Source organism: Leptosomus discolor, chromosome 22, assembly GCF_034619465.1.
Source record: "Leptosomus discolor isolate bLepDis1 chromosome 22, bLepDis1.hap2, whole genome shotgun sequence".
In the NCBI taxonomy this organism is placed as follows: domain Eukaryota; kingdom Metazoa; phylum Chordata; class Aves; order Leptosomiformes; family Leptosomidae; genus Leptosomus; species Leptosomus discolor.
The window spans coordinates 3,632,806-3,774,531 of NC_141412.1; the positions used below are offsets into that span (position 1 = coordinate 3,632,806).

General features: G+C 53.7%; 2 protein-coding genes across 2 annotated transcripts; both read left to right on the top strand.

Annotated features, from left to right (window-relative positions):
• The first annotated feature begins 10,681 nt into the window (after positions 1-10,681).
• Positions 10,682-12,970, top strand: SC5D (sterol-C5-desaturase). The gene is made up of 4 exons (XM_086476951.1): positions 10,682-10,891; positions 11,792-11,924; positions 12,310-12,410; positions 12,545-12,970. Exons 1-4 carry the CDS (start codon positions 10,682-10,684, stop codon positions 12,968-12,970), a joined length of 870 nt encoding a protein of 289 aa, XP_086333077.1.
• Positions 12,971-23,727: 10,757 nt separating this feature from the next.
• SORL1 (sortilin related receptor 1) lies at positions 23,728-72,469 on the top strand. The gene is made up of 48 exons (XM_086476798.1): positions 23,728-23,811; positions 34,043-34,159; positions 34,474-34,599; positions 35,414-35,575; positions 36,987-37,054; positions 37,366-37,546; positions 39,589-39,690; positions 40,505-40,674; positions 40,829-41,021; positions 41,193-41,310; positions 41,837-41,910; positions 43,663-43,751; positions 43,866-44,044; positions 45,404-45,590; positions 46,670-46,798; positions 47,028-47,113; positions 48,849-49,021; positions 49,243-49,374; positions 49,895-49,986; positions 50,723-50,969; positions 51,460-51,598; positions 52,287-52,460; positions 52,639-52,752; positions 53,905-54,027; positions 54,703-54,822; positions 57,253-57,378; positions 57,573-57,680; positions 58,150-58,281; positions 58,540-58,671; positions 59,389-59,523; positions 59,905-60,060; positions 60,639-60,788; positions 61,210-61,338; positions 62,832-62,958; positions 63,463-63,632; positions 64,217-64,329; positions 64,689-64,793; positions 65,765-65,837; positions 67,042-67,124; positions 67,384-67,480; positions 68,071-68,255; positions 68,736-68,855; positions 68,956-69,120; positions 70,000-70,174; positions 70,720-70,826; positions 71,517-71,709; positions 71,826-72,038; positions 72,402-72,469. Exons 2-48 carry the CDS (start codon positions 34,070-34,072, stop codon positions 72,467-72,469), a joined length of 6,330 nt encoding a protein of 2,109 aa, XP_086332924.1. The 5' UTR covers positions 23,728-23,811; positions 34,043-34,069.
• Positions 72,470-141,726: the final 69,257 nt, after the last annotated feature.

Sequence of the window (141,726 nt, forward strand, 5' to 3'; positions counted from 1 at the left end):
GTATGTGTGTTGCTGGATCTGGAAGAAGGTAGGTATGCAGTGGCCAGTGGGTGAAGAGGAGTGTATGTGTGTCTGTCTTCCTGCAGGAGGGAGGGATGGCTGTGGGCGTCTGTGGTGGGCATATAGATGTGGGAAGTGTTGGCACTGGGCCAGGTGTGGTGTGGAGGAGGAAGGAATGTCGATGGTGGTGGAAGTGGGCATGGTGCAGAGGAGGTGATGTAGGTGGTGAAGTCCATCTGTGACTCAGACCCTCCCTTGCCCCAGGAAATATGTGCGGAGTAACTGAAGGTCTTGCACAGTGCCCTGTGCAGTAGCTAACAGCCTAACAACAGTCAAAGTGAGGCTCTAAGGGCCTAAGGGCAAGTAAGTCAGTAAGTAAGTAAGTGTGGAGGTCTGGGGGAGGTTAGGGGTCTGTTAGTCTCCTGCTCTGTTGGTCTGTCTTTATTGGAGGGGGGTAGCCTGAGGGCGTGGTGGAGATCTGGAGGGTCTGGTGGGTGCTGGTGAATTAGTTTGTTTGTTTGTTGGCTTGGCTCTGTGTCTGTCCTTTGTACTAGATGAGTTTGTTTTGTAGGTGGTGGCGGCCTGAATGGGCAGCTGTGTTGGTGACAGTGATGGAGCATCTATCAAGGGAAGTGCTGTGGAGGTGAGGAGTGTCCTGTGCAGTGGAAGAGAGGAGGATGTGGATCCTGGTGATGGAGAAAGGCTCATGATGGAAGTGCCAGACTGTCAATCAATCAATCAATCAATCACTCACAGTGGCAGATGATAAGCAACCTTGTGGTGTGATGGTGGGTCTTTCTGGTGGGGAGTGAGCTATCTATCTATCTATCTATCGATTGAGGAGGGAAGTAAGTAAGTAAGTAAGTAAGTGAGAAAGTGTGGTGCAGGTGTGAAGGTCTGGCAGTCTGCCTGCTTGTCTCTCTTTATTGGGGGGGAGGGAGAAATGAAGCCTGTGTGTGGGGCTTAGTGGCAAGGGTGTGAAGTGAGTGAGTGCCTCCTTTCCCTGTGGTGTCCAAGACCAAGGAAGCAAATGGGGAGGTGGTGGTGCTTGTGAGGACTTGGGGTCAGGTCATCAGAGGTGACTGATTGAAAGGGTGTGGTGGTAGCTCGCTCTTTTTGGAAGGAGGGGGTGAGGGCGGGAGGGCCGCCGTGGGCGCCGCCGGAGCTGTCCAGGTGCTGGAGGCGCGCCCGGAGCCGCCGCTGTCTGGGCAGCGCCTCGTGGCTCCGTCCGTCGGGCGCTTGGGGGTGGCCCGGGGGGGAGCCGGGGCCTCCCCCCGGCCTCGCCCGGGGAGCCGGCCCGGGCCGGGTGCCTCTGGTTCTCCGGAGCCTCGGGCCCTGGAGGCGGCTGGCCTGCCCGGCCCTCTGCCTGCCTGGCCCGGGGAGCTGGGCTGCCTTGCTCCCTGGGCCTCGGTGGTGGTGGTGGAGGGCCAGGGGGCCGGGCCCCCGCTTGCCGCCCCGCTTGTTGCCCCGCGAAGTGCCCTGCAAAGTGCCGTCGCAAATAAAGCCGTCGCTCGGCCGTCGCTCTTTGCTCCGTCCCTCTTCGCTACGCTCCCGAGGTCGCTCGAGCCCTCGGGGGTTAGGGCGCCGGGGCCCGCCCCACCACTTCCCCCCCGGCCCATTGGCCCGCAGCGCCCACTCAGAGGCCTCGCTGCCCCCGACTCACCCCCACCCCAGGAGCCAATGGCGAGGCTCCCTGGGCAGCCCCCAGGTGGGAATCGCCCCACCACTTGAGCCCGGGCCAACACTGTCAGCCCTGCAGAAACCAAGCCCCCCAGGGGTGGAGCCTCGCCCCGGCTCCACCCCCAACCCATGACCAAAAAAAAGTCCAGCCCCAGCCCAACAACCCACCAAACAAACAGCACCCCAGTGGAAGCAAAGGCCTCCCCTTTCGGGCCCCCTCATCGGAACACAACCAACGTGCCGCACGCTTCCTCGCCGTCCCGACGTACATTTCGAGTCCCATTCTTCTTCCAAGGGCTGCCCTCGGCCAACAGGATCACCACATCATCGTCCCCCCTACGATCCCTCTGCTTGCTTCACCTCCAGTATTGCTCTTTCTTTCTTTCTTTTCCCGCTGCGGCTCACCTACCTTTCAGATGACTACTACGTCCAGGACACCCCGTTGTTGTTATACATCCCTCTGCTGGACCGCTGCTCAACCCTCACCCCACCCCACCCCCTTACTTCCTAACCAATAAACAAACAAACAAACATAGCTACTGACCATTCCTTTCTGGTCCACAGCCAGCCCTCGGCCACCCTACCATTCTGCATCATACGTACATACATACCCCATGACCGGCACTCAGCCTAATCTGCCCACCTACACGTCCCATCGTCACCGCTCAGGCCCGCCCCCAGACTCCACATCACCTCACCGGGACCGAAGCCAGCGCCGAGACGCGCGTCCCCCGACCCGCCACCTTTCTGCCAGGCCGCACTACGCGTACAAGCTGCTACATTTAGTCACCTCGCACCACTCCAGCCACATTGAAAGACTACATCCGTCTCATCCCTCAATCTACCCCTGGAGCCCACGCTCCACGACACTACCCCTCCCGGCCGGGTGCACGGCTCCCAGCGGCTACTGGCATAGCCCTCCCGCACGCACGACGCTACCAACAAACCAACAGCCCAGCCTCACCGTGGGCTCCCAAGCTCCCTCCTCGGAGGCGCCGACACACCCCAGGGCCGCCTCTAAGCGGGACGGGTCGCTGCCCCGCCCGATACACAGAGCGCCCCCTTCCGACCGCCACCTCCCTAGAAAGAGCCCTTCCGCCCCGGTAAGCGAGCGACAAACCTCGGCCCTGCAAACCCCTATTGGCCAGCCAACGGGAGCACGCTGGCCCGCAGACAGCCCCGATCCGCACACACCTCGACACGGACACGCTCCTTCCCGAGGCCCGGGGCTCTCGGACGGCACCTCTCTCCTACACCGTCCAACCGCCTTCTACTGCCGACTGGGCCTATATGCCGGCAGCAACACCCACGTGTTCACTGCAACAGACCATCTCTCTAAACATCAACCCACCCCTCTGCCCTCCACGTACATCTATCATCCATCGTCCGGCCCCACGGCAGCAGTCCTCCCGCAAGTAGCGGCGCCTCGCTGCATCGCCACCGCTCGAGGCCGAGCTCTCCCTCGCCCGGGAAAGATGCGATGCGTCCACGGGCCCTTTTGGACACGCTTCCCGTGCTTAAATTTCCGTCCTTCCATCCCGTCTTACAGACCTCTCCTCAGCAATGCCCGCTCTGCACCCCATCCTACACGGCAGTACGTGCAGCACCATCGTTATATCCATCAACTGACTCCACTGGACCCCTATAGACTACATTTCCAACAACTACCTCACTCACTCACCCACCAAACCCAAATGTATTTCCCATACTTCCTTACTTACCTACCTACCTACCGGTCCCACTCACAACCCCCTACACTACGCCATCTGTCATTCCTAGCCACTCCATCGACCACCACGCGACACCACCCCTCTCGGGACGTCGCAGCGCCCAACGTTCCCCTGCTCGCATTGCCCGCCCAAAGGCGGCCCTCGCAGTACTGCTCATACATCACATACATACATACATACATACCTACCTATATACACCCGCACCCAGTCCCCGCAACGACACTCGCAGCAAAACCTTCCCGGTCGCACGACCCAGACCGCCGCTCCACCGACACCTTCCCGCTCCCCAGCCGGGGCCCTTGCCCGCCCAGGGCAAGTCGCTCCCCGACTCGTCACCCTCGTCCTCGCCGGCTTCGAGCCGACAGCCTCGCCACAGACGCCCGCTCCCAGAACACAGAGAGCGGGGACGGAGGACCCCCGCTCACGCGATAAACCGGCCCGACCCCGCGAGCGCACGTTCACCGCCCGCCCTTCTGTTCCTTCCGTCGCATTCCATCGACCCCCAAAGCCCCCAAAGACACACAGACACATGCTCTCCTCCAAGCGCCCTCTCCTCTCCCACCAAGAGCGACCCTGCCCGCAACGTCTCCCGCCCCACTCGGCCTCTGCCCGAACCCCTCCCGGTACCAATTTTGGACAACGCCTCCTCAGTCCACACTCTGTTCCCTCCTTTGCCACGCATGAATAACAGTCACCGGGCGCGACCATGCACGGCTCTTGCCTCCCACTGTCCTCTACCGTGCCACCCAACCACGAGTTCCCGAGAGGACGCTGCAGCCACCCTGCCGCTACACAGCTCCCTTCTCCCGCGTCCTCGGACCGCCCTCCCACGACCCGCCGCCTCCAAACCTCCCCCGCGCCACCCGCCCCGTGCGCCGCCCACCTCCTCGGAAAGCGGCCCGGAACAACGATGCCGTCCTCCCGACTCCCCATCCCCGTCCCACACTCCTCCAGGCACGCTCACCAAACGCTGCCAGCCGCTTTCACGTCGCCGAGCCAAACCCCCACAAAGCACGCTACACTCCGGCCCGGCTCTCACCTGCCACTCTCCCCCCGCCTAGCGCTTCACCGAGACCCTCCTCAGACCGACCGCACGCAGCGCTTCATCCCCGCCCACACATGTCGCCACCACACCGGCGTCCAGCCTCACCCTCTACCACGAGGGTCCGACGGGATCGCTTCCGCCTCCCTCGCGCGCCACGCCTCCTGGCCCCCCGCGCTCCAATCTGCCGATCGCCGTGCCTCTCCCGAGCCCCGGCCGCCTCCGCGCGCTCCGCGACCGACCCCCCGCGAACGTTCCTCGGCCACCCGTGCTGGCTGGACGACGGCCTCCTTCCGACCCCACAGACTCTTCGAGCCCTACACGCAGCCCTCCCTGACAGATTCCACCGACCGCACACCACCCGTGCTTCAGAGGCACCTCTGCAAATCCCCTCACCCTACCACCCTGCTGTAGGGCCTTGACCTCGAGTCCGCCAAACAAACACACAGGACCACGTCCCGGCAGGGCCGCAACATCTCCACAGAGGCGGGCTGCGCCGCCTCTCCAGGCGGACGGACGGCGGGCTCTGACGCGCACTACGTATCGTCCACCCTTTCCCTCGACTTGTTCGCACAGCTGCCCGACACCTCTCCTCCTGACGCTACACGCCTCTGCAAACAACCCCCGCCCTTCCGCTCCGCTCCCACCCTTTGGAGACTAACAAACATCACTTCCATCTCCCGCCGGCCTTCCTTCCCTCAGCTACAATCACCAAGCTCTCGGCTCTGCCTCGCTTCGGAGCGTCTCCGTCCCCCCAGTCACCTGACACGCCACCGAGCGTCACATTAAACTCCAAGGCACGAGCCCTGCACCCTGCAGGCCGCCCACCGGCCGCCGTCTCGTTCCATCCCACCGCTCCCCCCTCCGTCCCACCGTCACGGACCTCTCCGAGGACCACGCCACAAGCCAGAATCCCGAGCCCGTACCGTCACGCCCTCTGCCCGCCACACCGCCTCCCGGCTCCCCTTCGCCCGCTTTCCGGGCACCCTTCTCACCAACGGCCACGACCTTCCCCGGACCGGACTCCCCCCCGTCGAGCGCAGCGGCACTGCCGCGTCCTTTCTCCACATACCAGACACCCCGCCCTCCTCGCTTCCTGCCTCCCACCCCCATCCATCGCCAAACGGACCGACGCCACCTAGCCTCGCGCCTTCCAAACTCCCACCTTTGGGGCCCGCGACATTCACGGGCGTCTCGGAGGGCACCGTTCCACGGCCCCTTTCAGAACCCCGCCATCCCCATCGGCCCAAACGACCCGGCCCCCAACTTCGCCCGGGACGGCGCGCCCGCGACCGCTCCGGGCCTCCCGTTCCGGCCCCTCGCCACGCTCGTCATCGCCGCCTTCCTCACAACAGTACCATACAACATTAAACAGATCTCAGCGTCCCTCTCCTCCGACCACACGCCTCCACGCTACCGACAACGCCTCCCGACGCACCGCCTCTCTTGCCAACGTTGCCGTCTCGAGGACATCGGGATCCTGCTTGGAAAGGCCCTTTCTTTTCCCCTCCAGGTTTGACTATCAGCAACTCCACTCGCTGCCCACCGGTAGGAGACGGTACCGATCACCTTGCCAACGTAGTTCTCCAACGGAATAAATGCTCCACGGCGCAATACCACCTGCGTGACCCCTGCTGCTGGCACGCCCCTGAGAGGTCCCCTACCTAGGAGATTTCCCAACCGACAATCTATTCCCGGTTAGTAACTACAACACTGCGCGGTCATCCACCACGGCTCCACGACGCTATTTACGACGGCACTCATCCCACACCGTCTCCGAACGGTGATCTCAGTCGGTACGGGCCGAGAGCCCGCAAGCCACGGACGTCTTGCTCGACGCCACGCGGTCCGTTCGAGGACCGGTCGAGACCTCCGACGCACACGCCGCCTACCCCCGTTCCGCCGCCGACCCGGTACGGAACAATAGACACCTACACCGTAGGCCGCACGCTACTTTGCTTCCAAAGCACAGAAACGAGAATCCACTGTCAACAGACCGCGAACGTTGATGCAGAGTCTACACCACCTACGTACCAGTTCCATACGCGACCATTCGTCGACGGCAAAGTGCAGACGGGCCTCTTTGGGAGGGCTCCCATGTCCCCGGTACGCTAGGGGCGCATCAAACCTACTGGACATCTGCACTACTCTAACCCTCTGCGGAGCGCTTTTCCTTTCCACTGCCGCTTTCCTACACGTCGACACGTTTCCAGACCGCCTCCGGCACCGGCCTAGGGCACCCGTTCCGAGCTCGGCCCGCTCCATTGCTCCTGCGCTCCTCCCCGCCGTCCGCCCTAGACCTCCCCTGGCCCGACTCCGGGCCGCTTCCTCTCAGCCTCCTCCTCGCTCCTCAGGAGACAAAACCGAGCCCCACCTCTCTAAGACCCCCCTTCGGACGCTGGCCGTGACCGATACGGGCTCCCCCCGGCCTCCTCTGCTCCAGGCCGAACAAGCCCCGTTCCTGAGGCGGCTCCACCCAAACCCTGCGCTCCGAGCCCTTCGCGGCCTCCGACGCGCTGCTCCAAACACGCTTCGACGCCCCCGTGTCCGGCTGGCCGAGGCGGTGCCTAACCCAAACGGCACTTTCGCCCTTCCATCGCCCCGCTACCCTGTTCTGCAGCCCCGTCGCTCCCCTGCCGCTGCTGCCCATAAACCTTCCGACACGCCCTTCTCGACCTCTCAGGCAATCGGCGGTGTCGCGTGCCGCGGGCCCTCGCCCGGCACCCTCCGGTCCTTTTCCACCAGACGTCTCGACGGCCGCCCGTCCCCCCGCGTGGCACGGGCTGGCGGCGACCTAAGCATCCGACCCGACCCGTGGCCTTACCGCACCTCCTCTCGATGCCCACACATTCACCCCTCTTTCCCTTCAAAACCACGACCCGTGCCGTGACTACCATACCCTAAACCTCCACCCAATTCTTTTCGCACCCTATACACTCCACCATGCCCTACATTTCCCGGCCGGAGGCCCCTGCCACGCTCTCGCAGTCCCCGATGGCAACCCTCGGCCCATTTCTCCCATAAACGCCCTTTACCGAGACAACGAGGTCACGCCGCGCCATCCGGGGTTTGCGCTCTCCTCCGAGCCAAAGGCGCCCCAAGCCATCGTCCTCTCTACAGGGCAGAGCAGGTCCAGCCCCACGGGCGTCCCCGCCGCCAGCCTCCCGCCCCCTCGGCCCGCCGGCGCTTTCCCCGGAACGGCGCGCGAGACGCCGGATCGGTCGCGGCCCGAGCGATAGGACCCTCTCCCTGGATCCGGCGGCCACGCTTCCCAGACCGCGCAGCAAGAAACCTTCCGGCAGGCAGAGGAACGGGCCTCCTCCCGAACGCCGTTTCTCTGCACCCTCGACCCCCTCTGCTCCTTTCCAAAACCACTCCGGGTCACGACAAACCTTCCCGCTCCTCTCGTCCTCGGCCGCACAGCGGGACCCCTTCTGCGACACGGCGTCCCTCCGAGCCCCGTCCGACACGGCCTCGACCGCTTCCACGGAGAGAGCGTCGGCGCCTACGCCGCGCACCCTCTTCTGCCATCTCGCCGCCCTCGCAGACAGGAGTTGCTTCCTACTCTTCCGTCACCCTACACCCCGATTCGCTCCGAAACCATCGACCCCCACGGGATTCCTACGCTTCCCGGTGAGGACCCCACCCCTTCTCTCCTGAGGGACCCCAGTACGCGCCGCGAGACCGCCGTACCGTCGCCCCGGACACACAGTCGCTTCGCTACCGAGGCCTTTCGCCATCTCTCCGACTGCAGGGACCTCTGTTCGCAAAGCCATCGCTCGCCCTTCCTAGATTTCAACGCAATACTTCACGCCGCATCGACAACCGTTCACCGTTCCCGACGCTTACCCCGAGCAAAGGTGACTCCCGTATCGCTTCCTCCCTATTTCCGGACCCGAGCCCATCGCTCGCGCCTTCCTCTCTCCCCACATCATCGCCCATTCCGTTCCACCTCCTTTCCCTGCTCTAGCGCCGTGCTAGGCGCCACCTCGTGACATCCCGCCACGTCCCAGACTTCTGCAAATCCCCAAGGGAGCACGGCTCGAAGGGGAAGGGACCTCAGAGGTCCTCCGCTCCGAGCCCCCCCTGCCGCGGGCCTGGCCGCTTTCCGCTACGCCGGGTCGCTCCGAGTCCGGCGCCGTTGCGAACGTCACCGGATCTCCGCTTTTAGCACGCTGCTCGGAAATCCCCCTACTTATCCCCTGGTGATTTCCATATCCTGCATTCCATGGAGCACCTCTTCGTCGGTGTGACTACTGATTCTTTTGGGAACCGCAGTCTCAAAGGAAATAAAGGATCCACAGCAAAACGTCTTCTGCGTTCCGCATGCTCCTACCAGACCCCTGTAAACTCCCACGCCTACGTTATCGCCCACCCGCTCCTCCGTATGCGGGTAGAATCCAGAATAACGTCTTCCGATCCAAGGTGTCCGCGAGACCCGATTTCTTACGGTCCCCGTCGCGTCGAATCTTTTCTCCGTCGCCGCGACGGGGACGCGCTCCCATCGAGGAGCGCACGAGATTTCCGACTCGCGGCCCGCTGACCCACGTTACACCGCCTACTCCGAAAGGAACTATACACCACCTACGACAGGGGCGCCACGCTACTTTGCATCGCGGGCGAGCGAGAAACAACCCATCCCCGAGAGGATGACGACAAGTATGCGTCGCGCTCGCCGACTACCTATGATTTCCCTCTATAAGTATCGGCAGATAGCAACGGGCCGGCAAACGCGTCGGCAAAGCATCACGGCCCCCCGGCGGACACGGCGCGCGGCATTAAGAGAGGACATCTCTACTTGTCTGCCTTTCCGCTGAGAGGTTTCCCATCCCGCTGCCTACGGGCCACGTTCCGAGCCGGCCTCCATCGCCAGCGCGTACGGCAAGAGCCCCGGCCGCTGCGCGCGACCTGTCCCTGTGTCCCGCCGGGCTCGCCTTCTACGTTTGCTACCTACCGTCTGCTCCACCTCTGACCCGTTCCCTTTGCAAACGGTGACCCCGCGTCCCGTCACGACTCTCCGCGACACGGGTCCCCGCCCGTGCCTCCCCCGCGCTCCCTTTCGGCAGAACGTCTCCCCGCAGCCTGCCCTTCTCCAGCCGCAAAGTCCCCACCCGTCTCGGCCGGAGCTCACACGGCAGGGCCTCCGGCGCCCCGAGCGCCTCCCGCGGCCGCACGCCACCGCGCGTCCCGCCCTGGGAGCCGCGCCGCCGGGCCCGGAGCGGCGGATGGCGCCGGCCGCGGCCGGGGCGCCCGGCCCCCGCGCGCGCCGCCGCCTCCCGCGCCCGCGGGGCCGCCCCCGCCGGGGCCGTCCCCGCGCGACGTCACCGCCCGCGGTGGCGCGAGTCGCTACGGCGATGACGTCGCGTGGCGCTACCGGGCGGCGGCGCCGCCCCTCCCCGCCCACCGCCGCGCCGGGACCCGCAGGCAGGTACGGGGGAACGGGGTGCGGGAACGGGGGGGCGGCGCGGCGGCGCGGGGACCCATCGCAGCCTCTCCGGCGGCGGCACGGCGGCGCGGCCGTCGCCCGCGGCTCGGACCCGCGGGAAGCCCCGTCTCCGCCACCGCGGCGGCGACGGGGACCTCGGCGCCTCGCCCGCGGCTCCGAACCGCTCCGACCCCCCCCCCCCCCCCCGCACGCTGGCCCTACGACACGGACGCGGCCGTCGCCTCGCTCGCCGCTGCCCTCCCTCTGCCGGCCCGCCCGCGGCCCCGTCCCCGCCGGCGCCCGCCCGCGCCGGCTCCGCGAACCCCCGGGAGCGCGGCTCCCTTCGGCCCGCGGGACCGCGACCCGGGCCGGGGGCCCCGAGGCGCCGGGCCGGTCCCTGGCACGTACCCTCCTAACCGCTACGGAGGCCGCGCTCCCCCAATCCTTGCCCGCGCCCTTTGGCCCACGAGCGACCCTGCCGAACGGACCCCGTCCCGCAGGGAGGAGAGGCGGATCCCGGCGAGACGCACGCCTCCCGCGGGTTCGCCGACCCGTCCTCCGCGTCCCGCCGCCCGCGTCGCTCAGAGACGGCTCGCGGACCCCGCTGAGGTGACCGGGACCGACGGCGAGAGTCCCCGCCGCCGCGAGCCGCCGGCGCCCCGGCGGCCTCCCGGATCTCCACGCCTCTCGCGCCACGCCCCTGCGGCCTCGCAGACGCGCGAGGGCCGTCGAGACGAGGGCCTCCTTCTGCGGCCCTTCCGTGACCGCGCCACCCTAACCTCTCTCCCTCCCGCAGGAGCCGCCATGGATCTGGTCCTGGACGCCGCCGACCGGCACCTCCTCACGCCCTACGTCTACCCGGCCGGCTGGCCCGAAGGCGAGCCCTGCCGCCAGCTCCTCAGCCTCTTCGTCATCACCAACCTCGGGGCGCTCGCCCTCTACCTCGTCTTCGGGACCCTCAGCTACTACTTCATCTTCGACCACGAACTCAAAAAACACCCCCAGTTCCTCGAGGTGAGCGCGTCCCTCGGGCCTTCCGCCGGTCGGCCTCCGTCACCAAGGACACCCGCCGACGCCGCGTCGCGACCCGTCCCCGCGCCCTCTACGCTACCGGCACTCGCTTGCGCCTCGCGGGCCGTCCTTCTCCCACGTTCGGACCCCCTTCCGGCCCCCGCCCGCGAGATGCCGCCACGACCCCAGACCGAGCCCCTAGAAACCCGCCGGGGACGCCGGGACGCCGAGACCGAGCCAACGGCCTCCGTTACCGACCGGCTCGCCGGACCCCCCCGACCTCACGAGGCCCGCCCTTCTCCGTCCGCACGTGCCCCGTCGCCCCGCCCGCAAAACCTCGGCCTTACGAACGCGCCGGCCGCGCGCGCCTCTCGGCCCTCGGCCTCCCCGAATCGCCTCCCTCCGGCCACGGCGGCGCGCCGGAAGTCCCCGCGCGCCCCAAAAGTCCGCCGTCCCTGCACGCGCGGCTCCCCGGGCGGCGGCGCTACCGCCTCTCTGACCGCGGCGCCTGTCGCTCCCGCCTGCGACGCCTGAAAGCGCGCGGCCGACGCGCTCGGCACCTCCGAGCCCGTCTCGGCGCGCCGCTTTTGCTACTCTACGCCCATCCCGACGGCGGCTGCGACCGCCCCTCTCGGCCCTCCGGGACCCACCCGCGCGGGGCCCTCTGGCTCGGCCGAGCGACGAGGACGTCGACGGCCCGCCCTTGACCCGAGCGTGGCTCCGCCCAAACGGGGGGCGGACCGCGCCCCGTGCCGCAGAGACGCCCCGGCCAAAGGCCGGCCGGCCGGCGGCCGAGAGGCCGGCCCTCCCCGCCCCGCGAGGGGCCGGGCCGCTCGGGTCCCCGCGCGCCTCCCGCGACGCGCTCTCCCCCTGATCTCTCTCTTCCGTCGCCGCCCCCCACAGAACCAGGTGCGCCGGGAGATCGCCTACGCGCTGCGCTCCCTCCCCTGGATCAGCGTGCCCACCGTCGGCCTGTTCTTCGCCGAGGTGCGAGGCTACAGCCGGCTCTACGACGACATCGCGGACTCCCCGTACGGTGAGCTCCCTCCCCTCCCCTCGTCCCGCCCCGCCCGGCCGCCGATCCTCTCCCTCGGGCCCTCCAGGGCGGGCGCCGCCTCCCCGTTTCCCCGAACGGCGGCGCGCCTCGCGCGCGCCCCGCGAACTCTGTCCGGGTACGTCCCGCCTCGAGCCGGTCGCGGGTTCCCTGGACTCCCGCGCGAGGAGGCGCCCGCGCTCGCCGACCCGGGGGCGGGCGCGACCGTCCGCTCGACGCGCGCGCCTCCCTCCGCGACGCCGAGCCTTCCCTCTCCCGGACGCGGCCGCCGACACGGCGGCCCCCGAGTCGCTTTCCCCGAGCGCCGGCGGCCCTCGGCGCTCGCCGGCGCCCGCGGGCCCCGCCCCCGACTTCCCTGTTCCCCCAGGCTGGTCGGGCGTCTTCCTCAGCATGCTGTCCTTCCTCTTCTTCACCGACATGGGCATCTACTGGATACACCGCGCTCTCCACCACAAACTGCTCTATAAGGTACGACGCGGGCCGGGGGGCTCCGGCCGAGCCGCTCCTCGCGGGGTGCGCGCGCCCGGGGGGGGCGGCGGGCTCGGCCCGGCCGGACGAGGCGTCCCCGCCTCGGGGACCGACGGCGCTCCCTCTCCCCGCAGCGCTTCCACAAGCCCCATCACCTCTGGAAGATCGCGACGCCCTTCGCCAGCCACGCCTTCCACCCCGTCGACGGCTTCCTGCAGAGCCTGCCCTACCACGTCTACCCCTTCCTCTTCCCCCTGCACAAAGTCACCTACTTGGGCCTCTACATCTTTGTCAACGTCTGGACCATCTCCATCCACGACGGCGACTACCGCGTCCCCCGCCTCCTGCGGCACGTCGTCAACGGCTCCGCCCACCACACCGACCACCACTTGTACTTCGACTACAACTACGGGCAGTACTTCACCCTCTGGGACAAGATCGGCGGCTCCTACAAGAGCCCCACGGCCTTCGAGGGCAAAGGCCCCCACGACTACCTGCGCCGGCTCCGAGAGAAAGGCCCGGAGACGCCCGACGGCCCCCCGTCCGCCAAGAGCGAGTAGGGTTTCCCCCCGGCCCCTCTCCGGACGAGATCCCGCCTCCGGAGCTCGTCCCCTTCTGCCCCGGCCTCTCGAGACCGCTTTCCCAGGGACCGAGAGCCCCCGTTCCCCGAGGGCGCGCCCCGCACGGGGCGTTTCTCGCCGGTCGCTCCGTTCCGCCCCCCGTCCCCGACGGGCGGAGTCCGGCCTCGCTCTGCGCCCTGCTCTCCCCGTCGCTCCCCCTCCCGTCCGCCTTTGGATCTCCGCTACTGTCCCTGCGCTGCTTCAGTACCGTGCTGCTACTTTACACCAGCAAAAAAAAAAAAATTACACGGCACAACTACAACAATGACAGGGCACAGCAACAACGATAACGCGGCGCGGTAACGCCGATAACGCGGCGCGGTAACGCCGATAACGCGGCTCGCCGCGGAGTCTCCGTCGGTCCACGCCTCACGTCTCCGTCGTCGCTTCCCCGGCGCGGCGTCCGTCGCGACGGGTCGAGTCGGATCGAGTCGAGAGCCCGACGACGCTACGCGTTCCGCTGCGCTGTATTTCGCGTTAAAAAAAAAAAACGCGGGCGCCTACCTGTCGGCGACGGCACCGGTCCTCCCGACGCGGCGGTACTCCTCGACGCGCTCCCCTCCTTCCTCTTGCGCGGCAACGTCCCCCGAGCTCCTCTCGGCAGGTATCCCGGCTACGGCGTGCCTGTAGGACAAGGATGCGCTTTGAGTCCCACGAGTCCCTCGAGCTCCCCGAGAACGGGAAGAGGAGGAAGGGGCGCGCGAAGGGTCGGGGCTTCTCCTCGCGCGAGGGTTCGCGGCCGGCTTTCCCCGTTAGCGCGTAACGTCTTTCCCGCCGATACCCGGCCGCCCTGCCTTCGGGTCGGACGCGCATTCAATAAATGTCACTCTCCTACATTGCTGCCGCTCCCTCCCTTTGCCGTCGCTCCCCCTCGCGGCCTTCGCCGCCTCTCCGGGCGCCCTCTTTCTCCCCTACGACGCCCACGCCGGCCCGAGACGCGAGACACCTCGGGGACCTCGGGCCCCGGCGGGCTCTCGCCGACGTCCCTCTCGTGACCGACCCGGGCGCACCCGGGCCCTCGAAAAAATGCCCACGAGAACGCCCCGGGGATCGGCCGCGGGCCCCGACGGCTCCGTCGGGCCCCGAGAAAGCCCCTCCTCGTTACCGCCGGCCACTCCTCAGCCTGCCCACGCAGACGCTCCCGCCGCCGCCACCGAGCACGCGAGCGGAGGTTTTCGGCTCGCCGCGGCGCCCTTACGCCGCCGCGGCGGGACGTGCCTCGGGCCCCCGGCTTCCCGAGGCCCCCTCCTTCTTACGCCACCCCCCTAGAACTTCCCTCGCCTCGCCTCCGGTCTCCGGCCCGGCGCGCACGCCGACCCCGACCGTTGGCCGGCGAGGCGGCGCCTCGGAACCGAAGGCGGCGCTTTGCCCGGCACCTTTACCGTTCGGCGCGCTCTCCGTTACGTGTACGTTGGCCGCCGCTTCCCCGCGACCGCCTACGGAGAAGCTCGGCCGCACCGCTCCTCAGAGGAAGGACGCGGACAGGAGCGCGCGCACGTTCCCCCCTTACGAGCTGCCGCGCCCTAGGCAACGGAGGCCCGCGACCTACGGATCGATTCCCACAGGCCGTGACTACGGGTGAGGTTGAACCCTCGGGAGAGCGGCCGGCCGACACCCGGCGGTACGGGCACGACACCAAGCTACGCTTCCACGCCCGTTCCAGGGCGGAGCCCGGCGCTTTGCGCCGGGAGACCCCGAAGTAAGCGGCAAAGGGACCGCGCGGCGAGCCCGAACCCCGCCTCTTAGAGTCCTACGGCCCTCGCTTCGCTGATCGCTTCGAGTCTCGACGGATCTTCAACAGTCACCTAGCCCGACCGCTCGGCGGCGACCGGAGACATCCGCGGGCGGATAGGGTCGCTCGCGGCCCGCCGCGGCCTCGCCTCCGGCGTCGGCGACGACCGGGGCGTCCGCCGCCTCTCCCGGCGCCCCGTTCTAGCATTTCACCACGCTCCTCGTACAACTCGTCTTCCTTACGTCTAGCCTTGCTCTACCCTTTCCGTTGGAAAGGGCAACCGCCTGTCTTCTCGTGACAAGCCCCCGACCTAGAATGGCCCTACCTCTCCTATAGCCCCCTTTAGGTATCGGAGGGCCGCGAGAAGGTCGCGCCGGAGCCCGCTCCCCTCCGGGCCGCCCTTCGCGAACCCGTGCCGGCCGGGCCCGAGCCCGCGGTCGCCCCGCGCCTGCCGCGCGAGCGCCCTCGAGAAGAACCGCGCCGTCCTCTTCCCCGGCGCCGAGGTCGGGCCGACGGGCCCCTCGATCCCCGGATCCTCCGTCCGGCCCTTCTTCTACGTGGGCGTCACGCTGGCAAATCTCCGGTCGTCCGGGACCTCCCCTGTTGGCCCGGATTTCCGATACCTGAAGGACGGCGGCTCGCCCGCCTCCTCCCCGGGCTCCCTCGATACTCTCGGGCGGTTCCCGTCCGGCCCCGTAGACTTCTGCGTGTCCAGGTAGCTCCAGCGGGTCTCTGACCGATTCCTACCGATTTCCAGGAGATTTATTCTACTCTCCCTCCCCGTCTTCCGGCTCGGAGGGCCGATTCCCTTGCGGAAGGCTCGTCTCTCCTTGACAGACTGAGGGGACAAAGGCACGGAGTGCCACGCCCTTTTCCTCCTCCTCGGTCCCGGGACTCCCCTCCTCATCCGATAAGAGGTTTGCGATTCTCCTCGGCTCCCTTTCTGTCGTTACTGCATTTGTTGAAAGGCGTTCCGTTGTATATCGCCACCGCGGGCGGCCTGAGTTCCAGTTGGCCTTCTGCCACGCTCCTTTTCCCTCTGCGTGACCTTACGAGATCCCCGTGCTCTTCTTCCCTCGCCTGCCCCTTCTTCTGGGAGCGCTCGACCCTCCTTCTTTTCCCGCCAGTTCCGGACTAAACTCCCCATTCCGCCCGGCCGATCGTCTTCCCCGCCGGCCGGTCCTCCGGCGCGTGGACGCGGCCCGCTCCGGCGCCCTTACCGCTTCCTCCTAGAGGCCCGCCTGGCCTTCCCGGACGCTCTTGCCCTTCGGGACCGCCTCCGGAAACGCTCTCTCGACCGGTGTCCCGAGGGGCCCGAGGTCGGCCCTCCGGAATGCCGGGCCCGTGCACTGGCGGACTCTCCTTCCGACTTCGTTGCGGGAATCGCCGGACTTCGACTTTTAGGATACTGCCTGAACAGCCCCCTCCTTTCCCCTTCTTCCTTTCCCTATCGGGATTTCTGCTCAGCGGCTTTCGGTAGGAGAGACGACTGCTTCCTTTGGGAAACTACGTCCCCATAGGCATACAGGTTCCAGCGTACTACACGTTCTGTATCGCCCGTGCTGCTAGCGGCGCCGTGTCCGATCGCGGACCTACAGAATCGCTTTCTCCGCGTTCCGTTAGCTCTTACGTTCGAGGTTACTACGTTCCGGATGTCTGCCGCACGGGATTTCCTACCCTACGCGTCGCGTCTCCTCTTGGAACCGTGACCGCGGTACGGACGAGACCGGACCCTACGGGTCGAGGACGTGCTCCGCGACCGTACGCGGACCTTTCCAGCGGCGGTCGAGACTTCCGACTCGCGGACCGCTTTCCCAGACTCTCCCGCGTCTTTCCAAAGACGCCTACCAGAGTGGCTGCGCCCTACTTTGCATCAGAGGCGAGAGAAGAAGAACCAATCCTCCAGAGGATGGTAACGACTCTGCGTTGCGCAGATCGACTGCGTACGACGTTTATATACATTTCTTGGCGGACCGCGGCGTACACGTGGACGTCTTTGGGGAGGATCCCGCGTGCCCGGCGCGCACAGAGAACCTCGTGACCACACAACGTCTCTACCGATCTAGCTTTGCGTGCAGAGGCTTTCCTTCCTGCTGCGCTTTTGCGACAACTCGACCGCGACAAAAACCTCGATCGTTTCCCGGTCACGAAGCCCCAGGCGGCCTCTGCCCATCCCCTTCCCCACCGCTGCCATAGTCCTCCTCTGTTCGCTCACAGCTGCCGCCGTTACCACCAGATGGAGGTGTTGCTCGCGGCACGCCGGCGCCTCGGAGCGCACCCGCGTGGACGGCCTGCCTCCTCGTCGCCCCAGAAGCGCTGCGCTCGGAGTCGGCGACGGCCTCGCCGCGCCGGCCGTGACGGAGGATACCCGGGGGGTGGCCCCTAGACTTCGAGGATGATCTCCGTGACGCGGGGGAGGCGCCGAGACCCGGCGCCACGCGTGCCCGGCGACTCGGAAGCCTCCGGCCCTCCGAGGAGCTTCCTGTCCTACGTTGCGCATTGGACGGACTCTCTGTCCCTGTGCGGGTACTGCTCGCCTAGCCCGACAAATGCGCTATGCACCCTCCAGAGGTACCTTCCGGTCCTTCGGCCGGGCCCGATACTCGTCCCCATCGGATCGGCCTCGGGCCCGTCCTTCCCGCGCAGGCCTGCCTTCCTCGGGAACTGTCGGCCACGACGGACTTTTCGGCAGACCGCTTTAGGAACCACGAACGGGCCGCTCCACGCGGATAACGCTTCCTTCATCAAGGACGACGCATTTCCGTGCCTCCCTCTCAAGCCTACCGCTTTTCCCTCGGGAGGGGAAAGACGCTCATTATTTCAAACCCCGGCTCTCCTGCCGAGCGTCGCCGAAACTTTTCGCCCCAGATGTCCGCTCGAGCCCCTTCGCAGGCTATTCGAGCGGATAACTTGGGACGCCCTCGCGCGGGAAGCCCGGCCACCGCCCGCGCCGTCGCGGAGCCGAGGAGCGCGAGCTGCGCTTCAGCGCCGAGAGCTCCCCCTCCCGCTTTCGGGGCGATGCCGCTCGGAAATCCCCCCGTCCCGATTCTCGCCCGCTCCGCTTGCCGCACGGGTGGCCGACGCGGAACGGGAGGGCCGCGTCGCGACGTCTCCGGCGCGATCCGCGGGGCGACGTGACCGCGTGGGGCTCCTCCTGCCGGCCGTGCCCTATTTTGCGCTACTTTACGTGGGCTTTCCCGCGTCCCGACTCGTCCGTCGCTCCCTGGGCTGCGAGCGCCTATACAAGCGACCGAGACACGGAAGACGGGGGCCGACGCCATGGCCCTCGTCACCGATACCGTACGGCGGGACAGACAGGTGCGGCCGCCCGCTCGTGGACCCGGGGACGCCCTCTCCTGGCCGCACTATAACCCCGCTTCTGCTTTTCCCCTGTTCCGATCGTTCCGCTCGAGACAGCCCTTCCCGCTCGCTCCTTGCCGAGCCCGGCCGACGAGCCCTTTCCCGGAGGCGAGGGCGCTCGCCGAATCCCCTTGATGGCCACGGCACGGGGCGCGGCTTCCCTTGCCCACCTCCGTCCGCTGACAAACTTCGATCCTTCTTAAACACCCACGGAGGAGAGCGCCAGCGAGTCCGGCTCGACCCGAAGCATCGTCACGCCACGGGCCGCTGCCGCCCGGCGGCCCCGAATACTGACAGGGGCGGGGTCCTTCCCTTGCCGTCCGTCACCCCCGTCCTGTCCCATCCCGCCCTTGCCCGCTTTCGCCGCCCGTTCGGCCCCGCTGCTCTCCCTCCTCGGCCGTCTCGGCGGAACCGCTCCGAGAGCGGTAGGAAACGAGCCCCGCCTGGAAATTAGAGCCAGAAATTCCCGGCTGAAAAGCACGCAGAGAGGCGAGGAAAGGATGAGTGACCTGCCGGGCCCGCTGCGCTATTTGCCTCCTCTAGGAAAACAGCGGTCCGCTGCTCACGTCACAGCTAGAGGACCCGCAGAACCGTATCCAAGCGATCGCTCGGAGCGGCGCCTTACGGAACTTCCCAAAGGACGGGCCCTGCCGCGCGCCGTCCGTGCCACGCGGGACCGCTCCTCCGGCTTCCGCTCGCCCGGCGGACGCCGGATCCCGAAAACGTGCCACGTGGCGGCCCCGAGGGGGCCGGCAGGGCTCAAAGTCCCATCCCCCGAGACCTTCGCTTCGCATACAGGTCCTGCGCAGAGCGTACGCTTTCCTCTTTCAAAGCTCCCCGTGCCCTACGACCCCTCAACGAGGGCCCGCTGTCCCTGCGGAGACACGCTCTCTCGCTTCCCAGATGAGCCAAACCACCGGCCCATAGCCGACCCCGCTCAGAGTCCTGCCCGCCGGGCACGCGCCTCGATTCCCTCTCCTCGGGGGCCAGCCCTGCGCGCCGCCCTGCTTCTCGCGGCGGCGCGCTCCCGCGCCCGGCGTCCCCGTGCGCAGAGCTCTCTGCGGCTGAGAGGGGACCGCTGCGGCAGGGCAGGTCGTCCGACTCCCTGGCCGCAGTCCGGCAACGTGCGGCACGCCCTTGAAACGCGTCTACCTGCTCTCTTGCTACTTCTCTGCAGGGCACGGCCATTCTGGCCCCTGAGGTCCCCTAACCCCTCGGTCACCTCGAGAGCCGCGCCACGGAAGGGCGAGAGGGAGAAGGGAAGGAAAACCAGGGGGCCGCCGGCTCTACGCCTCGCTCTCATAGCTCACGGCGTTCGCTGCTGATGAAATCCAGATGGACCTTCGCGTCCTCTCTGCCTTTCTCCCCTGTCCCCTGCACGGCGGGAGACGAGTCCTTCTTTCAGGCCTCCAAACGCACCTTGACAAAGGAAACGTCCGTTTCCCTCCGCAAAGACAGACCTTTTCGTCCGTTTGCCGTTCCCGGCGCTAGCTTCGCCCTCAAGGCGAGCCGGCGGGAGGGAGTCCCGCGGAACGGACGGGGAGCCTTCTCGGCTCCTTGCGTGAGCGGATGGACGCGGCGCGCGGCGCACGAAACGGAGGCCGGGCGGAGGACGACGCGCCTCCCCCCCCCCGCATCAAACGCCTCCGTTGAGAAACTGCTACGGAGCCGCTTCCTCGTTGCTTAGTATTGCTTGTTCTACTCTCCCTCTGCATCCCATTTTTGGGGGGTCTTTTGGCGGAACCGAGCGGGTCGTTTCGCGAGCGACGGGACGGACGCTCGGACGCGACGGCGCTTTCAAAACCGCGGAGATTCCGGGTCCCTCTCGCCTGCCTGCTGCGGCCGCTCCGAGGCGCTGCGCGGTTTACGAATCGCCACGCCACACCGCTGCCTTATTGACTCTGCCCTTGCCCACGGTGACCTACGGTCCTCCAGAGGGACTTCACGCTGAGTCGAGACTGCTCAAAGCATTCTGAGCAGGGCTTATCATTCAATTGCCCCGATCCTTAAAATTGACCACCTAGCTTTCTAGGTGAAAGCTCCTCAGGGAAAGCTCCGGAAAACGTTTCTGCCGTTACGGCAAACAGAACCCGTACGAGCGAGACTACCTCGGGGCCGTCCACGGGAGTTCCGAGCTCCCGTTCCTTCGCTACAAAGTCCCATCCCTTTCCTTTCAGGGTTTCCCGGCAGCGTTAGCGACGCCGGACCGGCGCGCCTGGCGGGGGAGACGCGACCCCTCGGTCCGCTCCTGGCGCCTCTGACACAAGCGGCCAGAAAGCGGGTAAGGCCTTCTCTGAGCAACAACACTATACCCTGAAAACCACCGCTGGCTTACGGAGACGAGCCAGGGCCAAGAAACAGCCACCGCTCGACTCTCCCGTCATCTCCCGCGATCATCCCCCGCTTCCGGTTCCCCTCGGCGGGGGCGACCCGCGGACGAGCGGAGGGCGGCGCCTCGGCCCGTCTCGGCGGCACGCTCGAACTGGCTCCCGCGGGTCAGCGTGTCGGCGAAAGGAGACCGCGCCGACGGCGGGGAGACGCGAGAGGCGACCGAGAGAGGAAGGGTCGCCTGGCGTTCCTAGGGGAGACTCCCGTTTTCCTCCTGCCTTCCTCGACTCCCGAGGCGCGACCTCGGTCGCGCGAGTCGCGCAACACGCGTCCGCCCGAGCGGGGCCGTGACTTCCCCGGTGCTCGGCGTGAGCGGCGCTCGGTGCGGGCAGACCGCCCCGTCCACAGACCTTACATTCGAGCTACGCGCTGCACCGAGGTGAGCCCGCCTGTCCCGATGACTGCGGAGCCTGAGGTGGAGCCGCCCATCCCTCCACCCGGAGCCCGGGCAAAGCGGGTCCCGGTCCTTCCCTGCCACCCGGCCGTGAATTTGCCGCTCTCCCTCTGCCTCAAATCCCCGTTCTCCCTTCCCGCCCCTGCTCCGTCACGCCTGCGACGCGGCGCTGCCCGACACCCAAAAAAACCACGCGTTGCAAGGATTTCTTTCGGTACGGCCACAAAAACCCCAGGCAACGTCGAGCCGCGTCGCTCACCTGAAGGGATGCGCGAGAAGCGCCTCTCGCCGCCCGCGGCGGCGCCGCAACCGTCCCTGCGTCCGGGAGTCTGGCGCTTCGGCCTGCGCCGATACGTCGGGGGACGGCCGCCGGACGCGCTCCCGCGCCGTCCCTGCGTGACCGCGCATCGTCTCTGCTGCGTCGACGAGTAACGAGGGCCGCACGGGCACGTTCCCGACGCTGACTCTTTCCTTGGGCAAGCGTGCCGCTACCTACCTCGACCCCGGGCAGAAAGAGGCGCTCTGTTGGCGGACCTCCGACCCACCTACCGGGCACCACGGGTGGGAGAGGCGACAGGAGGGCCCGGAGGGACCCCTGGGACCTACGGCCGCCCGTTCCCTTCCCGTCAACGCCCAGGCCGCGCGACGGCGGCAACGGGCGGGGAGAGCTCTAACGGCGACCGGGACCGCGCCGAGGACAAGCCTGCCCTCGTACCGTTCCCTAACCTTGCTGCCTTTTCCTTCCTCCTCTCGACATCCATCCGTACCTTCCTCTTCCCTTCCAGAGACGGACGTGGCCCCTCCTCGGACCCGACCCGCCTTCTCGGCGACGGGGACCCGAGCCTACGTTAGCGCCCCCAGAGCCGCCCCGCCGGCGGACCCTTCGCCGGCCTCTTCTCCTGACGCCCCGGCGAGGAGCCCGACCTCGCGGCGGGCCCGACCGAACGCCGAAAACCCTGCTTACCCCGGCTGGCCCCTCGGCACCGTAACGGTGCTAGACAAAAACGCGTTGTGAGCCAAACGAGACGCGAGCCGTCGATGTTGACCCTCAGATTCATCTCCCCGAGGCATAAAGACTACACGGACCTCTAAAATCGTTGCTTACAGGAAACGGGGCTCTACCGGCTGCTCTTCTTTCCCGCGCAACGTGCGACACGGCGAGGAGTCTCCCGCCGACGCGCAGAAATCCGTCGCCGACCTCTTCGCGCGTCTGTGCGAGGCCTGCGGACGTCGGAAACCGCCGGAGGCTTCCCGGGAACGGCTCCTCCTCCTAACTGCCCCGACGACGGCAGACACCGATTATAAACTGCCTCGGAAAAAGACAAGGGCCCGGGCGTACGTGCCGCGAGCGGGACCTCGGGGAACGGACGCGAGCGGCCGAGAGCTTCCGCGAAGTCGCGACAGCTTCGAAACCGCGAGCCAGGCGGATGCCACGCTGCGGGCCAACCTCCGCGTGAGCCTCGCTGCCGTTACAGAGTCCTGCGCGGCTACGGTACCGAGACAACGACGTCCCCTATCTGTCCCTGCTCTCTTAGCACGAGACGCTCGATCTCCACGTTCAGTACGGCACGGAAGGGGAACGCTCGTAGAAAGCACGTGGCCCCTTTTTGAGCCGGCAGGGCCCGACGCGGAAAGGCGCGTTGCTCCCGGCCCTGGGGGCTGCGCGGAGCGGGTGGCGCACGATGGTGCCGAGGCGGATCCGGGACGTCCTTGCCACAACAGGGACCCGCAGGCAAGGAATACGGTTCACGCCATGCGTGCACAATAACCGCTGCGCGGGGATGCGTGGGCATCCACGCTCACGGCTACCGGTTTGGCATCTCCTTTCAACCCTCCGACAACTCCTAGAGAAACGGTACGAGCAGAAGAGCGGGACATCACCGAGCCAAGCGGCAGATCACTAGCTGCAGCGACAAAGGGGAGTCGGGCTTTCTTTGACGAGCGGCGATTTTGAGCGCCTTCCTTCCCGGCGCACGGCGCCCGGACCGCGATCGCCCGGCGTGACCCTCCCTCGGCCCTTCCCCCCCGCCACGCTCCCGTGCTCCCCCCGAGGCCTCTCGCGTTCCTCGCCCCCTACGCAGCCACAGGCGACGACATTCGTGGCCCCCGGGCCCGGAACGCCGTTAACCTTCCCCCCGGACTCTCGCACGGGCCGTCCCGCCGCTGCCCGCCGATGGCGAGGTGCTTTAGGCCCACGTCCCGGGCAGAGGGGCGCGCGCTGCCGGCGGTGCATGTGGGGGCAAAAGCGCCGACAGACTGTTTTGGGGGGGGGGGGGGGAACCTCGTGCATCCCCCCGACAGAAGCAGCTGCAACGCTTTCCTTGCCTTCCGTTGGACTTTCTCTCCTTTCCTTTCCTCCTATTTGACGTTATTACTCGTGATTTCATTTTGCTTCGATTCATTTACCTAAACTTTCTCCGAAATCAGCTCGTGAGGATCCCAAGCGCCCTCCCGAGAGACGAGAAGCCGCTCGCTCGCGGCCGCCGCGCCCCGTTTCGGGGTGGTGGCTCCGCGCACCCCCGGAGGGGAGCGGGCGGCGGGGGCGGGATGCGGGCGCGGAGCGGCGCGCGCGGCGGGGGGGGGGGGCGGGGGGGGCGCGGAGCGCCGCCGCTGCCCGTTGCACATTCTCTCCGGGCGGCGGCGCGGCTCTCCGCTCCGCTCGCCTCCGCTCCGCTCCGCTCGGCTCGGCCGGGCCCCGGCGGCACGAACATGGCGACGCCGAGCAGCGGCGGGGCACGCCGGGCCGCCCCGCTCCCCCGCCGCCTCCTGCCGCTCCTGCTGCTGCTGGCGGCGGCGGCCGGCCATTCCGCCCTGCTGCTGCTGCGCGCCCCGCCGCCCGCCGCCGAGACCCCGCGGAGCCGCCGCGCCGCGCCGCGCCCGCCGGAGCCCATCCAGGTGTACGGACAGGTGAGCGGGGCCGGGGAGGGGGGCACTCTTTGGGGGGGGGCGAGCCGGCCCCGCATCCCCCCCCTCCGCCCCCCAAAATGCCGCGGGGCGGCGCGTTACATCACCCCGCGGGGCGCTGCCCACCCCCCCCACCCCGGGCAGTTGCGGTGAGCGCTCGCTGTGGGAGGACGGGGAAAGGCGGCAGCGCTGCCGCCGGCCCCCGCGCACGGCCGCTCGTCCCCGGTGTCCCCCGGTGCCGGTGCGGCAAGAGGGCTGGCGGGGAAGGCGGCCGCGCCGCTCGGCCGCGGCGGCAGCGCGGCGACGCTCTGCATCCCCCCCCCCCCCCCCCCCCCCGGGGTTCTGCTGCGGGGCCGGGCGCGTCGCACGCTTGCCGCTCGGAAATTAACTTCCTCGCCTTGCGGGGGGCGAGCGGATCCCCCGCGGGGCCGGCCGACGCCTCCCGGGCGCCCGCAGCCGCGGCGGGGAGCCGGGTCGCCGGCGAGGCGGCCCCGGCCCCATCGAATAGCTCGCTCGGTGCCCGCCACTTGCCCCGTTCGAGGCGCCTCAGATTTAGGGGTGCGCTACTCCTCATCTCCGCCTACGCTTCTCCTCCCGCTTCTCCCTGAGCCGTCTCAAAACTAGTCGCACTGTCAGATGCGCGTTTTCGGCTGCCGGCTGCACGGCCGGCACCGTGAGCAGCCGTAGCTGCCGGGCGGCCGAGGGCGAGCGCTAGCGAGAGGGGCCGGGTCGCCCCCTCCGCTCGTCCGCCGGGTGGCAAAGCGAGACCCTGCGGCTGGCAGCGGGCAGGCTGCAGGCAGCGGCTCCTCACCTAGACGTGCTTGGACGTTTCTACGCTCTTAAGCGAGGCAGAGGGAGGTGACGTCTCGTACGAGGCACTGCTATTTGGGAGGCACCGTGCCCTTCTCTCTAAGAAGGGCTACTCTGCATTTCTGATCCATCCTCCACCGCTCCTTGAAAAAGAGGGCCGGAGGAGTTGCTCGTCGCAGAACATTGCAGAAAGGGCTATTTCTGACAGTACCCCTGCTCGGACTCCCTTTACTGGCAAGTTGGGCTGCCAGGACCGTCAAGGCTCCCCGCCCCCCCGGCTTCTCCTGACAACGCTGCCTTTAGGGGTGACGAGGAACTCCCCTCGGGCCGCCCGCGGCAGACGGCTTCGGCCTCCGAGAGGCCACCTTAACCACCTACGCGGTACACCACGCTACGTTGCCCCCCTTGACTCTCCTTGCTTACGCCGCCCGTGCGCCATCACGCGCCCAAAAGGCTGCGGTCGGGGCGGGGGAAACCGGCCCGCGGAGGGACGAGGCGCCTTCGAGGCGAAGCTTCGAGCCTTCGGCGCCGTCTGCGTTCATCTCCTCGGCTAGCCCTTTCCCTTCCGGCCGCCTTCTGCTTTCCCTTCATTGCTACTTAGAGGATAAGAAAGAGCCGGCCACGAGTCAGGCCCGGCTCTAGAGCTGCCGGAGGGGCGCCCGTGGGGCCGATGCCGCTCCTAAAGCCCTACGCCCGTTCCCCCGTTCCGAGGATGGGAAAAGCTGTTCCCGCTCCCCTCCAAAAATCGTCCTCGCCTCCTCTACCTCCTCACCATTTGGCTTTTTTTAGCATCACACAGCTACCCCGTTTTAGAAAACCCATGACACCTGTCTCTCTTCTACAGAAAACCGTCTGTAGCATTTTCCCTTCCATCTCCCCGTGGCTTTCCTCCGCCCCACCGGCCCGGGTCGCACAGAGCCGCTTTGGCAGGCCGCTACCGATCTCAGAGGGTGCGGTCACCCCGCTGCTCTCCGGAATGGGACTAGTGCGTTTGCCACCGTTTGCTCTTTTCTCGCTGCCCGGAAAACCGGGTCGCTCTCGGCGGCGGCGCGGCTCCCCGTTTCGGGCTACCGCAGCAAACCCGGCCCGTCCGCCTCTTCGGGCCGACACGCGCAAATCTTACAGCCCGGGTACCGTGCGTCACCGACACCAGTTTATTGACAGTAAACGCCAGTTCCAAGTTCTCCCGAGCGCTACGGTGCTTTACGTTACGGTCAGCTTTACAAACGGTGACGAAAAGGAGCCCCCGCGTCCTAGCCTCCTACACCGATCCGACCGCGCAGATTTCGTAACGCCTAAAAAACCCGTAAGCTGCACGACACTGCGCTCGGGGTCTCGCGCCTCATGACCGGAGCCTCGTGACCCCCGTGTCCCCTCTCCCCCAGATCTCTGCCGCTCTAATACCCGCAGAAAATCATGCGGTCCCAAAAGCAGCCCTCTCTCTGGGACCGCATCCCGAGGGGCAGTACTTGGACCGAGCATCCTGGTGCCGTGCCACTGCGGTCCTGAATCTGGGACGCCTCCTGCTCCCGTGCGCTCGGCAGCTCGCTCGACCATATGCTACGCGGTGGCTCGCGCTCCAAACCTTCCTGCCCTTCCCCGGCTCTCGACCGCCGTCCCCACGCGGCCTCGTGGGACGGCTTAGAGCCCTGGCTCGACTCGGCGGCGAAGGAAAGCACGGCGCGGGAGGTCGGCGCTGCCCGTCGCCGCCGCGGGCGACGTCGCCGGGGGACCGGAGCGAGGGGGAGGGAAGCGTCGCTCTGGCCGAAAGCGAGGACGAGAAGACACTCCAAACCCTTTGCGGCTCCTCGGGAGCCCAACGCCGCTTACTCGGCACCATCAGCAACAGGCCCGGAGCCCTCTTGCCCTAGACACCAAAAACACAAGCACAAACCATTACTTGGCTTCCTCATCGGGATCCTCACCGCCCGTCCCATCCTTGCCAGGCCGACTCGCCCGCGTGGCCTCGGCCAAACTTTTCAGGTACCTCTGTGAACAACGAAACCGGCGCCCTCGACCCCTGTGCCTTTGTGGCTTTACCCGGCCTCGTCTCGCTCCAAATCGCCGTCGACCAAGACACCGGATGCGCAACTCCCGAGACCGTCAGCTTCGTCACGGCGGCTTCCGTTCCTGCGTGCGGCCCTCGCCTCTACGGGACTCTCGACAACCTTTACAACACTCAGCCCGTTACGAGGCAGGCGCCGACACGTGACGGGTCTTTTCTAGGACTCCACCGATCGCGGACGAGCGTCCCCGCGGCACGACAACGGCTGCCTATGCCCCTCACCCTGGGGCCGGCAAAGCTCCCCGAACCCCTTCGGGCAACTGCGGCGTCGCACCCTGCCTTCTTCTTCCTGGCGCCAGCCTCTGCCTACCGAGGCGACGGGTCGCCTGCAGCCCACCCGCCTGACTCGTAATGGCCTTCCCGCTCATGCCTGCACAACCCTGCTCAGGCCTGGATGCAGGCACTCCGCTCCGGGATTTCACGTGTCCCACCGTCTCACGTACATCTCGTCCCCTCCTGGGGGAAAACCGGCCGCGAACCACGTCGCCTAACAGGACTGCGCTTCGCGTGACGAACGAGCAAAATAAAATTCGCCGCTTCGGCCGCCTACCCGTGTGCCGGGTCTAAGAGTCTTCCGTCACCTCGAGGGCGGCCGTCTCGCAAGCGTCGCGGCCGCGGTGGACGGCGAGGAGAAGTGCCCGGGCGGGAGGCCGGCCTCCGTCTGCCCATCCTGAGGGGCGAGAGAGAGGATCGCCGTTGCCAGAGACCATTTACGCAGCTAGGCTGCTCGTACAGACATCCCTGTCTGCCCGCTATCTGCCTACGTCCCTTTCCCTTCTTTGGAAAGGGCTTATCTGATACCTCCCCCAAAAGCGGGCCGCTCCCGAGAAACCTTGGCCTTAAACCGCGCGGGGAAAAAATAAAAAACCAAACCACATCTTCTCTGACCGCCGGCAGCTCCCGCGGTGGCCATCTCGCCCTCCGCGCTGCCGCCCCGACGCCTCGAGCCTCTCCGCGGGCCCCTACCCTGCGGCCGTCACCGCTGCGCCTCCCCGTTCCCCAGAAACCGGCTTTCCTGCCCGCCCTGGCGTCACCTCATCTCTTTCCCTTCCGGGGGGACCTAGTTCATTGCTCTCAGGCTTCCCGTTTCCTAGCGATAACCGCTCCCGCCTCAGAGAAAAAGCACCGGCTTTTCATCATTTCCAGCCCGTTGACTTCAAAGCGACCTCTTTTCGGCACGCCTGCTCGACCGCGACGCTCCCGGCCCCTCCGTGCCGACCTAGACCTAAGATGACCTCCTCGGCTGCCGGCGCTTGGGGTACCGCGCGCTACCGCGGCCTGCTTTACGTTAAGACCGACCCCTCGCCACGATGCCGCGCAACATCCTTTGTCTTTCCGACAGAAGCTTTGCGAGACAGCCGAGAAGAATGTCTCCTGTTAACCTAACGCCACGGCGATGGCTTTGCGCCCGAGATGTTACCGTCTCTGTGTCTGTGGCCCGGGGCGCTTGCGGAGTACCGAGACGGCAAAGCGCTCCCCGGGCGATGAACCCCCTCCCCTCGCTAGAGCGGCGGGCCTGCCGCGGCTCGCGGGCAGAGCGGCGCTTCGGGAGTCCCTCGGCCCTCGCCCCGCGCGGACCCGGGTCCTGCTGGCGAGCTGCTCCACGATAGCGTTAGCACGCGGTGTAGCGCCTGCGCAGCGAGGGTCCAAGCCTCTCTTTTTGGAGGCCGTTAGCATATCCCAGATAGAGCGCCCACCTTTGCTCCCTTCCCTCGTGACCCACAAACCGGCAAAGACGGAAAGCGCCTCGCGCGGTCAGTGCCATCCAGCTACGTGCGCTGAAACGTCCCTCGCACCGCGTCGGAATTGAACCGTACTTAACTTTGACCTACTTTGCCAGCCTGGCAGAGAGCGTCCCAGATTATACTTTAACCTTCTGAAGGCACCCCGGGCGGTAACGGCTCGTCTGGGCAGAGGCCTGCCCGCGGGCTCCCGGACCGGTCGTCCTTTCCTTCCTTCCTCGTGCCGGCGAATACCCCTCCCGATCACCGCGGGCGCCCCTGCCCCTTTCCCGTCCGACAACTCGTGCTCCCGGCACCACGGCGTTCGGGCCAGATATTTGCGGGTTTTTTTCCCCTCGTTGCCCCGTCGGCGGGTTCCTCGCGGATCCTGCCGTCGGACTACGCGAGCGTTGCGGCACCACGGGGACATCGCTTACGCCGTCCGTAAGCGTAAACGCCTGCCTCGTGGCGCCCTTTGCTGCCAGCGCTTCACACCTTTCCTGCAGCCTTCCTCCGGGCCTCGGTGGTTACGGGGGAGCGACTTTCGTCGCCCCTTAGTCACCTTTGCCGGCCCGGCCTCGATTCTGCCGCGCGCGCCCCCTCCCTTTAGACGGAGAGCCCGCCTCCCCGACCTTCTCGCCGAGGGGGACACGGGGCTCCCGCCTCGACCCCGATCTTCCTCCTTCCTTTGCCTTTTCCTTTCTCCTACAAACGAGACCTAACGGAGAGCTCTGTTGGCGGTAGCAGAGAGAAAACAGCCCTGCAAGCAGATGATTTCAGTATTAACTACATTATCGTGGGCCTGGCACTCTCTGAAATGAGTCACCCGTGTTTCGTATCGGTGATTTCAGACCCTGGCATTTTCGGTCGGAGCCACAAGCAGCGCTACGGCAGGCACAGACTGCGTTTTAAAATATCACGGCAGGGCTACGAACAGATGCTCGGGAGCACAGCAGACGGCACAGTAACGAAGCCTTAGCGGGAGCGCACGGGGAACGCGCCGTGCCGGGAACGCGGTAGCCGCCCGCGACGCTCGACTCCTCCGTGGCGCCGGGCTACTGCGTAAGCCTTGCCGAGGGAGGCAGAGAAAATGGGGACGCGAAGGCCCGGCACTCGTCCTCTGCGGCTTCCGGCGCACCCGATCCACGACGAGCCCGGCGAGAGCACCTTTCCTATACAGCTCTGCGCTGACCGAGCCGCGGCTTGGCTTCCGACCCCTTTCGGGCATCGCTCGCTTGAGCCCCGTCCCCGTTCCCCAGCTACCGGCTACAAACCCTTTAGCCAAATCCTCTTCTGGGAGCGTCTTCCCACAGTCTACGAGCCGAGCCACCCGCATCGCTTCGACGGTTTCGGCAGCCGCTCGCTGCACGGAGGCCCGTTGCCCTCCGATACCCTCGCTCGTCGAACCGTCGCAATTACCTATTACCCATTCGGTGATTTCCCGTGAACCGTTTCGGTTTGTACTCGTCCCGTGTTCAGTTACATAACCTAGACGGGAATACGCGCACGTGGTCCCTAGGAGTCTCTTTTCCTGCACGCCCCCAATTTTACATCTTTGAGCCTCGGCCCCCGAGAACTCACACCTCCGACTCCTCCCAGTTCATAGCGAGCGCCCGGGTCGAGCTGTGGCCCACGTCCCACGACTCCAGCGTTGCTTCTCCGCGGAGCAAGTCCCTCGACGCACACGGTTAGCTCGCGAGCCCGCTCGGCACCGAAAATAGCCCCTAACTCTGTCCCGCTGCTCGTCGCTAGGCGCTACGACGAGTCGGCGAGCACGCAGTATTTCTGCTCGAGCTTCGTCACACCTACCGGTGCCATTTCTGCACAGGAAGGTTACGCTTCCTACGCAGAGCGCCTCAGCCTCGCCCGTGCGTGCCTCGAAGGCTGGGATTTAGAGAGTCCTCCGGCGACGGAAAGGCCAGAGATACCGCCGTCTAGCCTGCCCGCTGCCACACGCGTATCTAGGGCGAGATGGCCGCGCAGGAGTCGCTCCTCTCCTGGCCAGCCTGCGTCCTCTTAGAACCCGGGGCCTTCGCTAACGCTACAGTTTGCCACGTGCGAGGGGCGAGCCGCCTCCGTCGACCTTGGCGACCGCCACGCTGCCCCGACCTCTCCGTTCCGGCCGTAAGAAACTCAGAGGGATGCGACGGGAAGGGGAGCCTGCGCTTAGGCGTCACGGGTGCCGAGGAACGCGGGATCGAGGCGCTTCCCCCGGCCCCGGGCGCTCGAGGAGCTCGGCGCCGTGCCCCGCGCTCCTGGGACCGCTCAGCTACTGACGGTCGTCGCCTCGCTACGCTCAACTAGGCAACGCTACTGTCTCGTCGCGGCACCACGCGTCCAAACGTTCCCCCTCCCAGCCCAGAGCGCTCGGGCTGCACCCCGTGAGCCACGCGGAAGCTCGTACCTGCTGCGTGGGGTGCTCCAGCTGGACGGTCACTCTGGGGGCTGTTTCCTCACCCCTACTCTGCGAGGGATTCATTTATTCGAAGACGCTGTTAACAAAAAATAAACACGTACCGTGAGCAGAGCTAGCAGCGTTCACTACGTTGCCTAAAGCTACAGGCAGACTCCGCTACGTCTTGGCTCCAGTTCTCCCCTCCCGGACTTCATTTGGCACCTTACGTATTAGGAGGACCGATTGGAATTTCATGTATATTTCATATCGTCTTAATTGCTTGGCAAACACCAACACTCTTCCCCTTTAGGAGGAATTTATGCTAACTGTTCTTTCTGTTAGGCACCGGCCGTTGCCCGTTCATTGGTTACGCCGGTTCCCAAGGAAGGGTTCTCCCGTTCGGAGAAGTAGGGGAGCCTGTGAGAGCGGGCTCCTGCCCCACGAGCCTCGCGCCAGCGAGCGGGCCAGGGTTACTCGTGTCGGGGATAACAAGACCCTTCCTGCAAAGCTTTTTCACAACAAACATTCCGGTCGGCGGGGCCCGAGGTGCTTCTCACCCGGGGCGCAATGCAGCGCTGCTGCCCGGACGGCAATTCGTCGCTCCCCTGAGCCGTTCGGCTCCCCTCAAAGCTCCGAAGGGCCCTCGCGGGGCCGCTCGGCCGTGCTGCCCCGCACCGGGAACCGGCAGAGCCTCCTAAACCCGAGAGGCTGCCGCCCGAGCCCTTCCCGTGGGACTTACAGCGCGAGGCATCCTTCCGGTGCTTTGTTTCTTTACAGCGCTTACTAAAACGTGCTCTAGCAACCCCCGGCTATTCCTGAACTTTCCTTTGAGCACAGCACCTAGGCACTCCTCTTTCTCCCTCCTAGCAGGGAACCAAACCTTGCTTGTGCCCGCTGATGCCTTTATATAGGGCTCTGCCCTAATTAGGCTGCCTGAGGTCACGTGGCTCCTAATGAGCAACACGACTCAGCTGGCTCCTCCGAGCCCCCACCCGGTCCCCGGTCTCCCTACTCTGAGGAGGGCTCTCTGTCTCTTTTAGCTCGCCCGGGAAAAGCTGCAGAGCTTTAAGGCTGGGGTGAAAGGCAGGTGCAGGTAGGAGTCCCTTGTGGTTTTCCCGGTTTGGAAACTGTCCCGTTGTCAGATTTCTGGCAAAAAAAGACACGCCGAGCGCTACTGACGTTGCCACGGAAGCATTACCTGGAGCTGGGGAGGGTGTACGCAGGGCGTATCTGTCACGTCTAGACTTTGGCTTTCCTTGGGGGAGCGGGCAGATCTCCCTCGTGAGGGGCTTCTCCTCGGAAGGGAGGCCGAGCCGGGTCGCTCGCTTCCCTCTCTGAGTGCGCACCGACGGTCTCCCCCTCGCTATCCCCCTCCCCTCCAAATAACAGCGGAACTCGAACCACGCTACTGACTCTAGCCCTTTGCCTCTGGGCAGAGCCCTCAGCCCGGGTGCAGCTGGGAATGCAAAAAAGCGGTACCCAAAATAACCGCTATAGATGTCGGAGCCGTAGATGGTGTTATTCCACTTTTAAAGAAGCAGAGGGGACTGGGGGGGCTGGGAGCTCAGAGCTGCCCTGGATTTCGTACCCGAGGCTCCGTGTCGGCAATCTCGGCGGGCATCTGCAATGCCGCCTTCTCCGCCCTGTTTCCCTGCATCCTCACCCGGCATCGCTTCTATTTTTCCCGGCGGGGCCATGATGCTACCGGTGCCGTGCTTTCTAGCTGATGCTACCGCCTGACCTAAATCTCTGCCGCCTTCGCTACCCGGGTGCTACGGTGCGCTTTGCCTGGGGGGGGGTGTCTCTGGCCAGGCGGGCTGGGGTACGGCTGGGGGCACCGGCCCTGGGGGCTGCTCGCTGCCTCCCTGCCGTTTCTCTCCCCCCCCACACACCCCTTGCGTGAGCCTGTTGCATAAGAGGGATTTGAGGGCTTCTGCTTCGCTCGCCCCCCCTCTTCCAGAAACATGACCTTGTTTTTGCGGCCGTTTTATTTGCCAGTCACCGACACGAGGTTCAACCGGCCCCTTTCTCTGGGCGGCCCTCCACGCTGATCCCGGGGTCAGCGAGAGCTGCGCGGTCTCAGGCCTAAGAAGGGCTTAGCCCTGTACTTTTACAGCTTCCCAAGGCCACGAGCTTAGGGCTTACCGGCCGTCGGCCGAGCCGCGGCCACGGTGGCGTGCGGGGGCTCAGGCACGCACGTCCGCCGCCGCGACGATCGGGCGCCCGCCTGCGGCTTAACTACGGCCTCCGCAACGCTGCTTCCCCGGCGAGGCTGGCCGTCCCCGCTCGCTACGGGCGCCGCGTTTGCCCGGAGGCTCCCGCTGCGGTGATGCTCCGATAGCTTCCCCGTACAAAGCGGCCTTTGGGACGGGCGCCGTTGCGGCGTGGCCACGTACGACGCGCGCACGGGGAATAACGGGATTGCGTACGGCTGCGTTTGCGCTAGACACCGGCCCATCCTTTAGGGCGCAGAAGAAGTCACGCTACAAAGGTGACTGTTTCCTTCCGGTCCTTCGCCTACTCGGCCTGGATTTGAAATCGCTTCTGCGTCCTCGGTTTTAGTTTTTGCTCTCATCATCCCTTCGATCCTATTTCTCCGGGAGGGAAAAAAGGGAAGACTAACCCCTTTGGGCACGTGCTCACGAGAGGTGTGGTCTTAGTGATGTGGGGCCGTACTGGAACACCACCCTCTCAGGGAAGCCTTCTCCTTAACTGTCTGTGGCTTGCAGCGAGCGCTCCAACACCTCGCTGCGGCGGCCTCTGCATACGCTTCGGCAGCCCCGGCTCGGCGATGCCGTCTGCGTCGTCCCCGTTGCGAGCGGCCGCCGCTTTGCTTCGCTTTGCATAAAATAAGAGGGCTCTAAATGACGCTTCAGGGTGAGGCGGGAGGGGAACGAAGGCACGGCAACCTCCACGGACCGTGGTGGACGGATAAAGCCCCTCGCGCGCACCCGATAGCTGCGGGCCGTCCCATTGCGCTTAGGCGCTCAGGCTGACGCCCAGCTCGCCCCAGACGTCCTCACAAGCACGCCCCCCCCGGCCCCGCCGAGGTCCGAAGGGCCGCGCACGCGGGGCCTCTCTGGCATTTGCCTTCTGGACCGCGCAACTTCTGCCCCTGCTTTGAGTGAATTTCCCCAACGTCTGCGTATTTCCGAGGAGGGGCGGTACGAGCGGGCGTTTGCTCTCCGGCCATCTCTGGGGGCGAGGCTGCGGCTCAGGGTGCCCTTTTCCTTGCCGTTGCAGGTCAGCCTCAACGATTCTCACAATCAGATGGTCGTTCACTGGGCGGGAGAGAAGAGCAACGTGATCGTGGCCTTGGCCAGAGACAGCCTGTCTTTGCTGGGTCCCAAAAACAGCGACGTAAGTAACGCGGCCCGGCGCCGGCCCGGGACGCCTTCTCCGCCTCTGTGCCGGGCGACGTGTCGGCGGCTGCTGAGCTACGGCCTGCCTTTCTCTCGCGTGCCGGAAAGATGAACGAAAGGCCCGCGCGTTTGAGTTCAGAGGCGCTAGAGGAATCTTTACCGTCCCCGGTGTTGCCGCGTGGGTTTGAGCGCCGAGAGGCTGGCACAGAAAATCTCCAAGGCTTCCCGCCTTGCACTTTCTGAGCTTCACCCAATCTGTCAGAAGGGAACCCGGAGCTTGGTGCTTCTCACGCTGGGGCTTCTCCTTTACAGGTTTACGTGTCTTATGACTACGGGAAGACTTTTAAGAAGATCTCAGAGAGGTTCAGCTTCGGCGGAGCCAACGGCAGCGAGGTGGCCATCGCCCAGTTCTACCACAGCCCGGCCGACAACAAAAGGGTGAGGAGGATGCGGCGGCCGGCCCCGCCGGGGCTCCTCCGCAGGGCAGCGACGCTTTATTGCCGCCGTCCGCCGGAACGCGCGCGGCCGTCGGTGCCGGGGCGGTTACGCCACGGTGGCGGTGCCCGTGGCGATACGGCCGCTCCTCGGCGCGGAAGGAGTAACTGCAAAGGCGCCGCAGGGGCAGAACGACAGAACCTGCGGCACCTTGTCCTCTTAGAGGGATGAACTGCGTCCCCGTTGCCAGCTTCGTTACAGAGCTACGGGCACAGATATTTCTTTAGTCCCGGTCTATGCCAAGGTCACCTTTCTCCTGACTGAAGCCCTCCTGCGGTGAGGCAAGATGTCCTTGCCCTGCAGCAGCAGAGGCTGCCGCTTGTCTCCCCTGTAGGTATTCTCCTCTCCAAAGCCGGGCCAGGGGCATGCGGTCACCCCGACCCACGGCCGTGGGTCACACGGGCCTTTCTGCTGCCGCGGCGGGGAGGGACAGACCTCTCCTGCAGACGGGAACCGAAAGGCCGTCTCATCCCAGACCCCTCGCTTCCCGGGAGAGCCCCTCGGGCCGTGCCGGGGGTCCGCGGGGCAGAGGCGGGACGGGACTGGCAAGCCGCCGTACCTCCTGTACGACTCTGCGGTGCTCGGGGGCGTCGGAGCGCGGCGGGAGAGGGGGAGGCTGGGGCGGACACGTTCCTCTCCGCCTGAGTTTGCCCACCCAAAGGCTCCCCCGGGATGTGGGCCTTTGTTACCGCCGGCCCGACCTCCCGGAGGCTGACCGCCTGCTTTCCTTGTTCCTTGCCGATCCCTCTCTTCCCAGTATATCTTCGTGGACGCCTTCGTCCCGTACCTCTGGATCACCACTGACTTCTGCAACAGCGTTCAGGGCTTCTCGATTCCCTTCAGAGCAGCAGACCTCCTCCTGCACAGCAGGAACCCCAGCCTCCTCTTGGGCTTCGACAGGTCTCATCCTAAAAAACAGGTGAGCGCTTCTGCTTAGACAGGAGGGCCGGTGACCTACCTCTACCCTCTGGTGACGTTCCCCCGGCCCGTTCCGTGCCCCGTAGCCCTTACGGCGTGCCGAGAGCCAGCCTGCCTCGTGCTAGCGCCGCGCGGGCTCGTTCTTTGACCGCCGGGGGGTGTCCGATCTCGGAGCGTCGCCTGCGGAGGCGTTCCAAGTTGGCCAGGACGCCCCCTTCCCTACAGGTCAGTCTCATTTCTGACCTCTGGAGTGGTGAGGATATACAGTACCTGCAGGGTGGCTGCCTTAAACGTTTCCTCTCCCTTTTCATTTCGTTTCTGCCGGTGCTTCCTCCCTGCCGCTCTGACCGTATCGATCTCCCCCAGCGTTGCGGTCGTCACTCGCCGCGAAGCGCTGGCAGCTGAGGAGGGACTGACCTCTGCAGTATTTCGTGCGGGCAGGCGGTTTGGCTTAGAGTCTTGCGTAACAAATTGCTTCTTCAAAACAAACGCTTTTTTTTGTCTCCCTGGAGCTATTGGGTAAAGACTGTCCATAATTACAGTACCTTCCAACAGACACAGGCAGCATCAGCAAAAACTGGAGATGAAACCACCGTCCCCTGCCACGTGAACGGGGACGGCAAAGCAGGGCACGCTCCCAGTCCGTGCCATTTTCAGTATGGTCGTAGAGGGGTGCGTGTCGGATGCCGCTGACGTCTTCCGGGGGGGGGGCGGAGCGGGCTGGGAGCAGAACCCTACCGGGCCGGCTGCGGGACCAAGTGCCAAGGCTGCAGTCTGGCCGACCCTATCCACGTACCTGCAAAAAAGAGGCTACAATCGCAGCTCGGGTGCCACCGTAGCACTTGGAAAAAACCGGGCAGGTTTCGGGGACACCGGCCCCTCGAGGGGCAGGATCCGCCGAGAGGCCGACGTGCCTGCGGACCGGCGCGTTTATCGCCGCCGCTTTTCTTGGCGCCGTTCGAGATACTATCTCTCGTCTCGACCTCTGCCGTGCTACGGCCCGCGTTTCGGCAGCGGCAGCGTGCCTCTGCGCTTGGGGTTCGAACGGCCTCCAAGTGGGAGACGCCCGTGCCCCGATATTTACCCTTGCCGTCACACTCCACGACTGCCTTATAACAAGTCATTTGCATTTCTGAGCTAGCGTAAAACCCGGCGGATCCACAGACAGTGGGAAATTCTTCCGGTAGCAGACTCAGAAATGGTTTTTTCCTGCTCGGGTTATTCTGCTGCCGCTAGAAAGATTGCTACCGCTCCAGGCATCTGCCACGTAAAGACAAGTCCTCCAAGTAGCTCGCTTTTTTGCGATGCACGCACGTCCGTCTTGCCTTCGCTGCCTGAGGTTGGGTCTCTTAAAGGACTGGGTCTGTTTGGTTGCCCAGTCCCGCTGGCATCTCTCACCTTTGTCGTTGCAGCTCTGGAAGTCCGATGATTTTGGCCAGACCTGGATAATGATTCAGGAACACGTGAAATCTTTTTCTTGGTACGTATCGCACCGGTGCGTTACGCCCAGATCCCGTCTTCTCTCGCTCCTGCCCTTTTGCCTCGCGGGCTGCCCTGCGCACACCTAAACCCCCTCCAGCCCCAGGCCCCTGCTCCCCTCGCCTGGCGGAGACCGCGCCTCCTGGGGACGTGGCGTGCCGGGGTGACAAGACAGAGCTACCGACACAGGCACCCGGGGGTGCTCCGCGTTGCCCCCCGGTTCTTGCCGGCCCGCTCCATCTCTTGAAAGGGCAGCCTTCAGCGTTGCTCCGTGAGTGCAGACGCCACCGCCGCCTGTTTTGTTCTTTCCAGGGGAGTTGAGCCCTACGATAAGCCCAATACGGTGTACATTGAGCGGCACGAGCCTTCTGGGGCATCGACTGTCCTTCGCAGCACCGATTTCTTTCAAAGCCGAGAAAATAAAGACATCATCCTGGAAGACGTTGAAGACTTCCAGCTCAGGGAGAAATACATGTTTGCAACAAAGTCCGTGGTAAGTGTCACGCAAGCGATTCGCCGCTGTCCGGTACAGTGGCACCAGGGCCGCGGCGGGCGATAGCTGTACTTTCAGCGGGGACCCGTGTCTACAGCACGGCGAGACCGTTCGCCAGGGACGGTGCTACTCGCTGCTGCACCTCGCAGCCTTCGGACCTGCCGTTGAGCTTGTCACGGGGGTGTCGCTCGGGCTGCCTGCAGCTCCCTTCCCGCGTGACCTCGCGGCGCCGTGGACAAAGCGGCGCCTACCGATGCCGCTCTCCCGGCGGGGCTCGGAGCCGCGGCGTGTCCGTACGCCTGCCTTCAGCAGGCTGGGCAGAAGTAGGTCAGCCGGCGAAGTGCCCGGAACGGGGAGCCACCGCAGGATGCCTGGGAAGGCCGGCGAGGCGGGGGACGGCGGTGTGGGGGTGGCGGGGGAAGGGGGGATGCGGCTCGGCAGCTCGGTGGCTAGGAGGCCGCTTGTCAGAAAGGATTACCGTCAAACATGGACTAGGTCCAAGTAGTCGAAATAACGTGCTCCAGCCTGGAAAGAAAGCTGGATTTCCTGCTTGCTTTCCTAGGAAAAGAGGATGCGGGACAGCGAAAGCGGTCTTTCGCCTCTCTGCGGCCAGGGCCCCCCTATACATTTTGCGGCTGTTGGCCAGTTGGAGACAAACCTGAAAGAAAACTAGAAAGCGTCTCTGCTTTCTCTGAGACCAAGTCCTTCCTACGTGATCAGAGACACCACACCGGAGGGGCAGAGTGCTACTCTTTCCAGATTTTAGGGAGCACTTTCCTCTTTAGAAGATGCTAGCATTGCTTTCCTCCCCCGCTGCTGCCATCGACTCTGTTTTACCGAGCGGTCTTTGCCATTTTGGGGTAACTGCTTGCAAAACCACGTAGGGTTTCCTAGGCAGTCGGCGGCGAGCCTGTCGCCTCCGGCCGCCTCGGCGTCCGCAGCGGTGTCCGATGCTGCTGGGGGATTTGTTTGCAGAGCGCTTTCAGTTTCCCGGCAGTCTCTCTTAAAGGTAGCACATCCTGCAGCTCTTAGGGCCTGTCCCCTTGGCGCTGTGCCTGATCTGAAGCCTGCTGTGGTTTGCGCCAGGTTTTCTCTAGGCTTGCCCTTGCTGTTGAACGAAACACAGGGGACGGTCCGTGTGTTTGCGCAGAAGCCGCCGGGCGCGGCGTCCCGAAAGCACGAAGCGGGTTTGAGTCGGGACCTTTCCAAGCATCACCTCCATTTGGGGGTTCCTTCAGGGTTCATTCTGCCTCTGGGGGGCTCGGGGGTCACAGGGGCCACCGTCACGCTTTCTCCTGCAGCTCTAACGACCGGTGGGACGCTACACGACGTTAAAATCGCCCGCGTACCGTGCCAAGGCAAAGCCCGGTGGGAAATGCAGAGACCGAGAGGGAGGCCAGCTTGGCCGCAAACCCTCAATTTGGGCGTGATATCCCCGGGTCTGGAATCGGGCGCTAGCGTGACACCTCGGCCGCAGCGGGAGCGGCGCCGGGGAGAGGCCGGGCTGAGCGGCAGAGGCGCCCTGGACTCTGACTTCTGCCTCTTTCGGAGGGAGGCGCGGGCGCTTAGCGATAGAGTCTGGGAAAAATCAGGCCGCTTATTTTTGGAGCCTAAATCTGGGTTTAGGTTCTTACTATCGGCATCCTGTACGAAATAGGTTGCCCCCGGCTTTTGGCTTCTTTGGCTTCGCGCCGGTGCCTTCCGTTTTGCGCAACTCCTCAAAAATAGGAAGGAAAGGACAGGCTGCTCTGCCAAAAGAAGAGGAATTAAAACCAGCCTCCTGCCCTCTGCCCGACTGGCCAGAAAGGGCAGCTTGTCTCCTTGCCAAGAGCTGGCTGCGGCCACGTAAAGCACGAGTGGGGAGCGCTGCTCCCCGCTGTCGGTCCCAGGCAGCTACCGCGCTTTGCCCGCACGCGGGGAGGGTCGAGTCCGAGGCACGCGGTTCGTGGGTTTGCCCCAGCCTGCCTTTTGGCCGCTGCTGGAGATGAGGGTGATTTTGGGGGTGAGAGCTACTTATAACGTACCCCTCTGCTCTGCCGCAGCGTTTGCTAGGCAGCTCGCAGCCGCCTTCGGTCCAGCTCTGGGTTTCCTTCGACCGCAAGCCGATGCGTGCGGCACAGTTCGTAACCAAGCATCCGATTAAGGTAAGCGGTGCTTTCCGAGAGGACCTTCTCCCTCTCCCTCCTTTGCCGAGGACGCCCTCAGACGTCGACAGGGCTTTTCTGCGCTTCACAGGACGCCTCGGGTGTCAGAGCTGGTAAGGGACCGCGCGTGACCCTGCTCAGGAGGGTTAGCAGAGCGAAGGCTCACATTAGGATGACCTTGTGATTTACACGATGGTACTTTCTTCTGGCAATTCGAGCCTCTGGAGAAATGCCATAGTACCCCCAGCACTGTGCAGGGCTCAGGGCTTGCCTGGAAAGAGACGGTCACCGACTTCCTCCAGCACTGGTGACGGAGGCTGACGGCAAAGCCCTGATACCCAGAGGGGGGCTGATCTCAGCACTCAGAGCTTTGGCTCTGCTTTTGGGGGCCTTACCTCTTCCCATGGCGCGGGGACAGCCAGGGTTTGCAAAGACTTTGCCCGTGAACCAGGCGTCCTGTGGCGTCCCGAGGCTGGCAGGGATGAAGGAGAGCATGAGAAGTATGCTCGGTGTTTGGCAGAGCAGGGGGGCGGAGAGAGATCCGGCTCCGATGGGCCTCGGCGCCCAGCGCTGCTTCTGGGATACTTTGTCGACGGGTTGTGCAGCGCGAAGGGCGGAGGATAGCGATCGCTGGAAGAGAAATGCAAAAGAACAAGCGAAGGGAGGATCCTTGCCAAGGGGGAAAAATATAAATGGGTGGAAGGGCGAATAACTTACGGCTAGCTAACAGGAAACGCTACACCAGCCTGTACGTAAACCCTGCTTCTCTGCCCGCACGTTCAAAGCCCGCTCGCTTGTCATTTACATCCCCAAGGAGTATTATGTTGCCGATGCCTCGGAGGACCAGGTGTTTGTGTGCGTCAGCCACGATGACAACCGCACCAACCTCTACATCTCGGAGGCGGAAGGCCTGAAGTTCTCCCTGTCTTTGGAAAACGTGCTTTACTACAGCCCGGGAGGAGCTGGAAGCGACACCTTGGTCAGGTACCGTGGGACGCGGTCAATAAGAACCTCGGCCCGAGTCCTCGTACTTTTCGGTCGTGTTCGATCAAAGCGTTGCCCCGATCCCCAGGCTCGACGGTCCCCCCGACCCGGAGAGGCTGCGATTCACCGATCCCGCCTTTGCGTTTCTTGGCAGGTATTTTGCCAACGAGCCCTTTGCGGACTTCCATCGCGTCGAAGGCGTGCGGGGCGTCTACATCGCCACCTTGATCAACGGCTCCTTCAGCGAGGAGAACATGCGCTCCGTCATCACCTTTGACAAGGGGGGCACCTGGGAGCTGCTGCAGCCCCCGGCACAGACGCGCTACGGGGAGCGGATAGACTGCGAGGTAACGCGGGGCAGGGAGGGGCAGGGGGGCGAGCGCGGGAGAAGCTCCCCGCAAAAAAGGCTGAAACGGCGATCCCGCCCCGAGGGAGTCCCTCCTGGCCTTTCCAAGCAGAGAGGGACCACAGGAGAGCACGGGATGGAGGGTTAATGCCGCCACGTTTCACTTTTCCAGTTCTCTCAGGGCTGCTCTCTCCACCTGGCCCAGCGCCTGAGCCAGCTGCTTAATTTCCAGCTGCGCAGGATGCCCATTCTCTCCAAGGAGTCGGCGCCGGGATTGATCATCGCCACCGGTACCGCTTTCCTTCCCGCGGGGGCTCGGGGCGCGTTGCCGTCAAGACACGAGGAACTTGGCGGCGTTCACTTGGTTTCTGCAGAAATGCCATTACACTGTACTATTGGCCGTCCCTTCTCTGCTGCAGACCCCTTACAGTAATGACAGCACATATATTTTACTGCAGCACAGTGACGTGAGAAAACTCCCCTGCTTTATTCTGATCCTCTTTCCTGCCGCTATCCTTGCGAAGGATTTCATGACCGTGCAAACATTCCTGTTTGTCTCGCTCTTTTACCGAGGAAAACGTTTCCACGTTTTGTTTGATCCCCTTTCGGGCCGTAGATTTTTTCCCCAGCTGCTTTTCAAACCTGACGTAGTCTTTAGGATCTTTGCTTTGGAAGGGATTAGTTTACAGCGTGAAGATTCCGCTCCTCAGTCGTTATCATTTTGCTCACCGATAAAAATAGTTTAGAAGCATCTGGCTTCATTTTCAGCAACCGCTTTGCATTCCTCAGGAACAACGATTTCTCCCTTTCTCCTAGGCTCCGTTGGCAAGAACATGGCAAGGAAAACCAACGTCTATGTCTCGAGCAGCGCCGGAGCAAGGTGGAGAGAGGTAAGACTGCTCTTTTGCTTGCCAGCTCGGCCAAGGCGGCGGCGCAACGGTCGGGACTTTGGCAGCGACATAGAGAGGTGATGGGCAGCCTTCGGGCATTACCGGTGACCTCCGCGTAGGCATCCGAGAGCTGTAGCTGGAAGGTGACGAATGTCCCTCGAGACCAAGGCACAAGGGTCCTTAAGCGAAGGACCGGCCGTGGGTCACCAGGGAGATGAGCCTCGTGGTTAAGGCGGTGGGTTCAGGTGCGGTAGAGTTCCCTCCTCTAATTCTTTCCTTCAGCCGGCAGGACGTGCCCCTGGAACGGGGCATCTGTCCCCTTTCAGACATGACGGACAGCCAGGACTTTGTACGTGAGCGTCCGGAAAGGCTCCGGCGTCTTCCAGAAAAATAGAATGTTGCCCTCGGTTTATGGGGAGTTTGATGCTGTTTCCTAAGCGGGTGTTCTGGTCTGCGGCAGTACTTGTGGTTTGCCCGTGCATTCTGCTGCGAGTGTAATATAGTATTTCAACATCTGCAAGCGATTTAATCCCGCGAATTAAACGGCCTCGTTTTCCTCCCGTAAGTGCTGCGCGGTCTGGGTGAACATCTGAGCAGCTGCAGTGGCGGCGGGGACACGCCACAGCTTTGGCTCCTGCCAAGCCGACTGTGGTCGGGAGGCTGGCCCCGGCTGAGAGCGGGCGCCTCCGAAATGCGGCCGGGGAGCGGCCGTGGGGACCCGCCGTTTCTCCCCGAGGGAGCCTTGCGGCGAGACGGGAGCGCTCACGGCCGGGGAAGGGTATCCGAAAGCCGAGACTTCCGGGTGCCAGCCTCCCCTGTTAAAGCGCGCCGAGGAAGCGTTGACCCGCGGTTACCGACGCCGAGCTCCGACTTATTCGGGGCCTTCGTATCGTGAGCGGAGGCGCAGAATGACCCAGCAGCGTAGTTCCTCAGCTGAGAAGGAGTAATACCGCTCCTTCCTCCCGGCTTTGGCAAGCAGCGGGAGACTGGAAGGCTCGTTCCTCTCCAGATCACTGGCGTGATCTAACAGCAAGAAAAGAAAGAAACACTACATTCAGTGCCCTGCCTAAGAACGTCCCCGAGTGCGTTAGCACGTCCCGCAAGCGGAGTCGGGCACATACGTGCTTCCTATTTTCCCGCTGAGCTGTGCTGGGCTCCCCAGATAGGAACGCAAAGGTGATTCTGTGTCGGCGGCCACTAAATAGAGCTGGAGGTCAGAGTGCACGAGTTTCTTTCTGTGGAATGGATGTACAAACCGTCTCTGGGGCTCGTTACTACACGCCACAGCTTCGCTTCTCCTTGAGCATTCCAAAACCCTTGTAGCCCGAGCACCGCCGCTTACCTGCAGTCCTAGGAAGGCGGCGAGTCCCTGACGAGCGTCGGGAAAGGCTTGCAGACATGACAAAGAGCTGGAGGCTGAGAGGGGGAGCGATGGACGCTGGTTTCACGTAACGGCACTTTTTCCGCTGATTCTTTCCCTCCACACGGCGCGGGAGGAGCGGAGTCCAAGGCGCAGCACTGCTTTTAAGCACAGCTGTACATTTAGGAAAATGGGGCTGGCTGCTCTGCTCTACAGCTGTTGGCCCATAAACACTGGACTCCCAGGTGCCTCCAGACACTCGGCTCAGCCGGCGCGACCCCAACCCTTAGCTCGGGTCAGGCGGCATTTCTAACAAAGCACACTTTCCCGACAACCTTTTTGCGTCCTTCGGCACCCCTCTGACACACCGTTCAGCACCGTTTCTCTTCCAGGCGCTGTCTGGACCCCACTATTACACCTGGGGTGACCACGGCGGCATTCTCGTGGCCATCGCGCAGGGCACCGAGACCGACCAGCTCAAGTAAGCAGCGGGGGGCTGGGGGATCGCCTCTGGTGCTCAGCTAGGGCCGGGAGAGAGTGCCCTGCGGCGGGCGGGACCTTTCCCCTGGCAGCTCTCCCGATCTTCTTTCTCCAGGTACAGCACAAATGAGGGGGAAACCTGGAAAACGTTCACTTTCTCAGAGAAGCCGGTGTTTGTGTACGGCCTGCTTACCGAGCCCGGCGAAAAAAGCACCATCTTCACCATCTTCGGCTCCTACAAAGAGAACGGCCACAGCTGGCTGATACTGCAGATCAACACCACTGACGTGCTGGGTAAGGGGACGGGCGACGGAGCCGTCGCTGATGGCGGTCGTGCGGGCGAGAGCGCCGTCCCGTCGGCACCCCGCGCCTCTGCAGGTTACGCGCGCTATTAAGCCCTCGCCTGAAACCGGCCGGTCCCCGCGCTGCGCTGCCTGCCCCGAGCGCCCCTGTGGGGGCAAGGCGTATCTTGACATACCCACTCTGGGGAGCTGAGCGTGAGGAGCGGTTTTTAGAAGCCCAAAGTGACCTAGAGACTTCAGGCTACGAACCCAACTACTTAGTCGTCCGAGGCTCTTAGCTTCCCGCTAACGAGCACGGGACGTTGGGTGCCTGAATACGAATCAGGTGCAGCTTTGTGGCTCTTGCCCTCTGTCCTGTTTTCCAGAGAGACCCCAGAGAGAAGCCCTCGAGACCGACTCCGGCCGTCCCGCACGAGCCGGGGGAGAGAGGGCGTCTCCCGCGGGGACCGCGGTACCACCATCCGCGTTCGGGTGCCCTGTCCCTCGCGTCCACGTGCACGCGGCTGCTGCGGGCGCTCGTGTCCCCTGCGCCCTCCCCGTACGCCTTCCCTCCTCGCTGGGGAATTTGTGGAAAAGGAAAGGCGAGGAAAAAAACCCTTCTGAAGGCTTGTGCCTATGAATGTTTTATAACCCATTTCAGCTTTGATTGCAAGGCAGCATTTTAATCAAAGAGCAGTTAAACTCAGCAGAGGAATTTGCTTGACTAAAATTTATCACCGATTCCCTTGACATTTTGTTACAAACGGATCTGTTTGGTAACCAGAGCGACTTCATTTCAATGAGGCATCGCAAATTCACTGTTACCGCAACGAGGCTGCTTGTTGCCTCCTGTCACCGAGTGCCGCCGCACGCTCTGAGCTGAAACGCTTTCTCCTTTGCCTTTTCCTTTCGAGCAGGGCTAGAGCCCTGCGGTTGAGGGGAAACCGCTCGGTTCGTGCCGGCGGAGGGCGGCGAGAGGAAAGGAGCAAGGGGCGTTATTGCGGTGCACGGCTGGATCCCGGCACGCCCGCCCTTGCTCCGAGCATCCCAGCTCTCGATGCCACTAGCCGCGCCGAGAGGCCAAGGTTCGCGCAGCCTCCTCGGAGCCTGCGCTAGCTGCTCGGAGCCTGCGGTTCCCCCCGCGAGGCCTTTTGCTCCTCCTCTGACAGCACGGCTCTCTGCGTCCCCCTGGTCCCCGGAGCGCAGCGTGGCCCTGGCGCGGGACACGGTCCCGCGCTTCGCACGTCCTCGCCCGGCACGCGTCAGCGGCGGCGACCGAGGGACGTCTGCGGCTCTCTTGCTTTCGAACCCTCAGTCTGGGGTGCCGCGAGGACCGCGCCTTTCTTTACCCGAAACTTGTTGCTTCTCTTAGGGGTCCCTTGCACGGAGAACGACTACAAACTGTGGTCACCCTCCGACGAGCGAGGCAATGAATGCTTACTGGGCCATAAAACCGTTTTCAAAAGGAGGACTCCTCATGCGACCTGTTTCAACGGGGAAGATTTTGACAGGCCTGTCATGGTCTCCAACTGCTCTTGTACGAGGGAAGACTTTGAATGGTAAATACCTATTATTTTCTTTTAGTCTGGATTGTAAGCCCGAGATAAGTATCTGCGACCGATCGCTCCAAGTGAACAAAGGTCCAGTGTACTTAGCTCTGCATATCACTGCTTCATTTCATAGCGAAGAGGAAACTAAATAGACTGAAAACTTCCTTTCGTTAATAACGGAGCATGAGACTCCTTTAATGTCTTCAGAACCTTTCGGGAGCCCCTGAAAGGTTTCATAGAGGAGGAGTTCCATCACCTTCTTTCGAATGAGGCCAGACAATTTCCCGTTGCATCTGGAGATCCTCCGCTCCAAAGCTTAGCAACTCTTTAGCCACAGAGACGCAACTGGCCCCGCTATAACACTTTGTCTGCAATTTGCACGTTACCGACGCCGCACAGCTCCCAGGATTCGGAAATGCGCCCTGGCCATCTGACGCAAAGGTTTGGGGTTAGAAAGTGACCTGCTTCTCAGGGACTGCACTTTCCGCGGAGCTCTCGGCCGGACCGCTCGAGCGCCCGGTACTCGCGGTTAAGGATAGGGGTCCAGACCTGCCTGTCCGATACAGAGACAGAGCCCCGGTCTGGCTCGTCACGAGCACACTGAGAGTAGGGCTGGCGGGATCCGATTCCTGCCTCAGAATCGCGGCCCTCGGCTCTCTGAAACGTCAGGCGGACACAACCTCTTCCACAGCGTTTCCCTAAGAACAGATACGCTGTGACTCCCATTTTACCAGCAGGAAACGCCAAAAGACAGAGCGGTGATCTAAGCCAGCTAGCGAGAGAACTGGGGCCGCCAGCCAGATTTTCAGAGCGCACGGGGTCGGCTATGTCTTTCTGCCTCACCTACCCTAGTCTGCTCGGCCACTGGCAGACTTATATACAAGATGTTCTTGAAACGTCCCGGAGACAGACGCTGTCTGGCTGTAAGATATTATTATGCAGCTCAATACTGATAATAAACGCATGGACTTCAGAGATTCCTTGGGTTCTTAACACTTCTATGCAAAAATAGAGCAGAGTACTAGTCTAGCGCGACTGCATTTTTCCCTTCTTCCCCGTCCTTCCTTATATCTGTCTTCTCCTTGCAGTGATTTTGGCTTTAAACTGAGCGATGACTTATCGCTAGAAGTTTGCGTCCCCGACCCCGAATTCGCTGGGAAACCGTACGACCCGCCGGTCCCTTGCCCTGTTGGCTCGACTTACAAGAAGACTCGAGGGTACGTCTTGGGAAGGGAATCCGATCTTCCCAATGCTGGGACTTAGGCTATTGGCGATCAAAAAAACCCCAACAACCACCAAACCCACCCACAAACGCCCCGTGAGCGACACTAAACGAATTACGTATTTGGACATACGTCTGATTTGAGACTAAGTACCGCTGCTTATTCTAGCTGCACGTGGTGGGGTGTTTCTGTGACATAACCCGTCTGGCTGTATATGTTGCAGCTACCGAAAGATCTCTGGGGACACTTGTACCGGTGGAGACATCGAGTCACGGCTCGAAGGGGAGCTGGTACCGTGCCCGCTAGCCGGTGAGTACTTGCGGGACCGCTTCGGGCGCAAGGGCTTCGTACCTAACACCTTTGGCCGATGCCTGAGGGACTATGCACAAACTCCATTCCCAGAGGGCTCTCACACAAAACCTATGACACGGGACCAGAAATGCCTCCGTCGCTTACCAATCCATCATCTCCCGTCCCCTCCGGGGCCCAGAGAGCTGCTGAGCGACCTGCTCTGGAGCAACTTCGGCCCCTGGTGCAAAGCCCTGTCTGCTCCTGAAGTCACAGGAGGCTGAGGCCCTCAGAGCAAGCTACAGACGGGAACCCTCTTATCCTCGTTGTGTACTCGCTGTAGCGGGCTGGAACCCACCCTGAAAGACAGGAGTTAGAGCCAAGATGCACCCATTCTGCAAAGACCCTCCGAAAGTTACCTCCCTGAGACAGGCCACCGTACGCAGTCGAACGATGGCCATTTGGGGCCACCACCGGCACAGAGGCTGACTTTTAGTCCTCGAGCCTCTGCCTGCCAGACTTCGCCTCCGTCCTCATTTTCTGCTTTCGAACGTACGCGGCGCCGAAACTCGTGAGGTCTCGTGCTCCTACGCTGCCAAAGTTCTTTGCATTCTGCTCCTTACAGCTTTAATTTAATCTGCCGTCACGAGCCGCGTGATTAGCATGCTGCTGCGCCGCAGCTCGAAAGCCAGCCCGAGACAGGGAAAAGGCTCACGTAAGGGACGGGGCTGCTGAGCCGGCAGGGTGAGCCCGGGGCCAGAGCTGAGCGGAGCCGTAGGGCGGCGGAGCAGTCAGCCTCGCTGGCGTGAGGTTCCCCTGCACCGTCCCAGAATTTTTCAGGGTGCGAAAGACATTCCAGGTGCAAAACGGCCCAGCGGGTGTCTGGGGAAGCGTTCTCTCTACTGGGATTCACGCCAACGCCGTGCTTAGTTTTCCTGCTCGTTCTGAGCCCGACAAGTTATTTGCCCCTCTGAGCCCTCTTGAGCTATTTGGAGAGCTGAGTTAGTCATGCTGAGAAGGGCCTTGCCAATTGAAAAATAAACCTGCAGTCCCCACCGGGCCAGGCTTTGAAGTGCCGTGTTCCCAGAGTATTTGCTGATCGTCTTCAGATACGTGTTGGCTTGCACCATGGTGACGCTTTCATGTACAGTATCCGTTTCGTATCTCCGTATAATCTCATTAGGGATGCAGAGCCAGAGTTACTTACTGACATTAGCTTTACTCATTAATAGCATTATTAGACTTTACCGGTAGCATGCTAACGCCCGGGAGACTTTGTCCCGGACCAGGATCCCATTACGCTGGATTTGATGCCATTTTGAAACAAAACCCACTCTGAGATACCTACTGCGGTGCCGGTGTCCCCTAGGACTCGCAGATTTACATCACTCCCACCTTTCTTACGAGACTTTTGAGGAACAGGAGATCTGTATTTTGTTTCTCGTTGGCGGCAGGCTAACGTGGGAAGGAAGGGGTCGCGACCGATTTGGCCGTCCTTACCTTCTCCTTCGGCCCCTGGAACAAACAACGGCCGCAGTGTGTTCCCGGGCACGAGTGCGGGCCGGAACCGCGTAAGGCTATTAGGGCGTTCTCATTCACCTAATCCCTCCGAGACAAAGGGCCTTTGGCTCCCTTGCGCTGAGGCGCTAAAACATGCGGTCACGGGTACGAAAAAATACCTGGTATTTTCTTTTTGCCCCTCGAGTAGCCTGAAACGTCCAGAGACGTCTAAACAAGGCCCTCCCTGTTCTTGCAGAGGAGAACGAGTTCATTCTCTACGCCACCCGCTACTCCATCCACCGCTACGACCTCGCCTCCGGCGTCAGCGAGGAGCTGCCCCTGGCCGGGCTGCGAGGGGCGGTCGCTCTGGACTTTGACTACGACCACAACTGCTTGTACTGGGCTGACGTGACTCTTGACATTATACAGGTGAGCCGGGGGGCAGAGAGGCCGCTGCCGTGCCGGCCGGCCGCCCGTGTCGTCGCTGCCTTGCGCCGAGGGCAAGGGTGGCATACACTCCTGAAATACAAATGTTTATCTTGGGTACTCCTCCTCTCTGAGCTGTCTGTTATGGCTTGCCTCGCGCGCCTGACCGCGCTCACCTTCAGGCTGCGGAAGTTCCTCACTTTTTATTCTGATTTTTTTGGCAGCGTCTTTGTCTCAACGGCAGCTCTGGGCAGGAAATAATCGTGAGCACTGGGCTGGAAACAGTGGAAGCTTTGGCCTTTGAACCTCTCAGCCAGTTGCTGTACTGGGTCAACGCTGGGATTCCCAAAATTGAGGTACAGCTATGCACGCCCGTGCTACAAAGAGGTGATAGTGTCAGTGCCTCTTTGAGAGGAGCCTGGGCCCCAGGTTGGCCGGTGTCCTGAAGTCTCATTGCCAGTGGGGCGTTACTGAACTCTGGCCACTTTATTGGACCTAAATGCAAACAGGGTACGATAGCTTTCAGCCCCGTGTACTTAAACCGAGGTCAGTTTGCGGGGCCACATTGTGCAGCAGAAACGCAAGGGGGGAGAAAAGCGCCGACATCCTTGCGCGGTACACGTGGCCGACATGGGGTACGGACCGAGCGCCGCGGCAGCCGGCTGCTCGCTCAGTCACGCAGAAACGTCATTAAATACACCGTTCTGTCCTCTTTTATCACCTGCCTCGCAGAAACTGCTCCCTGTGCCCACGACAGCTGTTTTAATAGGGAGCCGTAATTACCTGCCACGGCTTTCACGTCGCTTTACCCAGCGCAACTGCCCCCTGTATTGCCCACAGTGAACACAGCCCTCCTGTTTTTGGTTACGATTCCAGGTTGCCAATCCAGATGGAGACCTGCGACTCACCGTCCTCAATTCCTCGATACTTGAACGTCCCAGAGCCCTCGCTCTGGTTCCCCGAGACGGGTAAGAAAGCAAGCATCACAAGTAGTCAGGTCCCTTGCTATTCCCCAGCAGAACCGTGCCGGTACAGGCCCTCCTGCACCGCTGCGCTTGTAAGAGGTGAACACGAGGGAGGGCGCAGCAGGGACGGGAGCAGCGGTGGGCAGCGCGGCGCGATACAGCTCACAGTGCAGCCCCACGGAGCCCGCACCTGCCATCACGTGCCCAGCTAAGGTGCCAGCCTCCACGAAGCAGAGATCTCAAACCGGTTTTGTCTTTTCATCAAACTGCTGGTTTCCTACCCGTATATATCTACCAGTAAATAACTTCTCCTGCCCGTAAAACTGGTTTGGTCAGTGGGGAGAGCCGCAGCGATGCGTGAAGAAAGCGAGCCACGCTCCAAGTGAAGAGCCAAACGCCACTTAGGTCTTTCCGAGTACGGCTTTGCTGCGGGTGCTGCGCTGCAAACGTAGCAACGACAACCCTGAGCGGCCTTTAGCCGTGCGCGCTGATGCAAAGCAGTTCCACGCAAGGTAACCTACAGCTGCAGTCACACCACAGAACCTGCAGCTACATAAGCCTCTCTGCTGCTTGTAGCTCTGCCGGTGGCGTTCATTAGAATTGCAAAGAGCTCCCTTTCCAAAGGCATGTCTTGCAAGAGACATAGAATGTAAAGTATTCCAACCTCTGCTTCATACCCTGTTTCCTTTTGATGAGCTGTTTTATTATTCTTTCTTGTACCCTCTTTGCCTGCTGTCAGGTTGATGTTCTGGACGGACTGGGGAGACTCCAGAGCTGGCATTTACAGAAGCGACATGGACGGGTCGTCGGCCGGGTGCATCGTTTCGGAGGGCGTGCGGTGGCCGAATGGCATTTCTGTGGATGACCGCTGGATCTACTGGACTGAAGCCTATATGGACAGGATCGAGAGGGTCGATTTCAACGGGCTGCAGAGATCTGTGATCCTTGACAGCCTCCCTCACCCCTACGCTATTGCTGTATTTAAGGTATATGCGTACATACGCGACAGCTCGTTTCCCGTCGGCACGCGTTTCCGGAGCGTGCTTGCTCCGAGGTTGTCTGCGTACGAGGTGGGCGGCAGAGGAGTGTTGAGCGTGCTGCATCGGGAGAGTAGGAGCTGGGGTGCTGCTTGCTCTCTTTCTGCTCCCGGTACGTTCCCACAAAGCCCTGCAACGAGCGGGCAGGAGCAGTTGAAACCAGGCCCAGCATCCGAGAGACGTGCCGCTTTCCCAGGCGGCCGCACTGCGATACCGTCCCCAGACTGCGTGCTGCTCGGCAGATGCGACTGCCGCTTCCGTTCCTGCTCTAACCCCAGCTCGGGTCTTCCTCATCTTCCTCCCCTTGGGTTGGGGAAGCTTTGCACTCTCGATTGCCCCACGCATCCAGGCGGTTAGACTGGCTTAGCGCAGGTAACCGCTGACGAGCACAGCCCCGGCAGCACTGCTGCTCGCGCTAAGAGCCAAGCCTGTGTTTCAGAATGAAATCTACTGGAACGACTGGTCACAGCTGAGTATTTTCAGAGCGTCCAAAACCAGCGGTTCGAGAATGGAGATCTTAGTCGGCCGATTAAATGGGATCATGGATATGAAAATCTTTTACAGAGGGAAGACAACAGGTAATCACGTGAACGTGCAGATGGTCTTCCCTGCGTATTAGAGATGTGTTCGTCCCCAATTTCCACAGGGTCCCAGGCCACCCGCCCATCTCAGCTTCTGTTTCGTGAGCCTGAATATATCCCCATTCCTTCAGAGTGCGAGGCGCTCGGGCGTCATCGTAAGGAATGTGTTTCGCGAGCGGTGCACCCTGCTTTTGGCCTACCAGGAGAGACGCTCCCCATCAGGGAGAGAGTCCGTTGGGCAGCCCTCTGTGGTGGCACCTCATAGCTTCGGTCGCAGACCATGGCCTTTCCCGGCCAACTGCTGTAAGGGCTAAAAAACATACAGGCTCTCGGCACCGCACCAACTCTGTCCTCCACTTAGTCATCCGTCGGGGCTGCAATAAGGCAGCGGCGGCCCCTGCCTGATTAATGCGCTGCAGGGATTGGCTTCGTTTTCAGATGGGTATAAGGCCGTCAAAGGGCTTTGCCAGACAGCACCCTGCAAGAGACTCGGAGGTCCTTTCAGGCCCTCGATCTCCCTGGGGCAGATGGCTCTGTGCACTTCGAAGGCCAGCCTCAGCACTCGGGGCGGCAGAGCTGGCTCCTGACGGGGTCTGAACCCAAAGCCTGGGATGGCGGGTGAGACTGGGCTTCCCTCTGGCCCTCTGTCCTGACGATGTCCCCCTCCTCCCTGCCTTCGCACCAGGGGAGAACGCCTGCATCGCCAAGCCCTGCAGCCTGCTCTGCCTGCCCAAGTCGAACAACGGCAAGAGCTGCAAGTGCCCCGACGGGGTGTCCAGCACCGTGCTGCCCACGGGGGAGGTGAAGTGCGACTGTCCTCGCGGCTACATCATGAAGAACACCACTTGCATAAAGGAAGGTAAAAATCACACGTGGTTCTCGCTGCTGCTTTATGTTGAGAGGAGGCTTCTACCTTTGTGAAAAAGGTCGACATGACCTTTCCGCCGCCCTTTGGGCGCGGTGGAGTACGGCCTGTCTTCTGAAAGCGCGGCGTCATGCCTCACACCAGCTTGTTTTTGGTTTCCCTTTTGCACCAGAAAACACGTGTCTGCCTAACCAGTACAGATGCTTCAATGGGAACTGCATAAACAGCATTTGGCGGTGTGACAACGATAACGACTGTGGGGACATGAGCGATGAGAAGAACTGCCGTAAGTGTCCTGCGGTGGCATTCGCCCGTCCAAATTCAGATGGCTGCTGTGTCAGCATTGCACCTGAGCCGACGGCCTACACTCCCTTTGTAGTCAAGGAGAGGAAGAGGCATCTCCTCCTTCGGTGGATATCCAAAGCCCATCAGATGAGTTGCGTCCTGCAAGGGCCGCTATTTGCCCCTTGACAAGCTCAGGTGTAACTGTCTACCATTCAGTGAGACCGATGGCGGCTGGCACGCGAGGGCACGTGTTTCTCTCGCGCACTAATTGTCTTCTGAGGCTAATCGAGGGCACAGCCAACGCCAAGAAAAGGAGTGCAGATAGAAAGTGGCTGTCTGTCTGCGTCATGCTGACACGGGCCTCTTGTTGAGCTCATAAATCGCGTTCACCTCGATTTAAGACAGAGGTCACCTTTTCGAGTAAACCTGGGGACCACCAATACCTGCAGGAGGGGCAGATCTTCCGCCGCTTTCCATGGCTTTGCAGAGCCTCAAGGGTTTGGATGAGCGCACTGCGGAAAATGGGCCAGGTTTAAAGTTAGGAATCCATGGAGGACCAGGTGTTCCTGGAGAGGTGCCATTTGTGCCCGTTTTGTACCGATAAGGAGCTTATTTTCCTGCCAGCATGGAGGTATCAGTCAGCAAAGTCCAAATTTGAGTTCATTGCCTCGCTTCCTGTGAGGGAAAGCCTCTGTGGGTACCCATTCCTCAGCGGGGGCTCGCTGGGGGTCACCCGTTTGGCACAGGAATGCTGCCTTGGATAGCAACGCTGATGCCCAGCTTTTCTCCTCCTTTGGCTGCCCTGTCTCGTCCCACCACCTGTGGTTTCAGGGCCCCTTTGTGGGGAGCAGGCAGCTGTACGGCCTCGGCTTTCTTGCTCTCTGGCTTGCGAGCAGACATGACGTTGACAGGACCTTTGGTCCTGATCCCCAGGCAGACAGCTAACCCCTCTTTGCTGTGCTTTTGGCAGGGTGCCTAATAATGACATTACAATACACTAACTCAGACCGCACGGAGCAAAGCTCGCAGGGTGCTGTCCCTTTCCCTTGGCTTCCCTGCACCGAGTACTGTACACACACTCAGGTAGCAGAAACCGTTTTCCATCCACCACCTTAACCGCTTCTCCTCCTCCTGTCCCTCCTCGCTGCGTTAGCCACCACCGTGTGTGACGCCGACACCCAGTTCCGCTGCCAGGGCTCGGGGACTTGCATCCCACTGTCCTACAAATGTGACCTGGAGGACGACTGCGGGGATAACAGCGATGAAAGTCACTGTGGTGAGTGCCCTCCCTCAAACCTCCTTGCCTGTCCCCATGCAAGGGCAGAACGCCCTGCAGTGTTCTGGGGCAGGGCGCTACTTGTAGACACCGTAGGGCAAGGCAGTGCTTCGTCAGATCCCCGTTTGTCCCGGCTAGCAGCCGCCTCCTCCCGTCATTTACTGGGTGCTGGGAAATGAGGGACAGGCGAAGAGAGCGAGGCCGCGCGCCGGTTCTCCCCATCGCTGTGGTCCGGCAGGGAGACTTCTGGGCCGTGATTGTCCAGCTCGCCCGCTCTGCTCCTTGGGTACTCCTGTGACCCAAAGCCAAATATTTGTGGGAGATTACAAGCTGACCTTGGGTGGCTGCCCAGCAAGCGCACGGGAAGTGTGGGTTGCTCAGTGGTGCCGTGTTTGTGGCCATCCTCCTCCAGCTTAGCCATTTGGAGAGGTGGGGCATCGAATTGAAGGAGAGAAGAGGCTGGTGAACAGCAAGGCGGTAGTTCTTGGTTGTTCGCGGCTAGGGACAAGGCAGGAAAACAAGCTTTCGAGACAAGACTGCTTCGCAGGGCTGTCTAGTCTGTCGCCTCTGGGATACCAGCCTCCTCTCCTCAGTTAACAGCCCGCGCGAAGCTTTCCTCCTCCTCTCCTCTCCTCTGGCCCCGACGACATCTGAACTGTGCGTGCTTGTTCGCAGAGGCTCACCAGTGTCGAAACGATGAATTCAGCTGCAGCTCGGGGATGTGCATTCGTCTCTCCTGGATGTGTGATGGTGATAACGACTGCAGGGACTGGTCCGATGAAGTGAACTGCACCGGTAAGCACTTCGATGTGATCGATACTCTTCTGCTGCAAATACTCATTACTTTCAGCCTGAGGTGCCTTAAAACATCGGCCCACTTCTTGCGCCTCTGTTCCCTGCTTGTTAGCTGAGCCACCCAACAGGACATCCAGGCAGCCCGCAGCTGCACTCGGGGTGATGTAATGCTCCGAAAGCAAAGGGTTTCTTTCCTCCAGTGCCTCCAATAGGCCTTAGGGCTCGCTATAAATTTGCTGACAGCCTCACAATGCTCACACAGCGATCCAGCTTTGCTTTCTACCTGCAAGGTTGCACTGACAGGCGTGCCTCGCTGCGGTGGCTACAGGGCCGTCCGCCTTCTGCATACCAGCTGGCGGGGGCCGTGCCTTTGAACCTCCATTGAACAGGGAAGGGGTTCTCTCGCTGCCGGACAGTCAAAGGATACTTCTGCGCAAAAAGGGCTCCCCCGTTGCACAGAGGCCGCAGACAGGCCAGCGTGCGCCAATCGCATTTCCCAGCTTGAACTCTGATCCTTTTCTTGCCATTGAATATGTTGCAGAAAACGGGCATGTTCTTTGCAGCTTCTCGACCATCAGTTGATCTGAAGGAGAGGCCGATTTAGTTTGGGAGGTGGCTCCTCTTCTAGCAGCCTCACTTTGCTCCATGGGTCTGAAAATCTAAAGAGCGTGGCAGGAGTATGGAGTCGCACGTGGAAGATCCGCTCTTATTTCACTTACAACTCATATCGATGCAGCCTGGTTGCCAGAAATAGTATCGTTTCTAGTTTACACCTCTCGTGCAGCAAGCCCTACACCCGTGAGCCTCGCTCCCTGTTCGCAGTTGAAAGTCACTACGCTCACCTATCCTCAGCACCGCAGCGTTAAACCCATGTCCCTCGTCGGCCTCCTGAAGTTAACTGCCAGTTAGAGCCTTTTTCTCATTAGAACTGACCACAGATAACAATGTGTTGGTCTTTTCCGTTACAAACAAAAAGCCCCAAAACCCACCGAGCCATGAGAGTTCCGAGTCCATCAGCAAAAGGCGTAAGCTCGTACTTGTAAAGCAACACAGGATATTTCAGGGTTAAAGCAGTGGTTTCCAGGCCACATGGCTGAGATCAGCCCGTCAGAGCAGACGGGCTGATGGGGCCGGGGAAGCCCTGAGGGGGGCCACAAGAGCCCCTGAGGTTACCACCAGCAGCTCTGCTCTGGCTGCAGCCCCGGAGCCATCGGGACAGACAGCGGGGCTAGCTGCTGTCGTGGGGCTCTGGCACGAGGATCTAGGAGATCCCTTTCAGGTCTCCGAGCTCCTGTGTGCTCACCCCCCGTGGCATTTGCCGTGCGTCGAGCATAGGGGGTTTATAACGGGGCGCTGGGGATCCCGGTCGTTAGTATTCCGAGCGCGTGGCTATATGAGAAGCTTTAATTTATATTGGTATCACTTATCTCTCTTATGAGTTTCTCCAGGGAGAATTACCACAGGAAAGAAACCTACTTCAAAAAGCGTTTCGGGTTTGTAAAGCCTAAAGTTGGAATTATCAAGAGGATCACAATTATTTGAGAAACATTTCATCTGACTTCACCAGATGCAATTATTGCTCTTATCTTAAATAATTACATTTCATGCCAAAAACCTAATAGAATATTACTGCCACAAGATTGTAGTATTTTTAAATATCTGCAAGTGCGTGTCACTCGCTAACCGAAAATTCAGTAGCGTGCCTTTTACTTCAGTTGAACACAGCTTCTCTTCTCTGTAACGAGCGCTCTCCTGGTTGAAGAGCGGTATTTGTCTCTAAAGTGACAACATAGACTAGGCTTCAACTAAGATACCCTACAGGCAGATATTTTCATGACAGGAGCCTAAGGAAAGCCAAGGCCCCGCTCCTGGGGAAACCCAGGGAGATTTGTGTTTCTAATTTGCTTTGGCAACACAGAAAATCCTCACCTGCCTTAATTAAAGGCTGTCTCAGAGCCTGTCCTCCCCTGAGCAGGGGACCCTGCCGCGCTCTGCCAAGGCTTGCTTGCTCGCTGGGATGTTTCTTGCCATCTCTGGCAAGATGCCACCCTGTCGCCTTTGCCCACACACACGCCAAAGACCAAGATCAAAGGGAACGAGGCTCCTGGCTTTGGGAGGGCTCGCTAGCCTCCGAAAGCTACACCTGAGGCCCAGCAGGCTTGTAAGCAAGCACGGCACAGAGAGGAAAAGACCATGGCGTGACTCAGGGAGAACTTGGACTCCTGGCAGATTCTTGCCTGGGGCCCATGGGGTGGTCGCTTGTGCTGTGGAGCCGCACTTAGCGGTGGGACCCGCCACGGCGCGAAGCCCTGGCGCAGGTGAAGGGCGCAGGGGCGCGTGGCGGCGGGGCCCGACTCGACGCGTGCTGCGGCTCAGCGGGGAGGCGGCGGCAGCCCACGCTCAGGCGGTGCCCCCCGGCTCTGGTTTCAGCAGTATATCACACCTGCGAGGCCTCCAGCTTCCAGTGCCAGAACGGCCACTGCATCCCGCAGCGCTGGGCCTGCGACGGCGACGCCGACTGCCAGGATGGCTCCGACGAAGACCCCGCCAACTGCGGTAACGTGCGGAGGAGGCTCTGCCGTGGGGCGGGAGGGTTTTCTACAAACTCCCCGAGATAAACCTGCGCCACACTCGGGGGGACGATTCCCATCCCTCCAAAACGAGGCAGCCGCGGGGACAAGGCAGCTGGGGCTGTGCCCTGGCTTTCTGTAGGTAGCTGAACACAACATCCACCCAATTCTGATTTTCAGAAAAAAAGTGCAACGGCTTCCAGTGCCCGAACGGCACGTGCATCCCAACCAGCAAACACTGCGACGGCATCAACGACTGCTCCGATGCCTCGGACGAGCAGCACTGCGGTGAGTGCCGGGGCCGTGGGGAGCTCGTGGGGCCCGGCAGCGAGGGCTGACAGCCTTCACGGTCTGCCAAAGCCCGTCTCGCTGGGAGAAAAGCCCTGGTGAGATAATGGGAAAGCCTGAGTTAGCATTCACGAGCGCCCTGGGAAATCGGCCGGTCTGCGAGCGTCAGCAAAAGGCGCAGTAGGCGGGGATGTGACGGGTAGGGAGGACATGCTGCCAAGAGCTGTATTCAGAGAAGTTCCCAAACCCTTCCTGACTCCTGTGCCGACCTGCTTGCACCCCGGTGCGTTAGCGGGCGAGGGCAGTCTGTGCAGAGACAGGGCTCGAGTGATGTGTCTTGGAAACTTTCTGCAGCTCCTGAAATCTGGCCGCTGCGCTCAGGCCTACGCAGATCACGGCGGGTGGCATTCCTGCTGCCAAGGACAGCAGAGGTGCCATCCCCTCCCCTCCTGACCTCCCGTTTCTCCAGAACCCCTGTGCACCCGCTACATGGATTTCGTGTGCAAGAACCGTCAGCAGTGCTTGTTCCACTCCATGGTGTGCGATGGCATCATCCAGTGTCGAGACGGATCAGATGAGGATGCCAACTATGCTGGCTGCTGTAAGCACGATATTGTGCATCTTTGCAAAAGGAGGGTTGGGCAGAGAATGAAACCAGAGGCATGGAGAGGAGAATGTATTCCTCAGGGTACCAGAAGGCTGCCAGATCTCCTAGGAGGTGTCTCTGGACTGTAATGCTCTGCATATAAATCCACGATTGCCTCTGAGCTTGCTGCTTCCTTCTTCCTCAATGATGAGCTTTCCTCAGGCCCTCAGTCTTTACGCTAAACCTCCAATGTCTCTCTGTGCTGGCCTGCAGCCCAGGATCCTGAGTTCCACCGGACCTGTGACCAGTTCAGCTTCCAGTGCCAGAACGGGGTGTGCATCAGCCTGGTGTGGAAGTGCGATGGGATGGATGACTGTGGCGATTACTCTGACGAAGCAAACTGCGGTGAGCGGTACCTCAGGGTCTCTTGTCGCCATACCTCCTGCCTCCTTTGAATTTCGGGCGCACAGAGCACTGGCTTTTTCACGTTTTACGTACGTGCTCGTGTATGTACATATACGCGTGTGCAGCGTTCCACTTGCACGTCGCAGACTGTCTTACAAGGACATCGATACCATTTTCCTCATATTGCAGGCAGGTAAACTGAAGCACAATGAAAAATGCAATACGGCTGCCACATCCTGTGCTTGACTAAGTATGCTGTGACCATATTTACTCGACAGATTCCCAGCCCAAAGCAGACAGGCAGTTTTCAGCCAAACTCAATATTTACCGCCGTTCCCCGGGTAGCTGTAGGAGCCGTACCCAGCCGGACGAAGCAGCCGCGTCTTCATTCCAGAGTTGCGGGGTTTGCTTCTCCATTTCTGCCATCCTCTGTCTGATTTTTGCAGTCAGCTCTGGTTCTGAGATCGTAGGTGGTGCCCGGCCATGAGGCACCCAGCGCACAGACATAATAGTGGAGGCCACAGGCTAGCGAGGGCTGTGAGGAATAGGAATGCTGGAGATGAAGAGAAAGGCCCCTGCCCGTGCTGCTCACGCAAACAGATAGGGTCGTGGTCTCTGGGCCAGCCGTAGCCCGGCCTCAGACGCTCCCACACGTCACCTGGGCTGATGACCGCTGAGAGCACGCTGGGCCTCATAGGACTCTCCTTTCGTTGTCAGAAAACCCAACAGAGGCCCCGAACTGCTCCCGGTACTACCAGTTCCAGTGCGGGAACGGGCACTGCATCCCCAACCGGTGGAAGTGCGACGAGGAGAACGACTGCGGGGACTGGTCCGATGAGAAGGACTGCGAGGGTAAGGGCACGTGGCGCTCTGCTCCGCTCGTGGGAGCCCCGGCCGAGGCTGGGCTGCGGCACGCTGAAGGACCGCTGTCGGCATCGGCTGCCTTCCCGCAGGGCTGCTCGGGACAGCCTGTGCCAGCCCCCGTGGCTCTCAAAATCTCCCATGAGCAGGCTGTGTGTGCACTCCCATGCCTCCTTTTACTCCCTGTTTTTGGCAATCCCGATTAGGAGCTGTGCAGATACCATGCAGATGACAATATTGGTCTTGTAATGCCTTGCCTGCTCCCACTTCCCTCTGCTGACAGTGGCTTTCAGTCTGCGGGAAACGGGCACAGCTTACAGCCGGTACGCAGAAGCAGGCCTCTCAGATCGGCTCCGAATGGTGTATTTTTAGGTTCTCCAGTTCACCCCGTTACTACATCGATCCCACCGACGTGTCTACCGAATCACTTCCGTTGCAACAGCGGCGCCTGCATCGTGAACAGCTGGGTCTGCGACGGCTACAAGGACTGCACCGACGGCTCCGACGAGGAAGCCTGCCCCACTTCACGTAAGCTTTTCTCTTCCTCGCCCCTTCCTTTTCCTGTAGGTTCCCATCTGCAAGGACTGTTGGCCTTTCCATCTGAGAGCCTTGCCAGATAACAGGGCTACGTCACACTGCGGTGTACAAGCTCACCGTCTCCTCTCTCCCTGGGGTCAGAGCTCCTGCCACCAGCTGAGACGCTGCTCCAGCTCTGCGTGCGGCGTGATTTAGTGCTGCCGCAGGTTCCCGCTCAAATGTCATGCCTTAGACTCTGTGTGAGATCACAGAGAGCAGGGCTGCAGGGTGAGTGTCCCAGCTCATACCTCCGCTGAAGGTAAAAGAGGGTTGCTTTTTTCCCTGCTGCGGTCCTTGCTAGGACCTGCTGAGCTCTGAGCCGGTGGAGGACATCCCCTGCTTTTCCAGCCCTCTGCAGTCAGGAGAGAGGATGGTTTAGGCGTCGTTCCAGCAGAAGCCATCTCTCTGCTAGATGGGAAGAGATTGCCATCTAGTGGAGTCGGGACCTGGGGACGGGGTTTTGGTCCCTCCTGGTGGCAGCGCAGCCTAGCCCTGCCTCGAGTGGTTTCCTCACTCGCTGCTGTGTGCAGGACCCAACGCGACGGCCACCTCCCCGGCGCTCCCGGGACGCTGCAGCAGGTTCGAGTTCGAGTGCCAGCAGCTGCACAAGTGCATCCCCAACTGGAAGCGGTGCGACGGCCTGCGGGACTGCCAGGATGGCACGGACGAGAAGAACTGCCGTAAGTGCGGGGAGGGGAGAGCGTCTCGCCTGCCTCTGCCCCTTGGGAAGCTCTTTGTGAGGACGGGGGAGCCACCGAGGAGTTTCATTGCTTGTGAAATCCTTGCAATAAATCATAGATTCATAGCACAGTAACATTATAGGCAAAAAGGAATAAACAGCCCAAACAACCTTCGCCATTCCCATTAGAAGTCCAGTTGTTTCCCGTGGGATATGCTCCAGGTTCTTCTGATGCCACCCTGCCAGAAGGTGCAGCCAGAATGAGATAGCCCTATGACTGACACTCTGCCTGAGCTCCATCCCTGACATGCAGGCGCCCAGCATCGTGCCTGCTTCTGAGGCAGCAGCAGCCCTGCAAACAGCCCCGTGCTGGTGAGGGAACTTCCGTGCCTTGAGTCCTGACACCGTTCTGCCTCTTTCAGCTACTCACAGCACCCTGTTGTGCCCTAATGGTTATAAATGCGAGGATGGAGAGGCCTGCATTATGGTGACAGAGCGGTGTGATGGATATCTGGACTGTTCAGACAGCAGCGATGAAAGTAACTGTACCGGTAAGCGGCAGCCCTCGTCCGTTTCTCACGCCCCGCTCTGTGTTAGTACGCAGAGGTGCGCTCCTGGACACGTGGCCTTTCATTCACAACACCCTGGACGTATGTGCCTCTGTTCAGCTGTCCAGGCTGCCTCCTCGCCCATTTATAACCGGCTGGGACAAACTTCCCGGACAGCTTCTACACTGGCAATTGGTTTACCAATAGCCTCAGACACAGAAAAACGGCTTTAGGATGGGTAGGAGCAAAGCTGTCTTATTTCATATGGCCCACAGGTGAAGCAATAGTGTCCCGCTCCGTCCTCCTTTGCAAGGTGACCCTGGGAGCCATGGCACATGCCCTGCTGCCGTCCCTGGTCCTCCCACGCCAGCCTTTGGTGGCCCCGCGGAGGCAGGCGGGACGCCCGCGGCAGCCCGCCCTGGGCAGATAACAGCGATCAATCGCTGTCTCTGGCCAGCCATGACATTCAGCCGCTTTCCTACTGAACTGCTTGGGGGTTTGCGCATCCCTCAGGTTTCAGTTCTTTAATTAAATATTGATTGGGAAAGGCTAGCAGGTTCAGGGGAGGGGGAAGGAGCTGCCGAGATTCATGGCTCGGCCGCTACGCCAAAATAAAACCACCTCTTTTCGTTTGGAGAGCTTGCCTGGCCGTCCCTGTCCGTGGACCCGCACGCCTTCCGGGTTTCATTTCCAGTTGGTTAGCGACAGCGAAGCGGCAGCAGTTTGGCTCTGCTCGCTTTCTGTACAGCATTGGGAATGAAGCTGAGCACCCAAGTGGAGCCAGGCCACGGCGCATGGATGCTGGCTCCAACGCGTGGTCCCCAGAAGGAGAGAGCGGGGAATGGCCTAGCAGGAGCAGGGCATGGATTTGGCCCACTTCAGATAAGCACCTCCAGTCCCCACCGCTGCCAGTGCGGGATTTCACAGTGTAATTATCCCCTACATGCCCTTCCCAAGGTCAGGCGTCAAGGCAATCCCCAGACTACTGCCTTATTTACCGGCCTTCGCTTGGGTCCTTCGGCTGAATGGCAGACGCGATAAGGAAGACCACGCAAAAAAGGCCCTGGATAGCTTACAGCGACAGCACAGATTCATCGCACGAGTATAAGCACTCATCCACTTCCAGAATTAGGTTGAAGAGTATTTCATCAACTGCCATGCTTTATCTCTCCTTAGGGCAAAGGGGATGCTTGCATGATGCAGCATAAATTCATCCAAGACATTTTGGGGAGAACTGAGAGCACGAGGAATATGTTCCTGCTCTGAACAGCCCTCTGATAAGCCTGCTCTTCTCCATATATGAGAGATGATATGCCCACCTAGATAAGGCCCACCTAGATTCCACGTCTCATTTGAATGGTGCAGATACTCCCTTCAGTCATACTGCTGTTCCTACCTCCACACGTTGTTTGTGCTATGAACATCGTTCCTGTTTCTGGTCTCGGCGAAGGGGTCATTTCCCTCCGATAGACTAACTTTTCCCGTTACCCGCTTAGATGACACAATCGTGTACAAAGTCCAGAACCTCCAGTGGACGGCCGATTTCTCCGGCGATGTCACTCTGACGTGGGCTCGGCCTAAAAGAATGTCCTCGACCTCCTGTGTCTACAACGTCTACTACAGGTACACCCCATATAGTACTGCATGACCCGTTGCTATTCGTATCAAGTACAGGCTAGGAGAAGCACGAGCAAAGTACCGTACGGAGTCAGGCCTGAAAGACCAAGAGCTACGCAATCTAGATCTGCTTGGAAAATCTTCTAGTACTCGATTGCAAAGGAGACCCAAAACAGGCGTTACTAGAGGGCGTTTGCGAAAAGCTGTATTAGTTTCCTCAGACAGTATCGTGGGAGTTTTTTCCCACTCGGGTCTTGTCTTTGTGGGACCGCTACTAAGAACCAAGTCAAGAACTTAGAGTACAGCAGTTATAGAAAACCTCAGAGAACGGTGCTTATAAGTCACTAGGCTGTGTTTAGTTCAGGCTTTCAAAGAGCATCTTTTCAAGGCTGTAGTGTGGCGTTACTGAAACAAAAAACTTGGCAGTAAGCTCTTAGCATACCGATAGACGGTTTCACCCTCTGTTACTAAGCACTGTCCTGACCCGAGCGGTGCGACTCTCTCGTGCAGGATGGTCGGTGAAAGCATTTGGAAGATTTTGGAAACCCACAGCAACAAAACCAACGGTGTTTTGAAAGTCCTCAAGCCTGACTGTACCTATCAGGTGAAAGTCCAAGTGCAGTGTCTCAGCCGAGTCTACAACACCAACGACTTCATCACCCTCCGGACACCTGAAGGATGTAAGCAGACCTCCACGGTCGTATCGATGACCTGACACGTTCCGCTTTGGCTGAGAAAGTAGATACTGCGGAGGTTTCCCCGTTACGAACAAAAGGAGCCTTTCCACAGGCGTGGGGATTGCGCCGGCCTGGGAAAAAGGGCTGTGGGTTCCCTGCCTAGAGTCGGTCCTGTGCCGAGTCACCAGCTGGCCCTCTTTCTTCCCCATGACTTAATGGTTTAGTGTCACTGGGAAGTTCATCTTCCTTAGGGTGCAGGGAGGACCCCGTGGGACTGTTCAGTAGCGCACGCAAGGAGTGAGATCTTTCTAGCTGCAGAGTGAAGGTCAGGTCAAGGCAGGGATGCAAAATACAGCTAAGAGCTTAATGAAATCCTAGCTTCACCACAGTTACGAAAAAGCCTTCATTGCTCCAGAGGGCTGTGAAAGGGGCTGGGAGCGCAAGCGCAGGGGTAAGCCATCTCCCATGCGCCGGGACTGCTTGGCCAGTCCCCCGCTGTCCCAGCCTTTCAGGGAGGCCCCGCTTCGCCCTGCACGATCTGGACACACAACTGCGACTGTCACCAACGCCTCTGTTTCTCTCCCTAGTACCAGATGCTCCCTTTAACCTTCAGCTGTCCCTGAACAAAGAAGCTGAAGGGGTGGTGACGGGCTGCTGGAGTCCCCCGGTGAACGCCCACGGCCTCATACGGGAATTCATCGTGAGTCCGGCCGCCCGGCGGGGCCGAGTCCAGATCGGCGGTGGGGCGGGGAAGGCTGCTGAAGGCTAGCAGCAGCGTGGGCTGGGCTGGCCTGTCTGAAGACAGCTGTCTCTGCAGAGCGGGGCGGGCCAGGAATAGGGCATTCTGTAGAGGAAATCTGCCGAGAGCATCGGGCAACTCGGCAGAAGAAATGCTGTGGGGCTGAAGGTAGCGACACAGCCCTCAAATTCTTCATTTCATTTTTGGCTCCCTTTCTAAGGTTTCGTAATTCTTTCTAGCAACTTTTTGACACAGAGGGACCTGTCACCCTGCAGTATCGTTGCCTGTGGAGCCTTCATCCCTTGTTTTGGTGCTCCTAGGTGGAATACAGCAAGAGCGGATCCAAGGAGTGGTCATCCCTTAGAACCACCAAGAACTACACTGAGATCAAGAACTTACAGGTCAACACGTTATACACTGTTCGAGTGAGTATTTTCAAAGATGGACCTACGCATGCTCTCGTTACTTTTCAGTAAATGGTCTAAGTCCTGCACAGTCAAGTACTTGCTGAAAAAGTATGTTGGTCAATTCCTGCCCTTTACTGTCAGCCCTCAATGGGGGCTCGGCATTTGTGCTGCTAACGTATATAGTTTCAGGGCCTGATTTCAGGCCCTCGATTTACTCCCTCTCCCAGAAGGCCCGGCTGTATTGCGAAATCTGCGCCACTAATTGCCCATTCCAATGTCTCTGCAATTGCACTGGATCTGGGCCAGAGATAAATTTGGTCCCTACCGTATCACTGGGAAAAGAGGTGGATCCTCCTGTGGGGACTGCATGCACATGGCAGAGGCTGGGTAATTACAGACAGAAGTAATAAGAATAGGAAATGACAGTCTGCACAGTGAGCCCTACGAAATGTATACCCTGCCGTTGTCCACCCTCTGTGCTGAATCGGCGTGAGTTCTTGGGGGAGTTCACTGGGAGGTGGGATAAATGCCCCCCACCCCCCATGAATCACTGTTATTCTCACAGTCGGTTAGAGCAAGTCTTTCCTTCCGTGGCATTCCTTCCCGTACTAGTCTGTTCCCAAATAAATCTTTGGAAACGTGTTCAGCGCTCGCACGGACTGTACCGGCATGGTTCTTACCTACGCTACGGCCGATAGGGTCCAAAGCTCCTTATCTTGATGGCCTCCTCATAAAGATCTCATAAGAGAACAGTTATCTGCTAAGAGGATGCACCTCCCTCCTCTTAGATTCCTTTAATTGACTTTGTATGCTTTATCTCTGTAATAAGCGTTTTATTGCCAAGTAATTAAGCTATTGTTTGCTTCAAAGTCCTTTTCCCGTGAGCTCTGCCACATCCGTAACCTTGCTTTAACCTCATTCTCTGTTTGCATTATGCAACGTTGGCAACGTACATTTGTTCCTATTAACTAACCCTCTTATTTGAAAAGGTTGCTGCGGTAACTAGTCGAGGAGTGGGAAATTGGAGTGATTCCAAATCCATAACCACCATAAAAGGCAAAGGTAAATGTTGTTTCAGTCAACTCGGACCTCGTAACAAAAAAGCAGAATGTAAGCCTGATCTGTTAGCACCGGCATGCATAACCACCTCCTTGTCCTTTCTGCTTCCCTGTTGAGCATTTTACGCTATTTAACAACCTTGCTGTACCATTTTGCTTACCTTGAGCTGCCTCAAAGTTCAGTGGCAAGTCTGAACGGGTGGCTGACTCTTCCTCTGAACTCTGGCACGTAGGATAGGTGTCTTGCCCTGGAAGTGGGCGATAAGCCTGTCCAGAAGGTGCCCCTCTTTCCTAGGCTGCAGATGGATTTCCTCTAACTTGTGTAGGCTAGATCCCACCTTCCGATAAGCTGGACACATTACCGCTAACTCTTTCGCTGTCACTGGCCGAAAGGATGCTTGCTCATTCTTCTCCCTCTAAGGTTATGATTACGCTGGTTTCTGCATCTCACGTAAGTTAGACCACCAGAAGACCACTAAGGCTCCCAGGAACTATCACAACATTACAATCTGACAGTAGATACATTCAAACACTACAGTAAATCATTGCCCTCCCAATTGTTTTTAAAAAGCCTTTCAAAATCATTTGTCTTCCTGCCAAGTTTTTCTTCCACCCCTGTATTCTGCTGTCAAAATGGTCTGGCTAGTTTGAAAATGCATCCTCACTCTGTTGACACAACAAAGGAAAGAAAACACCCTGCTACTAGAAATGCAGAATTCAGATAATACGAAGTACATGAGTACCCGATGGTTGGCAAACCAGAGGCAGAAAGACCTGTAATAACTTTCACTCGAGATTCTACACGGGCGTTTGGCAGGCGTCCCCACCGATAGCTCCTGACCTCCCTTAACAGTTCCTCGGAAGGCCAGAAGCCATTCACTGGGATATGAGCTTGTCCCACTCCGTTTTACAGAGAGGTACGATACCTGTGCCCAGACCTCTCTGCTTCCAGCCTGGGCTGAGCAAGGCACAGACACGGCTGCTTTTAGGTGGTTGACTGAAAAAATGGTGCAGGTACAGCATGTCAGCCCCCTTTCTCTGAGGGGCCCATCTCTTGGACACGGGCAAGGTTGGGGCTGGAAAGATGGGGGATTCCTGGTCTGAGAGGTGATTCTCATAATAAATGCCTGGTTTTTCTCTGTCTCCTCTTGGTAGGTATTTGTATTTCTTTGTGCTGTGGTCACAGCTGTTTCTCTCTTTCCTTCCAGTCATTCCTCCACCTGTCATACACATTGAGAGCTACAGCGAGGACTCCATCAGTTTCAGCCTAAAAATGACTACTAATATCAAGGTACCATTTTGACCTTTGCTCCTGAAACTACAATGAAGAAAATAAGGCCTGCATTGGGTAAATGGTAAATACTGGGTGGGACAAGCTGTCACCTATTTAAGTATTGTTGATACCTTTTTGAAACTAGTTATTTCATGCCACTACTCAAAAAACCCCCCAGCTCTCTTAATTAGGATGGAAAATACAACGCAAAGTGACTCACTGCATGCAAAACCAGCTGAACCGATAGTTCTCATTGCGTGCCCTTGCTGCTTGACAGGTCAGCGGTTACGTTGTGAACCTCTACTGGACATTTGACACGCACAGGCAGGAAAAAAGGACTCTGACCATAGAAGGAGAAAAGTCCATCCAAAGAGGTAATTTTTGTGCGAAGTGTAACATTCTGCCGTAGCCAACGTGAAACCGAAGGTTTTACAGAAGGGTAAAGGATTTTTTTTTTTTTTCTTGTTTTGCAACTAGTAGTTCCTGTTTAGGAAAGGGTAGTTCTTGAGAGGACAACCAGCACATCCTTGGCCTCTCTCCTTAGGACTTACGAGATTCCAAGCGGATTTGGGATTTATCCTCCAGAGCTGCACTAGCTTTTCCTGAGCAGACAGCATTTGGTTTGTAGTTCCTTATCTACTCTGCAAAAGGTCAACCATTTCTTGGGCTTGTATGCAATACTTGTCCCGATTCATCTGATTACTTTCTGGTTTGGAAAAATCACTGGTGTGCACAGTCTAGATATGGGAAAGCTGGATACAGAAAAACACAGGTTAGGTTACATACCAGAGTGCCATGTGCTTCTGCATAAAGGAGATTACTCCAAATGAATCAAAACACAAACCAAGAGAGGCAGGTTCCTGTCTTGGGATTGTTTGATGCTGCTGGCCGTTTTCTAGAGCTCTTACCCTGCCATTGCAGTACTTTGCCTCACCTAATAGTGCACATTTCTCTTCTTGCTCAGTGGCAAATTTGACAGCCCACACCCCCTATGAAATTTCTGCTTGGGCTAAGACGGAGCTGGGTGACAGCCCTCTGTCCTTTGTGCATGTGGTGACCAGTGGGACAAGACCTGCATCGCCGAGTCTCAAAGCCAAGGCCATCAACCAGACCGCGGTGGAGTGCAGCTGGACCGGACCAAAGAATGTCGTAAGGCTCCGACTCTCTTTACTCGCCAGCCAGGACGGGGTCTAGCTCACAGCCTCAAAACACAAGCAAAATCTTGAAACAGGTTTATTCGTAGCAATTGAATTGCAAGGCCCTGGAAATTTTATTCTCGAAAAAGGAGGGAAAGCGCCCGCTACTCGTTAATCAGAAGCAAGGAAAGCTGCCTCGTTGTCTATTTGTTCAGCCACTGATCCAGCAGAGAGGCAGCTGAAATACAGATAAGATGGTGCTCCAGAGGTCTTTCGGCTCACTGCTGTGTTATCCGAGCTGAGCCCAGGATTTTCGGGCGCGGAGCGCCGCGGTGAGCGGGCAGACTGAACCCTAACGTGGGCAGGAGAGTGCACCTAGAGACAAAAAGGGCCTTTGTGTCATGTCCCTAAACAGCGACGGCCAGCGAACGTTTGGACGGACGCTTCGGGCCGTGCCAAAGCGTACCGTCCCTGTTGTGCTCCTCCTCTGCAGGTCTACGGCATCTTCTACGCCACATCCTTCCTAGAGCTGTACCGAAGCCCTCACAACGCCACCACGACCTCCCACAACATCACTGTGCTCGTGCAGCGGGACGAGCAGTACCTGTTTCTGGTAGGCTCCTTTTCAGTTCCCCCTCCTACCTGCACTGCAGCCTGCAGCTTGGTCCCGAAGGGCGCGGACACAGTATTAACCGCTGTGTTATCCCTTCAAGGTCCGTGTAATGTCTCCCTACCAAGGGCCACCATCCGACTACGTTGTGGTGAAGATGATCCCTGACAACCGGCTTCCTCCTCGCCACCTCCACTCGGTGCACACTGGGAAGACGTTCGCGGTCATCAAGTGGGAATCGCCCTACGATTCACCCGATCAGGACATGGTAATACCTCACAGCACCTTCGCCTGTCCCTTTGCATGCAAAACCCTGGCTCAAAGACAGATCCCTGCCCTGCTGCTGGTGGAGAACTGAGTCTGAGATCAGGTCTACCCTCCAATCTCTATAGTCATCATTGAGATGCGGAGGCGCCTCCAGGACCCGCATTTCCTCTCTTCACACTACTGGCCATTAGCTCAGGCCTATTACGTTCACGCTGCATTTAAAGAGAGTCAGGTCTGGGATGTCTGTCACTGACTGAGGCTGAAAGCGAACTTGGGCATGTGCTAAAACGCCTCGCTGGCCTTCGGCTTTGCCCTGGAGTCCAGGCTGGCCGGTGTCAGCAGGACAGGCGTCGGGCCAGCTGGGCTGCGGGCTCTGCCTCCCGCTCCAGCCGCGCCGGCGCGGCCCCAACAAAGCCCGGTTCTGTTTTCTGGCACGCTGGCGTACGGTCAGGTCTCGCTCCATTGAAGGCGAGTCATTTTCTCAGCAAGCTTTCCACCCCTATTCTGGTCCAGAGACTTTAACGGCAAAGGTTTAAAGGTATAAATCTTCACGGCAAACCTGGAAACTTTGACAGAGCAGGAGGGAGTTTGCATTGCATCCTTGTGATTCATTACGAAATACAACCTGAGATTTTCCCCCTGCCCTCATCTGTTCCAGTAACTGCATTTTCTGTATCTGTAAATAGTGATCTCGGGCAGGGACCCAGCGAGTCCAGCGAGAGCCTTGAAATCTTACTTCCCCGGCTTTCTGTAGCATGCAGGCACGGTTTAGTTTAAATCTTGTCCCCCTACGTCTAATGTCCTGCCGTTGTATGAGATTGCTAGCAAGTCTGCAGGAAAGTAGGATTTTTCACCCTGTGTGCCTTTCCTCCCCCGCCAGTTATACGCTGTCGCAGTTAAAGATTTAATAAGAAAAACAGATAAAATCTACAAAGTGAAAACCCGAAACAGCACGGTGGAGTACACCATTAAGAAACTTGAACCGGGAGGCAAATACCACGTAGTCGTTCAACTGGGAAATATGAGCAAGGAGTCCAGCATGAAGATCAACACAGGTAAAGGAAAGAGTACCGCTGGGTGGGTGCCAAGGCGAGTCCTTGCAGCACTGTCCACTAGAGGGAATCCTGCGCCCGTCTCACACGCCACCCATCCCACCCCTGCGCTGGCTGGAGGCTGCCGTACTGTTTCTGCATCGCTTACTCCTCTCCCGCAGCCCAAGCCCAATTCTGAGAGGCCTCCCTGCAGCTCCCAGGGAAGGCAATTAAACCCCCGAACAGCAGCAGCAGAGGAAGCCTCTCAAACGACAGCCAGGGAGTTTTTCTCCTGCCTAGGTGGAGGTGGGAGAGACACCTGTTTGGCTGGCCGTGTAGACACCGTGAAGTACCATTCTGGTCCTACCGGAAAAACCCACTGAAAAATTCCTACTAGATTACATGCCGCAGTATCCTCTCCTCCAGTACAGCCCTTTTCCGAGCAGAGTATTTGCTGATCCTTAAAAAATACTAAGTTTCAGAGGCAACCCCATTGCTGTTTCTCAGCCAAAAGAAAAGTGTCACCAATGTCAAGACCCAACCTCCCTGCCATTTCTTCTTATCTGCAGTTCCACTGTCTGCACCAGACGCCTTAAAAATTATAACTGAAAACGACCATATTCTGCTTTTTTGGAAGAGTTTGGCGTTAAAGGAAAGTAATTTCAATGAAAGCCGGGTAAGTTGTGCTGTGTCTCCCGTCCTTCAGGCAGCGTTTCAAAACAAACATCGAGCAGAGGCACTGCAAGGGTCCTTTCACAGACTCTTTACAATACACCAGTATGCTCTGCTCCCCTAACTGTCCTTGGTGAGCCCTCTATCTAGAGCTGACTTCAGTTCGTATCACGACTAGGGCGCTAAAGCCGATAGATTCAGTCGGTCATCTTTTAGAAACAAAATCATCCTCTTGGAAAAGGTCAACTGTCACATGTGTGAAGGGACTGGGAATAGGATGCTGCCCCACCGTGCCGGGAAGCACATCGGTAGCATCGGAGATTTGTCATTTTTTAGACTTAGATAGAAAATCTGTGATGTGTTCTCTGTCAGGGCCTGGGCAGGTAAACTACGCCACAAAAGCCAGCACTGGTATAGGACTGTGTCTTGGGTGGTCTCGGGTGGTTGCTAAGAACAGAGTGAACCAGACAGACAGAACTCTCCTCTCGTCCCTGAACTGGCCAGGGTCAATGCACACTTACAGGAATGCCTGGAGGAGGCTCCGCATTGCTCTCTCCCAGCTGATAGCCCAACGCATTTTGTCTAAGCTACTTTCAGGAGCAAAAACAAGTTTCAAAGCCCTGCTGGAAGGGGCAAACCTGACCTCTGCAGCCGAGTGATTTGGGGTTTGTGTCTTTGTTTTCACAACGCTCAGGGTTACGAGATTCACATGTTTGACAGCTTGATGAACATCACCGCTTATCTTGGAAACACCACAGAAAACTTCTTCAAAGTTTCTAACCTGAAGATAGGTCACAACTATTCATTCACTGTTCAGGCCAGGTGCCTGTATAGCGGGCAGATGTGCGGCGAGCCGGCCACGCTCCTCTACGACGAACTAGGAACCGGTAAGTCCCCGGTGTTTCCCCATCCTCCTTAACAAACACTAACGACAGCCTCACAAACTCAGTAGAGACCAGTGCTGCCGGTTGTAACTGGCACTTCTCTCCCTCCCTCATCTTAGGTGAAGACCCCTCTGCAGCTAAAACTGGCAGATCCACGGACGTCGCTGCCATCGTGGTACCGGTGCTCTTCCTGCTGCTGGTGACCCTGGGGATTGGCTTCGTGGTGCTGTACATGAGGCACAGACGGCTGCAGAACAGCTTCACTGCCTTTGCAAACAGCCACTACAGCTCCCGCCTGGGCTCGGCCATATTCTCCTCGGGAGACGATTTAGGTACGTAGCCCTTGGTTTTACGCCATGGCGTTACAGGGCAGCCTTAGGGACGTGAACTCAGTTCAGGACCTACCTTCTCTGTCGTGCTCTGGGCCCGCTTTGGCATAAAAATCTCTACGGATTTGATCCTATCCTAGGAGAACAAAGCTGGCTCGGGATAATTGTTTTTAGCAACTTCACTTAAACCACTCCCTCCAATGCAAATCAGTTAGCATGACAGATGTAACACCCAGGTAAGAGCACGAGCGAGGCCACAATATACTGGTTTGGAGGGCAGTTTTGTGGCCAGCTTTGGTAGCCTGTTTAGTCATGGCCCGTGAAACGCTGAGGGCAGCGTAACAGCACTCTGGGTTTGTTTTTCAGGAGATGAGGATGACGAGGCCCCGATGATAACTGGATTTTCAGATGATGTTCCTATGGTCATCGCATGAAGCGCATTTCTGACTGTAAAAACCAAATGGTGTAAATATTTTATTTGATAAAAATAGTTGATTGTTTATTTTAAAAATGCACTTTGAGTTGCAATATGTTATTTTTATATGGGCCAAAAAAAAATTTTAAAAATACACTTTGTAGTAATCAACTGTGAATTGCAGACTAGGTTGGTTCAGTAACAAATTGCTTTGGTTTACCATTACTTTAGTCTTACAAGGCTATGCTTGCTGGGCATGCTTTTAAGTCTGTGAGATATTTTCCGTTGACTAAATTGGCTACTCATTTTATTTTTCTAAGACAAGAATAAATTTATTTTAAAAAAACCCAGGAGATTATATATGTAGAGAGAGTTAGGTAATATAGTCCCTGAAGGTTTTGCTTTTACTTTTCAAACAAAAAAATTCCTTTGGACTTTGTTTTATATGAAGGTATTTTTGTTGTGTTAATTTATTGGGAAATCTGCTCGAGAACAGATTTCCAAAGTCGTCAGACATTGTACACGTTACTGTGTAGAACATGTGCCACTTTATCTTGCAAGGCAGTAGTTTCTTGGCATCCCCATCATTGTTCTTGCCATGATAATGCAAATCCTTGTTTTTCCGTATTTTTCCCCCCCTTATTAAAAGACCCGATCATTCCGCAATCTCAGAGCCCAAGTCACGGTACTGCAGCTCGTACTTTATGTGCGAGTGTAGCTTCTCACTGCCGTACCTATAAGCCTAAAGCACCCCTAACCAAGCCACGCTGCCAGGCGTCACGCGAACCCTCGCCCGTGGGAGTGACACGCCACGGGCCGTTCGCAGGAGGGTTTCTTGGGCTCTGCCTGCAGGAGAGGGGTTACCCTGGGCGGCAGCGCCGCCGCATCCTTTCGCAGCGCTGTGCAAGCGCCCAGGCTTTGCCGTTTTGACGCGCGCTTTCAGGTGCGCGGTAACAACACATCGTACCCTCCCACCGCTGCCCAAACCCCTTCGGAGGGCACCTGCAGTTACCGAGCTGCTGCCCGTGCCCTTCACGCGTGGCCTAATTATTCTGTGGCTTGAACCACGCTTCCCAGCTGATCAGGACGCCTTTCCTCTGTGGAGCTTCTCTAAGATGCTACTGTGTCGGTGGGACGGAAGGGGGAGCCTCCGTTGTGCGCAACTAGAAAAGGGCTTCGCGTATAGGTCTTCCACAGTCATGCAGGGCAGTCATTACCAACCGCCTAAATTCAGCTGGTTTACAGCAGGGATTCGGTCCTCCTTCATTTGCATTTCCTAGAAGCAGCTGTAGCGGTACCTTCAGCTTTAGAAGTCACTTACATATACGCGCATCTGTGTTATTTTCCCATACGCCGTTCTCTCAGCAGGCATAATGCTGGCTACAGAGCTAGGCAGTAGAAATGTCTAGATACCGCTGTTGAGCTTTTTATGCGATAGCAAAATGTGAATCTCGCCATGAATCCAACTACTTGCCAACCCAAGAGCGACAACACGAGCGGACGTTCACGGGTCATGCCTGTCTGTGCTCTATATATGCAAAACTTCGCACCAGTAAAATTGAGCACACTGTCTCGTCCCGCTGTTTTCTTTGTTTAAACCAAAAGTATTTTTGCAGTGTACATTACATTCTAATTGCAGTCTTCCTACAGATGAAAGAGAGAGGCCAACTATCTTTTGATACGCGACTGATCCATTTAATTTCGCATACAGAAAATGTATAAAAACTAGAAGTCCTGTATGGTTTGATACTCTACAGAAATACTAACTCTATTTTCAATTACTCATGTTATTCCCGGTGTCAGGTTTTTTTCCCCCCAAAGCTGGGACCACGCTATAATCAGATTTTTATCAACAGCAGCAAGCTTCCAGAGTTACAGTATTTTTACCTTGTTAGTGGGTCAGGTGCTGTGCAAGACTGAAAATTTTGAGTAAATCAACCCAGCACGTATAGGTCCATTTGCTTAGAATTACTGATAGAGAAACCTGAATCTGACCCAGGCGCTGAACTATGCTAAAGATATACATCAAAAGATTTTATACAGGAAAGAAAGGCTAAAAGCAGAGATAAAGAGTATTGAACCCCTTACTGTCCTTATTAGGCAAATATTTCTGGCACAGGTAACTGAAAACTACAGTATACCATCCCAGAAGCTGGTACCTCTCTGGTGAGATTTACTACTGGTTAAATACTGCTAGTTTACTCCCCCAGGGTAATTCCTGCTCCGGTACGGTGAGTAGATTTTAGCCCATCTCTATCTGAAAGACAGATGCCATGGGAGAGCCTTGTAACCAGTTTACATTCTGCAGAAATCCCTTGTTTGGATGCTTTCAAGCATCAGCTGAGGGACAGGTCACTTCTGGCCACTCTGAAAGGCTCCTTTGTACCCGTGGCTCAGCGACACTTGTACGGAGCTCAGCCTCAAGCATTTTGTTGTAATACTGTAATACTCAAAAGCAAAACTCTCGGTTACCTGTGCCTCGCTAGCACAACGTGGGCGGAACAGAGCCCTCTGCGCTCGGTCTGCAGGGTCACCCCTGCATTGCACAGGGGTTTGGGGGCGCTGCAGCAGGCAGGCTTTGTGCAAAGCTCAATTTACCTTATGTGGACAGTACTGTAAATGCACCGACAGGCCCCAACCTCTGAGACTTTCCCTTCCTTGCAAAAATCACCACTGTGCTCTCAGCGAAGCAACTTCACAGGGCTAGCGTATTTTATATATAGATAGAGAAGTCTATAAGCCCCAGGTGGGGAGTGAGCAGGACAGATGCAATTCTGGGTAAATTGTCTATTTTTATGAACTTTTGAAGCACAGAATCTTGTTCTTGGACACGTATAGGGGGTGGGAGGGTTCTGGTGTAAATATAGTACCTGGATGTGGATATGTTTTGTTTCAGTAGCCTTTCGCAACGTGACAGGATTTGTTACCCTACCTTTTGGGAGGTGACTTGGGTTTACCTCGCAGGAACCCAGTGAAATGTTTGGATCCGTAAGGACGAAAAGGGGTGCGGGAAGTACCCTGGTTAGGAGGCACTTCTTCCAGTTACTTTGTGTTTGCATCCATTTCAGATTTCACTGCAGATGCTTGCTGATACTCTTAAGTCCATTTGAACCAAAGACTAAAGTTGAACACTAAAATCTGGTGGGGTTTTGGACCATGAGGTTTGTGTTGCTTTGGCTTGGTTTTTTTGGGGGTTGGGGGTTTTGGTTTTTACAAGAAAGGACAAGGAGGTGCCATTTCCCAGGTTTGAGATCTGTAACACCCACGCAAGGTCAAGAAAGCAATCCCTTTCAACCTGAATAAATCACATCGCTCCTCTGTCCACCGGCCGCCTCCTCCATACAACGGCCGTGGCAAACTGCTCGCCCCGGCTCCCACGGCGGCCTCACCTGTGACCGCCTCCGCGGAGCCCAGCACCCGCCCCGGGCGCACACGAGAGCCGGCCGGAGCACGAGCTTACAGCTCCTCTGCTGCTCGGCCGACGGCTGTACCCCAGGTAAACGCTAAGAGGATTTTCAGAGAGGGGTGAAGGACGTCATGTCGATTGCAGGGGAAAACTGCCTGCAGATATGTCATCTGCAGTATAGCTGGCGTGCTGTAAGTTCACGCCCCGGCTAACCCTGCCATAACTTGTTCCGTGCGCTCCTACCTTGACGCAACATTAGCGGGAGAAAGCTGCAGATTTGGGAAAAGACCATTTTCCTTGGACAGAGATGAAGTTACATATAGATGCATACAAGTGCATACCCAGCCAGAAAGGGGAGGAAAGCGTGCGAGTGTGAGGGAGTACGTGCCATGACAGTGCTGGCTACCAACATCCACGCCATCGTCTTGGCCTCGTGACCAAAGGACATTTGTGTTTGCAGGTGACCTTGGTGGTCACAAAATGGTATTGCTTCCTGCCGGTTCCTAGAAACCCCGGGAGAAGTGACTTGAGAGCTCCTGTCTGGGTGGAGAGGGATCTGCTTCGCCAAGTCACCCGACAGGGCAGGATTCTTTACTAATCCTGCTTCCAGAGTCACCAAAGGCAGCCCCAAACTCACGTTAGCCACCAGGAAAATCTCACCTGAGCCTGTGACTTTCACTGAGCAGCACAGCCTTTCCTTGCAGGGCAGGTTTCAGTTTTAGGATCTGCGTGCTTGAGATCTCTTTGTAGGGACAGAGTGGTATTTAACGACACACTTCACTACTTTGCTAGTGGAAATGCAAAACTGTGTTCAGGAAAGGCCAAAATAGCATTTTCCAAAAGAACTTTCAAGTCTCCTTCAAATGGACTTCAGAAGGGAAATGGTGCAATTGACTTAGTTACTCTTGGACCCAGAGAGCATCTTCATTACTGGAACTAGCTGTAACATTTACAATTAATCCTTCAAGATGTGCAGCAGTCTACACGCGCCCAGTCTCTAATGAGTTTTTTTAGAGGTAGCGTCTGGTTCCTTAAGTGAAGTTTAATACTATTCCATTTGAATTGCTACTCTGTGTCTTTTTTTTTTTTTTCCATTCCTTGATTTCTGCTATGTTATTATTGCACAATTTTGAAGGAATTCTTGTCTGTCAATTTTTTTCCACTTAATGATAATAATAAAAATGGACTGGGTAAACAAAATTATTTCTGGTTTCCAAAATTATTATCTAGCCTCTGTGCGTCTAGTGCAGTAAAAAGGAGACTTTTTTTCTGAACCGTGTTTGATTTTTGTTTTACATTAGAGGGACGCATTGTATAACCTACCAGGATGATCAGAAACAGAAAAAATGAGCTTTCTGCAGACGGAGCAGCAGAGTCCTACTAAAAAGGTACCACTAACATTCATAATGCGATCACGTATCTGGCTGGTCTCAGTCCCTTCCTTCAAGGTCAGCACCAGTCAGTAAACAGCACCCTCAGACACTCAACAACATTGCAGGCCTTTCCCGAGCTTCACCTCCATGTTTGCAGAACATCATCTCCGGTGCTAAGCCCGGCGAGCTGCTCGCATCGCACCTTCTTTCCCTGGTTTAAATCCATTTCCCCACGCCGTTTGATGCGTTTGCACCGTTCGGCTGTTGCTGTTTGAAACCCTGTGGATGCGAGTACACCTGACACCCAAGCAGCTGAAAGAAAGCAGACTTGCTGCTCGCAGAGAGAGGTAATGAGCAGGCAGCAGTGTCTTCACACGTACCTCATTTTTTAGCCTATATAATTGGGAAGGCAACATGTGAGCTTGGTGGACATAATTGAGGCATGCAAGCATCTTAAGTGTTGCACTTCATTAATGTTTAGCTTAAGGCAACAGTGACAGCGATTCCTTCCTCCCCGTGGCCTGCTTCTTCATGAATGAAACCGATTTTTCCCTATTGTTGAAATAGATTGCTCCCCCAGGAGGCATGAGAAGATACACCTCATTCCCATGCACCTACTTTCTTATAAAGTAGCCAATGTGACTCTTAAGCTTCAGCGCTAAGTGACACTGAGAAAATCTTGACAGAGTAAAGGCTTGACAGAAGAGAGATCTGTTTATGCCTCCCCTCACAACAGACCTTGCAAATTTTTTATGGATAGGGAAGGTTTTCCCCCGAATCCTTCACTGCCTTCACCAGAAATGTATTTGTCAAGTTACCTTGCGATGAACTGAAGAAATACTACTCTGAGAGACCCAACCTCTCCCACCCACCATCTCACTCACAAACCTTTCCCTGGTCTGCCCGTGGACTTTTTGTACCAAGGCCCCGCTGGGCCTCGCCTGACGCTCACCTTCAGACCCGTTACCTGCAGAGCAGACAGCAAGTCACAGCTGTAGACTAAACCCACCTGCCCTGGAAGGCTGCGCTGGAGTACTTGCCTGGCTCTTTTCTTTGTATCTTTTCCCTTTTTATTGCTTTTATGACCTTTCCTTTTTGTGTAGCCTCTGAACGCGACAAGCAACAAGCTCCTGAAAGATGAGAGTTTCTCGTAGGGTCTCCATACCCGTGCAAGTAGATATACCCCGCTCTCCAACACTTTAGGTAACGGCATTAGGCAAAGACTCCTAGCGATTAATGGTATCTTAAATATCGCCGAGCACGTTGCCACTTCTCACATATAATCTCCCAGCTTTGCTTATCATGTGCCTTCATTTCTTCTTTGAGACCCCAGTTGTCTCCAGTTTGACATCTGAACCCAAGCGCGCCACAAGAATTGTCCGCCTCTCCTTTTCCTGCTGCTTTCAGGCCGGAGAGTCAGAGTCCCATGAAGAAACACAGCTAGGCACGATCCCATTGCTCACACGCGTTTCTCCAAGCCTCCCCTTCCCCACAGCACCCTCAGAATGGTCTCAGAAGATGCTGCTATCCAATGTGTTCCTTCAAAACAGGAGGTTACGCAGAGGAAAGAGATCCCAGTGAGCGATCCTGCTGCAAAACATTTTTCCCACCGTGAGACAGACGAGAACCCGCCACGGAGGCTGAACCCAACCACCAGAGGAGCTTCGGTTGAAGCACAGGGCACGAATCCAGCCAGGAGGCCCGGATCCAGGCTCCCTTCGCTCTGCTGCTCCTGACTTAAACTACTTCTCTCTCTCCCACAACTAACATCGGGGGCCGCTTCCAGCGGACAACCCGCAACCACTGATTTAGGACTGAGCGAGCAGCGTGTAGGAGTGAGGAAGCCAGGTGGAAATACAGCACGGCTAAGACTGTCAAAGCACTTCCTAGCATGGGTTAAGCATTTCACAAAATAGATGCGCTCTGATCTTGAGAGAGAGCAGCTGAAGTTCTGGCTCGCTGCTCCTCTTTTGAGTAAGCAATCCGAGTTTCTTGTGCCAGACTCCTGAACGTTTGTGTTTAGCCTTTCTCGGCAGGGAAGATGAAATAACTGAGGATATTTCACAGCAGAACTCAAGCTGGAATTTGGGATGGAGGAGCCAAACGCTCCCAGATAGCCCAGCCCCTTCTTTAAGGAGGGAAGAGAGGATCTGTGGGAAGGAAAGATTCATGCTAACCATCAACATCTTGGCTCCTGCCACAAACCTCTCAACCTGCCAAATGTGGGACGCAAGAAAAATGGCAGTCCAGGGCTCTTCCAGGATGTGTGGTTTATTTCTTCCCTGTAAATTACAGGCATCCAGAAGCCCGCATCCCCCAAATTCTCATAGCTGGGCTCACATGACGCCCAGCAGATTCGCTCTCCCCAGGCCCTGCAGAGCAAAGCAGGGAGCGGACTTGACCTCATGTTCAGCAAGAGCACCTGCGTGGGGTTGAGCTGGAAAAAATCCCACTGCTTTGGAGGGCAATGGAGGCTGACGAAAAAGGAACTGGACACTGATTTAGAAAGGAAAGCCAGGAAGAGAGTCAGTGAATAGGGAACAGGGGTGTGAGCTGAGCAGGAATCATTTAAATACATCTTGCAGCTTGCTACAACCTGACGCTGTCTGTACAGGAGGGGAAGGAATTTTAGAGATGGAGGATCTGAGGCACAGACGTACATAACATAGCATTCACATCACCAAGCCTCACATCTGCAGGGTGGCTCGTCCAAATGGGAAGGCTTATTTTCCCTGGATCTCTTTGTAGCCAGCGGAGGGAAGCAGACGCCCTCCAAGGAGGAATTCGGTACCTGATTGAGCCACTCTCAAACGTTTTTCTACACTTTTTCATTTCCCTCCCACTGTGAGAATGGCTGCCTGTGCATTTTGTATTTCCCCAAGCCTAGGATCCCCAAGGGTAACAGCAAGAGGATAGAGAAGAGGTCAGAGGTTCCTTCTGGCCTGGGCTCTATGTAACACTAGGCAGGATTCATCCTTGCCCAAGCTGACAGTCACTCCAGGCCCCTTCTGTAGCCCAGGATGAGGCACAGCATTTCAGAGAGTGCTTCCCCTCATCTTGAAATAAGTACACTTTGCCATAAAGGAAACTCGAGGACTACCTCAGACTGAGGCTTGCGACTGTAGGACACTACAGCCTGCATGAAATGAATCCCCAAACCCGTGGTTTGGGTAAGCACGTTCCCCAGCCCAGGGGCTGGCTGGATGCAGCCCCTTTCTGCTCCCGAAGCACACGCACTGCCTTCAGAGCCACACACCCCGTGCCGCAGGCTGGAGACGAGATCTCGCCAAGTATCTCCGCTTTTTTAGCAGCCCTTCCCTAAGAAGCTTCCCGAGGCTCTGCTCACACTGCCAGCGGAGACCCGCGTGGCAGGTCCTCTCCTAATACCCTCCGTGCTCCCCCTTTGAGGGCTGCTGGCCCAGCATGGGGGTTAGGCTGGCTTTCTGAAATTACACAGCTTCCCTTTCCACCCTGCCGTGGTTTTCTTGCGATCCCTCGGAAAGCCAGAAACAGAAGCCCAGAGGCCAATTCCCAGTTGTGTGTTTAGTCACAAGACCAGCTTCATTTTCGATCCAGTTCCACTTCGCAGTAGCTCTATGTAACCCCTAGCCAACATGTCTACGTACCCAGGAAATTACCATGGCGGACTCGGAGCTGGTAAAGACAATAGCACGCTTGGCTCATTCATTTGGATCAGCACCACTTCAAATGTACTTTTCCCCCTAAACTTATTTAGCCTCACAACCAAGAGCCACAACGATGGTGAGCTATTTGTTTCAAGACCAGATCTCCTGGGAGAACAGGCACAAAGAATAGAAGGCAGCCTGGAGAGATGGAAGAGGGAAAATTGAGAAAGGGATTCGAATGCATCGCCCTTGGAGACCACGCCAGTGACCTGCTAGAGAGTCCAGCCATCATAAATAAATAGACTCCGTTTATTGTCTAGCCAGGCCGGCAAGCACGGTAATGCTTGAGCCGGTTCCAGCGGGTGGGGCTACCGACCAGCATCGCTCTTTCGTGCTGCGCTTTCTGAGACAAAACAGATGTCGGTCATCGAGCGCCGGTTTTGTCGTGTGATTCGTGATGCAGCCACTCGCATGCGATTGATGAGGGCTTTGTTAACAGCCCCCCAAATTGGAGCCAAAAACTTCTCCCGTGGTGGTGAATTGCAAGCAAGGGGCAACCACGCAAAACGAGCGCAGCTCGAAACCTGCGACAATTGTAGCACCGTGTTCCGCTCCCTCTGAAACAGATCCACCAGATGCTCGGCAGTGGTTAGAGAAAAGCCCGAGCCAGACCCCAGCTACGCTCATGGGAAGGGCTGAGCGGGGCGTGCGGAGCTGTGAACCCGCTCCATCCGTACCAGAACCGACGATTCGCTCTTTAACCTGTTTTGTGGCCGATCCGGTCCAAAGCGAGCAGTTCCCAGCTGGCCCTACTGCCACCCATGTGCAGTAGATGGCAGCAGCAGCTTTAGTCACTGGCCACCAAACTCACTGGGATTCCTCCCCCCTCTCCTTTTTTTCTTTTTTTCTTTTTTTTTTTTTTACTTTTTACTTTTGGTGGCCTCAAAAATTATTAGTTCCAGATGAGCTCCTGCCATTGTAATAGTCCATTTAACCCGATCCACTCTGAGCAGAGTCAGTGCAAGTTCAAATGCAGCATTTTCACATGTAAACTATACATCAGAGACATATTTCTGCACAGCTCTGGGCATTCCTTGTGCAGCCGAAAAGGGGAAATGCAGAAGGTTAAACCTCACACGCATACACACACACACACATGCACGGCCCCGGCCGTGGGCAACAATGGCACTTTGTCAAGCGAGCGCTGCCAGAGCGGAGCTGAACTTATGAATTGAACCAGGAACCTCAGGACTGCTTCTCCCTTTGAAGATTAGTGCTAATAAGCCAAACCAGTGGGTATGTTGTTTTATAAGGAAAGAGCATTTCAAGTCACGTACGCTGCTATTGTTGGACACAAAACATGTACTGTCTCTGCCTGCGGTGACTCTAGTAACCGCTCCACGCTTGTCTTTTGCCGGGATTACCTTTATTTTTATACTATATTAAATTTACCTCCCACCATCTTTCAGGCCTATTAAAACTGATGACGTTTCCCGTGACTAATTACACACACATACATGTAGTTGAAACACCTATTTGTACTATTTCACCGTCATATTCAAATTTTATGCCTTATGTGGATTACGTATTCAGAAACGATAATCAAAACTACCAGATTCCCTCCTACTGGAATAATAAGCACATCCTATATAAACAAGTTACATACAAGAGGTACATTAAATGATTTGTTTCTGGCAAATGAAGACAGCTCTAGCACAACACATGGAAAATTTCATGTTGTTTGCTTTTGTAATTCACTGTACACACAGCCTTTAATCTGAGGATCTCCGAGCACTCTGCACAGTTTAATTAAGCCCCACAACTGCCATGTTGGGGAAGTATATTAAGTGTTGTTATGCTGATTCTTTACAGATGGGTAGACTCAGGGACTGAGCTGTGTGCTCCAAACTCCGCTCTCCCCATTCAGGATCGGTCCTTGAAGCTCTTCCATGTGGCCTCCCTCATCCCAGCCAGAGAAAAATGTCTGAGCTTCAAAACTCAACCAAACAAGAAAACCCTGCCTTCATCAAAGGCTGAGCCTTCCAACCGCATGTTGTACCTACAAAGCATCTGCCCGCGTTCCAGCTCCATCAACGCCGGAGAAACCCGTGCTTCTGTCACGCAGATCAGCACAGTGCTCCAAGCTGGGCTATCTTTCAGTAACCCTTTCACCAGCCTATATGCAATGGGTTAAACCCTAAACCCGTGTATCGACGTGACCTCTATATCAGGTCAGGAACCAGACTCCTTTCTGAACTTAAACCTGCTGGGCCCCAGATCTGCCCTTTCGCTGCAGAGCTGGGAAGAAAGTCCCAGCATCTTGGCTCCCAAACCCCCATTTTTCCACGGTACTCTCTCCTGCGGGATCTGTATGGAAACCACTCGCGCTGTTGAAGCCACAGGACAAATGAATGGGAATTCACCCTGCCAGTGACATCCATCATGAGACACAACTCTCTACAGCAGAGGGGCACGCTCGGCCCTAACCAGCTGCACATGTACAGCGTCTGCATCATCCAGCCCCTCGGCTCGAGGATTAAATCGTTGGTACACACCTTGGGAGCTAATCGTGCTCCCAGCAAGCGGCCCGGGGCTACCGGGCACAGAAGCAGCCGAGCCGCCCGGCTCTCCTGGCTCTTGCCCTCACACCTAATCCGTTCCAGGCCACGACTTCCTCGATGGCCTTGGGAATGGGCGAGCAACCAGCTTTGGCCAGGGTATGAATAGGTGCTGAAGTAATTCGGCTTTTCCCAACATTGTTTTAGCTTTGGCTGTGTAGCAGATCGCCATCTCTCGCTTTTCCTTGTTCCTTCCCCCTCTCCTCTGCAAGCTCCTTTGTTCTCCTGTTTACAGCAGCATCGATTTGCTGTCAGAAAGCAACATGGCCTTGGAGTTTCCGTACACACAGTCGAAACCCAGCCGACTGGAACCTGCCCCTCTCACATCCCCACTCCCCACAATGGGCTGCGCTCAGTGCTTCAGGTGTCCGTGTCCTTTTCCGCCCCTCTCCAACTCCTGCAGCACTGTGGGGGAAATGCCGCCCCTCTTTTCCGCTGATGAGCAAGGCGGGAGGGTGCGAGCCATGGCAGCCCTTCTCCCAGGGGAGCACCACCTGGGCAGGGGCTAAGGGAAAGGGCCCAACAGCTCATGGCCTGGCTGCCCATCTCTTCGTGGAGCTACGTATCCCTCGGGAAAGCACGTCCTCTCCTTCCTCTTCCCCAGAGCTCGAGCTGAATCCTGACACCTCCAAACGTTTTCTGATGCAGCAGTGAGCTGGTGAGCCGTGCTCTTCTCAGTGCAGCCCCATCTGTCCAAACCATCAACCACACGCAATCTGTGCAACCACACAGCAGCCTTCTTTCTGTCTCTGGACCTTTAGGCACTGCACAAAACCCAACACATCGGAGATGTCCCAGAAGGTGGGTCTCTGCTCACCAGCAGAGAAACTGAGGCAGAGACAGATTAAACCATCTGGCCCAGAGACAGATTAAACCACCCAGCCCAGATCACAAGGACTCCCGAGAAAGTGAGCAACAACTAGGAAATCTGGTTCTCTAGACACTTATGGTCACACCATGCCCTTCTGCTCCTCTTTCCACTAACTGAGATGGCTCCGTGGTTTCGGTCATGTTTTCCTATTATGACTTGATAAATTTTCCTCCCTGCTGCCTAAACAAAAGTATGGGTTACATTTTGCACAGTGAGCTGATTTGTCCTCAATCGCTTCAGACACTCAAGCCATTGCTTTCTGATATGTAACCCCTAGGTAATGGGAACTCAGGCACAAGCCTGCATACCCACGTTACTTTTGCAACCCTCTGTGGGGATATTTTAGCGCCTGGGAAAGGTGCTAGATTAGCAGCCCCAGGACTGTAGTCCTCTGTCTATTTGCAGAATAGATATAATACATGCAAGGACAGGGCAAAGCTCCCCTTCTGAAGCCAAGCCATCATCCTCCTGGTCTACCAGGATGCGATCCAGCTTCTCAGTCTCCTTGGTGCATCAGTCCAAGAGAAGGGGACGACCCCTGCCAGTCCTGCTCATGCTTTACATGGGGCCATGGCGTCCATTTCACCTCCCAGGCCCCACAAAGAGGGCAGCTGGGGGGGGAAAATTGCCAGCGGTCCCCATGCTGCATGCTGTGGCCCTTTCCACGACCTGTCAACAAGTCCTTGCCTCGCTCCGCTTCCAGCAAGCATTGCACCCAGCCCACACATCCCAGGTTTGAAAGTACCAGGCCTCCGCTCAGCTCTGGGGATGGCCAGCACACACCCCTCCAGCCTGCAGCAAAAGCTCCTGCAGCAGCCCCCTGGACGTGTGGTAACTCAAGTCCCTTTAATGGCTTCTCGGAGCGCTGAGGCCCCCGTTTTTACTCGGTTCCAGTTTCCGGATCCTCTCTATCCCCTCTCTTTTCCCAGCTCCATTGCTTTCACCTGCTTTTGTTCAGCTCTCCTGTGAAAGGAGGGATTTGAAGGGTGACAGGTCTGTAAATATATCGTATTGTCTACTGAAAAAAAAAAGGCAGAGCGGAAAGAGTGATGGATATACTCTTCCCCTCCCTGCACTTGGGACAGATGAAGGAAGATGGCAGATAATTGCTCTCTATTGTGCCCCAGGTTCACCTTAAGATGAAGGGAGTGATAAGATTTCAATTAATGTCATTTAAGATTCCCTGCAAGCTGTCCTGTTCCTTTCTTGCCTTCTTTCCTTCTCTGAACTTGTGGTCCTCAATGCTGCTTCTGTAACCCCATGGGAACTCCCTAAACGGGGCACATCCTCACCTGGTGAGCACTGTCAAGGCGCCATCATCATCAGTGGAGCAATGCTAATTTAGACCAGATGACGATCCCCCTCCAACCCTGCTCTAGATTTATTATAGGGCAGGATAGATAACATACTTCATTATACAAAGCAGGGATCATTTTCCAGCTTGCCCAAGAATGAACCGAGCAGCTTTTCTAATCAGCTTAAACTGATTAAGATATCCAGGCACAGAAACCACAATATCCAGGTTTCTGTGTAAGACACCTTACGCTGAGCTTTCTTACTTTCCCAAGTAATTGCATCAAATTCCTCGGGATTGCTTTCTTGAAAAGAGAGAATACGGTGAGCTGCAGACCACAGACCTGGCTCCTTGCTGAATAATACAGACACGCTGAGGCGGAGTGAAATCTTTACTAGATACTCTTCTTTAAAAACAAACCAGAAAAAAATACTAACACAAAGAAATTGTCAAACAAAGCTGCTTGCAAGGTTTTGCATACTAGAAACATTTTAATTTTGACCCAATTTTATCTAAAACCAGAAGAAAGCACTGAATCACCACGGTATTCCAGAACAAGCCCCAACATCTTGAAAACGTTCACACTGATCAGTTCAGATTTTCAAAATGTCTCCTTATAAATATCTGCTGGCATGCAGTCATAACATCTTTCTCTCTGACTGTGCCGTTCTGGAAAAAAACAGAAGTTTCACATAAAGAATGACTCCTGGGTTCACAGAATTACTAATTCAAATTAATTATATACATACATTTATTCTTACTAACAGTAGTGAAAAACCACTGACAAACATCCACAAAAGCAGCACAAATAGCTGAAATTCTCGCTCCCTCGCCCCCGACAGATACACTAATGTTTATTGTCCCCAAGAGCATCCATTTTTGCTCCTCTCCTGTATATACACGCATGACGTTTCCATATGTTCTTTAGCTTAGCTCCCTGGTAACATACCCCCCTCCAGGGGAGGGAGGGAAGGCTGGAAGCAGGGGGTTCAGCGAGCTGCCCCGAGTTGCGCAGGACGCGGGAGCAGGATGGGGAAGAAGAGCATGAGCCGAGGTTTCGTGCCTCCCTCTGCTCCTCGTGCATCTGAACCACGCCAGCCCAGCCTGCACCCTCCACCCCGGTCACGGCAGACTCTGCGGCGAGGACCCGACAGAGATGCCACAGCGAGCAGTCATTTTCCTGCCGCATGTGCATCCACTCCCCCCAGCCCGTCCCCTGCAGCAGGCTGCCTGCGCTGCAGACCTTCGCCTGACTGAGATCGGTAGCTCCTTCCTACAATAGCCATTACCAAGGTGTGAAATCTGCAGGAGGGGGGGAAGGTTGGGAAGGGGGTACGCATCTGTGAATATGATTACAGGCTTAAAACGTGTAAAGTCTTTTCAGATTTAATGAACCAGAATGCAGCTTTCCTTTTGGCTGTGCATATTTTGAACCCTACTATATGTTTATTTAGTCTAATCAATTGCCTTTTTTTCCTTTTAAAGATACCTGCTCAGCTCTCCCAAGTATACTGCAGTAACCACACATTGTGTCTAACAAAGACTGCTCCTCTGCAATACCTGGGCTGAGACCTCGTCTTTCTTGGCTACTGCATTGCATGATGGTAGGAGGAGGGGACGGGATGATTTGAGAAGAAAACACCGTCTTCACCAGATCAGAAAGTCATTTTTCTCCTCTTGAGTCAATACTGAGGCATTACATTTACCTGATCTGGTTTTAGCAGATACCGTCGTTTGAGATGGAAAAGTCAGAGGGGGGTGTGGAGTTATGCAGAAACATGAGATTACCTAGAAGCAGTGATTGTGTGAGCACTGCATGCGTGACCTCGTCGGTGAAAGGCAGGCTACTATAAGGTATTTACATTTGTCCTCTATGATTTAAGTCCTCCCGCTAAATATAGGAAAATAATATGGCAAAACAAAGCAGGAGGAAGTCCTTAAATACCAGCAACAGATACCCCAGCACACAACAACCAACCGAGTCGCCAGTTTTTGAGGAGCAGGTGGTACAGACAGGCAATTTGGAGATGGAAAAGCTGGTACAGTCATAAGGGCAGTTCTTCCCAGTAGCTCAGCTGGTGAGCAAAGACGAAGGTTAATGCCAGCCAGAGCCTGAGCAGGAGGTGGAAACATTCAACCGAGCCACCTTCCTATACAAGAGACGATTAAATAGGCGACATATAGTGGACATACAGCATACAGCCTTTCTTCTTGAGACCCGTGTTTTCTTTTAAACGCCTTTGAACTAATAGGCGATCAGCTCTAAAGTATTTTTTCTTTATTTTTTTTTATTCTTTTCCACCATGCTCTGGACATCACGTAGCAGACAAAACCTCAAGCACAGAGGACGAATCGATCCTGCTCAAGCGACCTTCATTGATCACTAATAGCAGAGATCCCTGACTGCACTGGTGGCTGGGAGGATCCATAAGCCCCCTCAACCAGGGAAAAGCCGTTGAGCGAGGAGCGATTTTGCAAGGGCACATCCTTCGTCTGCTCCCTGTGGACCAGGGGCTCTAGTCCGGAACTCACATTGGGCAGTTACTGATCACGTTTTCCTGCCCTCGAATCTCTTCACCCAAACGTCAAACTGGGTGTTTTGTTTTGTTTTGTTTTTTCCATACGATGAAAAGTTTTTCAGGACAGGAAAACCGTTTCCTGTCCAGACCAGACACTGGCTTCCTGCACGCTCTCCAGCAGATCGTGTAATCCTACGCCCCTATTTGTAAAATGAAGATGATCGACTGCCTTTGTCTCCTCTACTTAAACGTACAAGCTGTAGTCCTTAACACACGCACGTGATCAGGCATAACTCTGCCCTGATCTCATATAGCTCTGTGGTAATACTCATAAATAATGATAGAGTTACGAAAGTAGGATTTACAGTAATGCGTCAGAGCAGAGAATGACAAAATTGCCTGGGTTTACTTTTGATTTACATGATAATAAACAAGGCCAGACTTTTGCCCTAATTCTGCAGCAGGGCTCTGGCTCGTGTGTCTGCATTCCCTCTTCTCACCGACACCACCCCCCCCCCCAGCCTCTACATGGAAATTCATTTATTTTACCATGGTGAACTTGCGAATGACGATTTCTTCAAGCCACGCAGCTCTGTGGGCTCTGTTCAGGGGTGCCCAGGCTGGGGTTGAGGGATGGGGATGTGATGGGAGGATGCTACTGCATGCACAGCCGGCACGACGCAGACGGTGCAGGAAAGCCGGGCAGAGCAAGCCCGTGGCTGCCCGTACTCACCCACGAGCGCATCAACACGGATGGGACACTTAGTACACCTCACCCTCTAGGGAAACCGATACAGGCCTGTCTAAAACAGCTTCTACTCTGCGAAGACAGAGGAACTGAAATGGTTAACTGGCTGCTGTAAGGACAAGCTCTGGTTACACGGAGAATTTTATTTTTTTTTTAACGTTTTGGACACGGGCCACGACTGCAAACGTGGAATTTGTATAGGTTAGACCCGGTGCTTCTGGCCTGGTATATATAAAATAGATGGTTTCATAAGTGCTCTAAGGACTGCTGGGGTTTCTGCCCGGGCAGCAGAGCGAGCCGCCCTTCCCGCAGCGCAAGGAGGTGTGCTGCACTGCGAGCCCAGGAGCAGCGCTGGGGAGAGGGGCGGGGTGTGGCACTTACTCCTTCCACCCTACAGACCCAAGGCCTTCTCAGCAACCGGAGGCTTATAACAGGGGCCCCTGCGAGCCAGCATGGTACCTTCTGCCATTCTGGTGGGTGAGACCAGGGCACAGAGCCCCCGAGGAGCACCGCCCCCCACCTCACAGCACCAGCAGTTGCCTCTGACCCTGCACTCTGCAGGGATTGCTGAAAGCAACTGTCGACTGTTGGCCCCGATAGCATCGCCCCCTTGCCCCATACACAACACTCGCAATTTTGTTAACGGGACCGCTGACCTCCCCGTGGGCCACCCTGGGGCACGTGCAGCTCCGCAAAAGCATCTCGGCGGTGACCACGGAGGGGGACCACGTGCTACCGCAGAGCCACGGGAGGCAATACGTACGTCCCGGCAGTGGGTTTGGGTGCGTGATGGAGGGGGGACAGGCTGGGACGAGGCTCCAGGAAGAGCGACGAGAGGGTAGAGGAGGAAAGTGAGCCCCACAGAGGCCGGCAAGGGAGCTCCATCTCTCTCCAAGATGGACTGCGCGCAGCGGCTGCCGGCAAGTGAGGGACTGGATTCGATGACCCAGGAGGTGCCTCGCTCCCGCGGGAAGGGGGATGGCTGCGGGAAAGCCGGGCGGTTATGTAAGAAAACCGCCTCTGCGAGGGCAGTGTCACAGGAGCACAGCGAGCAGTCGAGGATGACAGGCAGGCAAATCTGCTTACTTGGCTATTCCTCGGTGAGGCAGGCCCTGCTAACGACTTAAATAAGAACGCTTTTTATAGCTGGGCTCTGAAGTAACAGAACTACACTCCGTTACACTTCATAAAGCGGTACTTTCTACTCAAAGACCTATGCAGGGAGCCCGCGCCTGCCGGCTTCTTGCCGTTGTTGCTGCTGCTGCAGCGTTTATTCCGGGTCGGCGCAGGGTAGGACACCAACCCTTCCCACCGGCTGCTCTCCCCTATCTCCTACACAGAGTCTCTGCACCATAGCGGTACTTTTTTCTCGTCGCCTGATGGGCTTGCATGAGGAGGATTACAGGAACTAGAGGAAATAAATTCCACCTATTCTATTTCTGCAGCCTAAAGGTAACGAACACGTTACACGAGCGTCCCCTTCGCGGCCAGCTCGGGCAGAAGGCAGCGTGGCCGCCGCCCCCGGCCCTGCTGTCTGTCTGTCAGTCGGTCGGTCGGTCGGTCGGTCGGTCGGTCGGTGGGTGAGGGCAGCGGCCCGGGCTCTGCCCCGGCGGCGCTTCGCGCCCCGGCCCCGCGACCCCGCCCCTGTGCGGCCGCCACCCCGCCCGCTTCGCATTACTATGCCGACTGCCCCCCCCCCCGCCGCCGCCATTGGCTGGCCGGGAAATCCCCGCCAGCCAATCGGCGGCCGCTTTTCCATTCACGTCCTAGCAACAAGGCCCGTTCGGCTCTTAACGCCGGCGGGCCGTCACCTGAGGCGTGACGTCACGGGGGCGGGCGTGGGGAGGGGGGGGGGGGGGGTGGCGGGGCGCGGGGCGGCGGGCCCGCCGCCCGTTGCAGCCGTCTGCGGCAGGGTTCATCTGAGGTGTCCCCGGCGCCGCTCTTAAAGCCGCACCGCACCCCAGCGCCGGCCGCGCTCCCCGCCGCCCCCCCGGGCCCCCTCCGCCGGGCAGCCGGTCGCAGAAAACACGGTTAAACCCCCGCCCCCGGCGCCACCCGTTCGCCTTTTCCCCGGCTCGCCCAGCCAAAACGCCCCTCCGCAGTCCCCCGCGAGCGCTTCGGCGCCCAGGGACCGCCGCTCCCTTTGCGCTCCGGGTACAATAAAGCGGTGGGAGTACCTGCGGCGGCACCTGCGAGGCAGACAAAAAACCCCGGGAGGTACGTTCGCTACCGGCTGACCCCGTACCCCGTCGGATGCGTCACGTCCCGCCGTGCTCCCGGGGAAGGGAGGCACCAGCCCGCTGAGGCTGCAGCGTGTGAAAGGAGCCCTAAATCTGTCGCCGAAAGGTTCTAGCAGAGGCCGCACACTGTTTTTTCCATGTAAAGATCAAAACCTTTCGCTTGCCTTCCTTGCTATCATTTTTAATTAATGAAGGCAGAAATGCCTGCAGATACGGAATCGGAGAGAACGCCCTCCCCATCTTTGTACTCTGCTTCCTTTGGGGAGGGGTGGGAAATGGCAGGGAACAACATACAAACAAAAAAAATCACCATCAGCAACGACTGTAATCGTACCACAGATGCAGGTGATTAACCACAACCTTTCGTATAATTTTTCCAGCCATTGTGGACCACGGGGATGAGGGGGTTACATCTCAGGATTGGTCTACAATTTATGTAAAACATTTTAGCGCACCGGAAAATATATAGCAGAGAAAATCCAATTCCAGATGATTCAAAAGGCACAAAGACAATGGAAGAAAAGGACCAAGTTCAGCTCATTTAAATGTTGTTAATTGTTCATTCCCATAGTCAGACGGTTTCTTCTGCAAATGAGAGAACAAACCCTTTAACATTTTTTTTCTTAGCACCATGCCAGGACTGAAGTGAACCCAAATAATCTTAATCACTGAATAGTACTTGCTGTTTTATGGCTTTTTAAAGAAAGCAGGAGAAGAAAAAGAAGAAAAGCCGCAGATAATGCCATACTGGCACAAAGAGCTGGAGCCGAGGTTGGAAGTCACTGCAATCTGCGCCCAGACCTCTTGGAGGTCTCGAGCACCACTAGAAACCAGCGAATGGGAAAAAAACCCACACGCCTTTCGGGGGGGAACAAAGTTTCCTTTATAGCTCACCAGTAAGGGCTGCAAGGGGGTGGCCGTACCTCCAGCTACAGATTCCCATTATGCTCTAGGTGTCCACCATTTTATTTATTTATTTTCCTGGGCGTTTACACAAGCAACTTCTCGTGATGCAGCAAATTGTTACATTAGAGCCCAAGCTCTGACTAAATTTTCAGCTCTGGAGAGCAATCGGCATTGGCAGGGGAGGTCGGAGGCTCTGGCAAGCTGCCCCGGCTCCTTGAAGCCATGCCTTGCATGACTATATAAGGCGAGAGGAGGAAGAAGAAGGGGCACGAGAAGGAGAAATGTCGCACGTATAAATATGAACAATTAGCAGCGGCGGGAACTCATCTAAATCCAGTTTGTCACAGGCAGCGGGGATGGCCGGCTGGGGTCACAGACCTGGCTGCCAGCCTGAGGCACCCCGTCGCAGGCTCCCTGCACAAGACTAGCGCTCTGCTCTCTCCTTGGCCTCTGGGTCTCAGCAGTGCACCCCTCGCTCCCCTGTTGAGCTGCCTCCCTTGGTCTTGGGCTGGGGGTACTAAAGCACAATCAGATGGTCGTGGGGGTAAGGACTTTCTTCCTAGATCGGCAACGGTGCCATTACGTCTATCCCATCTGCAGGCTTGAGCTCCCCACAAAACGTGACTAATGCCCCTTCCCTCCTGGCTGCCCGTGCCTTTTCTGTCTCACTTTAGCCTCTGCAGAGCAGAAACAGCAGCGGCACACAGCCTGCTTCAGGCGGCAGTGCTTTCCTCATTGCTGGCAAGGGTAACAAATAAATACAAGCAAGGTAAGGCAATTTTTCTAAGGAAACCAGACAAACTCTCAGACATAGTTGGAAAACACAGAGGGGAAAAAAAAACCCCACCAACTCAGCTTTCCAATTCCTTGCCCTCATACCTCGTATCAGGGTGCCAGGAGGAATTTCTGGGTCCTAGCCCTGCTCTCAGGCCAGTTGAGGATGCAGCCCTGCTGGAACAGGAAGAGGGGATGAGACCTCTGGTGGGGGCCAGCTGTGGGCTGGGACTGTCCCTGCCGTGGCACATCGGCTACTGAAGAGACACGGAAAACGGCAGCACAATTTTTCCTGGAGCACACTGACATTTGGTGTGGCCTGAGGTCTTCCCTACCACAGCCTTTTCTGGATAACAGCAACCTGCCTCGACTCACTCGCTGGATGGGCGAAGGAAAGAGCATCCCTTTCCCTAGCAGGAGGGATGCTAGAAGCGAGGGACTCGATCACAGCCATATTCTGTCCGCATCGCTGCTGGGATAAGTAGCCCTGCGTATTTAGGCTATAGCAGAGGTCAAGGCTGTGGCTCTTCTCCAATGGCCTGGCCATGGCATTTAATTTCCCATACTTCAGTTTCTACTACTCCCCTGTAAAATGGAAATATATTCAATATTTGCAAGTCATCGGGCTCTCAAAGGATTTACTGTCATTAATAGCTCCATACATCATGGACAAAACATTTGGTTTTGTCATTAGAAGAGACAGTCTCCACAAGCCGAAACGCAACATCTCTGTCGTCTGCCTGACAGCGTTTCTGCCCTGATCCAAAGCACGCCGAGGGAAACCGGAGTCTTTCAGTTCATTTCAATGGACTTTGGAACAGGCCCCTCATGCAATATGCATTTAGTCATATAGTGCTCACAGAAAAGGATCCTGAATGAGACAAAATACCTAATCAACTGCATTTACCCCATGCTTCAGTCACCCACCTGCACCAGGATTATAGTTGATAGCATGCAAACTGTACCAGAGTTTTCTCTATAGCATCAATCATGATATTATGCTGCCGTATTTTGCATTGGTTAGAGAAGTAATTTATAATTTGAGATGCCTTCAAGTTAGGAAGCAACTGATTACAGAACAAGAACTTTCTAACTCCACAGAATTATAAACCCACGACTTGAGTGAATCATGTGCAAATTGAAATTGTGCATCATTAAAATGGCTGCCATACCCCACTCTGGAGGTAGTAAAAAAATATGCTAGTGAGAGTTGTGGTGGATCCTGAAGTCTTTATGAATGAAAATGTCATCTTAAGTACATGTGCGGTCCCATTACTTGTAAGTGGAAAGGTGCTATTTAAAAATCTCAAAATACTTCAGTCGTATGGGGGAGGTCTTTTTTTTTTTTCTTTTTTTTTTTTTTCTTTTTAATAAGGTGAAACACAGATCTGACAACAAAGGAGAACTAGAAGTATTTGGGATAGCTGGTAGCTTGTGATTTTTCAGGCAGAAGTTACATTCCGCTGATGCTAAAACCAGCGTGGTTTCGTGATATTTTTGCATGGAGGGTGTCAAACTTAAGCGGTTGTCATGATCCTGTTTCTATTCAACATTTTCCATGATGACCTTGACAGAGAGTATGTTTATTAAATTTGCGGACAACACAGGCCTGGGAGAGACCGCCAGTATGTTAGGGTCAGAATTAGCCTTCAAAATGATCTGGATAAATTGAGAAATCGTCTGAAATAACTGGATGAAATCCAATAGGAACATAAGTACAGGACACTGGACATAGGCAGGAGTATTCAAAAGCATAAATAAACCCAGGCTGATTAGGAGCTCTGCAGAAAAGGACCCAGCAGGCAGAGCGGATGACAAGCTGAACACGAGGCAATAGTACAATGCTGGAGTGAACAAGCCTGGTGGGGAAGAGCCTACCAGGTACAGGGAGGAATGTTTCTGCCGCCCTCCTAACTGGTGAGGATTCAGCTACAGCACTAGATCTAGCTTAAGGCATCGTGTTCGCAGAAAGGTGGAGACCCTCCAGAGGGGCTCAGAAAGGGTGCTCACATCCTGGGAAAATTATGTACGAGGAAAGCTATAAGTAATTGGAGTTGTTTAGCCTGCCAAAGATAAAAAGGTGTGTGGGGTGACACAAAATCACCTTTTTCAGATAAACACAAGATTTCTGGAAAACAAATGCAAAGCAATCAATGCAAGTTTTAGCAAAGACTTGGTGCCACCAACGTTGGGGAAATTCGTTCCTCCCTGGGGCAAAGGTTGGCTGTCTGTACTTGTTGGGCTTCCCTCCCTCCAGGGGTTAGATGCTGAAAAGCCAAGATTGTGACAAACTACAGAGCAATACTGCTTCCATGTCAAGACAGAAGGGTCTAGTAGCTGTGCCCTCACTGAGACTTCAGTACCCTGAGTTTAGATCCTTATGTGCCTCCTACAATTCCCATACAGTGCTTCAGCCCCCTCTTCCAGCATTGCTGTCCGCACCCTCCCTCCGAACACAGCTCTCAGTGGAGACAGGCATTTCTGGAGGGTGATGAAACCCACCAGGATCTCGCCTGGAATAACTTGCCTCCCGCACGAGTCCGTCTACCCGCTCCTGAGCTGAGCCTATACTATTGCCTCAAATCGACACCTGACTCCTGGAGAGCTGCGGTTAGGTGTGGTGACCTCCTCCCTGCGTGATTCATTTTCCCTCGCGTAATTCAGGGGTAATTCCTAATTTACAGGTGCTGCCACATCGCTGATTGTAAAGTGCTCAAAGAGCGTGGCAAAACCAGCCGGAGAGCCGCCTTTGAACAAAAAAGCTGTGTTTCCTGTTGGTTACAGCATGTTCTGGCACTTATGAGCTGATGATTTTCTTTCCTGCTATGCCACTAACTCTACAGATGATCTCGAGCATCTTCCCTACCTGTTTCCCTCAGCCATAGAGGAGCCATAACACCACCAGACTAGTGCTAGAAGAACCTAGTGTGAAACATACCCTGCAAGTGCAGAGTGTTATCGTTCTTCATCAGTAATTATCCTCATTTACTGGCAGATCACCTCAGCATTTCTGCTTCCTCCTCTGAGGGGTAAAACCCTACTTGCAAACATACACAAAGCAATGAAGGTTTTATTTTCTCTGGCATGTTCAGACAGTATCCTAGATTCTTGTGTAATGGACAAGTCCTTCAGGGATGCTACTTCGAGGAGGGTAGGGAGTGCTTGACTCTCCCTTTATTTCTAAAGAAAACATGCACTACCCCAATATCAGGCCTTTGCATATACCAGTACTGCAGATACAAAGCACAAAATGGCAGATTCCTGATAAATACAGCCAAGTGTCCAAGAACTGTACTCACATTTCCCTGTTCCACCAGCACTTTAATGGCTTTGGGGGCAAAATTAATGTGAGATCTGTTTTTCCTCAAGGCATCACCATCACCTCAGAAGTGAAATACTATGAGGAGATCATAAATATGTCCTTGAGGTGTAAGAGAAAGGCAATGAAAAATATGAGCACAAATAAAAACACTGGCTTAGACTGCACATCCTGAATATTAATATTTTTTCCCAAACTAGCATCTTCCTTTTAAGCTTAAGGATATATAGCTTTATAGATAACTGTTAACCTGACACTGACTGATAAAAGTAATCGTAACTTGGGGGCTATTCTCTTCCAGAGAATGTTTAAATAATAACAATAATAACAAACCGAAATCGTTGAGAGTTTTTCCAGGGGAAATCCTACCACTTTGGCAGGTAGTTGGCTTCACATTCAGGTTCTGCACCTGAATTTTGCAGGCACGCTGAGACCCAGCAGCTTTGCTGTTGGGAGCCAGCAGCCGCGTCCACCCCACCTGCAAGGAGCCGTAGCGGAGTTGGAGCTCAGGTTCCCCAAGCCAAAAGACTCAAAGTCAATTGAGTCGGCACGCTCTGGCGTTTCCCGGCTCGGAGAGCCGTCGTTCCCTCCCAGACCAAGCGAGAGGCAGCTTTTCGGCAGCGTGAGAGATTGGCCGTCAGGGCTCAAGCCCTGAGCAAACATGGTGCGTGACTGCTGGGTGTCTGTCACCTCTGCGCTGTCCTGGAAGTCAAGAGGGCTTGAATCACTTGATTCAAAGACTCCGGCTCTGAGAGTCAGAATATAAACTGCACTGACTTCCCCTCTTTTGCTGAGCTGTTGCGTTGGAGCAGTTAAAAGTGGAAGCTTCAGAAAATCTCAGATGGAGATTTTCCCCTTTTGAAATATACCCTGCTTGGGGTTGGGTTTAGTTTTCTTTTTTTTTTTTTCCACACACGACACAGAACTTTGTTAGGAGCATGTTATTTGGCCGCAAAGTCATTTGAAAGCCCAGCATGCCAGAATTCAAACTGCCCATGCAACTCAATCTACCTCCCTTTGTGCCTATGCATTACCATGCAAGCTTTTATGGTCGTCATAGGGTTGTAGAAGGGGAAGTATCAGACAGGCTTAATGGCGAATTAATCATCATTATCATAATAGGCCCCATCCATAACACACACATTCCAAATTATACCGAGGACTGCACTTGCCCTGCAGTCACTGTTCCTGACTTACTTTACGCATGAGCCCTGGCACAAAAAGCACAACGACCGTAAAGTGCAAAATCCTGAGCCAAATCCTAAAGACCAGCTCCTGCAAGCTCCATGTTGACGGAAGCATTGCCTACTCCAACAGCTAGGAATTTCTACAGGCGGTAGCTCCCTAAGGGAGGTAAAACAAAAAACAAAACAAAAACCACCAACCCCCCCCCCCAAACAAAAAAATGCAGCACGTTGAATTCTATGGCCAAATTTACATCTGTGTCAGTATAACTGGAGCGGGTGACTAGCTAGCCCGGCAGAGGCTGGGAGAGCTCTCGGCAGTCAAGTATGCAAAAGGAGCAGAGGAAAGCACTGTACTTTTTTCCCCTCCTTTCTCACAAAATGAAAAAAGCCTGGCCTAGCTCCCTGTGCCAGAGCCTGCCTCGAGTTTCTATGTCTCCCTACTATTCATTAGTGATTACATGCCCCCCGAACACCTGCGAGAGCCGCTCATAAAGCACGCATTCATGGGTCCTGGCAGCACCAGCATGGGAACTGCAGGCTACAGGGCGACAGTCATTGTATCTCCAGATAAAAACATTCTCTTACCGAGGCCTCTGAAAATAGAAGCTGGCTGCAATTTCAGTTCGGCACCACAGGGTATTTAAAAAAATAAAGAAAGAAGGGTTACTTCACCTCGGTCCCTTTTAAAGTCAGTTAAGTGCATGGCTGCGGTGCTGTCAGGAGCCCTCTGTACAGCAGCAGCCTCTGCTATACAGCAGGGGGAAATCACAGGGCTCCGAAACTGTTTGCTCGCTGGAGCATCTGGCAATGGTGCCATTTCTTCCCTTGCACAGCCGTCCCCTGAAAGCTGCTCTTGCTCACTGCAGTTTTGACAGGGGCTACTGTGTCGGGGTGGTCAGCAGCGCAAGGTGAAAAAGAAAGACGCCAGCTTCAATAGTCCCACTGGAAGTATCAGAAAACGTAGAGAAAATAAAAAGATCGCTAAAAAAAAAAAAAAAAAAAAAAAGCCCTGCAACACTTAAATAAATGCACGCCTAAGAGGTAGAAATACTGGCAATGAAATGTTAGATTACAATGGTGCCTCACATAGACCTGTGTTTCTGGGAAGGGCGTGCTGAGATGGGTTGCAGTGGCTGTAGGTAGGCTGCTGTCAGAGACCGGCTCAAAATGTGCACCCGGGTGTGGCCTCGGGCCACAGAGATGCTGCTGAGACATACAGGTGCTCGCTGCCTGCCTCCGAGCAGGTCCGTGTCCCACCTGCCCCTCTGCCAGACACCTCGGTACGCCGCATGTTGGCGACACAGGGAAAATTATTGCCGCAGGGAAATATTACCGTGGGGAGAGGGAGGCCTATAATTTAATAGCAGAAATGCTGTAAAGGAGCCTAGCTTTGAGGAATTGATAAGCAGACTTCTAAAAGCAGGTCTTGTTCATGCCTCAGCTTCGGGAGCCCAGAAAGCAGCACAGCAATATGAACCATCTACCTTTGGAAAAACTGCAGGCCTCGGTGGTCAGGCACAAGGTCAGAGAGGATGCCTGCTGGCTCAGAGATGTGCGATAAATGCAGACCCCCTGACCACTGGGACATGCTTCTGTTCGATAATGTCATCTCACAGGAGAGGTTTGGGGTGGTGGCTGTAGTGCCTCAAGTGCTGTAAATGCAGGTGAAGGCACTTTCATCTGCCACGCAGGGATCTGAACACACTGTGCTACGGAGCGTGTACATACAATCCAGCCCCAGAGTTCAAACTCTGTATGAAAAGTCCCTGCTTAGTCTCCTACACGGCCTCTGAAGAGCAATGAAGATGAAAAATGCTTCACTGCAGTCTTTTCCATTAGCAATACCGAGCTGCTCGCTGCTCCAATTCAAAGAGGGCAAAGCACTGTAGAAATTGAGAGATAAACTCTTCAGAAATACCTTTATTTGCTGCTGACACAGAGCAAACGGACAGAAACTTTCATGGCACTGCTCAAAGCTACAAAAAGAGCAGCAGAAGCAGCAAAAGCCCGCAAGAGACACCTGGAGCCTCGCTGCAGTCTGTAGGACAGACTTGGGGTCTTGCGTAACAGGAACGGCATTCATTGCTTACAGCAGAGATGACTAAGGAAAGATGACAACATCCTTGGGTGGGAAGATGCCTCTACTGGGTTATCCAGCCTAAGGCCTCTGCGCGATGGCAGGGCTTACTAAATCATCCCCTGCCCAGGCAAACCTTAAAGCTGCCATAGTTCAGAAGCAGATTCACAGGTACTCAAAAGCCTCCTCGTTTATTAACATACACCCCCCACTCCCACCACAAAGATGCCACTGTACAAAATGCAGTGCCAAAAACCAGGGAGATATAATCAGGAAGCCCTTGTAAGCCGAGTCCCAGGTTGATGGTAGATATTTTAACATTTATAATTCTTGAGGGCACAGTTAAAACAACTGCATTTTAAAAAAACATCTGTTTGAAGATTTTGACACTGATTTCCCAGGCAGCCGAGCTGGGGTTCACCTCATCTAATTTTTGTTCTCCCAAAAAATTCAATGTCTAGTCAGAAGTTGCTGTTTCCACTCCTTTTCTAGTCCATGGAGAAGCATCACTACCTCCAGAGGGTTATTCCTCCCATCCTAAGACCTCCTAACCATAGGATTACATCAGGAAGCAGCAACTGGTTACACAGTGGAAACATGCCAGGACCATGGCAGTTAAATGACCATTTGAGAGGAGGACCAGAGGGATCTTTAATGGTTGCACAAGGACAAAAAAGCTATTTTTGTACCTCAAAAGGGAGAGGGGAAAAAAGCTCCGGCAACATCTTGCTGGAGCAGTGATTAGAGGAAAGCAAGCCATCCAAATTAAGTCACCCATACCTTTCCAGAAGCAACCGCACTGAGCTCAGCGCAGCCGCCGAGGAGCTGCTGTCAGAGTCAGGGCAATGCTGCAACGCACCTGCCCTCTGTCTGCACAGCTGCCTTGTGGGCCACCTACGGACGATCCGAGGCCACCCTGTCTGTGCAAGGCTGCTGTGCACCCTGCGCATTTAGGAGCCCACGGGCTCGTGCCCAGTGCCACCCTCGCAGGCTGGCTGCGCAGCAAGAAACACCAGCCTTTGGGGTCACATTTCATTCAACACTGTTCTTGCGTCCCCAAGGATTGCTTTTGATCATTTGGGTTGTCCCTGTTTGCACTGTGACTTTTAGGACTTCAGGAAGAGGTGCCACACGAATAGGAAGCTGGAGAAGGATGCCAGGCACAGTGACCTGCATTTCAGAGCGGGTTCCTGGGGTCCTTTTGCAGAGAGGGAGGAAGAATCCAGGAGCTACAGCCACAGACCTGGAGACAGATATCTCCGAGATCAGTAGATTACGTCCTACATCCCGAGCTGTTTCAAAATTCTGCCATTTCACTTCGCTTGCTATTCAAGAAAGTGAAGAAAACAGCATTTTCTTTCAAAGAAGGAAAAAAGGAAAGGAAAATATGCAGCAAACTCTCCTATGTGTGTTTTTGACTTAGTAATATCTGTAGCCAATTTTCCCAAGAGACATAAACAAACACATGCCGAACCAGAATATCAATGAGGTCTTTTTTAGAGCAGGCACATTAAAATGCAAAACAGGAGATAATGAGATAAAGCAGCAAGTTACAGGTTTCTTAATTCCAGATTTTTAAAGCCCATGAAGTAGCTTTATGAAGAGAACTGGGTTAAACCTAGTGAAGGGCTGGGGGGCAGCCTCCTCAAGCTCGTGAGGTTACATGAATGAATAACTAAGGGTAGAAAAGCGAAGCACAGAGAGAGGAGGGGATGTCAGAGATCCCAAGAGATGCAGGTAAGAGTATTTATTAGCTATGAGGTTGAATCCTCCTCTAAGGGATGCTACTCTGCACCTGCACACCCTGGAATTGGAGGAGCAGATCCTGACATGCATACACCAGCAGCCGTGGGACCTGGGAAGGGAAAGAAGAGGCCGGGAGAGCAGGGATGGCTCGATGCCCAGCTGTGCACACCTCTGGCTCGGAGCAATGCTGCTCATGGCAGAGCCAGCAGCCAAACCCTCACATCCCCCGTCGCCCTGTGATGCTTGAGCCTCAGACTGCTGGTCCTCACTGCCAGAGCAGTTTAACACAAAGCGCAACACGGAGACGCTGAAAAGCCTATATACCTGCATCGGCACTGCTGGCGTAGGTGCGGGCGTAAGCTCTGTCCCCTGAGAAGGGCACCAGAGCATGCTCCCACATGTACGCTCTGGGAATGGCGGGCAAATTTGGGCTCTGGGGCAGGCCTGCATTCAGCCGATAGCATAGCTGCAGACTCAGAGGCTTGTCTGGAGTCAACGTGGCCACGCTGAGAGGCAGAAAGGTGGTTTTGTTTCCCCTTTCAGAGCTCCATCCCCGCTGAATAACAACTACATTTTTTTCCCATACGTCTGCCTGCCTGTGCTCCCACAGCCCTCTAGGTGACACTGTAAAATTCAGGGTCACTTTGAGGAGGTGACATTTTGGATACTGGTGCCAAAAAGATCATGAAAGGAAAATTAAAAGAAGAATGAATGAGAGGAAATGGAGAGAGGGGGAAAGTATAAGAAAGAGCCATTATTTAACCGGACCTGGCCAAGGGTAAAGGTTTTAATTCTTTCCAAGTGCCATATGTGGTTGCCTGTGGGGGAAAGGCAAAGCCATATTTATCTGACTGAACCAATAATTCATATCTGTTTCAGAAGCCGACTTTGGTGGATTGTCGATCTACAGCTGTTCCTAGTCTAGGTCCAGACTTTCCCGGTGGGAATCACTGTAGCAACACGTCTGACTTATAGGATTCATATGGAGGGGGATAGGAGACCCAGAACTGTAAATTCAAACCGTGTGTACATTACTTCTATGTATTCAATTCAAAAGCATTTAGGGCTTTTCAAAACAGTCCTTTCACTACAGGAAAACTCCCCCACACTCCCAATTTAAAGGAAACAGATCTTTCATGTTTACCCTTCCTGTTTCTTGTAGGAGGTCTTGAAATAAAGGTAAGAATGCAAAGCCGTTTTATATTTTTCCAATAAAATTCAGAGCAGTTGCCCTGGTGCAGAGTGTATGTGTGTGCATGCGTGTCTATAGGGGGATGGTGGATGTGTTACATGCTGCTGGGGAAAAAAATCACAATGTAGAGATTAAACAAAGGCGGCTCAAGAAATACTTTGACTTCCCTCATTTTGCTAAACACCCTTTCAGGATTATGTTTCTTCTCAGATTTGTTTTCCAACATGTACAACCCTTGCAGCTTACATACAAACCAAGATTGACAGGAGCGTTTGTTACGGGACTCAGTTCATTACAGTCAACGGAGCTGTAATATCTTTTGCCAGCTGAAGGTGTGGCATAGTCTTTTACCTGGATTGCTTAAGGAAGGCCCACCTTTCTCTCTGGGGATGGTCAGAAGACCATCAGAGCCCATGTAGCCAGAGATCAGGTCTCTGCCGCTCATCACTTCTGGTAACCTGACCCAGGACAACCCAAACACAGAGATGGGGAGAAAGAGATCCTCATCCAAACTCCATCAGGCTGACTGTCCGCAGGCCAGCTCAGGAAATTTTGAGAAGGACCCTGCACTAAGGAAGAGCATATTTCCCTCCTCCTATCTGCAGCTGAATCCATGGCAGAGCCCTATGATCCCTAACAACAGATGCCATCGTCCATAGAGAAAACAGTTCTGCCAAAGGGCCAAAGCACAACTCTGGCTTAAAAATGACTCCTGTAGCAGTTTTTCTCTCTTTATTGATTATAGCAGCAAACTAGGTGCCTCACAGCTACTGTAGGAGCCTCACAGCTACTGTAGGAGCCTGATTTAGGCAGCATGCATACAGTCTTCCCATTTCTGGTTTACACACCCGTTCAGCCATGCTGTGAGGGGTTACACAGCAGCTCTGTTTGCCCCTAGGGATGGTGCCTTTTCTCCTTGCGGAGGTGAGCAAACATTTCCCCCTCTCCTTCCTTCAAATGGGTGCTGGGAAGATAGTTGATTTAGTTCTGTTTGGTACAACATAGCTGGGGATCCTGAAAGGTGTAGGAGGAGAGCTGCTGTTACTGCTGTTGGCAGCAGTACACAAGTGGTGGGTTGTCCTGTACTGCTGTGTATCCTGTACATTTGGTCTCATTTTTGTTTGCTTGTTTCATGTACTGCGTGTGCTTGCCACGTTAGGTCTCATTTCTCGCTATGCCAAGGAAAATTAAGAATTTTGAGCTGCGAGTTAATATGTGCTCTATGTGTTAGAAAATACTCGCTGCCGTGCTGTTCACCAGGCCAGATTCTCAACATGACAGAAATCTCCCTAAACCAGGGGATGCCTTGTTCCTTTTACAACAGTGGAGGCTTCAGCCTGTCTTCTCATTCACTCCTGCCCTTTCCCTCACTCATCCTGCTTGTGGGCTCTCCCCCACTTCACTATATACCACATAAACATAAGATTCAAAAGGATGCAGACAACTCCACAGATACCACAATGCAAATCTAGAGTTAGACACCTTGTGCGCTACAGAACAACAGAGAGAAATTACTTTTCTCCTCCTCACGCGTGAGCTGGTAGGACTTTTTAACCCACCACATTCTGTAGCGCAGAGGCTGGCCAGGGGTAGGACAAGTTAGTACCTGGGAGCACCCTGCAGCATTAAGGGCTGACTCTCAACTGCTATGAAAGAGGGCTTTCCTCATGCCTTTAGCAAAGCTGCGTCATCCTGGTAGGTGATGAGACATGCACTCCTAGCAAAGCAAGAGGTAAGGACTGAGATGTTCACAGCATGAGACAGAGAGATGCTAGATGGGGTCAGGGCTGCTGTGTGCCTTGTGGTAAGGATTCCCAGGCTGAGCTCACTATGGAGGCTAAAAAAAAAAATTGGGGGGGGTTCCTAAACAATCATCCAGAAAGCTGTATTTTCAGCACTGCTCAGAGAGGTAGGAGAGAGGCAAGATGGTAACTGTCAAGGGGGAGGTTAACGTTAGGGGGGTTTTTAAACCTGAAGGTAACACAACGGCATTGAAGTTTTGATCCAGATGTCAAATCTCTGCTTCCTGTAATATTGGTTGCCTGCAGTCTTTGGCCTGGAGAAGCATGGGCCTCACTTGAAACCATATGACAGAGCTGTTGTACTCCTGGAACCAAATGTTTAAAAATGTAACATATTGTGGACGATATAGATGCATTTTACCAGAGGCATGGAACTTATATAGCTGCCACATATTCATCATCAGCCCAAAACCTTCACTTCATCCGAGTGGTACTAACTTCAGCAATTCAAAGGAATATCTGGGCACGTAGGACTGGGAAGGATCTGCAAGATTTTAGCTGCAACAGTCCTAGCTTTGGGTGGACATTTTCTTTTACTGATCCTAGAACCTGCCCTGGAAATTGACAATGAAGAGCTCTTGCTTAGTACTAATAACTCTTCCTTTGCATCTCATCAAGGGCAAATAGGGTGTTGGCAGGACTGCTTGGATGCTTGGACTTAGATGAATGCTGGGACACATCCCTAGGTGAGGGGCAATGTTTCAGGACTCTCCCTCGACCCTCAGTAGAGCCAAAATCTGCTGGTACCCTTAGTCTGGGTGGGGAAGGGTACATGATGGTAGAGAAAGGTGTGCGGGGGAAAGGGGGAAGTACTTTTAACTGTGTTTTTGGCCCAGTACTCCTCCAAGAGAAATGTCTCATTACATTTATAAAAAGAAGCTTTCATTGAGAATACAGTCATTTAAAGCCCTGTTTTCAAAGCCTTTCTCGCTCTTTATTGGTAAATTGAAGCCGACAGAAAACTGCTTCTTTTTGAATTTCCCTGGCTGAGGTGTCGTGTTGCACTGCATGATAGATTGGACGGGGAATGACAAGTCATGGCAATCACTAGATGAGTGCTGGCTGATTCCAAAGGAGGTAGCTCTCTGCAAGAGAGTTTTGCTGTGTGTTTTTGGAAGATAAACTAAAACAAGTCAGAGTTGTTAATAGTATATCTTAGCACCAACATTAAGCTGCAGGTCTTGGTGGGCCACACACGCTGAACAGTGCCTTTGTCCCCACGCAAAGTTACTGCGATTGGTCTGTTGCACAGAGTGATACCCGGACATTAAGGAAGATATTTTCCCCACCTGCTCTGGCTCCTATAGCTTGGCTGACCACAAGACAGTTTCTTAAGATCAAATCATCCATCTCTTGGATGATGCAGCAAAGAACAGTGCCAGAGGCATGAGCTAAAGAAGGGTCTAGCACTACCACAGGCCACTAAGCCACACTTATCTGAGAATATGTGCTCATCTCAAGAACAACAAGCAATGCTATGTGGGCAACACCCTTTTTCCCCTCTATCTGCCTTTCAACTTGGACTCTGGTAGGACTGGGTTTCAGCACAAGCACTAGCACTGGTGGATTGCGTGTGGCTTATAGGTTACCTGAGCCACGAACAGGGAAACCCCCGTCAAAATATTCAGACAGTGCCCTGATCTCTTGATAGAATCCCTCACTAGCTTCCAGTAGATGTACCTTTCCATCATTCCCTCCCTGTTTTTCTGTGTTCAACATTATCTTTGCTAAATATATTCCAGCAATATTTTATTTATTTTGGGTCTAGAGCTTGGAGACCTCCATGGGTTTTCTCCTTCTCTAGCAATTCTACAACTAAAACCCTGGCAGAGCACTAGGAAAACATGTTTATGTTCTTCATATGGGAGGTGATTTCCTTCAGATCCTGGGCTGTGCACATGCTCTCCATCATACAGATCAGAGGGGGATTTGCTCTGAGTATCTCGACAACTGCAGCTGGTGTCAGCCCTCCCTGTTGGAGCTCCGAGCAGCTTGTGAGAGCAGGGGGCAACACGTTGAATTCAATGAGACGATGGTTGCACCACCTCCAAGTAGGAAAGGTGTCCAGATGTGCACCCTCTGTTAAAGAAGCCTCCCTGAGCTCTTCAAAATGCAAATCTCACTGGAGGGAATTCGCTCTCTGCAGTGCTGCACCTGCAGAGACTTGCAAGCACTGCGTTCACGTACTCAGCAGCAATCCTGGATAGCCTACCTTCGTTTCCACCTTGGCGCTACACCAGCACTGCTTATGCCTCGCTACGCAAAACCCCTGGAGATGGGTGGCTGAGAGGTGCTAAACAATATTTCTGTAGAGTAGGGAAATCAAATCGCATCACCCAGCATCTCTCCCTCACGCCGAACCTAGTGTGGGCCCCCCGTGAGGTCCCCATGCAGGATTTCAGACTGGTCCGTCGGGACACTGGGCATACTGGACCCATTAAGGACCAGCCCAGACTGCACTCCTGGGTGCTGACCTCCAGCGCAGCAGCTCACAGCTAGGCTGGGCCAGCACGGCATTCATGGCCTCTGCTTTCTGGTTTGCAGGGACACCCCACCCACCCCCACTTCTCCCAAGTCTGCTGCCCAAAAAGGAAGCTGGAGCACAGCACAGGATCCGGCCAGAGTGCCTACAGTCTGCTAGGAACCGTGCCGCAAATTAAAAAAAAAGGGGATTAAATGGTTTCCTTTCCCTTGCCGGGGCTCAGCTATTCCCCACCCCCCGCCAGGACTGGACCTGAGAGTGGTTTTTGCCTTTGCCTTTTCTCAGGTGATGGGGGAGGGATCCAGCGGTGAACCTGGAGGCCCCAAACCCTTCGCTGACTTTGCTGCCTGGAGCACAGACCTCTTAGAAAACACAGATGAAAGGGAAGCTGGGGGGAGGGCTTCAGACTGGGAGAAACAACCCTCGTGGCAGGTCCTTTGGCAGGGGTCAGGCTGCAGGACACAGAGGAGATATATTAAAAGGGGAAACTGAAGGAATCTAAATAATCAGGCTCCCCACCGGATAATGCCTTGACAAGAGGAGATGCTGCGAGAGCCAACGAAAACTGACTTGCACAGAGGGGCAGAAAAGTAAAACGCCTTCTCTGAGGGGATGGGGCTGGCGATGGAGCGCGAGACCTGGGAGGCAAGGGGGAAGGGCTGAAATCTGGAAGGAAATTAAATAACAGCCTGAAATTCCCAGGTGAGGAACAATGGAATTAAAAACAGAAAGGCCCCCAAGAGATAAACAAATCAGGACTGAGAGGTGACGCATAGAGAGCAAGGCACAGAGAGCAAGGCCTGGGGGCTGCAGGGCAGCCCACAGCATTGGCCAAATCCTGCACCCCCTCCCTGTGCTGCAATCACGCCCGGGTATGCCACTCGGAGCTGGACCACGGTCCTGCCAGGCGCCCGATGACACCAAGAGAGATGCTAGGTGCCTACCCTGACATTCTTTATAACCTGAACCGGCAAAGCCACATGAAAATTATCAGTTTTACAGTTGCATAGCTGAGGCACAGAGAGGTTAAACCTAATTCTCATACACCGTAAGGCTCTTTTACCCTCTAGCATTCTTCCAAAAGGACTTTTAAGATGGTATTGAATGTCTCTTCATGCTGCTTTCACCAGGGGCTCAGATTCACAGTCAAACCTCCCTGTTGCCACACCAGCCGGAGTGCCTGTATGCTGAGTCGCAGCATCAGTTAAGCCGTAAATATGGAAATGCTGCCTATGATTACCAAGTAAAAGCACAAATGCTGGTTTTGTGCACAGACCTGTGGGGATTTTGCAGCAAGGTAAGGAATTAAATTTATGCTTGGGAATCCCAGTAAAAAGCCCTGAACTTGCAGGCCATTCAAGAGGCACATTTCATGGAGTATCCATTAGGAAACAAGTTGGGAAACAGATCGGTGGAACAGCTTAGATAAACTTCTGACATAGGTGTTATAAACTGATGGAGCCTCATTGACTGCAACAGATGTGTTTTGATTGAGGACATGGTCCTTAGGGGGCAGGAAATTATTGACTTGGAACCAGACCACAGATTTTTTTTTAAATTTTTTTTTTTTGACAATTCTGTCGCGTTTTAAAAATTCATGGACAAGCCCTGAAAGCACTTTACCAATAAGCATTAATATTCCCAGAGGAGAAACTGAGGCTTAGGGAGTGGGAGTTACAGCACAACGAAGTGACACAATGCAAGAACAATGCAAAGAACCCAAACAGCTTCCACAGCATATGCTTGTTCTTGGTACCCACAATATCTACACAGTGCCCTGCTGGACTGTAGCCGAGGAACCTCACCGCGTGACTGTTCAACTTGCTTTGGTAACTGCCCTACAACCGGAATAAATCACCCGAGCTTCCTGCCTCACATTCTTCAGAAAGCAGAGATGCAGATCTGAATTTTCGACTTCAACTGCTCCCTAATATTTAATCATCTTCCTTCCTGAAAGGGAGCAGGTCTGTCCACCCCTGCATTCTTCTAACGCTAGTCCAGTTTGTGTTCAAAAGCTTTTTCTATTTCCTTTTCCAGTGCCACATGCTGCTGTGTCAACATAATACGGGGTCTTCCTAAACAAAAGAATGTGTGTCTAGAAACCATCCACAAAGAATGATAGCCAGAACCCTGCCAGCAGAAAAAAAGGAGGTCCCACGCTCCTTTTTACAGCACAGCTTAAAAAGGGAGAGTAGCCCTGAGAGACAGAGCAATTCACGTGTTCCCTATTCAGTGGGTAGCACCAGTACATAACACTGGGTAACTGTAGCCAAACTGGTATCACGTTAAGTTACAGGGTCTCAAGACCATTCGCTGCTTGAAGCCCGTCCTCCCTCTCCGGACCAAGGTGAAACAAATGACATATCTCAGATATACAATGGATACCTGACTGCGTGGCTGGGAAAGTCCATCACCCCGGAGGTGCTTCCATGGGGGAGCCTAAGGATTATCTCAGTGATGTGCAACACTGCAAGATGCACAGGGGAGTTTTCTTCCTGCTCTCTGCTCATCAGAAACAAATGAGCAGAGGAAGGTGTGCATAGCGTTAATAGGATGGGCTGCTATTCACACTGTGCTCATCACAGCTATAAAGAACCGCCCTCGAGTCAAGAGACTCCATTCCAGTCCCAGCTCTGCTACCAACTTGCCATTTCATCTTGGCCAAGTCATTTCTTCTGTCTTGTTGACTTAACTCAAGCTGGTTACGAGGCTCCAGCCAAAAAGGCTTTCACCAGAAAATATGGTTCAGAGGGGAACATATGACCTGCAGCTGAGCTCTGTTGGGGTGTGAGACCATTGGATTGCACAGTGGCATGCCAGACCTCATCATTGCCATGTAGGAGATATTCAAAGGGCTGCCAAGGAACTGCAGGAAGCATATGCATTTGTTTAACGTGGTGGTAGCACTAGAAGAAAACTCAGGAAACATCAAGCCTTGTTGCAAGAGATACTGCCCTCGAAAGCTCAGGCGCAAGTACGAAAATGACCCAATCTGAGCCAGGATGGAGTTTCTTCCCAGGTGCAGAGCAGGTGCCCTGTGGCACAATGTAAAGGAAACGTGAAGTCAAAGTCCGCGTCCCTGATAACTGGATCACCTCTACCTTTTATGCCTTGCCTGTCACTATGAGATCTAAGCTGAGCAGAAGGGAGAGGATGTGCCTTCCGCTCAGGAGCACAGGCACCATTCTTTCCCTCCGTGTTTTTATAGTTTCTATAGTCCTTTTTATTTTTTTATTTAGGTCCAGCGAGATTTTTTTAATGACATATATGACCTCTGTACTCCTTGAATCTTGGTGCTATTTGCATCTGTCATGAGAGCAAGGGAAGCCTCTTTATCCTGTTCAGATCTGCCAGACTTTCCTTCCGAGGACTTGGCCACTTCATTTAGAAGAAATCCTAAATATTTGTTTTAATTGTGAAATGGATTCTCATAAACCAGCAGGCCTGTGTGCTATCAGGCTTTGGATTGCATCAACCCTGGCATGTGGGCTCATAAGGCAGATGGTCAGGGAAAAGCACCTTGGCAGAGTCTTCACTGGCATCTTTTAGACAAAGGGCTGCACCAGGAATGTCGCTGCCATCGCAGCACAGGGTATTTTATCTTTCATGGCAAAATTTAAAATGCTGGATCCAGCAGGGTGCTAAGCTTCTGTCAGTCTCTGTCAGCCCTTCACTCCCAATGTCTTTCTCCCCACAGTCTGGCTGGTGTGGGAGTGAGGTCTCTTGGCAAAAGCCGGAGCCGTGGTTCTGTTTTCAGAGACGCCTGCACGGCCACAGGCAAAGCACTGTCTCTCTCTGCACCTCCCACACCTTTCCTAGATGTTTTCACTGGCTCTGTCCAGAGAGTGGCCGAGCCCACCCTTAAAAGCATAAGATTTTCACAAGTGCTTAGCCCTGGCTGAATCCAATCCCAAATTCAGTATCTCTAAAAATTCCCATCCTGGTCTGCCAAGGTTGGATTTGAGGAACGTTTTGCACTTGTTATTGGGGACAGCGACACTGTTCATCAGTCAGGCAGCTCTGCTCCTCTGGGGAATAACAATGCATAGCCAGTATTTACAGGTGTTTTCCTTTCCCTTAAACTAGCAGAAATGAGTTTCTGCCATTTTGTATGTGAGGCAGTGACCTCCCATGGAGACAGAGGAACCCAGAGGAGGGTTTTACTTGCTACCTGCAGGAGAAGCACTGACAAAGATTGTCTTTCTCTGTAGCATAGGCTGGACAACGCGCACATAGTTTTGCAGATGAAAATTCTGTCTTTATTTAAAGTCTTTGGGCCATAAGGGCCACACACTTACGGTGAGAAGACAGTATATTCTTATGGGTGCAAATGATATTCCTCTCCGCCTTTCCTATTAGCTGTCCAGATGAACCTCAATCTAAAATGACATGGGAAACCTTTTTATGCCTTCTTACGCCCAGCATGGACAATTTAGCCCATTTTTGAAGATCCAGCACAGGCCATGTCACAAACACAGGCTGTTACAATGGTAGCATTTGAAGTATTAATTTAGCCCAGCACATTAAGTCCACAGATCTTTCTGCCAATTATTTTAGATAATTGTAACTATCACCACAAACAGTTTGAGATGTACGGGATCTACAATTATCTGTATTTCCTCCCCCCTGTAAATGAAAGGGATCAGAGGTAAAACCGTCAGGGAACAACTTAAAGCTTTTATTTGCTGAGGGGAACATCTGAACACTTTCTCCCACATCTTCAAAAAATTGTCTAAGGAAAAAGGGGATGGATGGTGTCAAATTTATTTGCAAACAGACTGAAAAGGGGGCCCTGGAAACTGGGAAAGTGCTGGTGGAGAAAATCTGAAGAATCAAAAAAGAGGAACACAAAAAAAATGTAGAAATAATTAAGTGAAGAACAGAGCCTAACCAGGGAAGCCCAGGTGTTCTTACTGTATTATAAAACAGTAGAAATATTTCCTTTGCTTACATGGGTTCCCAGCACCAAGCTTGGACAAGAAAAGTCATATTAGAAGAGACAGGGAAAAGCTAGATAGAAGAGAGCCATGTCTCTGTCCCCAAAACCCCTTTCCAGTCCCGTCGAGCCAGCAAAGCAGCCAACACAGCAACCCGGTCACTAAGAGAGCGCAGGCGGCGGCTCAGCCGGCACGTCAAGACCTGGGGAGGCTGTGGCTATCACAGCACCTCGCAGGCAAGGAAAGCTGCCGGCAACTCGCCACTCCCGACCTGTCCCGTCCCCGCGTTGCTCCCTGCCGGGCCTCACTCCTGCACCCCGGAGCAGAAACCCCCCCTCGGCTGCGGTGCGGGTGAAGACCGCGTCCACCTCCTCCCAGGAGAAGAGAGCGCTGCAGTCAGAAATGCTCTTGCGGGACGAAGCACAAAACAGGGACATGGCCAGTTTAGCCACGTCGGCTTCAAAGAGGGGGAAAAACCTTTGGGAGAGAGGGGCTGGCACGGGGGGGGTGCGGAAGGGTGTCGGGCAGGCAGGGAGCGTGCTGCCGTCCCCCCCGCCCCCAAACCCAGGAGCAGACCGAGCGGGCTTCCGAGAAGCCGGCTGTGCTTTCAACCTGACTGACACCGCACTCGGGCTTTTGCTGCTGGGTCGGGACGCGGGGGCAGGAGGAGCAGCCCGCTCTCGGGGGCCCCGCCGCCGCCGGGCCCACCGGGGAGGAGAAGCGCGGAGCACATCCCGCCCGCAAAGCCGCTAGAGGGCCCCTGGGCCAGCGGAACGCGATTAGCGGGGGTCCGGGACCGGCCGAGGCACCGGGGTTTAACCCCTTTGGGTCACTTCGCGGGGACGCAGCCGGGTGACCTCCCGGCGAGGCTGAAGACAGGGGGCGCGGCCCCGCCCCCCCCCCTTCCAGCGGCGCTGCCGCCGGGCGCGACGCCGCCGCATCCCCGCCGGGGCTGGGCCCGCGCTGCGGCAGCGCCGGGGGAGAGTCGGGAGGAGAAGCGCTGCCGTACGGAGGCCCCAGCGCTGCTCGGGAGGTCTTCCATCTAGCCTCACCATCAAACCCGAGCCTATTTAGCATCTAATAAGTCAAGCGCAGCCTGGAGAAGTCTGATTTTCAAGCCAGAGTAGCATCTTGCACCCATTTGAAACGTCCGTTTGGAAATTCAGTGTGAATAACACAAACATAAGACAGATGCTGCCACTTACCCAAATGTCTTGGAGGAACAAATGGGAACCGAATTTGAAAGCAAACGAAGCAACCAGATTGTAGCTCTTAAGTGGACTATGTACTATAGCGAGTGGAAAAACTTGGCAGGAAGGAACTACATGTTCACCGCTTTGCTTGATCTACATAAACCATAAATGCACGTGTATTTTTTAGCTCTAAATCTGAAGACATCATCAAAAGCAGGTGACAGAGGCAGGAGAAAACCCCTTTCTTTGGACCACAGTTTGTGCCTCCACGAGGACACCTTGCCCCAGGCAGCCATAGTCAGGTGCAAGCTGAGGGGTTGTGCTGGACCACCGCAGGTCCAGGGAAAGCAGTGGCAGCTGCTTTGGGATGTGCAGCAGCAGCAGCGGCAGCAGGTGCGCAGGGAACGTGTCAGGCACAACGGATGCGTTTTCACCACCGCTGCCTCCTACATCACGATCCCACTCGGAGATACTCCATGCAGGAGCAATGCCGACATTTGCCGAAGTGGCAAAAGTAGCACTGCGACGCTTAAGGTTCGGCTGCGAGGGAAGCAAATGAGCTAGAAATGGGACTGACTGAAAACGCTGGTTTTGTATGAGAGCTATCAGCCACCCAGACACTGAGCATTCACTCTGAGAGCACATTTAGTGCAGCTGGCATTGTGTCAGACTAGACTTGCTTCGTGCAGGAAATACTGAGCACTTGGACGCTCTGAGCGAGGGCTGGGAAAGCGTCCAAGATTATGCTTCACATCTGCTCCTGCGAAGCCAGTGCAAGCCCTGTTTTAGCATGTAGTGTAAACAACAGCATCACTAGTGAAACACAAGCACAAGCAAACGTGCATATGCTGTGGGGGCCATCTTGAGCCCAGCACCTTTGGAAACAGAGAAGAGCCTTGTCTGGCAACAGCCAGGAAGGAGAAAACGCCTCCTGCGCTGGGCTGCAGAGCAATTCTGCAGGTGAAGGTTTACCGAGGGGGATAAAACAAACTGAGCCCTGACAAAGGCACCGGTTGTTGGGGTCGCGCTCGCACACAACCCCTGGCCCTCATGCACATGCGGGTCGGATCTGCATCCCTTCTCTGCTGAAAAAGCCCCCCGCGGAGGTTAGCTCCCCATCCCCTCCTGGGTGCGTGGGAGGAGGGCTACTGCCCCTGCCAGCAAGGGAGCCCCCTGGTCCTTCCCTGCTGTCTGAGCAGGGGCCGCAGCAGCGGCTCCTGCGCAGGGCCGGTTCCTCAGCAGAAGAGCTCTGGTTATTCCCTGAGTGCACTGCAGCAAAGATGGAGGCAGTACATGCTCCCCGGTGACTAGAGAAGAGTCAAAGCCGTGCTTTATGAAATGGCAGCGTTTGAACTGTCATGATTCAAGCCGACCGGCCACAGCAAACTGCTGCAGTGTAGGTCAGACAGAGAAAGGTGCGACGTTAAAGTTCAAATGCCATGTTTTGTCAGGGATTCAAAGTCATGACATCAATTCCCTGATGAAATGCTGGAATTCTGACCAGTTTTGCCTATAGCATCTCCAGCACCTTACATCTTGCATCTTCCTAAAAATCATCTTTTCTTTCAGCAATCAGAATTTATTCTTAAAATAAATAAATAAATAAATCGTCGATGCACAATTCCAGCCACCCTTACAGCCACCTCCTGACTGTCCTTTGCCTTTCCTCATCACTTCCATAAAACACAAGCCCATTTAATGCTTCCATTCCTATTTCTGGCACCAATAAATCTAAATTTTCAAGCTTGGCAAACCCAGCTAAACAACTGGCATAGAGATAAATGATTCCTCTAAGATAATGTACAACTCTCGTTACCTGAGGACTTTTTTTTCCAATCGCCCCAAATACTCACTTTAAAGTCCCAGGAAACCACAGCTTTCTCCCCCAGACATAAAGGTACCAGTTTAATATAAAGGGGCGTGTTCCCTGCAGTGTGGTGACGGATTCTTAGTCCTTGCCATAGAAAGTGACTTGTGATATGGCAGTTCTCATCCAAACTGGGAGCAAATAGTGAGTTTGAGAAATGCAGCCTCCCGAAACAACCTACAGAAGAAAATCCTTGAAACAAGACTTAGCAGCCAGCACACCCTCTAACAATCTAATAAATAGCATTCAGCTCGAACTCTCCAACACTGCAAGGGAACAGGAGAACAAAGGGATTTGAAGCATGGATTAGATCATTCCAAATGGTCTCAACCTTGGTGGTTCGGGGGTTTTCTTTTTTTTTTTTTTCCCCCCAGCCTTGTGGCAAAGGCTGGATTTGAACCTTTCAGGACAATGTTTTGACACAAATATTTAAGCTATTTAAAATAAGTAATAACCTTCGGTTCCCTTCAAGAGTATTATATTAAAAACAGAGAATGGGATTAAAACAGATTAGCTTCCAACATTTCTTAATGTGGCAAACAGCATCAATCAGATCATATCAATGAAAGCTGACAGCTCAGGGAAATCCAGAGGAACAGATTCTCTTAGAAAAATGAGATATTTGATCAATTTTTTAAAATTCTTTTTTCTAAACTGTTAGAAACTGCATTGACTTCATAAAAATGTAATGACAGCTCAGCCTTTTCTTAGCATAACATCCTGAAAGTGCATGAGAACGTTAAATTAACACAACCTGGTAACACTGCATGCAATGTAGAAGTATTATTGTCAATTTACTGTCCCAATACTATCGCCCATTGATTTTCTACTTGGTGAAATAAGCGAAATGCCTTGCTTGCAATCCAGACTCTGATCTTGCAGCTTAATGCCTGGAGACAAACTGGTGCAGAGCCCTAGTGAAATCCATCAAGCCACCAGGTATGAACTGAAAGATGAGTCCCAAGGCAACGACACCAGTATGAGAGCCAAAGTTTAAGTATGCAGAAATTCCCTTTCACCTGTCTCTTACACTACCGGCAGCCAGGCCCTCTGCTTTTCTCCGTTACTCTGTGACCTGTCTCCCGTTCAATGTGTCTGTTCATGCTTAACTGTCTGTCCCAGGAAAAGCTGGGTAAGCACGGTGACAGGTTTTCTTATGAATATCTGTTGTGTTTTCATAAATTACGTTGTTTCAGGCAGACTTCCAGCCATTTCAGTTGCTCTTCCTCATGTATTGGAGTCATCTATGCACACTGATATAGTTGTGTGTTATTTGTAAATTAGCCACCACCATTTTGCACACAGGTAGGATATGCATTTAGCTCGTGAGGAGCAATGCCAGAGCATATCTGGAGACTAGCGAGGGTCAGTGAAAACGCAGCAGCATGGCAGTGCCACTGTCACACAAGGGACGTATGTCAGATTTGTCCTATGGATAAAGCCAAGCTACAACTCACTACTGCAATTGGATCAAGCATGAATATAGTAGCACCCAGTGCTTAAAACGGCATTATCAGGGCACTCCGTGGGAACCAGAGATCCAAATCGCTTTGCATTCACTTGGCATAATCTTTGAGAAATCTCTTCCCAACTGTTTTTAAATAAATCCTGTTAAATTCTGCAGTGAATTGTCCTTATCTCTCCACACCTGTGTGCCAACCCTGTTTTCTTCTACCTTTTTTTCCCCAGTGCCTGGACAAAAGAGAGCGTATCTGTGCGTCTCAGTGTGTATGTACGTCTGAGATGAACTAAAGAGACAATTATCTTCAGCTGAAAATAAACATCATGAAACTATAGATGCCTAATTTTTGCACCTGGAAGATCCTCTTACAGCTATTCACTACTAATCACTCTTAGCTAATAAATGAATAGAATAACTAATGTGATTAGAGTAATTTGCCTATTCATCAGGAATATTAAATGAATTGAATATCTTGTATTTGACTAGTCTCTCAGCATTTCCCTGATACTCTAATTAGCCCTATGTCTACTCCTGTGGCAAAAGCGCCACACGGCCTTCAGAACGTGACACTTGGGTTCATTCTGCATTGCTGGACAGATGGACACCACGTTCTATAGACGTATGTTTCACACTAGTCTTATGTAGGATAACCTGCCTCCCACCTCACCAGGAAAGACACTGAACTTGTGATGGAAGGAAGTCAGGGTAGAAAAGAAGGATAAAACTCTTGTGAGCACATGACTATCCAAAGAGACAGACGTTATAGGCCAGCCATTCCTGTTCACCTTGAAGGTTACCCTAAGGGATGGCAACGCATCAGGGAGGTGATGGAGAAGCTGGTTCTCAGCTGTCATGAACACTGGTTAGGAAGGCGTCCAAGAAATTCTTGGCTGCTGCTAGTCTCTTCCTTATTTTCTAGTTGCGAATATGGCACCTCTCAAAAGACATCTAGGTGAACTCCTAGACAGGTAACAGCCCTGTTAATACATGCCAAGAGGGTGGCTGTTATTCTTTAATCTCGCAAACGAATCAGGTTGAAGTTGAACTATGCAAATGACAGTATAAAATAACCAGTGGGCAGATACTCAAACAAGGTTTTCAGATATATACGTAAAGGAAAAATATCATTCGGCTCTGGAATACAATTTTCCAAATGCATACAAGATTCTTTGAGAGAGGATAGGAAAGATTCAGAACAATAATGCTGGTCCTTGTCCATTTCTAGAAAATAATGGGGATATATAGAACAATAAAGAAAAGGTGCATTAATAAAATTGACAATGATCATCTGTCACTTCCTCTTGGTAAGAAGCCGAAGCATTTTATAAAATGCATTTGCACTTAACCAGAATGATATCTTAATCTTCCTTAGTCATATCTTTTCATGCCTTCCTGATACACCACAAAGCAGACATCAAGGTTTTCAGGAGACATCCTCAAAATGCTGCATTAAAATTAAAAAGGGAAGAGGCTGCATCTAAAAGCCGCACAAACAGAATCACCTTCAGCAAAACCTTGAGCATGAAATACACAGCACGGTGCATGTTCGTAGCAGAAAAGGAAATTAGGAGAAGAAAACAATGAATTATTGAAGGCTTCAGTGTTCTCTAGTCTGGATAGATCTAAAATCGAGATGTCACTACAATCTCTTTCGGGGTCTCTTGCTGTCTTTGATTGGAATGATGCAGATGTGAGACAGTTCTACTCTTTGAGAAGAGCCCAAGGCATAATTAGGGGTTCATTTGGGTTTCACCTCCCCCATTTAACAGCTGTTTACATTGACTTCACGCAGTTCCAAGTCCCATCCTTTGTTCACTTGCGTCTCTGTGTTTCTGTTTTGGGATTGAGGGGGGTTTTTTGTTTGTTTGTTTGTTTGTTTTTAAATAGCTACAAAGAAAAGCACAGACCTGGAGAACTTCAAATGTTAATATCACTGGCGTTCTGCTAAGGCATCTGCTTGATCCTTATTAATTTATGTCTTGCTAGATCTATACCTTAGCTCCTAGATGTCCATATGCTGAAGCAAGATCTGGATTCCTGTTTTAGGGATGAGCTATTCTGTATCACAAAGCTACCTGGAGAACATCCTTCAAGGTAGAGATGAGATAAGGGCTCTTCTAAATTCTCTTTCCTCTCCTGTTACACAACGTAATGGTTTCCTTCTCAGCTACCCACAGCTCCTCACCATCATTTAGCTTTCTACTTAGACCTGGACTTTTCACTGTGAACCTCAAATCAGTTTCACAGGTTTACTTAGGTATATTTAACCTCTCTTCCCCCCCCCCCCCCCCCCCCCAGTTTCTTCTTTCAGATTGGTTTCAGACTGTGAACTGTAAACCACTTTGATTCCTAGGTTGTTGTGTGAAAATGCTATATGAATAAGTTATTATAGTATTAATAATAATAATAATAACAACAACAATACATTGCAGTGATAATGATGGATCTGTTTTAAACCAAGCCTCTGGCTGCCAGTGTGGAGGAGCTATGGAAAACTCAAAGATAATCTTGCGTGAGGAGAATTGTAATGAGAAAGACCTGGAATATGTTATCTCTCTGAACTGCTTCTGTCTGCTCACCCAGAAACAGGATTGTCCCAGTTTGACTTGAAGAGTGTGTCAGGTCTTAAGCTAAATTTAGGACCAGGTGCTTGGCTGGTGTCAGCTGGTGCAGCTCCACTGACAGAAACAGAGTTGCGTGAACTCATTCTGGGTTCATTTCTATTACAGTGGGGCTTAGCACGTTGGTCCCAGCATGGAGCAGGCCCTGTTGTGCTCGGCACTGTACACGCACACACAGCCCATTTCATCCTCAAAGCCCCTGCGATCTAAACAGATGAAAGCAAAGAGAAATAGATTAAAAGATTTGCCCCAGCCACCCAACAGGTCAATGGCAGAGCCAGGAAGAGCTCCGGCACTTTCTGACTGTCGCGCCAATGTCCCACCCACCGCACCATGCTGTCTCCAGGAGAAGCCTGCTCTCACAGTTGTGTTTTACTGCTGGGTAAAGACAGGATGAGCTGTAGTTTAATACAGCTTATTTTCTATAGACAAAATGTGGACATCAGGTCAAACTCATTGGCTGCAAAAGGTTACAGATTAAATCAACAGGATTCTTAGGAATACTGTAAGAAAAAACTACTAGTTTTCATAAAGAACGAGATCTTTGTAATAGCAGCTTCACAAGTTATCCTAGTGTGTATAACCTTCAGTTTTATTCCATCAGCTGTTTATCGAAATATCATCTCTAGTATAAGCACAAATTCGTGTGGAATTATACGCACAGTTTCTTTAGGCGTGTGCACCTGTATAGTGGTTAAGTAGCAGCTCCTCAGTCACAGGGAATTTGGAGGTACAATGGACACACCGAGTCCAGTACAGAAACCGGACAACATTCTTTTCTGCTCCCACTTACATCCTGAGGGCCGTCAGACCTATTGATACTAAAAAGCTGAGGAATATCTTTTATAAAACTTAAGGCAGAATACCGTACACGGGTGCCCGTGTTCGAATTTCAGAAGTGTCAGCACGGGATCTGGGTGACTGCAAAGCAAAGCCTCTTCAGCAACAGGAGATGTAAGATACAAAGCAGCAGAGCCTTGCAAGTTCCCCAAATGCTTTGGAGGTTTCACAAGCCTTCCCTCCCACTAGAAAGCCCCAGCCTGCACACATCCCTCGTGTCAAGCCACGTCACTCGGAGCTTGGCGTGGGGGACTCTCGGGGGGGTGTTTGCTTGTGTTTTACTTGAACATGTGCTGAGCCAACTTCCCGATTTCCTCTGCTATCTAAATCTCTCCACCCGCAGGATAGCTTCTAGGACCCTGAGAAAGTAATCTCATGATTTATTAGGTTTTATAACAATGGCAATAAGCAAGGCAGCTTTTTAAGCAGCTAGCTGAATTGTGATGTGGGTTGGTTGTTGGTTTCTTTCTCACAGCACAATGTGGATCTATTTAGCCTTATATCTTAAGTTTCAGCCTTTCTTTGCCCATGAAAAAGCCTGGTAAATGGGATTTGTGCTACAAGCTATAGGGGCGAATATCTTTTAATTAACCAGGAGGGTGGCTCAGGGAAGATCTAGCACTGTCTCTTAGCTGAGTTTCCAGCCTCATTATGAGAAAAACATATACAAATTAAGGTAGAGCAGTAATTGCAAATCAAATATCTCAATGGCTCAGATTCCTGTTCCCTGATTTAGCTGGGCTTGTACCGTAGCTGGGATGACTCCAGCACAGGTGCGGCTTCACAGGCACGGGTGCTGCCTCTCACCCTGGCCCATTTCACTTGGGGTGCACTGGGATGGGAGCACCTTGCTCTGCACTCCCTAACGCCTGATGCTCAGCTGATATAAATCTGTGTGGTTTCACTGAGGTCAAGGAAGCGGTGCTACTTAAAGACGGTCTCTTTATTTTCAAGGCAAGGCAATCCAAACCTCTCATTATGCTGCTGGTAGAGAAATATTTTCCCTAAGAACATACCGAGTTCCTCTGTCCAGAAAGCACAAACTCGGCACAGATCCTGCCCTATCTGCATCATCAGCGTTGCTGGGTTTGGCATGGGTTCCTGCAGAACAGAGGCTTGGGCGGTCATGTTGACCACATCTCCGTCCCTAACTCCTTTGTCACCTGCGAGACAATTTCACCAAAGGCAGAGCTGTCTCAACAGGAATTACCTCCCTGTTATATTTATAACGATAGGCAGGTCGGAGCAGAAGCAAACCCTCTGTGTCGTGGATCAGCTGAAAAGACACGCCTTAGGAACAGCCAGGGAACCCGCAGCAGAGAGTGCTTCACAAATATCGCTGCCACTGCAAAAGCCTTAGTGGAAACTCTCACCTCCTTACAGACTGGGCAAAGCAAAAATGAGGCACAACTCCAACAGAAACCAAACTTCCTTAGTGCCAGGACTCAGGGACGTTAGGGATGGAGTTGAGCCCAAAGCCTGTGTACAGATACCCCCACTACTTCAGTTCATTTAGTTCTGGACCACAACCAGGTCCATCCCTCCTGTGGCCCCGTCTAGCTCTCCATATTGCACTGTGTTACTCCTCGCCAAGTCTCACAGTATTTTACTGGACAAGGCATGCAAGTTAAATTTACATTTTATTTGAACAATGTTTCATCTTGTTCCTGTGTGTCTCTGCTGGTGATGAGGCAGTAAGAAGCTGACGAAATTTATTTCTGCTCTTTCTGCTACACTGAATAAATAAAGGAAAAGAAATAAAATACTTCTCCAACAGGAAGTGTGAATGCTTTAATGCTTTGTTTAAATATGCAGTTGAGAGACTGTATTTATCACACAGCACCTGTATGCATCTCCAGCTGAAATTTGCTAAAATTAAAAGATCTCATTTACATGCATTTTAAACCTGTGTCACATCACTGAACTCAGAGGATTTACTCTTAAATCTGTGCTGGGTAAGAATCACACCCAGAGCTTCGCAGAAATAGCCTAGCCCTCTGTATGCATGTTTCTCAGGTACTGCAAATGCTAGCTGGCAGGCTGCATTTCCTGAGAATAATTGGTGTATACATACACCATGTGAGATTTATACTCCCTGCATCTTTGGCTATATACAATATGATTTAAATGGCACAGACGCTAGAGAAAGCGGACAGTAAAGCGTACAGTATTTGAAAATAAACATAAAGCAAAATGGTTTGACATCCTATTTCACTTAAAATGTAAATGGTGAGCATTCAGAGCATGATTTACAACCTTTTTAAAAGCACAAATGTTTTTCTTTTCGGCCCCCTAGCTCAGATGCCACAAATCAGGAGAAATCTTTGCAGCATCAGGAAATCCCCCTTGCTGGTTTTCTCCCGTCTTTTAGTTGCTATCCAAAGAAATGGACATGGATCCCTCAGATCAATTTTCTTGACTTTTTTTCCCCCTGGTGTCTTGCACTGAAATCTGGCCGTCTTGTGAACTTTATGCTGTAGGCTCACAGACAGAGAGAAGGGAGAGGAAGGAAATGTAATGTGTGAGCCTGTTGCTCATCAGCTCACTGTTGCAGCCTCTTGCCCAGGATTAATACCTTTTCATAACCATAAACCTAGCTGTATCGCTGCCTTCATTGCCAGGGCAGCGTGGGCTAACGCTGTGAGACACATCTCACTTCACTGACTCCTGCTGCTGCCTGAAGCCATTGACCTGGGACACTGTCTCCATATAGGCTCACTAGCTCTAAGCACATCACTTTTTGGTGTCCAGCTTAACCTAACTCTGCCTTATTTTCCAAAGAGCTGCAACCTGCCAGGGAAACGTTACTGCTCTGCTCCGGTACTGTTCCTACAATGCCTTTCCAAGCCACCTTCCTCCTCCTCCTCACCAACCACTAGTACAGCGCAAGTGATTGCAGGAGAGAAACCCTCTGCAGACACCCAGCAGGGCTGCACTGGCTCTCCTCCCAGCAAGGCACGGGGCAGATACCTACGGGGTTTTTTCAGAACAGAGCTGCTCAGCTGCACCGGTGCAAGGACTGACCAGCGTTCAGGCTCTGACAAACAGAAACCGGCACGTCGACCGTGTCTTTTGCCCCAGACCGCAGCATGCGTGACAGTTGTTGGTACCAACTACCTGCATGAGTCTGTGAAACTAGATCCGCCATGCCATCTTCCTGCTTGGGGCGGAGAAGAAGACAGCCCCACCAAAGTGGTCCTTGTGCCACAGCCCTTGCAGGTCTGTGGCATCACCACATTTGGGTCTCAAACTATGGCACTGGGGCTACATCAAAGGGAGACCCAAACACGCTTCTCGGCACCTACTCTCCCCTTTCCAAGGCACTGGGGAAGCAGGTTGCTGGTTTGATCAGCTCGGAGGCTCTTCTGGCTGCAGGTGTGGGTCACAGAGGGCTTTGCACAGCTTGAGCATAGGAAGGCAAACCCCAGAGCTGCTGCCCTCCTCCCTGCCCTACAGCAGCGCAGCAGCAGGAAAAGCAAGCCCCGAGTTTTCAGCTGAAACATGCAGCCCTTAAATCTTTAATAACCTTTCTTTTCTTTACTCAGAGCACAGAAGTACGAGTGCACATCTTAAGAGATCAAACCGAATCCTTAATTTAACCAGCTATTAATAAGGGTTAAATCTGCAGGCTGCAATGGCCCCTTTGCCCGTCTCTCCCTTGTCCGCGCACACACAATCAATGGAGCGGGAAGCCTGAAGGGCGTCCATTTTGAAAAGCCGTAATGAATCATTTTTCCTTAGCAAATCTGGCAAACTTCAATCCTGGTTCCTGCAGCCTCCCTTTCACATGTCCAAGCCCTCTGTGACACATCAAATTTAATGAGACTGCACAGACCTCAAATAAGGCACTGTAGCACTGCTGGGATACTTTATTAAGGAGGATCAGACAGAATGTGTTTGCTGTTTAAGAGCCTTTAAAGGCAAATTACTCCTCTTTTTGGGGAGATGAGAGGGGGGACCGGGGAAAGCCTCCCATTTTTGTTCTGTTTCTCGCTCTTCTCAAATAGTTATTCTGCAGGCCAATTCAAACAGAGCATTAAGGTTTCTGCAAACAGGGAAAGCAGCAAAACTAGCAGCGAGGGCTGAGAGACCAGCGACAGTCCATTGAAGGTTGCAGGGTAGGACACAGACAAAGAAACATGTTATTTTACAAAATAATAATAATAATAATAATAATCTGCCTCTGACAAGCTGTGCAAGGGAACACCCCACCCTGCTAGCAGGTGCTGCCCCTGCTAGGTCCGGGGAAAGGCCAAGTTAACCCTCTCTGGCTGAAGGAGAGGTGGCAATAACTTTCCAGAAAGATGGGTGATGTGAGATATGTGCTGAGCCATCCTTTGGGGAACCCTGGGCCAGTCATTCCAGGGAAGAAAGGGGAGAATCAACTTTTTAAAAAAATTATTTTAATAATCTATGTAAATAAATATGAGTGCCAGAAAAAGGCAGAGTTCAATTCTTCACTCAAGGGTTTTGGGGAAGGCAGGCTGTTTGGTTTTCCTTGGTTTGCTTGTGGGGAAGTAAATGTGGATGCTGCAAGAGGTATGAGATGAAATTCTAGATAACTTCAAGGGTTTTTTTTACAAACCTAGCCAGCTAAGAGTATGTCTTTGTAGACTCTTTTGCTTGGAAAACCCCATTCTGCATCAGGACTCAATGCCGTAACTTTTGTTGGAGAGTACAACACTCATGGGATATCAACCTCCTGCTTACTTCAGAGCATCTTTTTTGAGATCATCATGTTCAGCTTCCCTCCGTCCAACTCTGGCCACAACTAGCTCTAAAACAAGACCGCAGGCCATCAGTACAGAGGCCTCTGTGAGCAGGAGCACTCACTGACTGTCTCACGGCACATGCTGGCTGATGGAGATGTTTGAAACCCGAAACACGCTGAGAAATAGAGGAAAGCACATCTTAGACAAAACAATTTCTTTAAGCCTGTGTCCAGGCCGCTGGACAAGGCGGCACCTGACAGGGCTACAGAAAACCAAAAAGTCTATCTTAGCCTATGGATTCCATAAAACTTAATTGGGTTTTATAGGGAGATTTAAAAATTGGACTAGCTTTCAGAGAGCTCTGAAGGGTATTTTGTTAAAATCAAAGAGATTATAGTTAGGAAATTCCATGTACCAAACTTGGCTCCCTGGTTTCATGCTGTATCTCAGAAACCAGGGTCCCTGGAGTTAGAGGGAGTTATAAGTTGACATGTCCAGGCAACTGGGGGCTCGGAAAGGCTGGGACGCTGGGTTGGAAGTGTAACACAGCAGGATTGCTTGGTCCTGCCAGGCTCAGCTTGCCTGTTTTCTTCTAAGCAATGTGCCAGAGCATGCACAATGACTGACCCTTACTCAGAGACAGCTGGAGATGTGGGAAGAATACACAGCTCAGGGGGACATGTATTCACTCTTAGTATGTCTGTGCTAAAAGAAGAAAGTCTGTCTCAGAAGGTTTTTATGCAAATAGAGGAAAACGATAACATTTTTATTTTGCCGAAGCAAGGACCTAGCCTTCCAAAAAGTGCAGTAAGAAGAAATGAAATCGTTTATACATCAGAAATGCTGTTGCAGAATACAACCAGAGATGTTTCCTGTGTCAAGACCACTTAGGCAGAATCTGTGAAAGGTCTATGGAGGTGACTGGCTTCATTTAACTTTTATTCTTCATCTTTGGCAATCTAAGGAGGTTTGGGGCTTTGCACAATGATTCAATGGTGATTTGGATCCAGGTCGCATTTTATCTGAACTACCTGCATTTGGAGTCACAGGAAAAGTGTGGTTAATGGATCAGTTTAATGGCATCAGTTCTGATCCATCTCTAATTAAGGGCTCTGCCAGGAATACAGTCAAGCAATTCTAATGGCCCAGAGGAAAAATTGTGAAGTCAGGTAATGAAATTTGCTTATTAGACAGAATGGGAAGAAAGAGTGCAGGGGCACAGAAATCAATATGGTAAGCAGGACAGTAACATTTAGAAAGCACTGCACATGGAAAAAGCGTAGCTAATGAAGTTCACTGCTGAGAAGTGTAATAATGCTGATAACAAATCCTGTGCTGATAACATCCTTGAAGATGTTCACCTGGAAAAGGTCCAGTTTATGTGAACTTCTAAACAATTTATTCCATGCTGCAGCTTACTCAGCTGGAGAATTTTATCTACTCTGATTTTGTGTGTCTCACAATGCTTTTCTAGACAACTCTTGCCATGTCTCCTTCTAGAGCAAGTTTCCTTCCAGTGGTGTGTATAGTGGAATAAGCCTAGCATTTATAAACAGCACAGTGATATAACTCTGGAGGATGCTGGTGAAGATGGAGAAAAGCAGGGTCACACCAGAAGCCTGGAAACCGGTTGGACAGATGCTATAATGGCCCCCCTTAGACTGCAATAGATGTATGACAAGTAACCCTGCAGAACTCATCACCTATACCCCCTTTTATCCAAGGATTGTTTAGATCTGTGCCCACCTTACCCATTAGTACAGAGAAGATGCACGTAGAAAAGCCAGAAACACTGGTATTGCCAAAAAAATTAAAAGTCTTTATTCTGTGGTGACCTACAGAGAGTGCTAGGCAGGGAAATATTCATAGGTGGGATAGTTACAGCTCAAAAGCCTTCACTCGTAGGCTGGTAGGAAAGGAGAGGAGCAAACCAGACCCGTCGGCAACCTCCTTTTTTTTTTTTTCTTTTTTTCCTTTTCCTTTATTTTTTAAAATTTTTTAAGGGAAAAAGTTAACCAAGTTTATAAGCTTTAGATCTGGAGTGGAGCCTTTTGTGTCTCGCTAGCCCACATAATTGCACTCCCCCCTCCTCTCACCCGGTGGCAAAGGAATGTAGGTGGAATGTCTTTACATAGAGACCAGCTCAAGCAGGGACTACACAATAAGGGGAAGAAACAGGAGCCAATCTAAGTAAAGGATCAGGCAAGCACTGGAAGGAAAATAATATTGGGCTGTCTGCTACCACATCTGACCCTGTGAAATGCCTCCATCCCTTGCTTCCTTCTGTCTTAAAATGTCCTCCTTCTTCCCAGAGGTTCAAGGGGCATATCTTGTTACAGTCTCCTTTTTAACACTTAACTTTTCCCCCATCTCTAATGCTACTTCTCTCATTCTGCTGCTGCATATATATTTACTGGCAACGGAAAAAATCAATAAAGGAGAAGGAAATGACTTGGCAGCCTTCCGAAGTGTTAAAATAATTCTCATCTAATTGAGCCCCATTGTTTTTAAACAATATTGCCAGCAGTGCAGCTAAGTAGCTTGGCCTCAATTCTCAAAAGCAACTAGTGATTTGGGGTGGTTCCGATTTTCTGGGTCCCACTTGAAGTCTCCTTAAAGGGACCAGCTTGGTGCATGCATTCATACACTCACATGCGAGATGCAGAACCTTCTGCATTGCACAGCTCACTTTGTACTGGGAGCCTCCTAAATTCAGCTGTCCCTCAGAGATTTAGCCCTGGGAGCCCACAGTATAAGTCTAATTTGAAGGCGTATTTAAGTACAACAGCCCTAGGTATGACTGTACATACCCATAAAGTATCCTAGCTGCCTTTCACCAGAGAAAGCTTGGAATGATATTAGTAACAAACAGCTTGAACCAGGTGCATTCCAATCTGTCAATTCTTTGTGTAAATTATTGCTACTTAAATACAGACTTTCAGTTCCAACTGTAAAATATTCTGGTACGTGCTGTGCAAGAGTGTATACAGCTAATCTTTACACTGAACTGCTTAAGGTGGCTGGTTGTAATCTGGAAACTCTTCTGTGAGTATTTCTGATTTTTCCATATTTTGTTGATGTTAGTGTTTATTAAAAATCAGAAGGAAGACTGAGACTTCGAGAATGCCTAAAGATCCTCTCTGTTCCCAGCACAAAATAATTCCTCCACAGCTCAAAATGGTTTCACTTTAATAAAACCCAAAGTGCTTCATTTCCATTTTGACTTTTTAAAAAAAGTATTTGTATTATACAAAAATGGAAATGAAAAGTAATTTCCAAATGGAAAATTGAAGCATTTAGTTTTGAGGAGGATAAGAAGTATGTCTCAGCTTCACTGGAATGCTCCATCTTGATTTGAAACAGAGTAAATAACTTTTTTTTTTTTTTTTTTCCAAAACAAAGGGTTTTCTCAGAAAGGTAACAGCTTAAATAAAAAACGTCCCATCATAGAAATTTCAGCAGTTTAACATTTAGAGACTAAGCATTCTCTTCTCTGCTTCCATGCAGGGTGAAGAAAGACACTTCGCTGCAATCTTGCAGAAGAACACGGTCCTGTTTCTCACACCTACGTTGCTGTCTGAGCAGAGTACAAGCCTCTCTTTGAGCAGAGCAAATACCAGGCTATACCGTTTGTTCAAGATGTCTCCCTCTAGCACCTAAGAAAACAACTACTAGCATTGCCACCGCTCTACTTTTCTGAGTTGAACACCCATTATCACCCTGGCACCCCGAGGTTGTACCTCATTTATATAGCAAGTGACCAACATGTGCAGCGTCTGGATTTTTTAGTTATTTTATTTTCCCGAAATGTGTCTTCAACAGGACTCTGACTGGGTAAGTCAAGATTTGTGTTGAAAAGAGCTACACATGGATAGACAAACCATGTGACCCAGTCATTTGCAGCAGCACCTGCTGGTTTTGAGTTAAATCTTGCTTGATCTTTGAGCTTCAGTTCTGAGGGGCTCAGCTTGAGACACCGAGATCTTGGTTTTCAGGGCCTCTTCCCAGTGTCTTCCCTGCCACCTTTAGCATGTGCCCATTGTAGGTCTAAAGCTAGACATTCTGTTTTAAAAACTTGGCCATAAGATCTCATCCCCTCCAAAAGCGTTTTATCAAAGACGCGTCAACACAACCACAAATGACCAGTAAATTATTCTGACATGCTGCAAAAAAAGTGCTCCTAAAGTGCAGGTGTATCCGTGCTACAGACCCCTCACCACGCTCCACAGTCCAGCTGAGAGCAGCCGTTCTCCTGTGACATCCCTCAGCCTACAAGCATTATTTCTGCTGGGAATGTGAGCAAACTGCACAAGAAGGGAGTTATCTGCTGCTGCCGAAGGGCCAAATGTGAACAAATAGGCAGAAACGTGCACCTCTCTGCTTTACTGCTGCCGTGGTCCTGGGGAGCGGCCTCTCCCTCTCTCACCCTTAGAGGAATGAGCGTTCGGGTGGGAAACATCTGCCCTTCAGCTCACTCACAGGGGGTTTCTGGGTTTATTGGCAAGAGCGCAGATCCACATGGCACTCATAATGTAGCCCATTGTGCGTGTACAACCACAGATAGGTTAAATCAATAAAACAGAAAAACCTCAGTTCTTGTATCAAATGCCATCCATATCTAATGCCTCCAGGATGCCTTCTGATCCCTGAAGGTCCTGCTTATTTGATGCCTTCGCTTCCTGGATACTCCACAACACTTCCCAAAGGAAAGAGCCAAGATATTAGCTTTCTGCTACAAAAAAGGCTTGTGAGAACATAGGGCCAGTGAAAAGTTTCAGCTTGACCAACCTCAGCGTCTCCGTTTGCCGTATGGCAGAGAGGAGAGTTTGGCGTGCTTCGGCCCTGACCTCATGGGAGCACTGGGGGGGTGGGAACCCTGCGTGTCCCCCCCTCCCCCCGATGGCACTGCCAACACCCTATAAGGCGGTGAGGCTGCTGCGCTTCATCACACCAGCTACCCCAATGCCCTCAGACGGGAATTAAACTCATCTAAGTTCTCTGCTGTGGAAACTATGCCCATCACCTCTACAGCTAGTATAAAATGGATGCGCTTCCAGCTGATTGAAAAGCAGCCCAATTCAGAGGAGGGAGTGGATTTAAACCATCGAGGGAGCGGTGAAAGCCCTGTCAGTGTGCTACCAGCCCTAGGCACAGTTACCCAGTACCCAGGTCAGCCTTTATTTCATGTAAGCTGGCACAAGGGAGTTAACTGTATTTCAAATCAATACCAAACACCGGCATTTGGCCAAGGTTTTAGAACAGAATAATGATGATGGGATTAGGAAAAAGGAATTCATAAAAACTAAATTAAAAATCACACCTCACTTCACATTAGAAATTGGACTCAGCCACCACACTCCGTTTGGAGCAAGCCTCTTTAAATGCAGTCCATTGTGTAGGGAAATTCTCCCTGGAATCTGGGTTTCCAACACAGCATTACTCAACTCCCCATGTTCGTGAAATCCCCCGAAAAATTGCAGCACAACAGAAAAGACAATCTCCTGGCAGGTATTGCCGTGGTATGCGTGCGTTTCAGAACAAGTCTCTGCAAGACCTGCTGAACTGAAGAGAGAAAGAAGAGTATTGGCAGAGGGTGGCAAAGGCAGTTCGTTTCACAGCTCCTCTCAAGTGATGTCTGGTAAGGGATAATCAACTGCCTAAAGATAATTTTTGATTTCCCCTCTCCCCCTCCCCCAAAACACATGTACAAGATTTGAGTGATAGACAAAGGGAAACAAGTGCTGCTTTTTTTGTTTGTTTCCCTCCTTTCTCTCCATTTCCTCATCCCAGTAAAAAAACACGAGAGACACGACTTAGCTTGTACTGAAGAGGAAGCAATAACAGCCTTCCTATATGCAATAACAACCTCCACCACCCCTAGATATTCCCAAACTACCAGAAACAAAGACATTGGAAAACGCGCTTTTTTGTTGTCCATCCATGGTGAAATGCAGTTTTCATCCTCACAGATTTATAGTTGAGTAAAAGTTAGAGGGGAAGATGACAAACTTCTGGAAATCGTCCTGAGCAAAAAACTCTCCTCTAAACCTAGTTTGTGCAGCATTGAACAAACTTCAGGTATTCTCTAAAATAAAATAGTTAAAAATCTGCTCAATTGTTATTCTGGCTCACTTGCCCTGGATTTAGGGCATTTGTTGTGAAGTATCTACATTGAGGGTGAAAAGGGAGAATTTATTCTGTGCTTACAGTTTGTTTCACAAATTCAGGGACTCTGCCGTGGTTCATGGTCATGACAAACAAGCACTCTGCCAGCAGCCCCCGCAGGAGAGTTCTCCTGCAGGTGCCTAGGAGGAAGCAGCCCTTAGGGCCATAGTCTCATTCGTACACTTGGCCTCTCAGGGCTTTACATCACAATCATTCAAAAAGAAAGGATGGCAGGATTAGTTTTCATTTTTATCTGAGAAAGAACCAAAGCTAGGTTGAGGCATTTCTGAAGGGGAAGGGGGCAGCCAAGGAGGCAGAAGCCCTCCTTGTAAAGCACTCAGGTAAAAAAAAAAAAAAAAATTAAAAAAAAAAAAAAATGCTGCTGAGTTATTTGGCAATAGCTCTTCTCATCTGGGGGTATAAAAGACTCCAAAAAAAAAGACCACACAATAAAAAGGAAAGCCTGTCTGAAGTACCATGTTTTACACATTGTTAGACTGAAGCAATCTGTTTGAGTGAACCCTTTTAAAAGGGGCCATTTCTGTGTGAAAAGCCAGTTGTGTGGAGCTGGGAGGCATACAGCTGTAGACAGCTGTGGGGCTGGTACTGTAACTGAATCATTTTAAGAGTGAACTCTGGCATGTCGACGGGAGGCCCGAGAAGGGTAGCGCAGCCGGAAAGTACAGTTTGCTTCTGTATGAGCTGCGACACATTCACCTTCTCGCAAAGCTCAAGTTCACGAATGTGGAGCTTGTTGGAGCTAAGTTCATGCACGCGGCTCCTCCGTCCCCACTGCCCCCCCCCCCCCCCCTTTTTTTTTTTTTTTTCTGCTTTTATTTTTAAGAAATTTAATTCTGGAACACACTAGAAAATCCTTCCTTTTGACAAGTTTCCAAACACTCTGAGGATCTGACTGGACTCTTGGTATCATCCTGAGCTAGGGTGGATAAACCTACAGCTCTCAAGTGCTCAGAAGGAGAGTGCTGCTGCTTTCCAGTGCATCTAAATCTTTCCACACTTCCCCATAAGGACAAACCAATACCAGAAGGGTGCATCTGTTCTGTCTTCCTAATCTTCCTGACATTACACAACAGTCACAGACACACAGATATTTGGAATTAATAACTATTTGGAGGATTCTGTGTTTATACGCAAAACAAGGCCCTCACAGAGAAGAGAAATAAGAGTAAAGTCAGGTTAGGATCAGGCCCGCCTTATCAAAACACGCATGCTTGTGCAAAGATATCAATTTATTGTCCCAAAAAAAGCAGCTAGCCCTCAGGAGGAGCATCTTGTGTGCATTTACTCATGTGAATAGGAGGCACACAAGATACCCAGTGGTTGTTGGAACAGGTGACAGTAATTGTGACAAGCATCAGCACAAATCAGCTTTCCTTCACTATGAGCGACCAGCTGTCAGAGACTTTGAAGTACCCAAGTACCTCATGTCCAGGAGGACATCGTTAGCAGGGAGGGGTCCAATCAAGACCCCAACTTGCTCTAAAAATGGGCCTGCTAGCCAACAGAGTGAGTCTTATTCAGCCATTCACCAGCGCGGTACGCAGTGCCACACTGAAGGGTTTTTTTTAAAAAATCATATATTATTTTGGTTCTGGCTTCTATCCAGATCTCCAAGTTAGTAAAATGGGAAACCAATGTGGGATGGATAACCGTCTGTTTGAACTCTACCCACTTACAAGGTGGCGCTTCCGTAGCGTTGCCGATGGGGGAGACAAGCGAAGCACCGACTGCGTTCGGAAGAGGAGGAGGAAAAGGATCAGATGTAGGCAAAGATTTAGTTCACGTTAAAGGGAGTATTAGAAGCCCAAAGGTAAAGAAATGAATTCAGTAGACTGACATTTGAAGGGTTAATGGGATTTAAACTTTGATCTTCCAAGAAAACATGCTGAAAACGTAGCCCAAGGCATGTTCACCATTTTGTTTGCTAGTAAAACAATGCAATTTGATTTTTGTTGGCTTGTTGTTTTTAAGTGGAACCTCATGGGTGTTCTGTTAAATTCAGCCCACAAAAGCAATTTGTGTCATTTTAATGTAGCTCCTGTGTTAGAAATGTTTGTTTTTAAATGCAAGTTTTATTGTTTTCATTGTTTGCACATTAAAAGCTAGATCAATAAGAAAAGCAATTCATGATGTTGTTCTTCAAAATTCAAGCCTTATCTACCCCATAAATTGGGGCAAATATGGAAGTGTGATAAATTACAAAGGCTCATTCTTTTGGAATATGAAAAGAATAATTCCAGACCTTCTCTGCTTTGACCTATCACTATCATGTGTCTTAATATTTACAAGAGAGTCAAGTAGAGATTCAGCCCCATGACTGATAGGGTGGAGCAGAGCATTCTGTAATTTACTAGAGTGGTAGTTTGTTATAATCTAGTTTGCAGACACGCAGACATCACTTTAGCTTTTCTAACATGGAAGGGAAGCCTTCTTTCTGCAAGAAACACATATCAAAATATTTAGCAGATATTAAGTGTTTGTGTATGCATTTTTATTAGAAAATTATCCCAATACAGAAGGCAAGATGGGGACAATTCTCGCAGCAAGGGTCAAACCTGAGGGCCGATTTGGGTTCCATGTCCTGATCTGCTCCTGGCTTTACATTTAGCTTCATACAATTCTTTCTACATCTTAGAGCCGCCATCTTCCTATATACAAGGGACATTACTACAATGAGTTTCTCTGATATTTGAAACATGCTTAGAGATTCCTTAGTTGAAGGTGCCCAAAAGAAATCGTTATTGTTATATTTGTATAGCCCGTTTCTTCCTGCAGGATCCCAAAGGTGTTTTAAAGTCTCTATAGTCTTGGGCAGGAGGGAGCAGAGTATGCCTTAGTACATCATACACCTCTCGGGTGCAAGCTGGCAACCCTGTAAAAGTACATGGTCACCAGATACACATCTAAACAATTTTGTAGGGTGGAGCAAAGGAGAAAGATCTACGTAGTTGGAAAACTGACATTTGAGCAAACAATCTTTGAAATTGTTAGGTGACAAGCACACCGAGTTCTACTTACACTGAGAGGCACTGGTAGACCAGAGCTTGTTTTCACCTTTCAATGGCCCTTCCACTGATAGTGTCAATGGCAGTTACACCACCTACAAAGTCATGACTCCACATTCTGCAGTAAAATGTATTTTAATGATAAAAAGCCCTTTAAAATGTCTCCAAGTGGATTGGCAGATTGCACTTCAGTAGTTGGTAGACTGATGTAAAACAATCAGTATGACAATGCAGAGTAAGACCATAAGTCACCATGTTGCTGGATGTGGAGCTTTACAGGAGTCAATACCTTCATCGTGCATCCAGCTTCTTGCTCCATCTTCCCTAAAATCTCTTTTTTTGATTTCAATGCATTTTCCCTTGAAAGGTTGGTGTCACAAGCAGAATCAGGGATAGTATAAGGTATGACTCTACATGCCTTCACACCTCATGAAATCCTATCTACAATTGTAAAATTAATGAGGAAAATTGCCTACTGCAACAATTTCTGAAATAGCTATAAATGTTTCATTGCTTAAGTGTATGCAATAGCAACTTCAGCAAACATAATACATTGAGTGTGGAAGAGAAAGGACACACACAGGATCTTTTGGAAAAGCAGACAGCCACAGCTAGACTATATTTCTAAATAAATCGGCATTAATTAGCTGATGACTACACAGCATACTGTAGCAAACCACGCTCAGCAAAGACACATTCCTGCACAAGGCCAGTGTGGCATATCGCCTAAGTTTCCTAATAATGCCACTCCGCTTCTCAGGAAGCAAACTGGTGGTTTTCAAAAAAATAAGCAAGCTGAGAATAAGCCCCAGGGGCTGCTCATTGTCTCCAGTCAAAGATGCTGCTAAATTGATTTGGGTTGGTACCTCAACAGGTACAATAAAGTCCACAGTGACACGAGCACCTGCTTGGGGTTCCCACCACTACCACACACAATGAAATTATTACACTTCGGTCAAAGATCATCTCTGCTCAGAAAGTAAGAGAGAAATGGCCTCATGCTAAATCCGGCAGGCAATTCTGCAGCCACTGCACAGCGAGGAGGTGCTCCATCACAACATATGATGGCTGCAAAGGCAGAGCCGTTTGTCTATCCTGTCTATGCACGACCACTCTGCCTGGGCAGGGAAGCAGAACGCTAGTATTTAAGGCTGTGCTCACTTCCCATACGGTCCCCAAGTTCACTGCCAGTGACTGACTGATGGCCTGTACGAGGGACGCGCAGAGGATCTGCGTTGCAGACCCACAGGAAGGACACGTTACAGTTCAGATAGGGACGAGAGACCAGCGGTTGTGACCTTCTGCTGCTGGCGCCTGGCCGCAGGCTATACTTTCTTGTCCATCATCTCCCACTGCCACACCACGTGCTGCCAGTCCACGAGGCCCTACAGCCGGGTTTGCTGACAGGGAGAAAGTGCCGGGGCTACTCTATTCGTCTGAGTACTTGTGGCCGGAGCATTCACGTGAATGATTTGAAAGGCCCTTGAGAGTCACTCAGGTAGGTAGCAGAAAGAAAACCATATGATGTAAGTGGCCACTCCACACCATGCAAATAGGATTTGAACCGGAGAGGCACAGTGCACAGTGAACTCCCATTTACTCAGACCAGAAACAGGGGTGTTCAAAAGCTTTTGGCATCTTGTGAATTCAGCTCAGAACAGCAAAACTTATTCGAGAACAGCAAATATCTGGTGATAACTAATCTATATGCTGGAGTTGCTTTCATAAAACATTTGCTAAATCATTTAGGAACCAAAAGCAGTAATAATAATAACAATTAAAAAAAAAAAAAAAACACACACGAAAAAGCTAAGTCTACTCCCAGATGATCTGCAAATACAAGACAGCTATAAGTCTATCAAATAAACTCACCTAATGCTACTCTTATATTCCCTGCCATCCTCCCAGTCCTGATCTTCTTTCAATTCAGCAGCTTTCCTCCTTTTGGCATTTCTGGCTGGCAGGCCTGGATGTACTTGGTTAGAATTCAATACCACGAGAGGGTTTAGTAACTGAAAGCTGCTTTTTTTTTTTTTTCCTTCCCTCTCCTCTCTACAGCCGCTCAACAGGAGGTAAACAAAAGTTCTAGAAGGGTGACCGGCATGACTAAGGTCGGATGAGTTTAAACTGCTTCAGTCTTCATCAGGAACCACCAGTAAAAGTCAGAAGCTTCCTTTATTTTCTTCAACTAAATTAATAAAGGAAAAAATGAAACTGCTATTTGACGTCTCTAGATCAGCTGAAAAATACATTGCAATGTGATAGCAAAGCACTTGCCAGGGTTCACAAAACTTCAGTAGGTGTTTGTCCCAACTGACTGCTCCATGGTTCTAGGTGCTGTATAGATGTAGATCGTTCCAGACAAGCCTGGATTGTCATTAATGGACTTTAAATGAAGTAATACAAGGAAGAAGGGAGTGAGAAATAGGAGTATCAGGAGAAAGACCCTGCATGAGGATTTCACCAAGACCCAGCAAGAGCAATAAATTAGAATTCACTTGTTGGCCCTGATCCAAGCAAAGACTCAGTTGTGTGTGTTATTTTAAAGATCAATGTCATCCAGTTGACTTCAATGAAACATCTGCTTTCCACTGTAGAGGATGGACAGCTATTATCATGGCTTATGTCTCCCTTCTGAAACCATCCCTCGATAGCAGCAAAATTCTGAACTGCAACACCCATCCTTAAATCCAATTTCCAAAATCATTGCAAAAAAAGTTGAGAAAAATATTAACAGCAAGGAGACAGATGGTGCCATAATAAAATCCCCTCTCTATTCTTACTTATTTCCACTGCTTTTACTTATCAAGACAGCCCCCCTCAAAGCATATCATGTTTACACTCCACGTGTTAGTTCCCTGCCTGCTAGATGATCCAAAGAAAGGGCTAAAAACCTTCTAGAGCTGATGGGACTAATCTGATGACCTGACAAAGCTCAAATCAAGAACCAGTTACTAGGAAATAAAGACAAATCATGGCTGCTATCCAAAAGAACTCATAAATCTAAACATCTCCTGCTTGCTCTCTTGTAACAGATCTAATATTTCTTCTACTTTTACTTTGTGAAGATTGTTCATTATTACTTTCACCTCTTAGCCTCTCTCAGGATGTCAGCTCCATCTGCCACATCGTATCAGAGTGGATCTCAGCCAGTACAATTCAGGTGCTCACTTTTACTCTCCTTCTGAATTCTTATACTTGACATAAGGCTTAGGAATATATACAATCTTTTTTTTCAATCAACGTTCTGCAGTCTCATTACCTCTTGACTTTTTTTGTCTGCCTCTCAATTCCCAATGACTCTCTTCTCATCCTTCATTTTGTTCTTACCTTGGAATTACTGAGAGTGATACAGAAGATGATACATCATCTTGCTTAGTAATGTTTTTGCTGAACATCTCAGCCACCACTTTAGTTTGCACATTAGCAACCAGAGAACAAACTCTAATTGTTTTGACACTTTACCATTTGGCAACCCTTAACGCAGCTAGGACCGTAGGCTTCAGCATTCTAGTCTGCTTCTAGGAGCAAAGAATTTAAGTCTTTATTGACTTATACTTGGCTTCTCCTGTACAAATGTTTTCTGAACTTCTTTCATCTTTACCTTACTGCTGCTAAGCATGTCATTTTCCATTCCCTGTTATTCAACAGCCTTTATATTCATGTGCAGCCCCATTTTCTGCCAGTATCATCTTTTCATTTATGTCAACTGGATTACATGTTGTTCCTACCTGCCTCCAAGTTACTGCTCATTTTCTGTGTCAGATAAAGTTATTGCACAGTAGACTGAACAGATTTTATTCTGCAATTGCATTCCTTTATGCAATTTCTTTATGTTTTCAAATTGGTCGCCATAGTAGGCTGTAATTCTCCTGCAGTATACAGCGTTCATCAAGACAAAATAGAAAAATGGGAGCTGGCACTAAGAGTTATGGTCAGCTGTTCCTCCAGTGCAACAGTCTCTTTCCAAGAATTACGAGAACTGACATATTCCACTGGAGAGAAATCTAACATTTGTGGGATGAATAACCTGTCAGTAGGTGAGGCTTTCTCTTTTGTCAGATTAATTAGCAGTCATCTCCTTCCTTTAAACATAAGACTATAATCCTTCCAAGACTCGGAGCCTTATTTATTTATTTTATTATTGTAATTGAGAATTCTTCGTATATTGTTGTGACTGGCGTCAGTAGATGGCACTGTGACATACACTCTTCCAGGTTCTTTTTTGTTAGCCTGCAAGCAAAGGTTTAGTTTTACGAATTTTTCTGTGTGTGTGTTATAATTAGTTTTGTTTATGCAAGGTTCTGTAGTCCTTCGGGAGCAAACTGTGGAAGCAGTGAGATAATTTGCTTTCTGCATTTGCCCTGCTCTCTGATTGAGGTCAGTTCTTGAGCCAGAATCAGTCTCTGGGTACCAGTCACTGAGGTTAGGTTGAGATTCCTATAAGAAGGGATTATCCTGCATATTATTGGACCACTCTTGCTCCAGGACTGGTACACCAGTCTAAATAGGGCAATTAAACTGAGAATGTACCAGTATTCCCCTCCAGCAGAAAAGTAATCTGCCATGCCCAAGCTATCTTTTTGCCCTATGACAACAGATACATGTTGCTATATTTAGAAGGCGACTCTGTTCTCCAAAGACTGGTACATGCAAATAGAAATAATTTTTTTTGAGTCCTTTGGTTTCAGAAGTTGAATGCCTAATGTTGAGAACCCCAACTACAAATTCTGGAATCCACATGTTCAAGTACTATCATTAGCAAACACAATGCCGTGAAAGACAATTCAAAATCTGATTAATTTTCAGGGATGTAGACTATGGCTAGTCTGAGACATCAAAAACCTGTGGAATGTCAAGATAAAAAAATAATAAAATTCAGTGCTGAAATACGAACTGAAATGGCTTCAAACTAGCTTGATGGCCGACGCCTTTAGTGTCAGATGCCTTAACTTATTTGCCCTCTTTTTTGAGGGAGAAAATAACATGCATAAGTTAGGATGCTTGATGTAATGATACCCAGAAATCTCAGTGAAGGTACAGAGCCCTGTTGAGCTAAGTGCTTTTCAAATATGAGATAATAAATGGATTTAGATGAAAATGTCATCAACTGATTTCACAAAAGCCTTCTCTTCTTGAGAAAAAAGATGATGGGAAAGGTGGTTAAATGTTTATCAACTGGGTTTTTTGTTTTTTTTTTTTTGTTTTTTTTTGTTTTTTTTTTTTTTTTTTACAAAAAGTACCTTTAAAATTTTCTTGCATTTTTTCACCTCAGTTTTAAGCAGCAAATTCACCTCTACCTTTAAAACCCTGTTAATGATTTAGCAAGGAGCAGCATTTGATAAATGAAAAAAGATAGCAACACATGAGAAGAGGAATATCAAAAGTATACCAAAAAAAGTAGTGGTAGCATAAACACCTTTTGTAAGTTTAAACGGGTGCACAAAGATTTATACACACATATGCACACAGTGCATTTAAATATATAAAATGTCTTTATGACCTCATAGGATGAAGTGTCCTTCAGAAGAATAACAATTACCATCAATGGTTGATTAGCAAGTGTCAAATTGACAAAGAATGATCAGCATTATTATAAATAAATGCCTTATAAAGTATAGAAAACCTTTATGAAAAGGTACCACTAAACTAATTGCTCCTTACAGCACTGAAGCTTGTATTCTACTTCTACGTGACTTTTTCAATTAAAGACTGTCAGAGAGAGAACAATAGTTCAATACACTTTCATATCTGGCCATGAAGAATAAAACATACTCTTCAAACTGTGACTGACCAGTTGTAACACCCATGAGACAAGGACAACTTTGAAAAAGTTGTGAGTTATTTACAGGGAGGATTTTTGACATCAGAGACCCCAGAAACGTAGCGGAGAATTATTTTCCTTTAACATGCTTACAGCTAAAGCATTGGCTTCCATTCAACTAATAGAAATGTTAGTGCTTAGAGCCTGCATGCCTTGCATTCTTGCAGTAATACAATTCTGTATTAAAATCTATTCCAGTTGCTTGATTTATGAAAATTGTTAAAATGTGCTGCATTCGTACCAAGCTTATTGGATCAAAAGAAAGAACAACAACCAAAAAAAAAAAAAAGAAACAAAAAGAGAGAATCCATTTTTAAGCAGAAAGAAAAAGTGAGAGAGCATGCTGTTGTCCCTATCTAATATGTGAAGCTTTAGTCCTTATAAAAGTTGTCTGTATCTGAAATGTGACAATTATATTTCAGAAGATGACGACACTTTAAGAATTCGTTGCAACCTGTGGACAAAGTCGTGGTTGATGTGCTCTCTAACATTCCTTGGATTTTGTAATATGTCAATACATCATGTTAATGCAAGTTTTTAAAAAAGGAGAAGAGAAAGCAAAAGCTCCCTTCCTTTTTAAGTATGAGTAATCTATCCAAATCCTACTGAGACACACAAAGGAACGCCGGCAATTTTCCCTTTCATAAAATGCGGACTTTCTTTAAATACTTCCTCCCTACATTTTCAAAGCACAGTTGTATGAAATGAAGGGGAAATGACACCCTTACCCATTGAAAAGGAGATTATGTAAAACTGGTTGGAGAAGCCAGCCGTGTTAATGCAAATACAAGTATGATCTTATTCATAAGTTGCTATTGTGCTAGAAGAACATGCGTTTCCTAGATGCGTCTACATAAACCTCTGTGCAAGGAGAAAAACCTCTTTTTTCAGGATACATTCCCCTGTTTTGCAAATAAGTATGAAGCCCAAAAGATCACTTTAAAGAAGTGAAGGGCTTGGTTTTCCATTGTGTTGAGCACTTGATTCCACTTGAAGTAAATGAGAGCAGTCGGCAGCCTTGACAATAAGACACTACAAGGATTTTGCGTGCCCAAAGGTGCTGGAGACATTGCGTGAGCAGCCAGGGCTCAGCTTCTTTTCCACTCAAGGCCTAAGTTTTCTTTGTGCCAATAGCAACCGCCTGTTGTTTCTAAAGTAGCAACAGGGGACTATCTGTACCTAATAAGTACTTTATAAATAAGTCAACCCCCTACTCTGCCTTTGCAATGGCCTATGCTACTGACTGCATTAGACAGAGCCCTTCATTCTGCCAACTACTGGAACCCATCCTTCAGCTGGAAAAATACAAGCAAATCATTCCCATTCCCTTCCAACATCCTCAATTTGCGTACATGCTGCATTTGTGTCTTACTCCCCATTGGCGCCAATTGAAGAGACATTAGTTTAGATCCTAGGCCCGAAACTGTAGGCTCAGAGAACAAGATCACTCCAGACTGCATTTGAACTGTAGACCAAGCAATGTCTCAGAGGCAAATAAATCAGAAAGAAAAGCTACCATTGCAAAACTCTGAAGTCCAATTGAAACCTAGCTCACAGTATAGGGTCATGTTGAGAAAATCAAGAGGCAGGTACATTAATTCGTCCTTTTGCTAGGAAAGAGAAGAATGTTGCATGCATCTGAGTATGATGTACATGAAATAAAGGAGAAGTGATGCCCTCAGCCACTGAAAAGATGATGTATAATGTCATTGGAGAAGTCAGCTGCATTAGTGCAAACAGACGTATAATCTTATTCCTACCTTGCTTTGTGCTAGAAGTATGTGTTAAGGTATTTTATACTTGCATGTGAATACACAAAGTCACTCTCGGTACATTTTTACAGTATCTTTACAGGGTAGTTGATCCATCTACCACTTTTTATTCTTCTTGCCTTTCCATGTAAAGTCTTTGGTACTGTGAGGAAGCCCAAGGCCTTGGATGTGTGTATTTAACTTTTGGCTGGTAAAGAAGGTCTAATTAATCTTCATTATGTGGAGCCTTTTGAAATAGATGCCTATATTGAGTGCCCTTCCTGTTCAGCTCTGGCCCAGATGAGTTTCTGTCTCACTCTGTAGGACCCTGGGGCCTTATCGTATGAAAGACTGTTCAGCATTCGATGATGAAATGATTATATAGTCTTCCAACCCTTTTCTACTTACACATGACAGCTGTTAGAAGTCAAAACTGTCTTTTGTTTGTTTTTTAGCTAAAGGTAGCCTAATGGTCAGCCTAAACCAAAAAGTCTCTGTTCATTTTTAGGAATCAGTACTTCTTCAATGGAGATATGTTTGATTCCTCCCTCCTCCCCCCCCCCCCCCCCCTCAAAAAAAAAAGTTTCTGCAACAGAGACCATTTCCTTATTTTAAAAAGTGTACTATCCAGTCCTTTAATAGAAAAATCTACCCATTTTAAATTCCTGGGGGTTTGTGTTCTGTTGTACAGGGGTTTT

Bases quoted from the DNA above. Each gene is read 5' to 3' on its own strand.
- SORL1 (XM_086476798.1), top strand. From the start codon at position 34,070: ATGGTCGTTCACTGGGCGGGAGAGAAGAGCAACGTGATCGTGGCCTTG. The intron at 49,987-50,722 runs GTAAGAAAGCAA...GCCTGCTGTCAG, and splicing joins GCTCTGGTTCCCCGAGACGG to GTTGATGTTCTGGACGGACT. The intron at 62,959-63,462 runs GTACACCCCATA...TCTCTCGTGCAG, and splicing joins GTCTACAACGTCTACTACAG to GATGGTCGGTGAAAGCATTT.
- SC5D (XM_086476951.1), top strand. From the start codon at position 10,682: ATGGATCTGGTCCTGGACGCCGCCGACCGGCACCTCCTCACGCCCTAC. The intron at 11,925-12,309 runs GTGAGCTCCCTC...CTGTTCCCCCAG, and splicing joins CATCGCGGACTCCCCGTACG to GCTGGTCGGGCGTCTTCCTC. The intron at 12,411-12,544 runs GTACGACGCGGG...CTCTCCCCGCAG, and splicing joins ACCACAAACTGCTCTATAAG to CGCTTCCACAAGCCCCATCA.